The sequence below is a fragment of the Schistocerca nitens genome, chromosome 6 (assembly GCF_023898315.1).
Source record: "Schistocerca nitens isolate TAMUIC-IGC-003100 chromosome 6, iqSchNite1.1, whole genome shotgun sequence".
NCBI classification, from domain to species: Eukaryota; Metazoa; Arthropoda; class Insecta; order Orthoptera; family Acrididae; genus Schistocerca; species Schistocerca nitens.
The window spans coordinates 510,344,943-510,489,121 of record NC_064619.1 but is presented as its reverse complement, the minus strand read 5'-3'; the positions used below and the strand labels follow the sequence as shown (position 1 = coordinate 510,489,121).

Genomic DNA, 144,179 nt, shown 5'->3' with positions numbered 1-144,179 from the left:
TGCAGAGTTATATTTTCGATCCCCATGATAGCAGCATCAGAAAACTTTCCTCCTGCTACACATGCATCTTTCATCATTTTAAACAGTTACCTTCTGGAATTTCTTCAGCCCCCTGCCATATTTCAGCATTTTGTGGATCAACTACTGCAGGGAATTCCCAAATGTGCTGCGTACCTCAATGATACCAGGATAATCTTCACAACCTCAAGCTTTTGTTCATGACAGGCAACAAGAGCACTTAAATGCAAATGTGCAAGTGTTCTTTTATGCAATCCTCGACCATATTTGGGATTTCCTTCCCTGGTAATGGAGTTGAAACAATGAAAGATTGTGTTGCAGCAAACAATAAGACGCAGCCACTCGCTCTCACAAACATCAGAGTCTTACAAATGTTGTTGGATAATATCAACTATTGTGGTTGATTCATTGCAAACCTAGCAGAAATTTCTTACCCAATGAGCCAACTGTAGCACCAAGCCATGAGGTTTGAATGGTCACCTCACTATGAACAGGTCTTCCAGGCTTTAAAAGATTACATGCAGCGGGCAACATGTCTAATGTCATACAACTCTGATAGTAGCAACAGATGTATTCCCTCGTGGTTATGGTGCAGTCCTATACCGTAAAAACCTTTAAGACACTAAGCCCCTTATCGCATATGCTTCTAAAGACCCTATTCGCTTCTCAGCAATGCTGTTCTCAAATAGAGCAGGAGGACCTTGCTGTTAGTTACGGAGTTCAGAAATTGAAATTATTTCCTTATGAATGTAAATTTCATCTTGTCACATATCATCGCATGTTGCTCATCATCTTTTGTCCTGAGTATTGCTTACCAGACCAGACGGCCTTGTCTACTTTTCATTATACTATCACTATCAAGCAGCAATGTTACATGCATAAGATCTGAATTGGGATTTTCCGTTTTTCCTTTAACATTGCACAGTTTTGCAGCCATCACCTATAAGAACCTGCCTTTAGTCTGCCTTGTTCACTTTGTACAACAGGCTGGATACACCTCCCAGGCCCAAATTTCCACCCTATTTGCCACCGTTGCTTCGCCTACCCCTAAGTCGAGGAGTTCTGTTGTGGATCTTGGATGAAGAACACTGCTGAGTCCTAATTCTTCATCTGAGGCTGTGAGAGCTGCACCTCAAGCGCTCTACCCATTGGGGCATGCCCTGGATGCAAAGTTTCAGGTGACGCATGTATTCTTGCCAAATATTTACTCCGACACTACAGACCTTGAGTGCCAATGTTGCACCTGTCAGCCCCATCAACCTGCACATCCCCAGTGGTTTTCTCCCTGGTCTGACACTGTTTAACTGTTGGAATATACCTACCTAGATTTTGCTGGGCTGTGTTTGGGCTCTGTGTGGTTGGCCGTGATTGATTCCTTTTCTCACTTCCCTTTTTTGTTCCACATGCCACAAGTTACTTCTACCACTACTATTGCAGCCTTGAAAATAGCTTTGCCCTTGAAGGTCCCCCATCCATCTTGGTTTCTGATAAAGGTTTTTAGTTCCTACGGCTTCAAACAGTTTTGCATTTGTAGTGTGATTCAACATTTCCACGTAATTTCTTTTCCACCTGGCCTCCAACAGCTGTGAGGATCTCTATCTGAAACTTTAAAACTCCGCTCTGCAAGGAAATGGTATCAGACACCACATTAATGCACTCTACAGCTTTCTAGCAACTTAAAGGCCACCCCATTTGGTGGAGGAGTGGTAGGGGGGGGGGGGGGGGGTGGCTGCAGTCTGGTGGAGAGGTTTCATGGTTGCCCAAACTGCACTCTTTTGAAATGCTGCTGCACCAACCACTGGTGCACATAATTGCTGAGGCTTCTTCCTTGTGGGTGGGTGCTCAGTGTGGGCCTGACAGTTCAGACAGTACCCAACTTGATTCTGCGGGATGATCTACATCCCCCACCGTAGTAAATTTGTGTCAATATCTGAAAGTAGGTTTCCTAAGAAATTATCAGTAAGTCCATTAAGAAACAAATAAGCCATGTGATGGGGCACCATCCAAGTCATTGTGGGAACAGTAATAGGATCACAATTACTGTCAACTGCCTTTGTGCCAGTACTTAGATGGCACTCGTACTCAGGCACACCTTCTGACTATATCGCAGCGGACTGCAGCGTACAAGCCAGACCAGGGCCAGCATAAGCCAATGTTGAAGTGAGCAGTGGAGCGCACACCACAAGTGTTACTATGCCGCCTATGGTGTTATTCTAGTAGAATCTATTTGTAATAGCCGAAAAGCTGATACAGCTTGGATTGGTCATTGCTTGAGGAATATGGACTTAATATAGCTTGTACCATTCCTAGTTGCATCTTATTTATATATTTCTGGTTGTGGATAAATTATGTTGTTTGGGTTTGTAGATCACCTTTTAGGAAACCAAGGTAAACAATATGGGAGATGAAGTACTGGTGGAAGTATAAAGCTGTGAGAATGGACCTTGAGCTGTGCTCAGATTGCTCTGTTAGTAGAACACTTTCCCACAAAATGCAAGGGTTCTAAGTTCAAGTCTTGGTCTGACACACAGTTTTAATCTACCAGAAAGTTTCATAACTAAAGGGATCAAAATATCGTGTTAGGGGAAAAGGCAACTTTATACAAAGACCACAACAAGCAAAGATTCAGTGTTTCTTGGAGTCTATTAAATACTGTAATATTTTACTGAAAGTCATATGTCCACAAATATGAATATCATGACAGAAATTAAGAATACAGATAATAAGTTTAAAACTGTGTAGGGTTTTGTGATATGGTAGATTGGAAACCAGTCAGTGCACAACATATTACCACAATTAAACTGAATGATGATGATGTGACTGATAATTCACAAGATGTATTTTTAATAATCACTTTCTAAATGCAGAAGTAAAAATAGGATTAAATGGTTCAGTTGAAGAAGCAATAACATGTATTAAAAATGTCAGACCACAAAAATGTAAGCAACTGGAAGGAGCACCAGACTTGCTTCATTGAAACTAGCAGAGTTAGATAAGTTCTCAAAAACAAAATCTCATATGGCGTTTGTGGAATTTCAAACATAATTCTGAAGAGTTATTCCAGCTTCATAAGTAACGTCCTTAGTGATATGCTACACATCATTGGCCCGGAGAATTTTTTCAGAGAGAGTAACATATGCAATTGTTAAAACACTTTATAAGAAATGTGACAAGAAATACTTGCATAGTTAGCCTCATATTTACTTACATATGTCTTTTTCAAAACATTTGAATATGTAATCTACTCAAGAGTAATCTCACATTTAAGTAGTAACAATTTACTTAGCACGTACAGTTTGGTTTCCAGAAGGGTTATTGAATGAGAATGCCATTTATACAATCACTCATCAACTATTAGAAGCTTTAAATAATGAAATAACATGAGCTGGTACGTTTTTTGTATTCTTTCTAAGGTGTTTAATGCTTAGATCATTTTTCTGTCTTTGAAAAACATAAATTTTACTGAACTGATGGCTGTATAAACAACTGGATTAAATCACACTTAACAAACAGAATGTAAAAAGCTGTGCTGGGAGGATTGATACTTTCTGGGGATGATACTAGTGTTATAACAAAACCCATTGGAGAGAAAGCGACAGAAGAAACTGTTAATGACCTTCTCAGAGAATTATCTGAAAATGGTTTCTCCTTTAATTTTGAGAAAAAAGCTCTGTATTCAGTTCTGTAAAATAAATAGGATGTAGCGCAGGAACAGGAGTCAGTAAACAGGGTAGACTGCTCACCAATTTTTGGGTGTATATATTGATGAAAACTTGAACTGAAGGAGCAACAACAGTTAAGATGAGCTGCTTTTGCTTTTTGTGAAATTGCTAGCCTTGGAAACAAACAAATCAGTCTTCCAACATATTTTACGTATTTCCAGTCAATAATGTAACATGGAACAATATCTGGAGTAACTCATCACATAGGAAAAAGAAAGTATGTAGATGCATGATTGGGACAGAAAAATATGCTCAGCTAGTAATGATACATATGCTGTTAAGTGACTAGTTCCAAATCATTTAGTAAAAAAATCGTTCAAATGATTTATGGAACATGTAAATAATTCACTTGCATACAGTTCAACTGTTGCTGCAGTAATTTCAGCTATCTTGATGTCTGATGGAATGAGAAGTATTCTATCATACTGTAACTACAGAGATTTGAGAAGCACAGGTTTTTGCTCTCGCAGCCTAACTTCTGAAAGGTGAGAGGCAAATAATGCCTCTAAATATATGGTGTTACAACTGATGGAATAGAACAGTCAGCAGTGTTACATGCAGAGGTTTTATTTTGAAGTGTGGCCAGGAATTAATTTGTTATACCAATTAGGTATGGTAAAATTACAGTCTGTTCTGACTTCATATGCAAATGACTGGACTGAGATTAACACACGCATCCCTGCCTTTCACAACCAGTGCAGTACCAATTACACAGTCTGAGTACACATCACACATTGGTTCAAAGCTTCAACCTATTGCAGGCTCTTTTTCATTTCCATTCAAACACTAATTTCTGTCTCAACAACCACTCTAAGACTGTGTAAAAGCCATACTCCCTGTTACAAATGTGAGAAATGCTGCAGTTTGGAATATAAGAGGAAGAACTAGTAACAAGTTGAAACTTTGAGTAGGTCAGTGAGGCATGCTTGGTGTATAAAAGGTTGCAAATTGTCAATGGAAGGCAGGGCCAAAGAGTTTGATCCCAGTCCCCCACAGTGTTTTAACTACTTATGTACAGTCAAGTGCAGTAACTTATCACCTGGCTAATTTATTTGGCCTTGTAGTAGAGAAGTTGGATTTCTGACTTGCGACCTATTGTCACAGAGTGATTTACTCCAGCTTACTTCACATCAAGTGCAAAATTGTTCATTATTACTGCTGTTGTTTGGATTAGGGTGTTGACACATGGTCGTTAGGACTCAATTTGAGTAACATATGGTCAGAAAATTAAAAGTAATAAAAACAAAACAAACTTACTCTGAGCAGGCCTTGAAAGCACCAACCAACAGCTGTGTCATCTTCAGTCCATAGGTAAACTGGATGCAGATGTGGATGGGCATGTGACAACCACACAACTTTCCCAGCCGTTGTCAGTTTTCATGACTGGAGCCACTACTACTCAGTTGAGTAGCTCCTAAGATGGCCTGAAAAGGGCTGAGTGCACTCCGCTTGTCAACTGTGCTCGGCAGACCCAGTTGGTCACCCTTCCAAATGCTATCCGTGCCAGACAGAACTTCACTGATCTTAAGGGAACTTGTGTTACCAATGTGACAAAGCCATTGGCAAAAGTAAGAAAAAAGACCTTGAAAATGAATATTTACATTGATATAAAAAAGGCTCAAAATGAAACACTCAGTTAAAAACAGAAAGAGTAGCTTACTTGAACTTCGATAGTAAACACTCCATGATTTTTGCCTTATCATTTAAAATAGAGGGCACATTGCTAAAATTATGGAGTGACTCTTCATGCAGAGATTGTGTACATTCAGCTTAAAATATTGTGTGGTGGAAGAATCAATACACTAGATGGCAGTGACCAGGCAGGATGTACACTGGGAGTATTTCATGTCACCTCTGTGGCTGAAAGGTGCCATGCCATGACTGGATAGGTTTCACTGATTAGAGCTTGTTACCCTCACACACCCAGCCATTTTATTTTTATTTTTGGCTGATGCTATCCTGTGTGTTGTAACCCTACAGAATGAGCGCACATAACCAAACAGCACACAATAGAAGTGCCTTCATGACTTGCGTAGGGAGGTCACTTCACAACCTGGACAGACAGTACAGCAAATGGTATGCTGTGTGCACAGCAGCCCTGTATAAGTATGGCTTACTGGCCCTTAGCCTTACTTATGCTTGCTTAGTTAATGCATGTCCACCTAAGAGACGATATATTGATGTGTTCTGCAGTTATGAGACTTTGTACCATTTTATACTTCATCCAGTGTCACTGTGAATCTTTTCATGTAGAAGCAGATAAAACTCAGTTGTTTTTACTTCTGATGTTGTGTCTGTACAACATTATAAAATACTTGGCAACAACAGTGAGATTCTACTTGATTTGTTTCGTTTCTTGGTTTGATATACTGCCAACATGTCAATGAAGGAAACTCTTCAATCTCTTGTTTAAGAACAGTGAGTTCTCACCAACCAACAGCAGGCACTCTTCGTGGCACTAAACAATTTTGCAGCCTTCTTGATGTGCCAGGTTAAACTATTGTTGACACGATCCCCACCGTTCCCTCCATATGATGATTCTGCAGGAGATTGGACCACACATGAAAAATCCCATGGATCTAATCTTGTGTAAGGATATATTTTCTTCACGGATTTCTCCATATTTTTATCATCTTCTGTGTCAGCTAGCTTCTCTTCAGGAATATGCCAACCTTTCTTTGGACAAAGTGTGTCAGTTGTTCTCTAATTATCACTGCAAACATACTCATGTTATTGTTGCTCGTCTTGAGTTCTACCATTGACAAAAGTGATCACAACAGACATACAGAGCTTGGGCAGTGGTACTTCATCAGCTCAGCAGTCACTGCCAATTTGTTACTGGAGCCCACCAGGACTCATATACTACTTCAATGGTTCGTGGTGCCATAATACACCTGGCCCCTGATAGAGAAGTTCATGAAAGTGCTTTACGATGTGAAAATCCCTCTTTCACAGATCTGGACATTGATCAGTCTTGCAGGAAATCAGATAGAAGTTTGGTGTGAAATATCTGCCTCTCCATCTCAGCCTCTGTCATTTAGCTGTTGGGAAAAAGATGAAGCCATGGCCATGCCACTGCAGCCTCCATGCTGCTTGGGGCAGCACCATGCTAAGCAGCAGGAGTAGCAGTTAGCATCACATCAGCAGCCACTTGCTCCTCTTCTGTCTTGCCCTTACTGTTTTGCTCAACATGAGCAGGCCACGTGTCCAGAGCATTGTAGTCCCAAACTAACTCTACGTTGAAGTATGTGTGATGGAAAAGATGTTAAAAAGGCAAGTGGACATGAATGCAGTAGTGACTTTGTTAAATTCTCAAACCTATGTGGATCTTGGACCAACAACATTGTCATCTGTCTTTCATTGGTTGGTGAGTTACAGGTACCCATCTTGGGACAGTTTTCTTCTTCCATATGGTACAATACAGTTGTTCAGCATTTGACATTTATAGTAGTGAATGATGCCCACACTGAAAATTTATTTGGGTTAGACACATTCAAAATTTTTGGGTGCTCTATTTCTGGTGAAGTGCATCTGATATCAGATCAGGTTCCATGCCAACAACAAGATGCACTCTGCTTGGAACATTCCTCCCTGTTTTTGGAAGGTTAGGATGTGCCACCAATTTCAAGGCTCACATCACAGTGAAACCGACAGTGCATACCTGTTTTTTAATGACCACCCAGTCCCAATACCATTATGGAAGGAATTCAAATTGGAACTTGATCGACTTACATCTTTGGGATTATCATGCTTGTCTCCTCTAGTGAATGGTATACTCCATTTGTAATTGTCAAGAAAACATAACAGCGGCCTTCAGCTTTGTGGTGATTTTAAAGTGTCTATAAATTCACAGTCCTTTATCCTATTAGAATGAAATCAGTACAGCTTTCTGGGGACCAACATTTTTCCCAAATAGACTTGCCGGGAGCCTACTTAAAACTGCCACTGGATGATATTTCCAAATGTGTCCTCATAGAGAATATCCCCTTTGGGTTATATCAATACCAGAGTCTGTCATTTGGCAGAGCTAGCACCCCTGTCATTTTGCACCAGTTTTTGGAGTGACTGATGGCCTCCATGCTGGAGTGCATTAACTTTCTGGACGATATTGAGGTCTAAAGTTCCTCAGCAGATGAACATTTGCAGAACCTTCATACCTTACTCATGGTGCTACAGGCTGCCGGTTTGAAATGTAACTTGTATAAATCATAATTTTTTCAACTGTCTATCGTCTGTCTGGTTTCGAAGTCTCACATGCTGGCATCAAGCCTTTATGCTAGCATGTCGATGCCATTACAGTGTTGTTGCATCCTACATATGTCAAAGAGTTGCAAGCCATTCTTGGAAAGATTGCATACTATCATAAATTTCTTCCTGGAGCAGCCACATTGGCCCAGCCACTTTATTCTCTCTTACGTAAAAGTGTTCATTGTGACTGGTCACTGGCCTGCAAGTATTCTTTTCCCCTACTAAGGTCAAAATTACACTCAGCATCTTGCTTGGTTATCTTCTAACAAGGCCAACATCTTATTTTGGCCACAGATGCCTCCCAGTACAGCCTTTGGGTGATTCAGGCACACAATATATTCAGACTGTTCTGAACACCCTGTTGTGAACACTTCCAAAACTCTGAATCGGGCGCAACAGTACTACTCGCACATAGAAAAAGATGCCTTTGCTATTGTGTATGCACTTAAAAAATTTCCTATAGAGATCCAAGTTTCAATTGATTACTGATTGTAAATCTCTAGGTCCTCATTTCAGCCTTCAGCATCTTTACCGGACAAAGCAGCCCATCGCCTGTAAAGCTGGGCTCTGTTTGTCACACTATAACTTATGAGATTCATGTCTGCCTCATAGCACAACATGCTAATGTGGATGCTCTTTTTTGCTTGCCAGTTGGCCCCAATCCAGCATTTGATCAGAATGGACTGTTGTGTTTTCATTTAGAAGTCGAAGCCCAGAACACTATTGATGGTTTTCCATTTATCAGTTCTTGGATTTCGGTGGCTGTTGTAGTCGATCCTGTCTTATATGGGGTTGTTCAGTTTTTTCACCACAGCTGGCTGGCTAAACCACCCGGCTGAGCATCAGATCCTTTGTGTGATTATTATGCTCTACATCTACAGGGTGTTTAAAAAATGACCGGTATATTTGAAACGGTAATAAAAACTACTAAACGAGCAGCGATAGAAATACACCGTTTGTTGCAATATGCTTGGGACAACAGTACATTTTCAGGCAGACAAACTTTTGAAATTACAGTAGTTACAATTGTCAACAACAGATGGCGCTGTGGTCTGGGAAACTCCATAGTACGATATTTTCCACATATCCACCATGCGTAGCAATAATATGGCGTAGTCTCCGAATGAAATTACCCGAAACCTTTGACAACGTGTCTGGCGGAATGGCTTCACATGCAGATGAGATGTACTGCTTCAGCTGTTCAATTGTTTCTGGATTCTGGCGGTACACCTGGTCTTTCAAGTATCCCCACAGAAAGAAGTCACAGGGGTTCATGTCTGGCGAATAGGGAGGCCAATCCACGCTGCCTCCTGTATGTTTCGGATAGCCCAAAGTAATCACACGATCATCGAAATATTCATTCATGAAATTAAAGACGTCGGCCGTGCGATTTGGCCGGGCACCATCTTGCATAAACCACGAGGTGTTCGCAGTGTCGTCTAAGGCAGTTTGTACCGCCACAAATTCACGAAGAATGTCCAGATAGCGTGATGCAGTAATCGTTTCGGATCTGAAAAATGGGCCAATGATTCCTTTGGAAGAAATGGCGGCCCAGACCAGTACTTTTTGAGGATGCAGGGACGATGGGACTGCAACATGGGGCTTTTCGGTTCCCCATATGCGCCAGTTCTGTTTATTGACGAAGCCGTCCAGGTAAAAATAAGCTTCGTCAGTAAACCAAATGCTGCCCACATGCATATCGCCGTCATCAATCCTGTGCACTATGTCGTTAGCGAATGTCTCTCGTGCAGCAATGGTAGCGGTGCTGAGGGGTTGCCGCGTTTGAATTTTGTATGGATAGAGGTGTAAACTCTGGCGCATGAGACGATACTTGGACGTTGGCGTCATTTGGACCGCAGCTGCAACACGGCGAACGGAAACCCGAGGCCGCTGTTGGATCACCTGCTGCACTAGCTGCGCGTTGCCCTCTGTGGTTGCCGTACGCGGTCGCCCTACCTTTCCAGCACGTTCATCCGTCACGTTCCCAGTCCGTTGAAATATTTCAAACAGATCCTTTATTGTATCGCTTTGCGGTCCTTTGGTTACATTAAACCTCCGTTGAAAACTTCGTCTTGTTGCAACAACATTGTGTTCTAGGCGGTGGAATTCCAACACCAGAAAAATCCTCTGTTCTAAGGAATAAACCATGTTGTCTACAGCACACTTGCACGTTGTGAACAGCACACGCTTACAGCAGAAAGACGACGTACAGAATGGCGCACCCACAGACTGCGTTGTCTTCTATATCTTTCACATCACTTGCAGCGCCATCTGTTGTTGAAAATTGTAACTACTGTAATTTCGAAAGTTTGTCCGCCTGAAAATGTACTGTTGTCCCAAGCATATTGCAACAAACGGTGTATTTCTATCGCTGCTCGTTTAGTTTTTATTGCCGTTTCAAATATACCGGTCATTTTTGAAACACCCTGTACGTTCTGCAAACCATTGTGAGATGCATGGCAGAGATTATGTCCCATTATACCAGTTATTAGGGTTTCTTCCTGTTCCATTCACATATGGAGCATGGGAAGAATGATTATTTGAATGCCTCTGTGCATTCAGTAATTATTCTAATCTTGTTCTCACAATCCCTTTGTGAGTGATACACAGTGGCTTGTAGTGTATCCCTAGAGTAATCATTTATAGCCGGTTCTTGAAACATTGTTAGTAGACTTTCTCAGGGTAGTTTATGTCTGTCTTCAAGAGTGTTCCAGTTCTGTTCCTTGAGTATCTCTGTGACACTTTCCCACAGCTTAAACAAACATTTGACCATTAGTGCTGCCCTTCCCTGTATATGTTAGTCCTGTTAGTCCTGTCTAGTGTGGGTGCAAATAGTTGAGTAATATACTAGGATGGGTCGCACGAGTGATTTGTAAGCAATATCTTTTGTAGACTGATAGCACTTTGCTAGTATTCTACCAATAAACTGAAGTCTGCCACCTGCTTTACTCACGGCTGAACCTAAGTGAACATTCCATTTCATATCCCTATAAAGTATTATACCGAGGTATTTGTATGAGTTTGCCGATTCCAACAGTGGCTTGTTGATATTATGGTCATAGGATACTACATTTTTTTTTTTTTTTTTTTTCATTTTGTGAAGTGCAAGATTTTACATTTCTGAACATTTGGAGCAAGTTGACAGTCTCTGGCAACATTATCAAGATCTGATTGAGTATTTATGCAGCTTCTCTCAGACAGTACTTCATTATAGACAACTGCATCACCTGCAAAAAACCTTAGTTTACAATTAATATTACCTGCAAGGTCATTAATGTACATGTACAGCAAGGGTCCCAGCACACTTCCCTGATCCACACCTGAAGTTACTTCTACATCTGACGATGACTGTCCATCAAAAATAACATATTCTATCGTCCCTACCAAAAAGTCCTAAATTCAACCACAAATTTCACTTGATATTCCACATGATAGTACTTTTGACAATAAGCTTAGGTACAATGCTGAGTCAAATGCTTTCTTGGAAATCAAGTAATACTGCATCTAACTGGTTGCCTGGATCCAAAGCTTTCAGTATGTCATGTGATAAAAGTGCGAATTGGGTTTCATATGATCAGTGTTTTTGAAATCTGTTCTGGTTGGCATCGAGGAAGTCATTCTGTTCAAGATACCTCATTACGTTTGAGCTCAGAATATGTTCTAAGATTCTGCAGGAGATCGATGTCAAGGCTAATGGACGGTAGTTTTGTGGATCACTTCTATTAGCCTTCTTCTAGACAGATGTGACCTGTCTCTTTTTTCCAAGAACAGGGCATGGTTTTTCATTTGAGGGATCTACAATAGATTATAGTTAGGAGAGGGGCTAACTCAGCCACAAATTCAGTATAGACTCGGACGAGGTTCCATCAGGGCCTGGAGCTATTGTTCATTTTTAATGATTTCAGCTTTTTCTCAACACCACTGTCATTAATACTCATTTCATTCATCTTTTCAGTGGTACGAGGATTAAATTGGCTCAATTCTCCTGGATTTTCCTTTTTAAAGGAAGATTGGAAAATGGAGTTTTTGCTTTCCTCCACTCAATTTCAGTTCCTGTCTCATTCATTATGGACTGGACACTAACTTTGGTGCCATTAGCAGATTCCTTTACCCCCCCCCCCCCCAAGAACCATGGACCTTGCCATTGGTGGGGAGGCTTGCGTGCCTCAGCGATACAGATAGCCGTACCGTAGGTGCAACCACAACGGAGGGGTATCTGTTGTGAGGCCAGACAAACGTCTGGTTCCTGAAGAGGGGCAGCCAGCCTTTTCAGTAGTTGCAGGAGCAACAGTATGGATGATTGACTGATCTGGCCTTGTAACACTAACCAAAACGGCCTTGCTGTGCTGGTACTGCTAACGGCTGAAAGCAAGGGGAGGGGGGGGGGGGGAAGGGGGGGGGGAACTACAGCCGTAATTTTTCCTGAGGGCATGCAGCTTTATTGTATGGTTAAATGATGATGGCATCCTCTTGGGTAAAATATTCTGGGGGTAAAATAGTACCCCATTCGGATCTCCGGGCGGGGACTACTCAGGAGGATGTCGTTATCAGGAGAAAGAAAAATGGTGTTCTACAGATCAGAGCGTGGAATGTCAGATCCCTTAACTGAGCAGGTAGGTTAGAAAATTTAAAAAGGGAAATGGATAGGTTAAAGTTATATATAGTAGGAATTAGTGAAGTTCGCTGGCAGGAGGAACAAGACTTTTGGTGAGGCGAATACAGGGTTATAAATACAAAATCAAATAGGGGTAATGCAGGAGTCGGTTTAATAATGAATAACAAAATAGGAGTGCGGGTAAGCTATTACAAACAGCATAGTGAACGCATTATTGTGGCCAAGATAGACACAAAGCACACATCTACTACAGTAGTACAAGTTTATATGCCAACTAGCTCTGCAGATGACGAAGAAATCGAAGAAATGTATGATGAAATAAAAGAAATTATTCAGATAGTGAAGGGAGACGAAAATTTAATAGTCATGGGCGACTGGAATTCGAGAGTAGGAAACGGGGGAGAAGGAAACATAGTAGGTGAATATAGATTGGGGGTAAGAAATGAAAGAGGAAGCCGCCTGGTAGAATTTTGCACAGAGCATAACTTAATCATAGCTAACACGTGGTCCAAGAATCATAAAAGAACGTTGTATACCTGGAAGAAGCCTGGAGATACTGACAGGTTTCAGATAGATTATATAATGGTAAGACAGAGATTGAGGAACCAGGTTTTAAATTGTAAGACATTTCCAGGGGTAGATGTGGACTCTGACCACAATCTATTGGTTATGAACTGTAGATTAAAACTGAAGAAACTGCAAAAAGGTGGGAATTTAAGGAGATGGGACCTGGATAAACTGACTAAACCACAGGTTGTACAGAGTTTCAGGGAGAGCATAAGGGAACAATTGACAGGAATAGGGGAAAGAAATACAGTAGAAGAAGAATGGGTAGCTCTGAGGGATGAAATAGTGAAGGCAGCAGAGGATCAAGTACGTAAAAAGACCACAACAACAACAACAACAACAACAGCCTTTACATATGATCAGAATTTCTTTGTATTTTGTGGAATGTCATTTGACAATATTCTGTCACAGTAGTCATTGAAGGCATCACGCACTGCTCTCTTGGCTGCCAAATGTGTTTCATTTGGCATCTCTCTATCTACAGCTCTATACTTTGTTTTACACCTATTGTGCTGTAATCTTTGTTTCTTTAGAAGTTTCTTTACAGTGACTGTATACCATGGAGGGTCCCTCCCATAATGTACTGTTGTACAGGGTACACATCAATCCAGTGTGTGGCCAACTATTCTTTTAAACTTGAGCCAGAGTTCCTATACATGCTCCTGACCTGTGCTTAAAGTTTCAAGATCCTCATTGAGATATGACACTACTGACTTTTTATCTAATTTATTATAAAATATATTCTTTTAGCTTGTTTTAGTTGTCCTTTGTACTTTGGTTTTCGTTATTGCCACAACCACAGCACCGTCCCTGATACCAGTTTCGATGTGGACATCCTCAAGGAGGTCAGGTCTGTTTTTTGACATTAGATCTAGTATATTTCCATCATGATCGTGGTTCCTAACTATCTGTTCTAGGCAGTTTTCACAGAAGACATTTTGTAAAGTTTCACAGGATGTCTTATCATGCCCACCACTAATAAAACTGTAATTTTCCCAAGTAATTGTTGGATGATTAAAGTCTCCACCAATAATTTGGGAATTTATGTGCAAGTGAACTGAGGTTTTCTCTAAGGTTTTTGGCTTCATCAGGAGAAGAATGTGGTTGGTGATAGAAGGATCCAATTATCATTTTATGCCCACCCCTGACACTGAGTCTTGCCCAACAATCTCACATTCAACTTCAATTTCTTTCTCAGTGGATTTGAGTTTCTTGTCTACTGTGACAAGTACCTCCATTTCCCATTTGCCTGTCTTTTCAGTATACACTTGAATGTTTACCAAAACTCTCACTGCTATCAGTTTAAGGTTTCAACCACCTTTCTGTACCTAGTATTATGTGAACTTCACTGCGTTCATAAGTGCTTCAAACTCTGGCACTTTGTTGTGAATGCTTCAGCAGTTTACCATAAGGATTTTAATACTCTTGCCTGTGGGAGGCTTTTCTTTTGATCTTATACTGATACTTCTGGGTTTCCTACAGCTATCATTACCTGGATTGGGTGGAGAGTCACCTAACCTACAAAAAACCCTTATGTGCACCACACACACACAGTCAGTTACCTGAGCAGCAGCCTCTGATGTGTAGTGCACACCTGACATATTTAGGAGAACCCTACAGTTAGCAAACCCTATGGCGCAAGTTCAGGAAGTCACAGCCTAGCTTGTCACAGAACCTTCAAAGTCTCTGGTTCAGTCATTCCACTCGACTCAGAACCAAAAGGACATGATAAGTTCTGGGGACAATGCTGCAGATTGGTAGCTTCATTAAAACTCCATGCACTTTCTCTGCCAGTTGCTGGAATGAACCAAGAATGACCATGGAGCCCAGATAACAGTCATTGTTTGTTCCAACATGCACTACTGTCTGCAGTTGGTTCACCCTATTCTCTCAGTGGGTGCCAGAATAGTTGTTTCAGCATGTTGAATGAGTCCCCCAGGTATACAGACTGAGTGCAACTAGTGTCCTTTTCCAACCCTTGCTGCCATTTCTAAGGGGTACCATCATTTGCTGTACTTTTGAACTGCTAACAATTAATAGACTGCTATCCTTTTGTGTTTTCCTCCTCCTGACACTGGACAAAACAGGTGAAGTGAGTCCCACTGGCTTAGTTTCAGTGAACGACAGGACCTCAAACTTATTGGTTTGGGGGACTGGTACAACACCCAGAGTCCTCCCTGGTCCACATCCACCCTGTACAGGATGCCTAGATCTACCATTCTACATCTACTTCTACATCTACGTAGATACTCTGCAGTCCATGCACAGTGCATGGCAGAGGTACCACTACTTGTCATCCCCCCCCCCCCCTCCTCCTGTTCCATTCGCAAATAGAGTGAGGGAAAAACGACTCTCTGTATGCATCCTTATGAGCCCTGATTTCTTGTATTTTGTCTTCAGAGTCCTTATGCATGATTTATGTTGGTGGCAGTAGAATCGTTCAGCAGTCAGCTTCAAATGCTGATTCCCTAAATTTTCTCAATAGTGTTTCTCGAAAAGAATGTTGCCTTCCTACCAGGGATTCCCATTTGAGTTCCCAAAGCATCTCAGTAACACTTAAATGCTGTTCGAACTTACCAGTAACAAATCTAGCAGCCTGCCTCTGAATTGCTTCAATGTTTTCCTTCTATTCGACCTGGTATTGATCCCAAACACTCAATCAGTCTCAAGAATATGTTGCACCAACATCCTTTATGCAGTCTCCTTTACAGAGGAACCACTCTTTCCTAAAATTCTCCCAATAAACCGAAGCCAACCATTTGCCTTCCCTACCACAGTTTTCACATGATTGTTCCACCTCACATCACTCTGCGATGTTAAACCCAGATATTTAAATGACTTGATTGTGTCAAGCAGGATACTAGTAATACTGTATCCAAACATTACAGGTTTGTTCTTCCTACTCATCCACATTAACTTACATTTTTCCACATTTAGGGCTAACTGCCATTCATCACACTAACTGGAAATTTTGTCTAAGTCATCTTGTATCTTCCTAAAGTCACTCAACTTCGACACCTTACCATGCACCATGGCATCATCAGCAAACAGTTGTGGATTGCTGTCCAGCCTGTCCACCAAATCATTTATGTATATAGAGAACAACAGTGTTCCTATTATACTTCCCGGGGCACTCCTGATGATAGCTTTGTCTCTGATGAACTCTCGTCATCCAGGAAAACATACTGGGTTCTATTATTTAAGAAGTCTTCGAGCCATTCATATATCTGTGAACTTATTCCATATGCCCGTACCTTCATTAACAGCCTGCAATGGGGCACCATGTCAAATGCCTTCTGGAAATCTAGAAATATGGAACCTGAAACTTCCTGGCAGATTAAAACTGTGTGCCGGACCGAGACTCGAACTCAGGACCTTTGCCTTTCGCAGGCATGTGCTCTACCAACTGAGCTATCCAAGCACGACTCACGCCCCGTCCTCACAGCTTTACTTCTGCCAGTACCTCGTCTCCTACCTTCCAAACCTTACAGAAGCTCTCCTGTGAACCTTGCAGAACTAGCACACCTGAAAGAAAGGATATTGCGGAGACATGGCTTAGCCACAGCCTGGGGGATGTTTCCAGAATGAGATTTTCACTCTGCAGAGGAGTGTGCACTGATATGAAACTTCCTGGCAGATTAAAACTGTTATTCTGCAGACAGAATTTTCTTGGGTTCTCTGCCAGATCTTTTGCTAATGTGTGACAGTGGTTGTTGTTGTATGCTTCGCGCAGTGCTCTTTTCATAGACACATGCATCTCTACTAACCTTCACTTATCATCATTTCTGCATCCCCTTTTGAACCTAGAGTGCAATAGCCTCTGCTTCCTCAGCATCCACCATATTTCATTATTAAACCATGGTGGGTGTTGTGTCTAGACAAGACAGCCTAGACACAATGAGAGGAAGCCGAAAGGCACGTGCTTAAACTCACGCAGGCTGGAGTGAGGTCTGAAACAGGATACGTAATGAATGCTATAAAGAAAAGTACGTAGCTTCTGGAATACTTAACTTTAATCCACATTTGTAGAACATCGCTCTTGATGATACATTAATAGAATCTCAATAGCAATTGAATGCGCCTTGCTAGGTCATAGCAAATGTAGCTGAAGGCTATGCTAACTATCGTCTCGGCAAATGAGAGCGTATTTGTCAGTAATCCATCTCAGGCAAAGTCGGCTGTACAACTGGGGCGAGTGCCAAGACGTCGCTCTAGACCTGCCGTGTGGTGGCGCTCGGTCTGCAATTACGGAGAGTGGCGACACGCGGGTCCGACGTATACTACCGGACCGCAGCCGATTTAAAGGCTACCACCTAGCAAGTGTGGTGTCTGGCGGTGACACCACAGTGGGTCTTTTCCGTCGTTTGTCCACTTAATATGCATGTAACTCTCCAGACCACAATTTGCAGTCTGCTTAAACTTTGCCCATAATTCCTCTACATCCATCTTATTGGAACTAAGTGTTGCGAGTTTACTGGCTAAGTGAGATGTTAATAACTGCTTATCTGCTCTATTTAGTAGAAACACTCTCCTAGCCTTCTTGTTTGATTTATTAACTTTCATAATCATAGTTCCTATAATGACATCATGATCTCTAATCCCCATTTCTATACTGACATTGTGATAAGGTCCAGCCTATTTCTAGCTACAAGGTCTAATATATTCCACTGTGGATGGACTGCTGAACTAGCTGCTCAAGAAAATATTCAGAAAACATGTTCAAAAGTATTACGAATCCAGAGACATACCAATCTATACTCGGCAGGTTAAAGTCACCAACTAGTATTGCATGATCTGGGTTTTACATGCTATTGACTATAGACTTCCTTTGAATGACACTAGAACTGTCATGGCAGAATCAGGTGACAGGTAAAAACATCCAACAACTAACTTAGTTTCACCTACACCACTCATACGTGACCATATAACTTCACTGTCACATTCAATTTTGACCTCAATAGAGAGAATATTTTTGTCAACTGCATTGAACACTCCCCTCTTATGGCCTGTAATCTGTCTTTCCAACATATGTTCCATGACTCACTAAATATCTCAGAACTTTCCACTTTGAGTTTCAGCCAGCTCTACATCCTAAGAATAATTTGAGTGTGAGAACTTTCCTGGAGGGCAGTAAATTTGGGAACTTTATTACAAATACTTTGACAATTTACTGATAAAATTGTGACAGTTGAAGTGTCTTTGTTCTGAATGCTGTTTGACTTCCCTTGCTGTGAATCGAGTGGTGAGTATTCACCAGAGCACCTCAAACTACTGCCTAGCCTAAAAAACCTGTATGTGCACTCTACAAGTGCTCTGCTACCTGAGTAGTTGTTTCCTTTGTATAGTGCATTACTGGCCTATCAAGGGAAGTCCAACAAATCCCCACATGATAATGCAGGTCTAGAAATCTGCATCCAAGACCATCACAGAGTCGATGAAGCCTTTGGTTGAGACCCTTCACTGGGCTCCAAACTAGAGGACTCCGATCAACTCTGGGAATGATGCTGCAAATTGCAAGCTCTGCTTGCACCCCATGTGTGAGGCGAACAGTCTTCACCACCTCTGCCAGCCACCTGTACGAACTGAGGATTGCCTCGGAACCCATGTGACAGGTGTTGTTGGTGTCAACATGAGCCACAACTTGCAGATGACTGCACCCTGCACACCTGATAGCCACAGGCCAGGCCACCTCCAAATCTCAGGTGAGGCCCCCAGCAGACATACCAAGTGCACATTGGCTTTCTTTCCAGCCTTGAATGCTATCTGCCTAAGGGGCTCCATAACATGCCTACACTGGAGCTCCCAACAACCAGTAAATGCCACTTGCAGTCAAGTGGACAGGTAATGACACATCCTGTACTTTCTGCAGAGGAGACAGGTCCACTGGAGAGGATAGTTCTTGAGGTAGCTCTGGTACAGATATCACAGATACACAACTCTTGGAGCTTTCCAACATCCCAATTCACAGCAGCTGCCTATTGTTTGACAGTCACCAGGGAAATTTCTAGTAGCTTACAAATGTCAACAACCAACTCGTCCCGTTTTGGAGAACAACATTCACAGTGGGGCTACATTTTGGCTGGTGCAATGCAGTGTATTGCAAGGTAGTGAACAAATAACTTTAAATTAAATTTGATGATTATTTTTTAACCTGGTGAGCTAAAAAGTTGCAAATTCTCAATAAGAATTGAAGCAAATACACAAAACAAGGTTTCTATTAAATGCAAAAACATGGGGTAAAAATTAATAGTTTTCTAAAATGTTTTGATGTTAATTATAGCTGTTTGCAAACTCGAAAACAGAGTTAATTTAAGATAAATGCAGATAATATATAGGGCTACTCCTATTTAAGCAAAAACTAGATGTGCCATAACACAATATGTTATTTAGAAAATCTGCTATAGTGTCTAAATCACAAACCACAATCTGTTACAAACTGCTCATAGATTATGCAAAGGACAATAGTAGCTTCTGAAAATTCTCAAAAGCACTCTTGTACTTGTGTTGATATACAATTAAATTCAGGGGTGATATATACTTTAACTGAACTGTGAGCTGCAAACACTGATTTGCTACAAATTAAATTATGTATCCAAAACACTTGTACTGCTAACTTATGAAAATATAGTTTTGTAAGCATCCAAAAATTCTGAAACTAATCTATTTTTCACATAATTGTACAATGAAATTAGAGAAAGATTGTTTTGAACGAGGACAGGCGTGCTGTCCTTAAAAATTTTAAAAGAGCACAATTTGTTTTAAGCTTACAATTGATGTTAACAGTACTAGTTTATCAAAGCACTCGCGTATGTTTGAAATTTCGCAGTGTATCACAATACAAACAGATACTGATCCAATCAATGAAAGATTATGCAGAAGAAGCGATGTGAACTGTAAAATATGCGAAACTAGAACTTTAAACTTACACACAATATTGTACAAGCGGTCTCACACAAGGGGAAAGTTCCTACATCAGGTTTTATATATAAATGAACATTCGTATTGCAAGGATCTTTCACTTATCTGACATTGTGGACACTTGTACACTGGTGTGCCAAGAAACAACACCTGCAGTGATCAAAATAACTAAATTGTACAGCACCAAACAGCATGTCTTCTGTCTGTTGCAGCTAACAATGCGGCCCACCATTGTCTCTTAGTTCTTGACAGAGTGTTACTGTTGGCTGCTGAAAAATCAGTAGCCAGGGCTGTGATCCCATTTGCATTGCGGTGGCATCATGTGCTTTCTCCACCTGGAACATTGGGGTGTTTCTTCTACAAAATGCTTACCTGATGCCATCTGCATTGACTGGGTATTGAAAATGAGATCGCACATGTTGTGACAGCCTCCCTGCAATGTGCCACACATAAAGTGGCACCATGGGCCTCTCTCTCCCCCCGTGACCTACCAAACAGTGTCCCTTGGAGCGTATTCCTGCTGATTTTGCAGGTCTGTTCCTCAACTTCTTTTGGCTTTCAGTAGTTGATGCTTTCTCAAAATTTCATTACATGCTTTGCCATCTCAGCTGATGGGTTTGGCTGGTGGCCTGAGTGGTTACCTGTAGTCATCCATCACTGCCTCTGCATTGTGTGTGTGCCTCTGATGGCTTGCTGTCACAACACTATGACCAACTCTGTCCACGCGTGGCTAACCAGGCACCGGAGACCCCTATGCCCAGCTGCGCCAGCCCCTGTGCTGTCTTCATTCTGGGTGCTGCTGCCACCAGACAGAGTAGTCAGCACTGGGCCACCTCCATTTTCACAGCCCCTGTCATCACTGCAACTGCCATTGCCACTGTCTTGTCTGCTGCCTCCATCACCAAGCACTTGCCTGGGTGTGGGCATGGATACAGCACCATCATCAGCAATGCTCCATTATGGTCTTTCGTGGGGGAGTGGGTATTGCACCTTTCTGCACCCGTGCCATTTCGAACCGTATTCTCCTGTGCCATCATGACAGCAATCATCACCTACTGATGAGGACATGCACATCTTCACAGCAAACACTTTTCCTTGAGGGGAAGGGAGCATTGTAACACTACAGTGAGAGCATGTGTATTCGCACAGTACAAGTACTTCCACGGCCGACTGAGAGCGGTCACCTCTCAAGCTAAATGGAAGGTGCTGCAAGTTCTATGCCATGTGCACAAAAGCCCAATACAAGCCTGGCATGCCAGGTCCTCAGCATCACTTACGTTTACTTACATATTGTATGCTCACCTATGAGACTGTATATTGATGTGTTCTATAGTTATGACTCTTTGTAACATTTTATACATCATTCAGTGTTATTGTGAATCTCCTCATGTGGAAGCAGAAAAAAACTTGGTTGGTTCTATTCCTGATATTGTGACTGTACAACTTTACAAGACACTGCCTTAACATTGTGTTACCATATGCATTGTATTTGCCAAGGGCAGTTTATCCACTAATTAGTTTAATTCATTCCTGCATCTCCTTGATATTATAGACAATGGATGGTGGTGCAGATGAACTGAACTGGATTTGATCCATTGTTGAGCACATGCCTCCAGAAGCTTGCTGGGTAATCAGAAAGTCAGAGCAGACGAGGCATTCTATAGTCCAAATATGTCTCATCGGGTCTAGTGCCCTCAAAATCACTTCTACATCAGCATCATAGATAGTGAATACAGTCAATAAAGTGCTGATATAAAATGGCAGTCTGTAAACAAAATGCAAAATATTTTATCTGCAGTACTTGAGTAAATTTATAATGATTCAGGGCCACATAATTAACCCTCAAGTGGGCTCACAGCATTCTTTGTACACATGTCAAAAATAGCTGTCTTTATGTTACCAAGGTAGTCATGTATGACCAGAGTCACAGTTTAGTATCAGTTAAATTAAAAAATGATAAAATATGCTTACATTATAAGAACTAAAGCACTTTTTAATTAAATAATAATAAAATAAACTTTCATTATATCTCTCTGATGCTGCATACAAGGGTTACCCTACAGTAGTGAGCCACTCTAAGCATTAAACAGAACAGCTGTGAGAGATCCCAGCCAATTGCTTATTTAATTAATACGCCATAAAATAATAAACACAGTGAAATATCACAGTTGAGAAACAAGCATGTGCCAGACTCTGCCACCCACCCTCACACCCTACAACAATAATGAATCTTGTCCAAAAAGGAAAGTTAGATGAGGTGGCCAGTAAAATAAGCTTAGGGGAAGGACTGTCACAGTATTAGTAAACGTAGTGGCTTAGATTAGTCTATTATTTCTCATAGTAATAAGCATGTGTTTAAGTCACCATGCTATAAGTGGACTAGGTGAGGAAATAAAAGCGCCTGCCAGTACCTGTTTTGTAAATCTACGGATTTATGGGAAAGGTATGGGTTTGGTGTGGAAGCAGTACAAAAACACAGAAACGATTTTGATGTCATTTTAGGGAACTACACCATTTTCGAGTGGTGAAACATTACAAGACACGTCTGCAGTTCAATGAGACAGTTCACTATTTTGGTTGTAAGTGCACCGCACAGTTGCAGGGAAGTGGAGGAATGAGGCCTCTTCTGTAAGTTTCAACAGAACCGCGTATGTGGGCACTGAAAACTTGCACCCATGTTGCAATCAGTGGACGTACATCAAAAGTTCTCTGGATTGATGTCAAAACCTGAATAATGCTGAGATTGGACTTTCTGGTTGATCTCAGTCAGAATGATGTTCTCAACAGGTTGCAGATTCATGTTAAAAGGAGTATTAGTAAAGCAGAAGTGATAGCAAAGAGATTTTATGTACCAATATATGTTGATAACTTTGATTCAAGAGATACAGAGGTTCCCCAAGGACCTATACTTGCTAGTGTTTAAGAAACAATGGAGGAAGAATTTCAGTGTGAGAATCAGTTCAGGAGTAAGAGGAAGAATCAGTTAACATCAAGGGAAGTTTGCACAGTTGCACCCTTACTTAGAAGTCAGTTGTCAGAGAAGTTGGCACATTTGCCTGTATCAGACAAAATCTGTTGTATCCAGTTTTTGAGGAATATCCGTGGTTATTCGAGGAACAGCAATATTTGGCACCAACTTGCCTTGTGCAACATGAAATTTGTATGCAAGATTCTAGATGAATTGTTCATAAATTTTACCAATTACCATTTCATGTACAATCCATTGTTGAGGATACTGTTCAAAATCAATTGGCTGTAGGGATAATTCAATCCTCTACAAGCCCCGATCATTGCCAGCTGCCATGGTCCCCAAAATGTCAATTAGTGAAGAAAGAATCTATCATCTGTGAAATGATATGTGAGCAGTAAACAAGGTAACAACACTTGAAACTTACCATCTACCCCATATCAATGAAACACTGGACAGATTAGGAAACTGCAGGTATTTTAGCACCCTTGACATGTGGTCTGGTTACCACCAAGCGCCAATTGCACCCCAAAATCGACCAAAAACTGATTTTCTGGTTTCTTCAGGATTTTATGAGTTTTTACTCATGCCTTTTGGTCTAAAGAATATACCTGCCACTTTTCAAAGATTCGCTGACTTGTTGCTGAGAGATTTGAAACGCACAGTGTGTCTTTTGTATCTAGATGATATCATAATTTTTTCCCAGAACTATGGAGGAACATGTGGAAAGACTAAGAAATGTAATGTCAAGGTTGCAAAGTGCACACTTAAGTTTAAAGATAGAGAAATGTTCTGGCTCAATACCCGAGGCATATTACCAGTTCAGAGGGGCTAAGCCAGACTCATGGTTAACCATCTCCTATTAATGTTGAAGAATAAGCCTTCTCTAGGCCTAGCTGATTATTATTGCCCCTTTGTGAAGGATTATGCTATGGTAGCTAAGTAACAACAATGGAATGAGATTAGGCAACTTGGCAGCTTCAGAAGACTTAAGAATTATGCTATGATAGCTAAGCCATTCCCCCATGATATCCTTACCTTGTTGTGGTGGTGGGGCTGCATGGTCAAATCATCCTGAGAGCTAGGCTGGGGGTGGCTTTGCTATTAGTAGGGTCTTGCATACCAGATAGGTCAAAGGTGATGATCCAGACTAAATGTGACACCCTGGTCCTCCAGGTTGGGGGTTGGGCATGGGGCCAACACCTCCACACCATAAAAAAGATTATTGTTATGAAACACCAAGAAATAGCCTCACTTTGGTGCAGAATAATGGAAACAACCCCAACAAGTCAAAGGTTAATGCCAGGAGATCACAGAACAAACATAGAATAAAGTGTGGTACTTGGAATGTAAAAACACTATTATGACCTGGAAAGGTGAAGGTCATTGATGAAGAACTGTATAGGTACAGGCTAGACATAGTGGCACTGCAAGAAATGAGATGGCCTGGAGAAGGAATGCATAAAAAAAAGTAGTATAGCTACTTCTACAGTGGAAATAAAGAAGGCAAGATCAGTTTGGAGTGGGTTTTGCAGTAGCCAGTAGAGTAAGGGAAATATCAAGAACTTCAAGGCTGTTAATGGAAGAATATGCTGGATAAGAATAAAAGGGAAATTCTACAACGTAACTCTGGTTTCATTCCATGCACCTACAGAAGATAAAAATGACAGTGAAAAAGACAGTTTCTATGAAGTATCAGTATATGAAGATGCACCATCATAAAATGTGAAGGTTTTCTTTCCTTGGTGATGCCAATGCTAAAGTAGGAAGAGAAGATATTTTGCGACTTTACACTGGCCTTCACAGTCTGCAAGATTCCTCTAACAACAATGGAATGAGTTAAGGCAATCTGGCAGCTTCAAAAAAATTAAGAATTATGAGTACCTACTTTCCTCGCAAAGACATACATAAGATAAAATGGAAGTCACCTGACCAGGAGACTCAGAACCAAGTAGACCACATACTTGTGGATGCCAGACACAGAAGTGCTACCCAGAATGTTAAATCTCAAAGAGATGCAGAAATAGGATCAGACCATTACTTTGTGGTGACGACCATACAGGAGATGATAGAAAGCCATAACAGCAGGAGAAGAGAAGCACACCAGAAAATAAAATGCAGACCTACTGAAAGAGGACCACATTACGGAAAGATATGCACTTGAAATTGGAAACAGGTTTGCTTCCATAGAAGAAGAAGAAGAAGAAGAAGAAGAAGAAGAAGAAGACAAAGATGATATTGAAAAGTTCTGGTCTAAAATCAAGACAGGTTTAAAAGATTCTGTAAGTGAGGTGCTGAAACCAATGGAGAAAAGTAGGAAGAGCAAGGGGTGGTTTAATGATAGGTGCAGAGATGCAGTCACCAAGAGTAAAGCAGCAAAACTGTTATGGCTGGCAAACGAACAGGATGAAAGAACAAGGTTGGCATAAATGGAAGCAGCTAGAGAAGCAAGACAAGTCCTTCAAACAGAAATGCAAGAGTTCATAAACAGTAAATAAAACTGGCAGAATAAGACTGGACAGTAGGAAATATAAGAGACTTTCATAGGACAGTCAGGTTCTTCAAGAAAGGATGCAATCCAAGGATTGACATGATCAGAGGTCAAGAAGGACCTCACAGATGAAATGAAAGCTATGGAGGAATGGAAAAACTACTTTGAAAACCTCCTGAATGTGGATGTAAACACCATGAATACTACAACAGAAAATGAAGAAGAAAATCGTGTAGAGAAAACAGAGATACTGTACTATTGGGGGAGTATTAACTGCCAAGCATGGAAGAGGTAATAGCAGCCATAAAATTGCTGAAGAGGGGGAAGGCACCACGAATAGATGACATACCGGCAGAGGTGCTGAAGGAGGGAAGAGCTACTCTACAAGTGAGACTATACCACTTAATCTGCTTAATTTGGAAAAAGAAAAGGCTCTCCCAGAAGAATGAAATGAGTCTGTCATCTGCCATCTGCCATCTGCCCTATTCTAAAGAAAGGAGACCCAATGAGATGTAGCAACTACAGAGGAATCACACTACTAGGTACAGCTTATACGATCTTGAACATGTTGTTACTGAAGCGACTAACACCACATTTCAAGAAAGTACTGGAATTCCAACAAGCAGGTTTCAGAAAGGGAAATTCAATTGTAGACAATTTACATACAATACGGCAAGTGCTAGCAGAGAGCTGGGAATTCCACAAATATTTTCACTGCCTTTTTGTGGACTTACAAAAAGCATATGATAATGTGAATAGACAAGCAATATGGCAAGAACTCAAAAGGGCTCAAGTTCCCAGAAAATTCATAAAACGGACACAGATATGCACCCAGGAGACATTGTGCATGGTCAAAGTAAATGGAAACATATCAAAGAAGTTCAAGGTGAGGACTGGAGTGCAACAAGGAGACTGCCTCTTCCCTCTCCTGTTTAACCTGGTACAGGAGAGAGCCCTGAGAAAGGTAGCAATCCTAGAGACAGGAATACAGCTGGGAAGAAGGACCATCACCCTGGGCTATGTGGATGATGCAGTTTTAATAGCAGAGGAAGAGCAAGACCTGGTTCAGATGACAAACACATTAATGGAAGAGGCAATGAGAGCAGGCCTGAAGTTGAATATGGATAAGACAAAATACCTTGTAGTTAGCAGAGAAAATGATGACAGACCTCTGGAGGTGGAGGAAAAAGTCTTTGAAAGGGTAAAAGACTTAAAATATCTTGGGCCTATACTCAATGAAAGGAACAAGATGGACCAGGAAATTACCGCACGAATACAAGCAGGAAACAGGTCAAGGTTTGCTCTGGGAAAGCTGTTGAAGTCCCAGCTTCTATCGAGATCCTCAAAGACCAAGATCTACAAGACAAGAATACAACCTGTAGTCTTATATGGAGCAGAGACCTGGACCATCACCCAAAAGATGGAAAGAAAACTCCTGACATTTGAGAATGCCGTCCTCAGACAGATTTTTGGGCCAGTGGAGGATGGGGATGAATGAAGGAAAAGAAAAACTGTGAATTGCAGGAGCTATATAAGTTGATGGACATTGTGGCAGTAATCAAAGAAAGATGACTGAAGTGTGTGGACATGTAATGTGTTGAGATGACCAGATCATCAGGCAGATAGTGGAAGAAGATATTAGAGGCAAAAGGCCACTAGGAAGACCATGACCCCGATGGATTGATCAGGTCAGAGAGGATATGAGTACGCTGGGGCTGCCTGAAGATGAATACATGGACTGAGGATGCTGGAAGAGGCTGACAGATGAGGCCAAAGACCGACTGCGGTTTGTGTGGCCAATGCAGTAAGTAAGCTAAGCCATTAATAAAGTTGTTGGAGAAAGGCGCTGCATTTGAGTGGATGGAAAAGTGTGGGCAGCTATTAGGAAACTTAAGGATATTTTGACAAGTTCATCTCTTTGCTGATCTACCCATATTTTGAGAAATCTTTTATCCTTTCTGTTGTTGGGGCTGTTCTTAGTCAAGAATGTAATGGTTATACTTCTATGCAAATGAATCTAACAGAAATTAATTACAGTACCACTGAGAAGGTACTGTTAGCACTTATTTTTGGAATGAACTCTTTTAAATGGTATTTGTCAGGAAAAAAATTCACTGTGGTCACTGACCACACTGCATGTTTGTGGCTGCTAAGTTTAAAGGACCCCTGTAGCTGTTTAACTCGTTAAGCACTGAAACTATCATAATATGACTTTTGAGTCTGCCACAAACCAAGCTGTTAACATTTTAATGCTGATGCATTAAGCCATGAAGTCAGAGTCGTTTAGACATATGATGTTTTAATTGAGCGTTGAGGGGAGCTCAGGAAAGACACACAGAGTGTCACTGATACACTTCCATCCCAAATTTTGTTGTAGAGGATGGTATTCTATACTGTAAGATCCCCATCAGTAGCAGTATGGTATTTCCTAAAGAACTGCAGCAAATGATAGTTTGCAGCTCAAATGCCAGAATAGCTTCAAAGTTTTGGTGGAAGAGCCAGCAAACCGATGTTCAGAAACATATACAAAATTGAAACTTCCTGTCAGATTAAAAGTGTGTGCCAGACCGAGACTCAAACTCGGGACCTTTGCCTTTCACAGGCAAGTGCTCTACCATCTGAGTTACCCAAGCATGACTCACGCCCTGTCCTCACAACTTTACTTCTGCCAGTACCTCATCTCCTACCTTCCAAACTTTACAGAAGCTCTCCTGCGAAACTTGCAGAACTAGCACTGCTGAAAGAAAGGATATTGCAGAGACATGGCTTAGCCACACCCTGGAGATTATTTCCAGAATGAGATTTTCACTCTGCAGCGGAGTGTGCACTGTTATAAAACTTCCTGGCAGATTAAAACTGTGTGCCAGACGAAGACTCGAACTCAGGACCTGCCTTGTGCTCAAAGGGCACCCCATCAAGGGCAAAAAAGCACTTACAATCCCTCCCAGAAGCTATTCAAAATGTCACTTTAAATACTGCTGGACCATTCTACAGAGCATACAAATGATACCTAATTCTAGTACAACTTACAGATATGACTGCAGAAAAAGCTGTGTGTGCCTTTGTCAATCATTTAGTGTTACCATTCGGAAATCTGGAAGGTATGTCAACTGATCAAGGAACTAATTTCATGTCTACTCTGCCCATACCATTTTGGAAATTACTGCAAATAAAAATAAATAAAAAAAACAGTGATAAACCCCCTCTCATCTTAAAGCTAACAGTATACATAAGACAATCATTCAAATGCTGTCTTATGACATCAACAGATCACACACCAATTGGAACCAGATTGCTTACGTAGCTCCTGCATACAATAGTTTTGCACATGAATCAACTGGGTACACACCCTATAAGGCGGTATGTGGAAAACCATGAGCTCCCTGTTCAGACTCGATAAATTGCCACCTGGCATTGACATGGGTGAAGTTAAGGGGTCAGCACATCATCTTAAGGCTACCTGGAAACAAGTTAAACAGTATAATTCCAAAGCTACTCAGATACAATTGCAACAAAGTAACAAAGGGGCTGTGCACCCAAGTACAAACCTGGAGACCTAGTTCTGCTTCATAACCCTGTGGTTAAAATAGTAAAAAAAAACTGAAAAATTGATACTGCAGTATGATGCCCTTATCCCATCATATGAGTGACTTCTCCTATTAATGTAGAAATTCAGCTGTATGACCATACTGCAGTAGTACATCATGACTGGCTAGACCTGTATCATGGCCGCACTCTCAGTACACTCTAAGAAAATGAGTGAATTTATTGTAAGATGTCATGTGTTTATTTGTGTTGTATGGTTTCTAATGCAGAGGTGTGAATAGTTAATTGGTGTGTTTCAGTCTACTATGATGATTCTATCTTAGGTGGTTAGAACTGGATTTTGTGATGTTGATTTACTCTTTCTTTTTGTGATCTGTGATTGTGTAGAAAGCTGCATGAACTGTGTCCTACTGCTAAGACGCAATGCTGTACTATAAGTAATAAGGGTTAGGACTCGGTAACAAGACAAGTGATAAGTAATGATGTAAATGTTCAAGATATTAATGAGAAGTAACTGCCTTGGACAACAGAATAACAAAAGTTATTTCAGTTGGGTGGCACTGTTATTTGGGTGGTACTATTATCATATCCAATTTTTAGAAAAAATTGAAGGCACTACTGGATTATATGAACATGAGTTCAATGATAACCAGTAAAAATACAAATGCTTTAAAGTAAAGAGTGCACTGAGATAATACACTAGATACTGAATAGTTTTTGCATTACACTCAGTAAAGACTTGCACATTGTGAAAGATAGGCTTTTCAGTAACTCAGTTGCACTGCTATAAAATAAGCTTAACCAATATGTAACTATTGTGAGATACAGATTATAGCTTTGAGGTAGAAGAATCCTTTGCTGAGCCAGTCTATTGAATAATGGTAAGAATGGACAATCACTGGGAAATGTAATAAAGTGCCTCTCAAATACCTCTCAAAGATCAGTTTTTGTATTTGAGTACAATATTCTTGATGAAGTATTTTAACAATTTTTACACATACGAAAATTGCATGGTCGCTCATTAATAGACATCTTTTACTGAAGTTTGTGAACAAGGGTTACGCTTGAATGAAGAGAAAAGACACAGAGGATTAACTGTTTTCTTAGATGCAAGAGACGAGTGAAGTATTTATTAAGTGTAACAGCAAAGGCAAATACATAATAGCAACTGACCTATGTACACTGATAAATATTAACAAAAATTAAAAACAAAGGATGCAATATTTATAAAGGCTGAGAAGGGCAACACATTAGTCATAATACAAACTGTTGAGTACAAAAATAAAATTTACATACTTTTCAGAATGAACAATATGACATAGCTTCAACAAGACTGTACAAACAAATTTAATGCACAAATCAGATAAATAAGTAAGAAAATTCCTGATAATGAATTCCACAACCCCAATGTTATGTGCACTACCAAAAATTCATACACAATGTAAGCTCATAGTGTTGATAGTCCATCAGGTATTTTATGCAAAAAAACTGAATCATTTACTCAACAAATTCTATACATAGTAAACAAGAACTAATTGACCAAATAAAAAATACTAGTATTCCTAACAGGAGTAAATTGGTTTCTTTCGGTATTACTAACCTTTGCACAAATATTCCCTTAAATAATAACCATAGACATAATGGAAGGAAACTTAATTACAAGAAACTATGTTAGGGTGAAATATGTGACGTCATTCAACTACTGAAACTTACTCTTTCATGTAACTACTTTAGCTTTCAAAATTAAATATACTCAGCACTACACTGCATGCCCCCCCCCCCCCCCCCCCCCTGCCACACACACAAAACCTTGGCTGAAATATTTTTTGAGAAATTTAAGCAGACAGCTGAGAAAGTCATTTACTATAAACTCTCTGTTGATGTTACATTAGTTCTGTTGAATTGTACAGGAGAAGACAGTCCTAATATCCATGCACACGTAAATAATAAATGTATGATAAGATCAAAGTCACCTGTGAGTTAGAAATAGATAACTGTATTAGCTTTTTAGATATAAGAATAAAGAAAAAGTATTCAATGCACAAATTTTGAATTTTTTTGGAAACCAAAAACTACAGACACACTAATCAGTAATAGATTTTGCCATCCAGCAATCCACAAAAACGCATACTTTTCTCCCGTGTTGTGGTGAATGACAAATTTTCAGCTAGATGAAGATGAAAATAACAAAGAAATAATCATCCTTGAAAATTCAGCCAAAGCAAACTATTTTGATCTGAACATGATTAAAGAAATGTACAAGTAAAAGATAAAAACTGCACAGAATTAAGATACTGACTTCACTCTAGAGAAAGAAGTACTAAATAAAAGGCTAATTTTCCAGCTATTTCATATTGTGGTAATATTTCAGACAAAATGGCCTGAACTTTTAAACATAGGAAAATCAAAATTGGATTTAGCACAGAAAACAATATTAAAAATAGTGTAAGATAAGGCACCCATAAAACAGAACCATTAAATAAATCAGGAATACATAAAATTATACATGACAACAGTGAGATACATTCATCAAACTGGGAGGACTTTTCAGAGTAGGTTAACACACTGGAGCCGACAGACATACTAGATATGTTCACTATGTTTTAACCATAAAATACAATGGATGTATGTCATATGTTTGAGGTGGATGCTCGGGTGAGATACACCAAATAATACCTTATAATCAGTTCATTTATTCACTTCTTCACACAAATAAGTCTTACACAGAACTGGATGGTGGAACTACACAAAGATAATGTTTAGCTCAGTTCAAAGATGATGCTCAGATCGATACTGGTGTCGATCTCATCGGTGCCACACAGCCACCTCCTCCCCCTCTTCCTCCGCAGTGCGGAGTACTTCTGAGAGAGGGTGAGGTCGGAGAAGAGCTCAACGATTGGAGCTGGAAGTCACTCGACTGAGTGAGTAAGTCTGACATGGAGGGAGTGGTCGGAGCATCGTGAGCCACGACAGTGAGTAGCGTGGTCATGGCCTGAAGGGGGGTAGAAGCGGGCTCGACATGAGCATGACATACTCGCAATTGTTCAAAGATTTCGGGACGTGAACCTTAGGGTGGGAATGGTTGGCAGGTGGAGGGATGTAGAGGCTGATGAAGTGGCATCTGACACGGTCCACGAAGGAAGGTCAGTCAGACTGAGGGAGAGAAGCGGAGGGGCTCACAAGCTCGCCATGGAGAACAATGTTCTGGCTGTATACGAACTCGGCTCTTGTGCCTTTGAGGACTTCCTTATAGATTGTATGAATGCCGAGGAGCACAAGGGGAAGGGCCTCTGTCCAAAGAGTGTCGTGGCATCGAAGAGCCGCCTTGAAAGTGCGGTGTCAGCGCTCAACTAGCCCATTACTTTGTGGGTGATACGCTGTGGTATGGATGCGCCAGATGCCGCAAATGTTACTAATCTCGTTGAACAGGGCCGATTCAAATTGTCTGCCCTGGTCAGTCGTGATGATAGCTGGACATCCGAAACGCGATACCCATGACTCGACGAAAGCTCGAGCAATAGTTTCTGCCGCCGTGATGTGGGGAGGGGGACAGCCTCGACCCAGTGAGAGAACATAACGAAAGGCATTAGAGGGGGGGAGAGGGCCGACAATGTCAATGTGAATATGCTGGAAATACCCAGGAGGGATCGAAAAGGCGCCAAGGGAGGGTGAAGTGTGCTTGTGTACTTTGTAGCATTGGCACGCGACGCAGGAGCATGCACATTGCTGGCAGTCCTTGTTGACATTTCTCCACACAAAGCGCTCCGCTACGAGGCGGGCGGATGCATGAACACTGGGGTGTGCTAAATTATGCATTGCGTTGAAGACAGCTCGACGGAGTGTGGTTGGGATGAGGGGGCGTAACGTGCCCATACTGTAGTCGCACCAGATCTCACCAGAAATGCCAGGGAAGGTGGTGCGGACGAAGTGCAGTGAAGAGGTAGAGTCTGAAATCAGGTTTTGTGTGTCCTCGTCAGCGGGTTGGAGGTTAGGCAGTTCAGAGAGGTCTAACAGCAAATGAACAGTGTCGACTCATGAAAGAAAATCAGCAACTATATTGTCAGCACCCTTTATGTGTCTGACATTGGTGGTGAACTGAGATATGAAGTACATGTATCTAAAACGGCGAGGCGGCAGGTCAGCTGGCAGGTTTGAAATGGCCGCAGCGAGGGGTTAGTGGTCTGTTAAAACATAGAAAGGGTGTCCCTCAACATCGGTCTTAAAATGCTTGATTGCTTCGTAGACCATGAACAACTCCCTGTCTAACGTGGAATATTTCCGTTGTGCATTGGTGAGCTTGCGCGAGAAGAACTGCAGAGGCGAAGTTTGGCCGTTGACTGTCTGGCTAAAAACAGCGCCAATGGCAGTATCACTCGCGTCTGTGGTGATGAAAAGCTGCGCATTGGGATGAGGATGTGTGATGGTGCAGGCCTCGGCAAGAAGATTTTTGAGGGCAGTGAAAGAGTCAGTCATAGCAGGGGCCCATGGAATGGGCCGAGATCCAGAAGTCTTGGTGCCTGCAAAGGCATCCATCAGTGGAGCCTGAATCTCCGCAGCCTGAGGTAGATGACGGCAATAATAATTAACCATCCCCAGAAAGCGCCAGAGCTCTTTGAATGACGAAGGTCTGGGTAGGTTTAGTATTGTTTATACTTTGTCAGGGGGCGGTGAAATGCCGTCAGCAGAGACCCGAAAACCAAGAAAAGTGACAGTGAGTTGATGTAGCTGCAATTTGTCTTGGTTGGTCTTGATGTCTACTGCCGCGAGAGTGTCCATAACAGTTTGCACATGTCGAATGCTGTCCTCGACGGAGGAGCTGAACACAAGAATGTCATCAAGATATGCAAAGCAGAATTTTAGTCCGAATAGCACTTCATTGATGAAGCGTTGCCAGGTCTGGGTGCGTTTTTCAGACCGAAGGGCATCAATCGAAACAGAAATAACCCGATTAGGTTGGCGATTGCTGTCTTCTCGATGTCTTCAGGAGCTATGGGGATCTGGAGGTAGGGTTTGCAATCAATGACAGAGAACGTGGTCACACCTGCAGGGGAACTGGTAAAGTTGGCAATGTTGGGTATGTGGTAGCGGGAGGTAAGCACACGGAGGCTCGATTGCTGGGACTACAAGCAGATTCGGCACACTTACTGACCTTGCTGCAGTGTCTGTAATTCCTTTGCTGTGTTGGATAGCTGGAGCTGAGTTTCGTGGAGCCAGAGGGAGAGCTCAAAGTTTTCCTTGCGTAGGCGAGCGACGTTTTCAAGCTCGACAAGGCACTTGTGCATTGTTTCTTGTAGCGTCTTTGACAGAGCTGAGCATGTACAGATGAGATGAGCCCAGACCAACATGTCACTGGGGGGGGGGGGGGGGTTTGCTCGATGGAGCACAGGGGAAGTGAGTTTTGGACGGGTGATGAAACACGGAGTTTCGCACTAGGTCCGGTGAAAGTTTGTGGTGTCACAAGAAGTCAATGCCTAGTATAGGTTCCTCAATATTGCACACTACAAAGGTCCACTCGAGTTTGCAGTTTGCGAAGAGTGAGACGACGTGGGAGGTTGAACCCGAGCATTGTAGTTTAGTAGAATTCACAGCTTGCACTGAAGTATGATGAGGGTGGATGTTCAACGACACTAAGGACGTAGGCAGCAGCGAAACATCGGCGCCTGTGTCCACTAGGAAAAAGCATCCCGATGAAATGTCTTTAATATAAAGTCGTCTGTAATTATCCGATTGTTCCCGGACAGAAAGGAGCACTGGGAGGTGCCTGTCATGTTGTGCGCAGGAGACGGCATGCGGACCTACCTGTGATTTGCATTTGGGAAGCAGCGGGGTGGTCTGCAGTTCCGTGCCGCCTCACCAAACCATGTGTGGAAGTAACAGTATGGGTAGTGTGGCTGCATTTCCTGTGGAAAGTTCGTTGCCAGAGGCAGTGGCTGAGGTTCGGTGGCTGCAGCCGGTTCGGTTGCAGGAGGGGGTGTGACCGAGGGCGGAGCCGGTGACGTCCCAGCTGTTAGTATACTGGGTCCCAGAGTAAGTGGAACAGTTGGTACAGTGCGGCCCCAGCCGCGGGACGAGGAGCCTGAACCTGAGACTTGCCATGTAGGCAGTGGCCGGTGAAATAGAGCAATGATGCATCATGTAGTTTGTCAGAAATTGTCATTCATTGCTCGAGAGGTTCGAGAGACCTCTGAGCCAGAGCAAAGCGGATGTGGGGAGGTAGTTTATCTGTCCAGATGGTGAGGAGAGCTGTGTCAGAGAGTAGATCATCGCTGACCAGGGCCCGTAGCCGTCTCCAAAATTGTGAAGGTTTGTCGTTGCCCAGTTGCTCGACGTGGAGCACTTGCTGTATTGCTGTCTCAATTGACCACACAAGCTGACGTAGAACTATCTTTTTGGCTAGAGTGTACCAGGTAGCTGAGTCCGGGGCGTCAACCAGGACAGCAATCAAGTCAATGCAGGTGGGTGGGTGATAAGGCATAGAAATCTGGTTGATTCGTCGAGTTTGAAATGGTCAAACACTTCGTCCACAATTTTGAACCAGGTTGTTGCCCCATCAGGATTGAATGGCGGCAGTGTCGGTAAGCATTGTAGAACGTTTGGAAGAACAGGGTGAGTTGAATTCGTTGGGGCACTGCCTGAAACGAGCTGTTGTTGCAGTATTCCAGGAGAGTGTGTCTCCAGAGTATGTGGCGACGATGGCTGGTCGGGTGGCAGCATGAAGGTGACGCGTTGTGGTTGAGCACGATACGTCGCGACTCAGAAGGCCGACACGGGTGAGACACCGTAATGTGTCAATTGCGGTTGGGGAAGTTCGACACGTTGCGGGTGTGTTTGGATTGACGTGTCGCGGAAGACCGATACAGATGAGGCACCAAGGTGTGCTGAGAACGGGAGCGGAAGCTTGACTGGAGCTGGCATGGGGGCAACAGATGAGAAAAAGTTCAAAGTTTGAAAACGCGTGCCAGTCCGTGGAAAACTCAACGTGGGATCACAGTTAGAGCCACCTGTGTTGCAGGAAGGCTGCGGAGGTGCAGGCTGTCCAGAAGCACAGTGAGGAAAATGATGTCAAACATTGGGCGGAATGTGTGTATGTTCACTGTTCATAGACACTTCACTCAAAACGGTGTGCAGATAAGGTGAATGTCATGGCACAAAACACTGAGGCATAGCAGTAGGACGGAGATGAAGGTCAGGCACAGATAACAAGCCATTGTTGCTGATGCAGGCAAGGTATTGAAGCAGGAAGGCATGTGCTGATGCTGAACTGAGGCAGGTGCTGGCGTGGTCGGATGCTGAGGAGGTTGACCTGTGAACAAGGCAGTTCCTGGCACATGGCAGGAATCTGCGTGGTACTGCACGGATTGCAGCGTAGCATACCGTTGTCCTGGTGGTGGTAGGTTATCCAACGAAGCATTTGCAGAAATTGGCTCTGATCCCACACTGCACAGAGATCCATAAGAGGTAACTGCACCGTTGACAAGGGAGGGCACATGTGGCAGGAACAAAGGCATCTGATAGCTGGAGTCATGCATACTCCTAACCTCACTTATTGTTACAGGCACGAAAACGTCCGGCGAAATGTGTAATCGATGAGTGAGAGGCATCGTGTTGCAGTCCTGGTGGGTGTACATCGCCCACAACACGATGCATGTCGATCACAAAATCTGGCATTAGGCGTTGGGCCGAAGCCATTGTTCGAATGTTGTGTTGATGTAATACATGCAAAAATAACCGACGTGGAGGCTGCGGAGACAGTAAAATGGCGAAAACAGAAGACGTTACAACTCGGGGTCACCAGTGAGGTGGATGCTCGGGTGAGATACACCAAAGAACACCTTATAATCAGGAGTTCATTTATTCACTTCTTCACACAGGTAAGTCTTACACAAAACTGGATGGCAGAACTACACAAAGATAATGTTTTGCTCAGTTCAAAGATGATGCTCAGATCGATACTGGTGTCGATCTAATCAGCACCACATGTTCTTCACTTCCGGTTTATTTATTTGTGATTTAAATAAGTGTTTTACGTTTGTAAGTGGTGAGACTAATTGTTTGGCTTGTTGTAAGTGCACTGTTAATGGCTATTGCACGCGAGTCTCTCTTGAACGGTACTAGTGTTATGTGAACTGCGCTTGTGCTCAGAATATTGTTGAAGGTTGTTTTGTTCTGTGTCAGCTACCATGTTGCGTGCGTTACTGTGTGCATCCTTCCCCCTTCCCATGTGTAGAAACATAAATAGTGCATGTGGCTAACAGACATTGCTTGTTAAACTTAGAGATCGAAGAACTCTTGAACAATGGCTCAGAACTTGACAATCTTTTGAATCACATTGGTGATTTTTCAGAAGACGACGGTGACTTATGTGAGCTGGAGAGCAAAACCTGTGCTACTGATAGAAACGATGGTAGTGAGTATGAAGAAGCTAATGCACAAGTTTCTATTAGTCAGGCTTGTCATTTAGTTCAACAGCCTGCCCTTCATAATGAATGGTATCATTTTGATGCACTCCTTGAATTACCCCTGTTTGAACAAACGAGTGGAATTCAGGTTCCTGTCGATACATTATCAACAGAACTAGACTGTTTGTTGTAATGTTTTGATTACAGCATGTATCTAAAAGTAAAGTCAGAGACAAATATATATACTACTGATACTATTTCTGAACTTTGCTGTCAGAACAGAATCAAACCAAAATCTTTATGGAAGAAATGGAGAGCAGTGAGGATACATGAAGTATATCAATTTTTTGCAGTTGTTTTTCATATGTGTGTTGTAAAGAAACCTAAACTCGAGGATTATTGGTCTGAAGACCATATGCTTGCTTCATTATTTGCATCTCAGCTAATGTCATGAGACAGATTTTTTTGCCATATTCAGGATGCTGCATGTGAACAATGATGCGCTATGGATACCTCAACAAGAACTGGGCCATGACCCCCTGCATAAAATAAGACCTGTTTGGGACTTTTTAACAGAAAGATGCAGAAAAGTCTTTTATCCATCACGAAATCTGACTGTGGATGAAGCAATATTTCCTTTTCAAGGATGAATTGGATTCCGTGTTTATATGAAAGACAAACCAGAGAAATATGGGATAAAACTGTATGTTGTAAGTGATGCTCAAACAGATTACATCTGCAATTCTGAAGTTTATACTGGCGGAAAAGGAAATGTTGACAATTCTGTCAAATCCCTGCTGCCGAGGCTATGTTCCTCTTACCTGGGAAAAGGACATCTGGTATACATGGACAGATTTTATACAAGTCCTGCAGTCCTTGAAGAACTACGGGAAAGAAATACATTTGGAGTTGGAACTGTGATGAAGAACAGGATAGGTTTGCGTAGAGATCTAATAAATCAAAAACTAAAGAAAGGAGAAATGACATTTCGTCTTAAAGGACACCTTTTCTGCTTGAAATGGAAATGTACACATGTTGTCAACACAGCATAAGATGACTGCTTTGTATGTCAGTGTAAAATCCAGGAGTGGATACGTTGGGGCAGTAAAGCCAGACATTGTATTAGACTGAAACTTGTCTGAAACAGGTGTTGACAGAAGAGACCAGCTAATAAGTTACTATCCCTTCCAGCAAAAGACTGTAAGATGGTGGAAGAAGATTTTCTTCCATATTTTTATGAGGGAAGTTGTGAATGCCAACATTATTCACAATATCAAAAAAGTGTGCTTTAGCATATTTTTTTTGTAAATTAGCAAAGCAGTTGGTTCAAAAAGGAGGAGAAGAACTAAATAAAGACATACATTCAGCTTCTGAAGTTGCAAGTGCAAACAGACTCACAGCATGTCATTTTCCTGAGAAACTGCCATCAACAGAAAAGAAAACATACCCAGCTAGAAGATGCAAGGTCTGTTGGGAACAAGGGAAAGCTGCAGGAAAGGTAGTGAGGAGGAAAGAGACCAGATACTACTGTAGGCTGTGTAACACAGGGCTTTGTGTTCCCGATTGTTTCCACTTGGGGAAAAAATAAAAATGTTGAAAAACAGTATCTTAAGAGTAATACCTACAAATCCCTGTATAATTTATTTATGCTAAACTTATACATATTCATAAAGAGGATGGATGGAAGGTTAGGCTGATATAGTAAATTTATTAAAAAATTGTAAGTTGTAGCAAATTTCCTCAGGATCTGGGTATTAACAGGATTGTTGACCCGTTAGGCTCCAATGTGTTAAAAGAACACATGAAATCAAATGCAAATTATCCACATGCATTTGTCATGCATAAAACGCACAAAACGTGTCCCAAAACATTTTTGACAAATTTTAAATCCTTCAATAGACAAAAAAGGAAAGAAAATAAATATTCTGGAAATAATCAAAATTTTAAAATCAGCCATATAAACTTGTCATTCAACAAACTAAAATGAAAAACACAACATATCTTGACAATTCTTCCAGCATTCTGATTACAGAATATAAAGACCAAAATAGCAATTAGTCTCATAATTTCCACAGTAACAAATAAGGTTAGTCAAATGTAATTTTCCCAGTGAAAGGCAAAATTATTCATATTACCAGCACATAAAGTAGAATTAATTTTGAACTCCCTATTTTGTAATGCCTTGCAATACCTTTATTTTATTACTTCCTTTCTTTAAGTATACATTTAGCTGTTAAACACCCACACTTTTATTCTTTGGTTGACATTATATTTATGCATGTTTCCCACCTTCTTTACACATACAAAATGCCAAAACATCAACAGCAGTTGCACTCTGTAACCCTATAGTAACTGAGTCACAGATTGTGAAGAAGCTCCCAAGTTAGACATTTGGCAAATTTAAAGGTGACTGCTCTTTTGCTAATTTACCTTCACAATACTGTGCTCTCATTTTGTATCTGTAACATAATGTGCTTTCCCATACAGATTATCACTACATAATGGCTTCGTAAGCCCGAACTGGTTGTGGAAAAAAAGAGAGACAGATAGATAGAGTAAATAAATAACAGCCTAAGTAGAAAAATGCTGCATTCATTGGATTGTGTGGATATCATGTACCACCTTGACAACCTTATCACAACTGCACGAGGTGTTCGATCAGGAGAAGACAATCAGCAGAGGCGGTGTAGCCTCCTAGTCATCTTGATTGCCTTATCCCTGTGGCTGCAATTTTTTTCTATGGAGGAAGTAGAAGGGTCAGGTGTGCTCAAACTACATACTCCGGAAGAGCAACAACAAAACAATGAAAATACTACTGCTGCTATCCCGCAGGCAAGGCTACTATGTATGTCTCACATTTTGGTAAATGAGTAAAGTGCTGTATTACTGTTAAAAGAGGCGATTTCCAGAAATTTCTATGATGTCCATGAACAAGGGTCATCTTATTTTAAATATTTTCCAGGCCAGTTTTATTTTGCCCACTCTGTACATTTGCAACAATGTACCAATATTTCTCATTTTTTCTGTAGTTCAAGGAATAAAATTGATGTTGACATGTTGGAAATCTTGTATTTATCTGTGTGCATTCTGTCTACATTTGTAAGGAACTTAATATATAAAATTAAGTTATCTTTCTCTATGAATATGTAGTTATCTTTTGATTGATTTCAATCAGTGATTCAGTTCTCACCTCACAAACCAACAGAAGAAGTCACAAGACAGGGCCACACAGTGCAGTGCAAAAATACAGGTCTGTGCATCAGGCACACTGAAGTGCAAATAAGGGCCCACTTCCATAACTTTCTTGAGTAACTTTCAGTGTATGTTGACAGCTAAAATTCTGTACACAGAATTTCTGCAAAGTTATCCAACAGTGAAGAAGAAAATCCAAATATGTTTCAACATGACAAGTCTGATCATTCTCTTGTGAGATACATGCACCTTGGACCTAGCTCCAACCAATTTGTACAGATTGTAGGTGCCATTTGGGTAGTCAAGGAAAGGTTGGCTCCCCAAAGCCTTTATCGTTTTGTGGAATCCATACCACAATGTGCTGCTGCTGCTATCACAGTAAATGTAAGCGCTACATGCTGTGCCACCATAGCTAGCCCCAAGCCTGGTTGAGAAAGGAGGGGAAAACCTTGATTTGCTTGGCCCAAGTGGTATTACCTTGTAAGGGCCCCTTGCCAGAGCACAGTGAAGACTTCAGAAACAGCAAATTAGAGCTGGAGACCATCAGAAAAGTGGATGGAATAGCCCTGTGTTTTGGGCTAACAGCAGAGGAGGAACCCCCTTTTTGTGGTTCTTATGCCAAAGACTTCTGGCATACAAGAATAGACAGATGTTCAGGGCACTCTCTTGCCCTTGGGGGTGGGAAACAACCTCTAAAGGCAGAAGAATCAGCAATGATTAATGTAATAATAATAATGTAGGAGGCAATAGAAACCACTCCATTAAAGACACATAATGTGTATCCACAGGACTTGTGGCCTGTAACATAAAAAGTCTCGTGATGCTGACTAGTCCCCCATTAAGATCTCTGGGAGGGGAATGCCAAGGAGGCAACCGTGAGGAAAAGACTGAATAACCTAAGGAAGGATAATATTCTATGAGCTAGGACATGAAAAATCAGAAGTTTGAATGTGATACGGAAACTACAAAATCTGAGAAGAGAAATGTTAAATGGAAAGAAGACAAGGATATTTGGTCAGATGAGTATAGGGTAATATCACAGCACCAGAAAATGATACAATGGGAGTAGGATTCATTACAAACAGGAAGGTAGGTCAGATAGTGAGTTACTGTAAACAGTTTAGTGTTCCCATGAGAATCGACAGCAAACCAACGCTGACAATGATAGTTCAGGTGTACACACTGACATCGCAAGCTGAAGATGAAGAGGTAGAAAAAGTATAAGAGGATTGGGTAATTCAGTACGTACAGGGAGATGAAAGTCTAATAGTCATGGGGGACTGGAATGTGGCTGTAGGGGAAGGAGCAGAAGAAGGGGTTACAGGAGAATATGGGATTGGTACCAGGAATGAGAGATGAGAATGGCTAATTGAGTTTTGTAATAAATTTCAGCAAGTAATATTGAATACTCTGTTCAAGAATCTCAAGAGGAGGAGAGATATACTTGAAAAAGGTAAGGAGAATCAGGAAGATTTCCATTAGATTACATCACGGTCAGTCAGAGATTCTGATGATGTCTGATGATGTGATAGAAGAAGAAACAGGAGTCAATATAAAAGAGGTAGCGGATCCAGTATTAGAATGAGAATTAAAAGAGCTTTTAAGACTTAAGATCAAAAAAGGCAGAAGGGATAGATAACATTTCATTAGAATTTCTAAGATCACTGGGGGAAGTGGCAACAAAATGACAATTCACATTGGTGTGTAGAATGTGAGTATGGCAATATACCATCTGACATGCAGAAAAACATCATCCACACAATTCCAGAGACAGCAAGAGGTGATAAGTGCAAGAATTATCACACAGTCAGCTTAACAGCCTATGTATGCAAGTTGCTGATAAGAACAATGTACAGCAGAATGCAAAAGAAAGGCAAAGGCACCAGAAAGGCAGTGCTGATGTTGCAGTTGATAATGGAAGCAAGACTATAGAAAAATCAATAAACATTCATAGGATTTATCAGTCTGAAAAAAGCATTTGAAAATGTGAAATGGTGCAAGATGTTCGAAATTATTAGCAAAAAAGGGAAAAGCTATAGGGGAAGATGGATAATATGCAGTAAGTACAAGAGCCAACAGGGAACAATAGGAGTGGAAGACCAAAAATGAAGTGCTCAGTTTAAAAATGGTGTAAGACAGAGATGTAGTCTTTCTCCCCTGCTGTTAAATATACACTGAAAAAGCAATGATGAAAATAAAAGCAAGGTTCAAGACTGTAATTTAAAATTCACAGTGAAAGGATATCAATGATAATATTTGTTGATGACATTGCTATCCTCAATAAAACTGAAGAAGAATTACAGGATCTGTTGAAAGGCATGAACAGTACAGAATATGGATGAGAGTAAATGGAAGAAAGAAAAAATAATAAGTAGCAGAAATGAGAACAGTGAGAGATTTAACATCAGAATTGATGAGAGTGAAGTAGATGAAATTAAGGAATTCTGCTATCTAGGCAAAGAAAGGAATATATGGAAAAAACTGACAAGAAGAAGGGACAGGATGGTAGGGCATCTGTCAAGACATCATGGAACAACTTCCATAGTATTAGAGGGAGCTGTAGAGGATAAAAACTGTAGAGGAAGTCAGAGATTGGAACGCATCCAGCAAATAATTGAGGAAATAAGATGCAAGTGATACTCTGAGATGAAGAGGTTGGCACAGGACAGGAATTGATGGTGGGTCACATCAAACCAGTCAGAAGACTCATGACTCAAAAGGTCATGGAGGCAGATGAGGTCATTCCAGACAGTTTGGCTGTGAAGGCACAACTCAACAGCACTTCAAGACTGTGGCAGTCAATTGCAGTCTTGGTACTAGGACCTGTACATCTCATTTCATTTGACCTGCAGAGTATAATCCTGAGTTCATAATGTGTGGGTCACTTCCTTTCAAGCTGATATCCATCTTAAATAATATTTCACTTGTGATACTTTTCCCTGCAGTCACACCTCCAGCTTAAGTCCAACAGTGATGGGATGAAGATGTTTGAGATGAGAGGCATTATGTACTTGATATTGGCCTGCCTGCAAAAATAAAAATCCGGTCCTCCTATAATAATATGTATACTGGCAACCTATCAGTAACTAATGTAACTTTAGTTATAGCCAGTAGAAGAAGAAATTCTAAGCAATGTGTTTTTTAACCCTATGTAATATAAACAAATGGATTATTCTTTCACTATTTTCAAATTATTAAACAAAGTTATATATGTCATTAAATGTTATTAAAAATTAAATACATTATAGAGACTGACACTTAGGCCTGTACTCCTTCTGTTGTTTGATGTACTTGTACTTACAAAACCCCACTGTGCTCAATGTGATCTCTAGTGAAACTGGATCTTGCTGTGTGCTTTCTGGGATGTGAAAGTATTGATGATTTCACTGACATCGAAGGATCTAAACTTTTCACTTTCAATGCTAAGTTCACTAAATCTGTCTTGGATCATAGAAGTCTACAGATAATTCTTTATCAGTCCAAGCTTCAAAAATGACTGTTTAGCCAAAGAAACAGTAATAGGAATAGTAAAAAAAAACAGATAAAATGCTGTGCATATATCTGGAACACTAGCAGCTACAACTGAATTCTGTACTACTGATAATTTTGTTAAGTCAACTGCAGAGATTAATGAGGCTGTTTCTTTTTTGAGAGCATTTTTGAAACCTATTACCTGGTTTAGGAATTCACTGGATAAATCCTCCACATATTCATTTTGAAGAATTACTGCTGCATTGGGAATCTCTTCATTGGAAGCAGACTTTAGAAATTTTGGTACAATAGTTTCAAAGAAATGGTTAACATTTCACACTCTCAAAACTGCTTTTTAACTGGGCTACAAAAATGGCCAAACAGCCATTAAAACCAGTGGCTCTGAAATACATATTTTGATCCACTAGCTGCTCATCCTGGCACAATTCATAAAAATGTTTTTTTCACTTTTCGAATAATTTTTTTTCAAAATTGTGATGAAATGCTCCATTTCTTTGCCAAACATGTAGCTGATGACATTGCTTCTTTAAAACTGTTTGGGAAGTAAGAAAGGTTATCAGCTGCATTCTGAACAAGAGAACATGGTTTATGAAATTCTACATTTTCTCACTGTGTAACCTGAGGTGCTAAATTAGTACATTCCAGAATCACTACTATCTGAAAAATAAATTCAGATTTCTCTAATTGGTTTTTCAAAACAACAACCTGTACTCTTTCTTCCCTTTTTTAGATACCAATATAAGTTTTGACAGAGTCTTAAGTACATCGACATAAGCATTATGAAGGACTTGAACAGACTGTTATCTCGATGTACAGTGTGTTGGACAAAGCTTTTTAAAGGTACAAAAAGACGCCAAAAGTTCCCATCTTTTGATACAATGACTGTGAGAAAGATACAATATTTCTACTGTGTCGTAAAAGGATCTGGCTTCTTGAATTCCACGTGCAGCACCATGGAGTACTAGATTCAAATTATGCACTGCACAATGCGCATATTTTGCAGTTCTTTGTGTTTATTGAATTATTGTCCTACCATCTTTGTACACGCCTGACATACTAATGCATTCATCACCATCCTCACCACAGCATTTAGTTAACATGAGTCCCTTTTAGTCTGTTTGAATTAGTTTGCTCCTTTTCTATACCTAATGCTCTTAGATATTTTCTTTCACAGAAACCTAAAAAACTTTATGTTCACGTCACAAAGCTTTCCAGCGACATCATGTGATACTGTAACACACCCAAATATCTGAGTTAATTGATTGCTTTCTGTAATGTCCAGTGTTGTATGTGCAATAACAGATCGGAATTGGAGCAGCTTTAGTGTCACTGATAATTTCTTTTTCTACTTGCTGAGACAAGACATTTTTATCTCATTTTGAACTGAAGGGGCAAGATACTTTTTTGCATATATTTTGGTTTATTTTTTAGATTGTGTAATACTGGATAGTGCTTTGTAAAATGTTTGATAGTTGCTAAAAAGTTTCCACTGTTTGCTTTTCCAGTTTCCTCCTTATGTCCCTGAAAAACGATATTATTTGGTGCCACTCAGGCTCCCATAAGGGGTTAGTTTTTTGCAGGGGGAGGGAGGGTGGCAAATTAGAAAGCTAATTTTACCTGGTGTGACTTTTTATACTACAATAGAAATACAGGGATGATTAATCCTTTTAACAGATCAGACAGGAGGACAAGAATATATTTGCTCTTTTCATCTGCCTTAAATGATCCATAAATGGGTTGATAGCTCAAATTTCTGCAAAATTACTAGATAAATATGTATGTAACAACAGTGTTACTGAAGTATCAATTTCACATAGCAGACAGTAGAAAAGCAAACGCCTCTAAAGATTCAAAGAAACCTACAGAAGGTTACAAAGCCCCTTCTGTTAGATTCTTTCTTGAAAGTCAAAATTGTAAACTATTTTATTCTACATGAAAGGCATATATTTGATTTACACAAGTTTTTGATCAAATGTACTAACCCTGAGTCTATTCTATTCTGTTCCAAAACTGCCCAGACGCAGCCATTTTGCACCTAAATTTTTCCTTGTATGACTACATATGATACTGAGACAGGCGACAAAAGAAGTTAATTAGCTCAAACCTGTCTTTGGAAGACCTGTTTTCAACTACAAGGGAATCTTTATGCAAATACAGGTTTTTAGTGTTATAAAACTGTTCACCATCTGCTCTGCTTTACAAAAACTGAAGATTAATATGGTTTCATGGATCTTTCTCTGCTGTTTTTCATTAACTTCTTTGCACCTGAAATTCATTTCACATGACTTTCAGTCACAATCAAGAATAATGTTAAGAACATATTTTGGTACTAGAAAATTTCCATCGTATCAAGCATAAACCCAAAAATTTTGGAGAGGGGGCGTGCACGAACCCCTTGCCTCTCTCCCCTGGGTGTGCAGGCCAGATGCCAAGTGTCAACATCATATGCCAAGTGTCAGCATCACATTCACAATATGCTCAATGATCTATTTCCATATTTCCCACTTTACTATCCTTTATTCTTTCGTTCTGGGTCCACATCCGCATCAGCTGTGTTTTTCTTATGCTACAAATTAACGACAACGCATGCATTCAAATGTGCACAGCTAGTTTCATGTAGCTATATACTTTTGATTAGCCACCTCCAATCTTGAATACCTTCCCTCAGAAATGAGGATGATTTTTGGCCTCCGAAGAGCCAACACATTTACACTAAAGAAAATCATTTTTAGATGAATACCACAACCATTCTCCACAAATTCTTTGTCCTGTCTGTGATACTGTAAACTTCTTTAATCACTGAGCTAACACTACCACTAGGAAAAAATTTACTCATTTTCACTAATTGCTTTGTAATAACTAATATGCACCACTCTTTCATAAGAATTGACGAATATGCTGCAAATAAAGTATTATGAGGACAGTAAGGACAAGCACTATTTTTCACACTCTTATAGCTGTGCTAAACTCAGTTCAACATTGACCGATTTTACAAAACTGTTCTCATCTGACATTTCTGTGCAGACTGACAGAACTGACTATTTATCTTGTACATATTTCTGTATTTATACCTGTACACAGTTCAACTCAAGTTTTTATATCCAATTTTAATCTTAATAATAACAACAATAATATTTTATTTGCTTTTCTTCAGGCCCCTAAAGTCCAAGCCCCACCTGCATTGGGGGCCCTATAATGTTATATGTCTGTTGGAGGCAGGTTTTTGGGTGAAACTGGAAGCCTCTATTTAGGACCTACATATTGCCAGAAGATGTGTGATGGCTGTCTTTCTGACACCCCATGACTACTCAGGAATTCAGTCCTACATCTGTGATCACGCAAGGCTATTTAGGATCACCGCTGCCCACCTTGAATGGGGAAGGCCCGAGAAAAGGGCTAAATGTCGGTAGTCACAACCTGAGCCAGCTTGTAGGCCACATCCAACAGGTCACCATTTATGTGGTCAAAAAACAAATATTACCAAAACTCTAATGATAGGAACTTGGAATGTTTGAACCTTACTTGATTTCAAAGACAGTAACAGGACTGGGAGATTAACAATGCTTGTCACCCATGAGCTTGGTCAAGTGAACACTTGACAGTGAAACAAGTGGGCCATTGCAGAATCCAACCAACGTAACCTAGCTGTCACAGGTCTTCTAAACCCGAAACACTGTTGGGTACAGTCATTTGACTACACACAGCAGTTACAAGGTAGTACTAGAGAACACTGCTCATTATGGCTGTCTGTCCAGGTGTAAACTAATACTGTGTTACAACAAATATTTGAAAACACATTTTTACAGATGGTAGAGATGAAACAGTCCTCAACACTTGTAAATTAAATTTCATTAAAATAAGTGACACTGCAGAAGTCTTATCACATCCCTTAAACGACATGATGAGTTTTTGTTCATGATCTGAATTTTAACCAAACAAAGTCTGCGTGTCTGATGAAGACTCGACCAGGCATAAAGATACGTAAAATACTGAAATTCTCACCAGTATCAGTTTACGAGGCCAAATGTCCAAACCTGGAAAAAAATGACGATATGTTCAGCACTGCACCAGGAACCCCATGAAGCTTATATGCCCCTGAGAAGTAAACATGAAAGGTATGTAATAAAGTGCAATGCACAAGTGTGAAACACCATGAAGTAAGGCTGTGGTGATGGGTGGGGGAGTTGAAACCAGTACCTATATGTATTATTAACAAAGCACAATCAGAGGTCAGATATTAAATATGCTCACTAATAGTGTGACATTGCAACCTCATATGATGATACAAATGATTTTTTCCTGGGAGGGAGTCGAATCCAGCACCCATCCCATTGTCTTATAGCTACGAATAGACATGAAATATATATTGTTTCTTCATCAGTAGCAAGATGTGCACATGTTCAGCTGGAGGTAACGCAACAAATAGTTCTGTGGTGCCTTGGACACCAATCCTGCACATATCGTCATTGTTGATCCCACACAAAGAGGTGTCAGCTATTATATTCCCTTGCACTAGTAGTTCATAGAGACCTGGAAGAGTTTCACATCATGAGAAAACAACGAAATGGTGGGATAGTATCACCTCAAAGCGTTCAAATCCAGAGAAAAATTGGAATCTGAGCTTGATTCCCAGTCGACTGCCAATATTTTCAAAATCTCAAGGTCACTAAAATAAGAAATGAAGGTCCTGTGACCTTACACGACAACTGGTTTGTGAACTAAAATGATATTACTAGTGTAAGAAAGCTTATTACAAACAGAGCTTCTGCAAGCAACTTCTGCCAGCAACTTCTGCCTCTGACAGCAAAACTAATTCAGCTCTGTTCCAGTCTGTTGTGAATAGACATGTTTAATATTGATTTGGAACCATGGCACAGTCCTGCATTCTTTACTTGACGTTACTGGAGGTGAAGAGGATAAGTTTGTGGCTGTTGAAAGCTGATACTCTCAGAGGGAATCGAAACCACACCTTAGCCATTGCAAGCTATCCTCAGTTCAACCAGATTATGTTTGTGGCTGTTAAAAGCTGTTACCCCCAGTGGGAATCGAAACCACACCGTAGCCATTACAGGCTACCCTCAGTCCAACCAACCTCTGAATTTCTCGTGTGTTAGTATCACGTTTTTGTCATAACGGGGGAAAGCAGCACATGGTGTGAGAAGTGTTGACTTCCGCTTGAGCTGTTGTTGTGAATAACTTATTCATCGCCTAGTAGTCAACATCATGCAGTGTGAATGCAAAGCTGTGATACCAACCCATCCTTTTCCTTTCATTTTTAAGCCATATTCTTTCTGTCTGCTAAGAGCATCAGTCTGACAGGAGGTCAGAGACAGTTTCGTTCATTTTCTATCCAACCAGTAATAGAAAAATCTTGTGGAAACATGCTTGTGAAAGGCTTGTGGGTGCCTCTCATGATAAGACCAATTTCAGAACTAGCAGCTGCTTTACACAGACTGGTGTCCACTCACGTGATCGTGATGCATCAGGCATAGAGCCTATGGTCCCCAGTGTACTTTTCTGTGCTCAAATTAGCAAGTATAACATTATGTAACATTGCTTATGATATACGATTACTAAGTTTCAGTGTGCTCAGTGGCAACTGCCTATAGCATGTCACTATAAGCATATTTAACTATGGACTTATTTTGTTCAAGTTTGTAGCACAGCTGATGCCATGACAAGTTGAATATTTCTCATTTTTGATGTTATGAGGAGCATTGTTTATGCATTAGAAAATGCAGTATAAAAGTAGTAAATTCTAACATTTGTGACATTGTGTTCCGTTTGACAGAAAACAAACAATGGAAACTCCAGATAGGAATATCAAAAATGTAGGAAAAAGACTGACTGTCACATACCATAAAGAAGACATGTCAAGTTGCAGTCAGGCAAAATTAAAAGACACTCACACATAGCTTTTGGCCACAGCCTTCATCAGTAAAAGAGACACATACATGCACATGCGAGTGCAAGCCTCCACTTTCTAATGGGGCTCCCACAGGGTTTTCACTCGCAGCGGATGACCTCGAAGCTCCGAATAGGTACGCTGGCATGCGCGACAGCGGCACCTCCCATCCGTTGTCAAATTGACTTTGTGAAGAGTCCTCACATGTCCCGTGCTCCGAAGAAGAAGTAGCTGCGTGATGTTCGGTACCTTGGGTTTGCTGATTACTACTGGTAATGGTTTCATAATCTCTTCTTCGGTATCCCACAGCGGGACGCAAGTTGTAAGCCATCCTGAAATATCCAATAAATAATACATTCTTGCCAACATCTGCCACCTAAAATGTAAACAAAATTCATACTGACATTTAAAATGCCACCGAATCTTTTCTTAAGATAACTTGTGTACAAGCCTATATTTATTTTTACCCTGATCAGGAGACCTCACTACCCGTGAGGCCATTTTCTAGGATGGCCTTCGGCTGTGCGTCTGAGGTATGACTTGTGAGGTTTTCTTATTGAGGTTCTAATAAGTGTACCACAATGGCCTATAGCGACCCTGTCTAAAATCATAATACCTATTAGCACACCTAATACCATTAGGCATAAAAACAAATTCTCTGTATGCGTCCCTAAACTGACGAATTAAATAATCCAAGTTAGGCTTATAATACCACAATTCTTCTAACACAATAACAGCTGCAGAATAGTGCGTGCGCGCGCACACACACTCACACACACACACACACACACACACACACACAATCACCAACTCCAGCATCTCGGACCCAAATGCAACATCACATGGGATGCAAGCAGCAATCTGGAGGGGGTGGGGAAGGCGCAGGGGAAGGGATAGTAGTGTATGGGTGAGGAGAGAGACAAACACTGTCTGATGGAGTGTGCAGGGACTAGTCTGCCGACAGGTGCAGTGTCAGTAGGTTGTGGGGCAGTCGAGGTGGGGAAAAAGGAGAAAAAAAGAGGAGAGGAGCAGGGAAAGAGGGGCGGATGCATTGGAAGAGGCCTGCAAATAAACAGGGTGGGAGATGGGAATTGGGGGAGGGGGGTATTTAAAAGAACAGAAAGGGTGAAAACTGTGGGTGGGGGTTTTGGGGACAGTATGTTACCATAGGTTGAGGCTGGGGTAATTACGGGCACGGAGAATGTGTTGTAAGGCTAACTTCCATATGCGCGGTTCAGAAAAGCTGGTGGTGGAGGAAAAGATACAGATGGCTTGGGAAGTGAAGCAACCATTGAAATCAAGCTGCATGCTGTGCCACAATGTGGTCTACTTTGCTCTTGGCCACAGTTTGGCAGTGGCCTTTCATCCTCGTGGATGGCTGCTTGTTTGTCATACCAATATAAAAAGCAGCAGAGCTGGCAAATGACATGGTTCCAGAATGAGATTTTCACTCTGCAGCGGAGTGTGCGCTGATATGAAACTTCCTGGCAGATTAAAACTGTGTGCCAGACCGAGACTCGAACTCGGGACCTTTGCCTTTCGCGGGCAAGTGCTCTACCATCTGAGCTACCGAAGCACGACTCACGCCCGGTACTCACAGCTTTACTTCTGCCAGTATCTCGACTCCTACCTTCCAAACTTTACAGAAGCACTCCTGCAAACCTTGCAGAACTAGCACTCCTGAAAGAAAGGATATAGCGGAGACATGGCTTAGCCACAGCCTGGGGGATGTTTCCAGAATGAGATTTTCACTCTGCAGCGGAGTGTGCGCTGATATGAAACTTCCTGGCAGATTAAAACTGTGTGCCCGACTGAGACTCGAACTCGGGACCTTTGCCTTTCGTGGGCAAGTGCTCTACCATCTGAGCTACCGAAGCACGACTCACGCCCGGTACTCACAGCTTTACTTCTGCCAGTATCTCGTCTCCTACCTTCCAAACTTTACAGAAGCTCCCCTGGTTCGCAGGAGAGCTTCTGTAAAGTTTGGAAGGTAGGAGACGAGATACTGGCAGAAGTAAAGCTGTGAGTACCGGGCGTGAGTCGTGCTTCGGTAGCTCAGATGGTAGAGCAATTGCCCGCGAAAGGCAAAGGTCCCGAGTTCGAGTCTCGGTCGGGCACACAGTTTTAATCTGCCAGGAAGTTTCAAATGACATGGTTGCTTGCACAGGTGGCCCAGCCCCTGATGGTGTAGGAGAAACCTGTGACAAGACTGGAATAGGAAGTGCTGTATGGGTGATTTGGGTACGTTTTGCACTTGAATCTTCCACAGGGATATGATCCTTGTGCCAAGGGGTTGGGATTGGAAGTGGCATAGGAACGGCTAGATGTTGTGGAGGTTGGGTAGGCAATGGAACACCACTTTAGGAGGGGTGGGAAGTATCTCTGGTAGAATGTCCCTCATGGTGATAAGTAATCAAAGCCATGGCAAAAGATGAGGTTCAGTTGTTCCAGTCTGGGGTGGTACTGGGTGATGAAGGAGACATTCCTTTGGGGCTGGTTCTTGGGGGTGGTAGGAGGATTGGGGGGTATGAGGGGAAATGGCATGGGATATCTGTTTGCAGACTAGGTCTGTGGGATAGTGCCTCCTTTAAATGGTCCATAAAAAGATTGGCATAGGAGAGTGCCGTGTGTGTGCTCATGGCTGTGCTTTGGATTTGTTTATACACCTTCCCTTCAAATGAGTAGTAGTTGTGGGTTAGGATAAAGTTAGTAGGGTTTATGAGGAATGAGGTAGTGGGTTTGGAATCTGAAGGACATTGGGAAAGGTAGTGTTCAATAGTGGTAAGACCATAGGCACGAGGAATGTTGGTGTATAGGTAGGTGGCGTCAACAGTGTTGAGTAGCGGTCCAGGAGGTAAAGGGGTGGGGATGGTGGGGAGTCAGTGAAGGAACTGGTTGGTGTCTTTGACATGGGAGGCTAGATTATGAGCAATTGGTTGGAGGTATTCATCAGTGAGGGCTGATATTCTTTCAGTGGGGGCATAATAATCAGTCAAAATAGGGTGTCAGGGATTGTTGAGTTTGTGGAGTAGGGAAAGCATGTAGAAGATTGCCATGTGGGGTGTCATAGGGGTGAGGAGGGAAATGGATTCAGGGGAGATGTTCTAGGAAGGGCATAAGACTTTAAGCAGGGATTGGAGTTTACACAGGACTTCTGGCACAGTATCACTCTGGCAGAAATTATAAGTTGAGAATTCAGCTAATTGGCAGACACATTCTGCCAGGTAGTGACTGCGATTCATAACAACAGTGGTGGAACCTTTGCCTGCAGGTAGGATGATTAGGTCAGGATTTGTTTTGAGGTTGTGTATGACTATTCTTTCTTCTACCGAATGGCTGGCATTCTGAGGAAGGGACCTGGGAAAGGACAGCGAGGTCAGAGGAAGGAATTCCTGGAAAGTGACCAGTGAGTGGTTAGGTGGGAGAATCCAATTGGATGGTGATATGAATTGGGAGAGGGAGGGTTTATTGTTGGAATTAGGGTAGTTTTTGTTGGAGGATCTGGCAGCAAATAAGTGTTTCCATTGCAGGGACTGAGAGAAGGAGCGCAGGTCTTTGACAAGTCCAGCATGGTTAAATTTGGGTGTAAATGTGTGAACGGTGCATGTGAGTGTCTTTTAATTGTGCCTGTCAACAACTTGACGTGTATTCTGTATGGTACGTAGCAATCTGTCTATTCCTACATTGTTGTGTTCTGTTTGAGTTTAAAAAAAAGGGTGAAAGCAGTAGATTCAATTCAAAACGCCTGTGTCCTGTACTGAGTAAGTCCTATCCAGAAAGTAAGTTGTATCATTTCGAGTATGATCATTTTGGGATAAATTAATTACCACATTCGGGAAGACAAACAGGTGTTGATGAAGGATGGTTCTGCAATTTACTGCTGTGGTCAATGACAGTGTATCCGATAACTGGCTAGCGTGACGACCAATTAACCTTCATGTGACACTTGCCTTCAATAGTCATATTCAGGTTGAGGTTAAAAGAAAAGAAAGAGGATTATGGTACAATGTCTTGTCAAAAACAAAATTAGATGCGAAGCAGAATCTTGAACAGGGAAGGAAGTCGTCTGTGCCCTTTCAACGGACTGATCCTGCTATTTGTCATAATAGATTTAAGGAGGTCACTGTAAACCTAAATCAGTGTGGCTTGATGGCAATTAGGAGTACTGTGTGGAAACTTGATAAGGAGAAAACAATGGATAAACCATAACAAAAATTATCTCAAACAATGGTCTGGATACAGCCACAAAATGTATGTTGTTGTTGTGGTCTTCGGTCCTGAGACTGGTTTGATGCAGCTCTCCATGCTACTCTATCCTGTGCAAGCCTCTTCATCTCCCAGTACCTAATGCAACCTACATCCTTCTGAATCTGCTTAGTGTATTCATCTCTTGGTCTCCCTCTATGATTTTTACCCTCCACGCTGCCCTCCAGTACTAAATTGGTGATCCCTTGATGCCTCAGAACATGTCCTACCAACCGATCCCTTCTTCTAGTCAAGTTGTACCACAAACTTCTCTTCTCCCCAATCCAATTCAATACTTCCTCATTAGTTATGCGATCCAGCCATCTACGCCCCAGAATTCTTCTGTGGCACCACATTTCAAAAGCTTCTATACTCTTCTTGTCCAAACTATTTATCGTTCATGTTTCACTTCCATACATGGCTACACTCCATACAAATACTTTCAGAAACGACTTCCTGACACTTAAATCTATACTCAATGTTAACAAATTTCTCTTCTTCTGCAATGCTTTCCTTGCCATTGCCAGTCTACATTTTATATCCTCTCTATTTCGACCATCATCAGTTATTTTGCTCCCCAAATAGCAAAACTCCTTTACTACTTTAAGTGTCTCATTTCCTAATCTAATTCCCTCAGCATCGCCCGATTTAATTCGACTACATTCCATTATACTCGTTTTGCTTTTGTTGATGTTCATCTTATATCCTCCTTTCAAGACACTATCCATTCCGTTCAACTGCTCTTCCAAGTCTTTTGCTGTCTCTCATGGAATTACAATGTCATTGACGAACCTCAAAGTTTTTATTTCTTCTCCATGGATTTGAATACCTACTCTGAACTTTTCTTTCGTTTCCTTTGCTGCTTGCTCAATATACAGATTGAATAGCATCGGGGAGAGGCTACAACCCTGTCTCACTCCCATCCCAACCACTGCTTCCCTTTCATGTCCCTCGACTCTTATAACTGCCATCTGGTTTCTGTACAAATTGTAAATAGCTTTTCGCCCCCTGTATTTTACCCGTGCCACTTTCAGAATTTGAAAGAGAGTATTCCAGTCAACACTGTCAAAAGCTTTCTCTAAGTCTACAAATGCTAGAAACGTAGGTTTGCCTTTCCTTAATCTAGCTTCTAAGACAGGTTGTAGGGTCAATATTGCCTCACGTGTTCCCATATTTCTACGGAATCCGAACTGATCTTCCCCAAGGTTGGCTTCTACTAGCTTTTCCATTCGTCTGTAAGGAATTCGCGTTAGTATTTTGCAGCCGTGACTTATTAAACTGATAGTTTGGTAATTTTCACATCTGTCAACACCTGCTTTCTTTGGGATTGGAATCATATTCTTCTTGAAGTCTTAGGGTATTTCGCCTGTCTCATACATCTTGCTCACCAGATGGTAGAGTTTTGTCAGGACTGGCTCTCCCAAGGCTGTCAGTAGTTCTAATGGAATGTTGTCTACTCCCGGGGCCTTGTTTCGAGTCAGGTCTTTCAGTGCTCTGTCAAACTCTTCAGGCAGTATCATATCTCCCATTTTATCTTCATCTACATCCTCTTCCATTTCCATAATATTGTCCTCACGTACATCGCCCTTGTATAGACCCTCTATATACTCCTTCCACCTTTCTGCTTTCCCTTCTTTGCTTAGAACTGGGTTTCCATGTGAGCTCTTGATATTCATACAAGTGGTTCTCTTTTCTCCAAAGGTGTCTTTAATTTTCCTGTAGGCAATATCTCACTTACCCCTAGTGAGATAAGCCTCTACATCCTTACATTTGTCCTCTAGCCATTTTGCACTTCCTGTCGATCTCATTTTTGAGACGTTTGTATTCCGTTTTGCCAGCTTCATTTACTGCATTTTTATATTTTCCCCTTTCATCAATTAAATTCAATATTTCTTCTGTTACCCAAGGATTTCTACTAGCCCTCGTCTTTTTACCTACTTGATCCTCTGCTGCCTTCACTACTTCATCCCTCAAAGCTACCCATTCTTCTTCTACTGTATTTCTTTCCCCCATTCTTGTCAATTGTTCCCTTATGCTCTCCCTGAAACTCTGTACAACCTCTGGTTTAGTCAGTTTATCCAGGTCCCATCTCCTTAAATTACCACTTTTTTGTAGTTTCTTCAGTTTTAATCTACAGTTCATAACCAATAGATTGTGGTCAGAGTCCACATCTGCCCCTGGAAATGTCTTACAATTTAAAACCTGGTTCCTAAATCTCTGTCTTACCATTATATAATCTATCTGAAACCTGGAAGTATAATTACTGATATACATCTGCTGGCACAAAGAAGGTGTTTCGTGTTATGAAATGCTTCACAGAAATGTGTCCTTCATGGTTGACATTTGTTGCTGACAAATGAGATGCCTTGTAGTTGCAGAGTAACAAATTCGACCTGGAAGACAGCACTAAGGAGCTTTGTTGGCAAACATGTCTATTGCACATCTTCTAATTTGGCACTCACATGTGTTTACCTTTCTTGTCCCTTATTTATCGACCACCAAGAAAATCAGTTTTTGTTTGTTTTGTTTATTGCATTTTAAATGTGTCTTAACTCATAATCAGCAAGTCGCTACATGTGTGGGATTGAAAAACTGCCTGCGCATCATCAGACAGTTTTCAAAGACAAGTTGGACTATATTGTTGAGAATTTCCCTGATATTTGTGTCTATATTGTTCAATAACCTAACAGAAAATGCTATTAATATGCACTATGCTAATACAACTGATTTCTCATCATAATACCATACAATGAATGGCTGACTTAATGAAACGAGAAGCCTGATCATACTCATAACATATTGCAACGTGGCTTTGAGAGTAGTTGCTGAACGTAACATAGTCGACAGAGTATTCAGTGATAAGATTTCATTAACAGATCTGTGTATTTTCAGTAGCAGTTCCTCAGTATTTTATATTGGTGATCTCTCAATCTATTGGTTACTGAACATAGTGAGACATCTTATGATGACAAAATTTCTACGTTCGATATAGCTGTTTGTAAGTCTGTCACAGGGGAGGTAAAGTATTATTCTCATGCCAGTTTGGAAATGAGAGCTACTACCCCATACTCTTTACAGTGCATCAACATTTTCAGGGCACAAGCAACCAACTACAGCGTTCATTGACTTCTCATTACTCTTGTGATGGCTGATACAGATAAGTCACAATGTAAACAATGAGATTAGTTGTAGTTGCTTCTTGTAAGTAATTTCTCGTGTCTGTAAACATATATTTGGTAAGTCAATGACACACCAAAGTGGAATTCACTCGCAATCTTTGATTGGTATGCCACAAATATATCAAGTGAATCATATGCAGAATCTCACACATTTTAATTTTTTAGGGTAAGTTATCACGTTTTGTACCCAGAAGGTGTATTTTAAATGTCATTTTGTAATTCACTTTGCTCTTCTGTGGAGTTTACTAGACGGCAGCATTACCTCTCACAAATCTAATAGAAATGTTCTGATTGTCTGCTAAATAGTTAATATAAATTAGAAATAACAGAAGGTCTACATCATTTTACTTGCGGAATCACACTCATCTCTTCCATTTCATTAGGTGACATCCCATCAGTTACTGCGAACTGTGACTTTTATAATAGGAAATCATGAAGCCAGTCTCACAACTGAGACAATAGTCCATAGGAAAGCAATGTGGTTGGAAGCCACTTACAAGAAACAATGTTAAAAGCTTTGTTGGAACTGTATTAACATAGAATCAATTTGAGAGCCCCAGTTATCAGTATATCATGCAAATAAAGTGGCAGCTGAGTCTCACAAGAGTGATGCTTTCCATATCCATGCTGGTTTGATGTCAATAGGAAATATATTTTAGGGTATTTCATAACACGTGATGACTGGGTGTTGTGTGCTGTCCTTAGGTTAGTTAGGTTTAAGTAGTTCTAAGTTCTAGGGGACTGATGACCATAGATGTTAAGTCCCATAGTGCTCAGAGCCATTTGAACCATTTCATAACATTGGAACAACGTATTTGTTCACATGTCCTGCTACATGTTGATGTCATGAAATGGATCTGTAACTCAGTGGATTACATTTATATTCTTTCATATGAATTGCAGTGGTCTGTGCAAATTTACCTTCTTCTCCCTCACTAGAATACTGTTCATGACATCATAGGAAAAATAATTAACCCATTGCATCACTGATGCACAAGATGCACTCCTAAGTTGTTAGCCCACTCAAGAAAAACATTGCCTGTCAAAACAAAATTGTCCTGCTACAATTACAATATGGTTATGACATAGTGGAACATGTATGGGGAGCTGTGATATTTCTGATATTCCTGGAATGACAGAATTACCTTGCAAGATTCACTTGATATATTCATGGTATACTAATCAAAAGGACCGATGACCGTAGCAGTCTGGTCCCTTTAATCCCACAAACCAACCAACTAATCAAAGATTGTGAATGAATTCCACTTTGGTGTGTCGTCGACTTATCAAATATATGTTTACAGACATGAGAGATTACTTACACAAGCAGCAACAACAACTAATCTCATTGTCTACAATGCGAATTATCTGTATCAGCCATCACAAGGGCAACGAGGAGGCGATGAGTGCTGCAGTTGGTTACTCACTCCCTGAAAATGTTGATACACTGTAAACAATAAGAGAGAGTAGCTTTCAATTCCAAACTGGCATGAGTATAACACTTTACTGCCACTGTGTCACACCTACAAAAAGCTATATCGAACTCAGAACAACATCTTTAGTAATTTTTTCCTCTAAAGATGTCTCACTATTTTCAGTAACCAATAGATCTAGAGGTAAGTAACTTAAAATACAGTGGAACTGCTACTGAAAATACAAAAATATGTTAATGAAATCTTATCAACGAATACTCTGTTAATTGTGATTTATTCAGCAACTACTCTCGTAGCAACATTGTCATATTTATGGGTATGACCTGACTTCTTGTTTCATTAAGACAGCCATTCATTGTAGGGTCTTATGATAAGACACCAGCTGTATTAGTGCAGTGCATATTAATAGAATTTCTCGTTAGTTTATTGAACAATATAGACACAAATACCAGGAACATTGTCAACATTACATTCCACCTCATCTTTGAAAACTATGTGATGATACACAGGTAGTCTTTCAATCCTATGCATCCAGCAACTTGCTGATTTTGAGTTAAGCCACAATTAATACACAATCACCATAACAAAACAAAGAAAAACTAACTTTTTTGGTGGTTGATCGATAAGGGGCGAGAAAGGTAAAGACATGTGGGTGCCAGATTAGAAGACATGTGATAGGCATGTGTGCCAACCAAGCTCCTTAGTGCTGTCTTCCAGGCAGGATTTGTTACTCTGCGACTGCAAGGCATCTCATTTGTTGGCAACTGCGAAGAAAACATCGCTGTGAAGCAGTTCGCAACATGAGATGCCTTCTTTGTGCCACCAGATTTATATCAACAACCATACATTTAGTGGACATATGCAGACCACTGTTTGAGATGATGTTCGTTATGGCTTACCCACTGTTTTCTCCTTAAGTTATCATGTTGTTGTTGTTGTTGTGGTCTTCAGTCCTGAGACTGGTTTGATGCAGCTCTCCATGCTAATCTACCCTGTGCAAGCTCCTTCATCTCCCAGTACCTAATGCAACCTACATCCTTCTGAATCTGCTTAGTGTATTCATCTCTTGGTCTCCCGCTACGATTTTTACCTTCCACGCTGCCCTCCAATGCTAAATTTGTGATCCCTTGATGCCTCAGGACATGTCCTACCAACTGATCCCTTATTATAGTCAAGTTGTGCCACAAACTTCTCTTCTCCCCAATCCTATTCAATACCTCCTCATTAGTTATGTGATCTACCCACCTAATCTTCAACATTCTTCTGTAGCACCACATTCCGAAAGCTTCTATTCTCTTCTTGTCCAAACTATTTACCGTCCATGTTTCACTTCCATACATGGCTACACTCCATACAAATACTTTCAGGAACGACTTCCTGACATTTAAATCTATACTCAATGTTAACAAATTTCTCTTCTTCAGAAACGTTTTCCTTGCCATTGCCAGTCTACATTTTACATCTTCTCTACTTCGACCATCATCAGTTATTTTGCTCCCCAAATAGCAAAACTCCTTTACTACTTTAAGTGTCTAATTTCCTAATCTAATTCCCTCAGCATCACCCGACTTAATTCGACTACATTCCATTATCCTCGTTTTGCTTTTGTTGATGTTAATCTTATACCCTCCTTTCAAGACACCATCCATTCCGTTCAACTGCTCTTCCAAGTCCTTTGCTGTCTCTGACAGAATTACAATGTCATCGGCGAACCTAAAAGTTTTTATTTCTTCTCCCTGGATATTAATACCTACTCCAAATTTTTCTTTTGTTTTCTTTAGTGCTTGCTAAATATACAGACTGAATAACATCGGGGAGAGGCTACAACCCTGTCTCACTCCCTTCCCAACCACTGCTTCCCTTTCATGCCATTCGACTCTTATAACAGCCATCTGGTTTCTGTACAAATTATAAATATCCTTTCGCTCCCTGTATTTTACCCCTGCCACCTTTAGAATTTGAAAGAGAGTATTCCAGTCAACATTGTCAAAAGCTTTCTCAAAGTCTACAAATGCTAGAAACGTAGGTTTGCCTTTCCTTAATCTTTCTTCTAAGGTAAGTTGTAAAGTCAGTATTGCCTCACGTGTTCCAACATTTCTACGGAATCCAAACTAATCTTCCCCGAGGTCGGCTTCTACCAGTTTTTCCATTTGTCTGTAAATAATTCACATTAGTATTTTGCAGCTGTGACTTATTAAACTCATAGTTCTCTTTTCTCCAAAGGTGTCTTTAATTTTCCTGTAGGCAATATCTCTCTTACCCCTAGTTAGATAAGCCTCTACATCCTTACATTTGTCCTCTAGCCATGCCTGCTTAGCCATTTTGCACTTCCTGTTGATCTCATTTTTGAGACGTTTGTATTCCTTTTTGCCTGCTTCATTTACTGCATTTTTATATTTTCTCCTTTCATCAATTAAATTCAATATTTCTTCTGTTACCCAAGGATTTCTACTAGCCCTCGTGTTTTTACCTATTTGATCCTCTGCTGCCTTCACTACTTCATCCCTCAGAGGTACCCACTCTTCTTCTACGGTATTTCTTTCCCCCATTCCTGTCAATTGTTCCCTTATGCTCTCCCTGAAACTCTGTACAACCTCTGGTTTAGTCAGATTATCCAGGTCCCACCTTTTTGCAATTTCTTCAGTTTTAATCTACAGTTCATAACCAATAGATTGTGGTCAGAGTCCACATCTGCCCCTGGAAATGTCCTACAATTTAAAACCTGGTTCCTAAATCTCTGTCTTACCATTATATAATCTATCTGATACCTTTTAGTATCTCCAGGATTCTTCCATGTATACAACCTTCTTTTATGATTCTTGAACCAAGTGTTAGCTATGACTAAGTTATGCTCTGTGCAAAATTCTAACAGACGGCTTCGTCTTTCATTTCTTAGCCCCAATCCATATTCACCTGCTATGTTTCCTTCTCTCCCTTTTCCTACTGTTAAATTCCAGTCACCCATGACTATTAAATTTTTGTCTCCCTTCACTACCTGAATAATTTCTTTTATCCCATCATACATTTCTTCAATTTCTTCGTCATCTGCAGAGCTAGTTGGCATATAAACTTGTACTGCTGTAGTAGGCATGGGCTTCGTGTCTATCTTGGCCACTATAATACGTTCACTATGCTGTTTGTAGTAGCTTACCTGCACTCCTATTTTTTTATTCATTATTAAATGTACTCCTGCATTACCCCTATTTGATTTTGTATTTATAACCCTGTATTCACCTGACCAGAAGTCTTGTTCCTCCTGCCACCGAACTTCACTAATTCCCACTATATCTAACTTTAACCTATCCATTTCCCTTTTTAAATTTTCTAACCTAACTGTCCGATTAAGGGATCTGATATTCCACACTCCGATCCGTAGAATGCCAGTTTTCTTTCTCCTGATAACGATGTCCTCTTGAGTAGTCCACACCCGCAGATCCCAATGGGGGACTATTTTACCTCCGGAATATTTTACCCAAGAGGACGCCATCATCATTTTACCATACAGTAAAGCTGCATGCCCTCGGGAAAAATTACGGCTGTAGTTTCCCCTTGCTTTCAGCCGTTCGCAGTACCACAACTGCAAGGCCGTTTTGGTTAGTGTTACAAGGCCAGATCAGTCAATCATCCAGACTATTGCCCCTGCAACTTCTGAAAAGGCTGCTGTCCCTCTTCAGGAACCACACGTTTGTCTGGCCTCCCAACAGATACCCCTCCGTTGTGGTTGCACCTACGGTACGGCTATCTGTATCGCTGAGGCACGCAAGCCTCCCCACCAACGGCAAGGTCCATGGTTCATGGGGGAAGGTAAGTTATCATACAGTATAATTTGAAGTACTGTAAGTTATCATACAGTACTTCAAATTGCCATCAAACTGCACTGATTTAGATTTACAGTGACCTTAAATGTATTACGGCAAATTTCGGGTTCAATCCTTTGAAAGGGCACAGATGACTTCTTTCTCAGTTCAACACTCTGCTTTGCATCTAATCTTGTTTTTGACGAGAGGTCGTACCATAAATCTCTTCCCTTTCTTTTAACCTCAATATGACTATTGAAGGCAAGTGTAGCATGAAGATGTCACACTAGCCAGTTATTGAATACATTGTCCCTGACCATAGTTGTAAATTGCAGAAACATCCTTCATCAACACCTGTTTGTCTTCCTGAATGTGGTGATTAATTTCTCTCTAAACAATCATACTTGAAACGATAGAATCTGACTTCCGCAATAGTGCTCGTTCTGAACAGGGCACAGGTGTTTTGAACTGCCTCCACTGCTTTCACCCTTTTATTAAACGCAAACAAACCACAAATGTTAGACTTTACTCCATTTTCTAAGGCATGAACAATGCTCCTCTTAACACCAAAAATGAGAAATATTCAAGTTGCCATGGCACAAGCTATACTAGAGACTAGAACGAAATAAGACCATCATTAAAATACACTTACGAGGGGGGTCGGAAAGTTTCTAGCCTAATGAATCAAGAATGACAGAAATTTCATAATTTTTCAATATGATACCAGTGAACATTCATGCACTTATGCGCATGCTCAGATAACTTCTGCAAACCATTCAAATGAAAGGTCTTCGATTTTGAGTCCAACCAAGCATACACTGCATCGTCATTGTCAAATTGTCATCCTTTGAGGTCTATTTTTAGGCCTGGGAACAGAAAAAAAGTCTGTGGAGCCAGATCTGGAGAATATGGCAGATGACATAACAATTTGAACCTGCAGCCATGCAGTTTTTCCAGTGTTGTGAGGGCTTTGTGTGGCGGTGCATTGGCCTGATGCAAAAAACCTCTGCGCACCAATTTTCTGCGCCTTTTTTTCTTTCTCTCTTCTCTCAAACGGCGCAGGAGGGTGCAATAGTATGATTCACTGATAGTTAAGCCCTTTTGCAAGTAATCCACCATAATTGTCCCTTCAGCATCCCAGAAGACCGAAGCCATCACCTTACCAGCTGATTTTTGCAACCAGAATTTTTTTTGTGGTAGGGGATGATGGATGTTTTCATTGTTGTGACTGTTGTTTTGTATCAGGATCAACAAGGTGAACCCATGTTTTTGACCATTTCACATACCCTGCAAGAAATACATCTTCATCCACTTCAAGTTGGCGGATGATTTCTTCACAACACTGCATATGCTCCTGTCTCTGATCTGCATTCAAGTCTTTCAGGACCCACCGAGATGAAACTTTCTGCGTTCCCAAAATATCCACATCATGGGGACGCCCATGGAAAATTCCAAATGTGCTGCAATGTTGTTTGACAATCCTGCAAAATCATATCGTGAATTGCAGTCTGTTTTATAAGTGGCAATGGTGACAGGCCTTACGCTCCTTGGCACATTTTCCACGTTTGAAGTCAGACACCCAGTTTGTCACTATTGCATAGGACAGAGCACTGCCCTTAAGTGTATTCCACATGTCCTCAACAGTTTCCTTGGGCATCATTCCCTTCAAAAAAAGATATTCAGTCACAGCAAGATCCTTGATTCTCTTGATATTCACCATTTTGCTTGCACTACAGTATACAACGCATCCTTGTGGCAAAACTAACGAATCTGGAGCCACGAAATTTGACTTGCATAACCACAAAGCGTCACCATGAAAGTAGGTGAAGTCAATTCTGTGCGACACATTATGGTTAACTATCTCTGGCTAGAAACTTTTTGACTGCCCCTCATATAGCAACATGCCATACATAATCACCATGGAGCATGCTGAAACATAGTAATGTATCATATGCAACATCACATAATTTTTGACTTGGTAATTTGAATGCAGAAAAGTCTGCTGGGGATCATAGGCTCTATGCCTGAAGCATCGCGATCGCTTGGGCGGACACTAGTCTGTATCAAGTGGCCACTGGCTGATGGTGCTAAAATTGGTTTCACCACAACAGACACCCATGAGCCTTTCAGAAACATATTCCCGCAAAATTTTTCTATTATGTGGTGGTTAGAAAATGAACGAAATTGTCTCTGACCTTCTGTCAGACTGATGCTGTAAGTAGACTGATGTAACACCGCTTACAAAAGAAATGAAAAGGATGGGTTTGTACCACAACTTTGGGTTCGCACTGCATGACGTTGACTACTACACCATGAATAGGTTATTCACAACAGCTCAAGTGAAGTCAATTCTTCTGATACCATGTGCTGTGACCTCCATTATGACATAAACATGACGCTAACGTGTGAAATTTGGTGGTTGGTTGGACTGAGGGTAGCTGGCAATGACTAAGGTGTGGTTTCAATTCCCACTGGGGGGGGGGGGGGGTACCAATTTTTAATAGCCACAAACCTACCCCCGTAACACTTTCGCTGCGGCATCGGTGCAGGCGCGCAACTCTCCAGTGCGGCCCGGCAATGCTTGAGTGTGGGCTGGTAACACTCTGAAACGGTAGGTACCGCTCGGAGCCGACACTCCTAAGCACACCTGAGCTACAGACTGAAGTCAAGACCTTGTAAGATCTGTAGGATCATGTTCTATACTGACTTAATGATGACACCTTAGATGCATTGCTTCAAATAAGCTTCGACTGTATTGTGGTCACGTTTTAAAGTCTGTTTGCTGTCTGACACCTATAGGGGTCACAGGCATCATTCAAATGTTCGTGATTTGTTGACAATGTAACAAAAAATACAGTTCAAACAAGCAACAAATCAACTGCATTCAGGAAAATAAGGAAAAAGGAAGCTGGATTCATTTGAAATTATATTTACTTCAAATGCGCATTTTTAAGATTGACTCTGATAGAGGTTGTCAATTTAGTAGCATGTTTGCTCCTGCTATGAGAGAATTAGCCAGGCGGCTGATTTATCATAAATGCCCAGGGGACGCCTGGATGTGTAGAAATTAGTAAGCGAAACACACCCTACATGGAGACTTCTCTCGTGTCCCCCATCACTTCAATTGCGGTGCTATTAAAACAGCTTTAGCACAACAAATTCCTTCGCAAAAAACTGAAGTGAACGCTTTACAACGCAATAAGAAATAAGTTGACTTAACACAAAAGAAAACCTCATTTTCTGAGTACTCGTGAAAAAATGTTCTAACCTTTCATGTCATAAAAAGAAACCGTGCAGTGTCAAAGAAATAAAAGAAGCTGTCTTTTATAATCGGAATTTCCCCGATATTATCGCATATTTGCTACTCATGGGAAATTATACAGTGGTTCAAGCAGCACCCAGGTTTGTCTGGGCAGGTTGTACACTCGTATGGTGTATAAGTGCGCTTGCCTTGTTCCGTGCACTTCTTATGACTGCTTCCTCATAACTTGCTTCTTCCCTGCAGTAGCTTCCCACTTTTGCACGTGTGTTTGTGATGTTTCTTGCTCACATTTCGTGGAACGTCCACTGGTGGAAGGAAGCCCTTTATAATGTTCATTCTGTAATCATACAACGAAATTTTATTTCCTGAGTATTTGTTGTACATATATAGAGAATTGAAAACTAGCATGTCAATGACATGAAAAAATAGATTTTCCAGCCAGTGGATAGTCTTTCATTCAATAAATAATACGATAACATCCGATCTTGTTTATCAGTCCCAGACATACACGCATTATACCGGTACCTAATAATAGGCAAAGGTTTCGTGACTATTTGCTGGCGCACATTCGTCACTTGCCCTATAACGTTTAGATGTTCTGTGGAAATGTAGGAAACCTCTCGTCGATCCTTCCATTTTCCATCATAACTCCATTAGAATACCACGCAATTGTCTCTCCTCTCCCAAATTTTGCTGTCTTCGGAGGTATATTTCCTATTTAATTTCAGAGTACCTGTGGAAAGTGCTTTTAGGTTGAACAGAGTTGTAGCTAAATGAAAACTGTTATAATAATTGTCCAAGTAAATGCGATCACCAACATGCAGCTTTTCTGCCATCAAATGCAAAACGACCTTCTCAGCGTGACCTTTTCCCCCCAACTCTCCACTACTTCCCGTGTACACTGGGCACTTATTTATGAAACCGTCTGGGTTGTTGGCATGTACATCTTAATGCCATATTTATTAAGTCTGCTTTTTATGTATTGTCTAAATGACAATCTTCTCCTCCAAAAAATCATTGATTCATCTATTGATAAATCTCTTCTCTGGTATTACACTTGAGACATTCTTGTGTTAAAATAATCCAATATAGGTTGTATCTTATATAAGTAAATGATCGTGTGGTTTCAGGTTTCCTGGAAGTGGATTTTTGCAAAATGCAGAGAGCGTAATATGATCAAATACTGGTCTCTACTTATACTCATCGCTGTTCCTCTATTCTCAAACAGTGGTTCTCTCTTCCAGTAGTCTTGTAATCGCGGATATATAATGTTACCCAGGAAAACTAGTAATTCGCCTATACGTAAAGGTTTCCATTTACAGATCGTAGATCCCTCTTTTGTATTTTCGCTCAGCAATATGATGACTGCGTTACTGTTTGTTTCCTCAAATACAAGTTGCAACAATTCGTCTGCTACCAATAATCTGAAGAAATCCACAGGAGAATTGCCAGCAGGATGAATTTCCAAAACTTCTTCCTTCATAAATGAGTGATACTGCATATTATGAGGGTTCTTTATGCCAGGACTCACCTGGATTATCTCCGTGTGACAGGTCGGGCTCTTTTTCGGTGTCGATTTCCACACAATCGTCATGATCCGTATCGTCAGATTCGGAACTGTCACGAAACAGATTTGAAAGCTGTGCTTCCACGCTATCATCACTCTGCAATTCTTCTGCAGCCTCTAAATGACAATCTCCGTGGTATGCCTCATCCTGACTACACAGAAAATCACCGTCATCTAGTATACTGAGTAACTGTTCCTCTGTCAATTTAACACTTTTCCTGCTCCTTTTCACATCGGAAGGTCCAGGTGTCGGTTCATTAGCCGCCATTATGAACAATTTACGATCGATAACTGACCACACAAAAACAAAAGTTTACACGCTTTGATGCTAGCTTAGACGCTGCAACTAGACTGAGTAATCTGACAGTGAGCGCAGATGCTTATAAGCGTCAGCTGCACTGGCTCGTGGGTTGTTGCTTGTTTTGACGCTTATCAGCGTCAGCCGCAGCGAAAGTGTTGACCTCCAGTAATGCCAAGTAAAGAAAAGAGGGCTGTGCTGTGGTTCCAAATCAACATTAAACACGTCCATTTGCTAAGGACTGGAACAGAGTTGGATTAGCTTTGGCTGTCAGAGGCAGAAGTCGCTGTTTGCAGAAACACTGTCTCTAGTAAGCTTTCTTACACTAGTAACGTTATTTTAGTACACAAACCAATCGTCATGTAAGATCACAGGACCTTCATTTCTTACTTCAAGTGACCTTGAGATTTTGAAAATAATGGCAGTTGACTGGGAATCAAGCTCAGATTCAGATTTTTCCCTGGACTTGAACCCTTCAAGGTGATAGTATTCCATCATTTCGTTTTTTACTCATGATGTTAAACTGCTCCACATCTCTATGATAGGCACACTTCTTACTGTTAGTGAAAGGGAACTTGATAGCTGACACCTCTTCACGTGGGGACGATGACGACATGTGTAGGATTGGAGTCCAAGGCAGCACAGAACTATTTGTTGTGTTATCTCTAGCTGAAGATGTGCACATTTTGCTACTTATGAAGAAACAATATATATTTCATGTCTATTCATAGCTATAAGACAGGATAGGTGCTGGGTTCAAATCCCTCCCAGGTAAAAATCATTTGTATCATTGTATCAGGTTGCAATGTCACACTGAGCATATTTAATATCTGACCTCCAATTGTGCTTTGTTAATAATTCGTATAGGTACTGGTTTTGACTCCCCGCCCATCACCACAACCTTACTTTATGGCATTTCACACTTGTGCATTGCACTTTATTACATACCTTTCATGTTTACTTCTCAGGGGCAATATAAGCTTAATGATGTTCCCGGTGCAATGCTAAATACAGTATCATTTATTTCTAGGTTCAGACATTCGGCCTTGTAAATTGATACTGGTGTACATATTTTACATCTCTTTATGTGTAGTTGAGTCTCAACAAGACAAGATGGCTACTTCTTCTGAATAGGTTGTGGTTTTGGTGGAACGTAGAACAGAGCTGTTCCCCTCCGAATACATAGTGGATTTTTCTTCTACACTGATGAGAAAATGTAGCAGTGTTCCTTCATCTCTTGCATCCAAACATATTGTCAGCCCACTACTCTCTCACTGGCTGCATAAAACCACTGGCTGCATAAAACCAGTGGCTGACACACTTCCTTTCTTCCCACAGCAAGCACTTACAACATTGCTGCACAAAACACGTAAGTATGGAAATAAGCACATACAGATTTTTACCCTGTCCTGCCAAAATTTATATTATTACATTGTCCAATATTATTATTATTTTTATTGTGTTATTTGTCCAATTTTGAAGTCAATTCAATTCAGACTACAAATGGATTGAAGCAAACTGCAGTTTAATGTGGTAGATGTTCATAAAAAGCAGAAGTACGTGGTATACATGTCACACGGTGGCAGCCTGAGAAAGGAGACTGCCTTCGTCCCTCCTCACATTCAACCTATTGCTCTGCAAAGCTGGTGCCATTGTTCCCCTCCCATCCTTCAAACAAAATCTACATGTGACCTAGCTGCCCAAGCTTCATCTGTAAATGTATAATGACCCGCTGTATCAATCTATCGCACAATATAAAAACAAAGATGATGTGACTTACCGAACGAAAGTGCTGGCAGGTCGATAGACACACAAATAAACACAAACATACACACAAAATTCAAGCTTTCGCAACAAACTGTTGCTTCATCAGGAAAGAGGGAAGGAGAGGGAAAGACGAAAGGATGTGGGTTTTAAGGGAAAGGGTAAGGAGTCATTCCAATCCCGGGAGCGGAAAGACTTACCTTGGGGGAAAAAAGGACAGGTATACACTCGAGCGCGCGCACGCACACACACACACACACACACACACACACACACACACACACACACACACACACACACACACATCCATCCGCACATACACAGACACAAGCAGTCATTTGAAGTACAGTGACAAATGTCTGCTTGTGTCTGTGCAGATGGATGTGTGTGTGTGCGCGAGTGTATACCTGTCCTTTTTTCCCCCAAGGTAAGTCCTTCCGCTCCCGGGATTGGAATGACTCCTTACCCTCTCCCTTAAAACCCACATCCTTTCGTCTTTCCCTCTTTCCTGATGAAGCAACAGTTTGTTGCGAACGCTTGAATTTCGTGTGTATGTTTGTGTGTCTATCGACTTGCCAGCACTTTTGTTCGGTAAGTCACATCATCTTTGTTTTTAGATATATTTTTCTCACGTGGAATGTTTCCCTCTATTATATTCGCACAATATAAAAATGTTGATGGCAGCAGCAATAGTTTAATCTGCAAATGTAATACAATCCTGTATTTTTTTGAATGGTGAATTTGGGAAAAACTTTGTCTTACAGTTGGGTAAATGCAGTAATAAACTGTTGTGAAAGCTCATACATTGGACATATCAGTTTATAAAGACATGCATTATGCATTAGTCTATCAGTGCTGAGCAAAGAAATGTGGGTAACTTTAAAATTGCACCACAAGAGAAATATTGCTGTCAATGTTCTCTTTAATATTATAAAACTGGTCAAATCTCATATATTTCTTGTGTGTGGGCAATATACGATCCTTTACAGGACTGAAGCATAAATAAATGATTACTGTGAAAGCCAAAAATAAATGTGTTGAAAATATAATTTTTATAATTTAATTTGACTGGAGCTATTTACCATTTGTGCACTTTTCACTAGGAAGAGCTCAGAGCAGGGAAGATTTGTCTGAGATCAGGATGTGGTGGTGATTAATGTCGAGCAGAAGAGATAATCATCTGGCCCACATAGTACAAAAACTTAAATGTTTGATGTGATGTTAATGAATCTGAAATTACCTTATTAGCGAAGTAAAACTGGTATACAGGCATACATTCTAACTGGAAACATATGTGACAAGCCACTATGGTCAATACAGTACAGTAACATCATTGGACTGTGAAAAGTGAAAACTACAGGAGGAGATATAAAAAATTGCTTCAAGTCTTCATTTCTGCTGTTTGAGCACATGGCGGAGGACGGGTGGGGGTGCGGAGAATACTCCATTAGGACAGCAGTGAGTCAGAGTGGAAGTTGACCAGAACATACAGGGCTATTACAAATGATTGAAGCGATTTCATAAATTCGCTGTAGCTCCATTCATTGACATATGGTCACGACACACTACAGATAAGTAGAAAAACTCATGAAGTTTTGTTTGGCTGAAGCCGCACTTCAGGTTTCTGCCGCCAGAGCGCTAGGGAGCGCAGTGAGACAAAATGGCGACAGGAGCCGAGAAAGCGTATGTCGTGCTTGAAATGCTCTCACATCAGTCAGTCATAACGGTGCAACGACACTTCAGGACGAAGTTCAACAAAGATCCACCAACTGCTAACTCCATTCGGCGATGGTATGCGCAGTTTAAAGCTTCTGGATGCCTCTGTAAAGGGAAATCAACGGGTCGGCCTGCAGTGAGCGAAGAAATGGTTGAACGCGTTACAGGACACGTGTATCTGGACATGCTGGAAAATTGGCTCATGCCACAACTGGAGACCGACAGCGCCGACTTCATCTTTCAACAGGATGGTGCTCCACCGCACTTCCATCATGATGTTCGGCATTTCTTAAAGAGGAGATTGGAAAACCGATGGATCGGTCGTGGTGGAGATCATGATCAGCAATTCATGTCATGGCCTCCACGCTCTCCCGACTTAACCACATGCGATTTCTTTCTGTGGGGGTTATGTGAAAGATTCAGTATTTAAACCTCCTCTACCAAGAAACGTGCCAGAACTGCGAGCTCGCATCAACGATGCTTTCGAACTCATTGATGGGGACATGCTGCGCCGAGTGTGGGAGGAACTTGATTATCGGCTTGATGCCTGCCGAATCACTAAAGGGGCACATATCGAACATTTGTGAATGCCTAAAAAAACTTTTTGAGTTTTTGTGTGTGTGTGTGTGCAAAGCTTTGTGAAAATATCTCAAATAATAAAGTTATTGTAGAGCTGTGAAATCGCTTCAATCATTTGTAATAACCCTGTACATGCTGACAACAGCGCACCAACCACACAAGCCACTAGATACTGTATCACTGTCAAGGTCACTCATCCAATGAGCAGTCACTAAATTCTATATAGTTCATTAAGTTTGGTCCAACTGCATTCAAATTGGGATACTGACTTCGTTCACCTTAATGATTAAGCTTCTATCACCATAATACGTAACCCATAACACAATAGGCCACGGTATTTTCTGACCAATGACACACTCAGATGCTGCAGCATCCTTTCATTGTGTCAACAAAGATACCACTGCCTTATAAGGAATATACACTAACTGACAGCTGTTGCAGTCACAATCACCACCATTCCTTTCCTGGTATGAAATATCATGTTCCTTGTTGCTCTTTGACAGGCTACAAACTCATCATCACCTTGACAGTGGAAAAATTCTTCAGTAGTGTTAAACACAGAAAAGAGCCCCGTTTGTTATTTCTTTTAGTTTTTGTGGCGTCAATAAACTCAACAAGGAAAAAAGGTTTTGAACTCCACTGCAATAGACAGTTCATACCTGAAACACACAACTGCTGCCTTTATGTTTAAAACTGATTTCAAGCAACTCTAAATGGATGGTCGCTAAATATCTAATAACTTGAAATGGCATATAGCTAGGGGTATCAATAAGTCAAATATAAAAAACAATTTCCACACTCTAGTCTCTCTATCAGAAAAAGAGGGAAAAATTGCTTCATGTAAGCTTTATCGCTCCCTCCCCCCTCTTCATATCAACACATTTTTCATTGGGAATGGTACCCAAAAATGTTAAGAAGGCTCTCAAATTCCACCCATATGCAAAAGAAGAGGACTGACACAAGATATGCTGCTCATTGAACAGCATAATGAGACGGTATAAAAACTGTCAGTGACTAGGACAGTTATCAGATGAATATAAAATTTTCATCTATCTATCCAGACATTTCATTTTGCTGACTGCTTCGCACAGCAGATTACAATATTGCAAAATATATTTAGTATTTCAACTATTGTTGTGCAATACAGGAAACACACAAATTTGCTTTGCTCAAAAATAACCGTATCTATTTGATATATATCTTCTACATGAGAATACATAAAAGGGTTTAGGGAAGTGAAAGGAAATGATTCTAATTTGAAACAGAAATTAGGAAAGTATCAATACAATTAACAGCACCACTAATGGGCATTTATGATCCACTAGTAAATATATAACTGCCTCTAAAAACATTGCTTCAAACTCGTATAGAAGCTAAAAAAAATTTGATGATCACTCCTCACTGACATATAATCAGTCTTCATTATGAAATACACAGCAAATGCTTACACATTACAAATTCCTGTTTTCACAGTAACACAAAATATCTTTCTGTCACACTGAATGTAGTACTAAAAGTTAACACTGCCAGTGAACCACATATATCCATTTCTGTAAATGCGAACAGGATGAACCACAATGGAAACATTAACATCTCTGCGAAATACTTGTTTCCTTTGCAGATCTGTGGATGTCACAAGGGACTCAACAGTGAGGCTGTATGGATGCAGCGGGCACATTTTTCTATTGTGTTGGCAAGTTCAGCAGTACATTCTGCCCAGGTGGCAAGTACGCAACTTGGCGAGATCTTGACAACTGATACGCAATATCTTCTGCTGCTTCAATCCGCCGCAGTTCTACCAGACCTTCTCCTGCTTCTCCAAATGACTTGGCCAACAACAGTGCGGCTTGTGCATCCCCCTCCGCAGATATAACAGCTGCTTTCTTCTGCTGCTCAGCCTACAAGTAAAGAAAAATACTGTCAATGATTACAGCTTAAACTGTAACAAGTGAATTCCATTGTCCCGTTAGGTAACCAAGTTTGCTGTTCTTTGACTGTATGCAGTAACATATTATTCACATAAATGACTTGATGTATTTTAGTTGCAATATGGTCCACAGCTATCACAAACTGGCCGAATGGTAACACAGGCAAAACTGAGCAGTATTGAATACAAAATAACAGGATATTTTAAGCTATCTAATGGCAGGCAGTGAGGCAGGAGTATCATTCAGTTTTTGATGTTTTCCTTAATCTACAAGGATCATTCCTTAAGTCATGGCAACTATGGTATGTCTTAGAATAATGGGCTGAGATGAGACTTCCACGATGTGCGTTGAAATGGCAATGCTGTGTGTATCTGAATGCCAACACAACATAGGATTAGAGTACAGGATGCTGCAGCAGAGGGTAAAATGAAACAAGCATTGGAACTCTCTAGAAATTTACTGTGCATGAGTACAAATGGAACAAAAATGAATCAAAATCAACTACTGTCCTTCAGAATAGTCCCCCAATGGATCGAGACAGGAATGCCAATTACGGAGAAAGCACTGAATGCCATCAATGTGTGTCGCCTATTGCTGACATGCTGTGATGATATCTGTCCTATTCACAAAGTGCCTCCCATACAATGGTTTCTTCAGTTGTGGAATGAGGTCAAAGTCGCACGGATTGGAGTCTAGTGAGTAAGGTGGGTAGTGGAGGATTTCCCACCCCTACAGTTGTACATACATTTTGATGATGCCTGGAGTGTGGGCTATAGAGTTATCACAGAGCATGACTGCATCATCCAGCAGTGCCGGAAGTTTTCATCACCCACAGCTGCACAGCTGATCAGCCAGAACATTATGACTACCTACCTAATATCCAGTACATACACCTTTGGCATGGATAGCAGCAACGATGCATCTTGTCAGGGAGGAATAAGGCCTTGGCACCACATCTGCACACACAAGTTACCTAATTTCCATAAATTCCGGGGAGGGGAGCCATGAGCTCTGATGCCATGTTCAATCACATCCCAGATGTGTTTAGTTGGGTTCATGTCTGGCAAGTTGGGGGACCAGCACATCTACTGGAACTCGCCACTGTGTTCTTCGAACCACTTCATCACTATTGGCCTTGTGACATGGCGAATTATCTTGTAGAAAAATGGCGCTGTCATTGGGAAACATGATCATCATGAAGGGGTGTACATGGTTTGCAACCAGTGTACAATACTCCATGGCCACCTTGATGCCTCGCATAGGCTCCACTAAACCCATGAGTGCCAACATGAATGTTCCGCAAAGCATAATGGAGCCACTGCCAGCTTGTGCAGGTGTCAAGGAATGTTCCCCTGGAAGACAACCGATTCGCACCCTCCCATCAGTGTTGTGAAGAAGATCTACATCTACATCTACATTCATACTCCGCAAGCCACCCAACGGTGTGTGGCGGAGGGCACTTTACATGCCACTGTCATTACCTCCCTTTCCTGTTCCAGTCGCGTATGGTTAGCGGGAAGAACGACTGTCTGAAAGCCTCCGTGCGCGCTCTAATCTCTCTAATTTTACATTCGTGATCTCCTCGGGAGGTATAAGTAGGGGGAAGCAATATACTCGATACCTCATCCAGAAACGCACCCTCTCGAAACCTGGCGAGCAAGCTACACCGCGATGCAGAGCGCCTCTCTTGCAGAGTCTGCCACTTGAGTTTATTAAACATCTCCGTAACGCTATCACGGTTACCAAATAACCCTGTGACGAAACGCGCCACTCTTCTTTGGATCTTCTCTATCTCCTCCGTCAACCCGATCTGGTACAGATCCCACACTGATGAGCAATACTCAAGTATAGGTCGAACGAGTGTTTTGTAAGCCACCTCCTTTGTTGCTGGACTACATTTTCTAAGCACTCTCCCAATGAATCTCAACCTGGTACCCGCCTTACCAACAATTAATTTTATATGATCATTCCACTTCAAATCGTTCCGCACGCATACTCCCAGATATTTTACAGAAGTAACTGCTACCAGTGTTTGTTCCGCTATCATATAATCAAACAATAAAGGATCCTTCTTTCTATGTATTCGCAATACATTACATTTGTCTATGTTAAGGGACAGTTGCCACTCCCTGCACCAAGTGCCTATCCACTGCAGATCTTCCTGCATTTCGCTACAATTTTCTAATGCTGCAACTTCTCTGTATACTACAGCATCATCCGCGAAAAGCCGCATGGAACTTCCGACACTATCTACTAGGTCATTTATATATATTGTGAAAAGCAATGGTCCCATAACACTCCCCTGTGGCACGCCAGAGGTTACCTTAACGTCTGTAGACGTCTCTCCATTGATAAGAACATGCTGTGTTCTGTTTGCTAAAAAATCTTCAATCCAGCCACACAGCTGGTCTGATATTCCGTAGGCTCTTACTTTGTTTATCAGGCGACAGTGCGGAACTGTATCGAACGCCTTCCGGAAGTCAAGAAAAATAGCATCTACCTGGGAGCCTGTATCTAATATTTTCTGGGTCTCATGAACAAATAACGCGAGTTGGGTCTCACACGATCGCTGTTTCCGGAATCCATGTTGATTCCTACATAGTAGATTCTGGGTTTCCAAAAACGACATGATACTCGAGCAAAAAACATGTTCTAAAATTCTACAACAGATCGACGTCAGAGATATAGGTCTATAGTTTTGCGTATCTGCTCGACGACCCTTCTTGAAGACTGGGACTACCTGTGCTCTTTTCCAATCATTTGGAACCCTCCGTTCCTCTAGAGACTTGCGGTACATGGCTGTTAGAAGGGGGGCAAGTTCTTTCGCGTACTCTGTGTAGAATCGAATTGGTATCCCGTCAGGTCCAGTGGACTTTCCTCTGTTGAGTGATTCCAGTTGCTTTTCTATTCCTTGGACACTTATTTCGATGTCAGCCGTTTTTTCGTTTGTGCGAGGATTTAGAGAAGGAACTGCAGTACGGTCTTCCTCTGTGAAACAGCTTTGGAAAAAGGTGTTTAGTATTTCAGCTTTACGCGTGTCATCCTCTGTTTCAATGCCATCATCATCCCGGAGTGTCTGGATATGCTGTTTCGAGCCACTTACTGATTTAACGTAAGACCAGAACTTCCTAGGATTTTCTGTCAAGTCTGTACATAGAATTTTACTTTCGAATTCACTGAACGCTTCTCGCATAGCCCTCCTTACACTAACTTTGACATCGCTTAGCTTCTGTTTGTCTGAGAGGTTTTGGCTGCGTTTAAACTTGGAGTGAAGCTCTCTTTGCTTTCGCAGTAGTTTCCTAACTTCGTTGTTGTACCACGGTGGGTTTTTCCTGTCCCTCACAGTTTTACTCGGCACGTACCTGTCTAAAACGCATTTTACGATTGCCTTTAACTTTTTCCATAAACACTCAACATTGTCAGTGTCGGAACAGAAATTTTCGTTTTGATCTGTTAGGTGGTCTGAAATCTGCCTTCTATTACTCTTGCTAAACAGATAAACCTTCCTCCCTTTTTTTATATTCCTATTAACTTCCATATTCAGGGATGCTACAACGGCCTTATGATCACTGATTCCCTGTTCTGCACTTACAGAGTCGAAAAGTTCGGGTCTGTTTGTTATCAGTAGGTCCAAGATGTTATCTCCACGAGTCGGTTCTCTGTTTAATTGCTCGAGGTAATTTTCGGATAGTGCACTCAGTATAATGTCACTCGATGCTCTGTCCCTACCACCCGTCCTAAACATCTGAGTGTCCCAGTCTATATCTGGTAAATTGAAATCTCCACCTAAGATTATAACATGCTGAGGAAATTTATGCGAAATGTATTCCAAATTTTCTCTCAGTTGTTCTGCCACTAACGCTGCTGAGTCGGGAGGTCGGTAAAAGGAGCCAATTATTAACCCAGCTCGGTTGTTGAGTGTAACCTCCACCCATAATAATTCACAGGAACTATCCACTTCTACTTCACTACAGGATAAACTACTACTAACAGCGACAAACACTCCACCACCGGTTGCATGCAATTTATCCTTCCTAAACACCGTCTGTACCTCTGTAAAAATTTCGGCAGAATTTATCTCTGGCTTAAGCCAGCTCTCTGTACCTATAACGATTTCAGCTTCGGTGCTTTCTATCAGCGCTTGAAGTTCCGGTACTTTACCAACGCAGCTTCGACAGTTTACAATTACAATACCGATTGCTGCTTGGTCCCCGCATGTCCTGACTTTGCTCCGCACCCTTTGAGGCTGTTGCCCTTTCTGTACTTGCCCGAGGCCATCTAACCTAAAAAACCGCCCAGTCACGCCACACAACCCCTGCTACCCGTGTAGCCGCTTGCTGCGTGTAGTGGACTCCTGACCTATCCAGCGGAACCCGAAACCCCACCACCCTATGGCTCAAGTCGAGGAATCTGCAGCCCACATGGTCGCAGAACGGTCTCAGCCTCTGATTCAGACCCTCCATTCGGCTCTGTACCAAAGGTCCGCAGTCAGTCCTGTCGACGATGCTGCAGATGGTGAGCTCTGCTTTCATCCCGCTAGCGAGACTGGCAGTCTTCACCAAATCAGATAGCCGTCGGAAGCCAGAGAGGATTTCCTCCGATCCATAGCGACACACATCATTGGTGCCGACATGAGCGACCACCTGCAGATGGGTGCACCCTGTACCCTTCATGGCATCCGGAAGGACCCTTTCCACATCTGGAATGACTCCCCCCGGTATGCACACGGAGTGCACATTGGTTTTCTTCCCCTCTCTTGCTGCCATTTCTCTAAGGGGCCCCATTACGCGCCTGACGTTGGAGCTCCCAACTACCAGTAAGCCCACCCTCTGCGACCGCCCGGATCTTGCAGACTGAGGGGCAACCTCTGGAACAGGACAGGCAGCCATGTCAGGCCGAAGATCAGTATCAGCCTGAGACAGAACCTGAAACCGGTTCGTCAGACAAACTGGAGAGGCCTTCCGTTCAGCCCTCCGGAATGTCTTTCGCCCCCTGCCACACCTTGAGACTACCTCCCACTCTACCACAGGTGAGGGATCAGCCTCAATGCGGGCAGTATCCCAGGCAACCACAGTCTTAGTCCGATCGGGGGATGCGTGGGACGAGCTGGCCGTCCCCGACAAACCCCCATCCGGACCCCCACAGTGATGCCCATTGGCAACAGCCTCAAGCTGTGTGACCGAAGCCAACACTGCCTGAAGCTGGGAGCGAAGGGATGCCAACTCAGCCTGCATCCGAACACAGCAGTTGCAGTCCCTGTTTTGCAAAGAACGTCTGAACTAATCTACAGAGAGCGCAAACAAATCGACAAAATTTAAACGGTTATTAAAATACAAGATTGCCTAGTAAATGCAGTAATGCTACTACTAACGCACTGCTGACACACTGCTCGGCAGCGGAAGGAGACTACGCGATTTTACACTATTCAGGTACTAAAACGCGATGCTACAACTCGCAAATACTATAATACGCCCGAAATTTATGTATCAAACAATGCAAGTACCAAAAACACTCAAAGAAATTAAGAATTAAACTATGTAAGAAATGAGTGAGCTAGGAGTATACGACTTGCTGCTGCAGCTGCTTATCCAACGGCGGCAGGGAGCACACTGACTGACCAACCGACACTGGCCATTCAAAACAAAAACAAAAGACAAACGACTACGCGAATTTACACTATTCAGGTACTAAAACGCGATGCTACAACTCTCAAATACTATAATATGCCCGAAATTTATGTATCAAACAATGCAAGTACCAAAAACACGCAAAGAAATTAAGAATTAAACTATGTAAGAAATGAGTGAGCTAGGAGTATACGACTTGCTGCTGCAGCTGCTTATCCAACGGTGGCAGGGAGCACACCCTTGCATAAGGGGAATGGTCATGTGCCCATTTCAATCATAGCTACAGATGTTTTTGTGTTAACACAGGTACACAGATGGGTCGTCGGGAGGACCACCATTAGGAGTGTTCTGTGCAATGTGCGTTCAGACACACTTTTACTCTGCCCAGCATTAAAGTCTGAAAGTCTAATGTCTGCCACAGTTTGCCGCCCATTCAACATCTGTAATGAGGTTCCATGACACTGGGACATGATTTCACCTTGGTTTCGTTATGTGTTGAAGATACTCACCATAGCACCCCTCAAACACCAAACAAGTTGTGCAGTTTCTGAAATGCTCAAGCCGAGTCTCCAGGCCACCACAATCTGCCCTCAGTCAAACTCATACAATGCGTGCCTTCCCCATTCTACATATGAACAGCACACTCACGGATACTACATGCACTATGTGTGTGTCTGACTAGCCGTCATTGCTAGCCAGATGACACTGCTATCACCTGGATGGGTTAGATTGATAGCAGGTTGGTGGGCTTAATGTTCTGGCTGATCAGTGTAGTTTCGCATATCTTCTATCACAACCAAGTTCATGCTGAATGTTTCCGGCAATGGTACAGTGTGATCCTCAGATGGGATTGCAACTGGTTGGTTGAATTCAGTACTGTTAGCCACAGGCTTTTGAATGTATTTACTGCGACTACAGTGATGCTACATGCTTGCATGATATACCATAGTTGCCATGACTTATGGAATGAATTTTGTAGAAAACACTGCCTCTCACCATAATCATTTCATGCAGGGGCAGCTAGAAGCATATGAAAGGGAGTCCTATTATTTTCAGGAAATTAGTGATATCTAAATCATAAATTAGTGAGGCAAGCAATGTTAGTCTGAAGGTAGAAATTAGATGGTTGATGCAACAAACTCTCTTATCTATCCGCAAACAGCTACATATTCCTCACCATGTAAAAACTCAACAAAACCTGTGTGTTTGGTGTGAATAGCAGATTTCTTGTTAAAGGACACTTAAGGGCAAAAAGAATTTTTATTGTAGTTTCCTTTATTACCATATTCCTCACTGCCCTTGGTGACATTTTTAACGACTACGGAGATAGCTTCTGCTGTGTTGAGATTTTTTACAAATTTTATTTTGGCTTGATATTGAACACCATCACACATTTTGATGAGCCTTCACTGGCTCTAAAATGTGTATTTAAGTATCATTGCATCATTATTTTTAAAACAAATTTTTGTCTTCCTTGAAACACAAATGCAACATCTTTTGGACAATTGTTACATAATTTAAGCAACCATTGTCCACACACTTTTCATCACAAGTGATTCGATATGCAGAGCTAACTAATATGCAAACAAACTTTCCATTAGTCAATAGTTACTTGTTTATTACAATCACAGCCTGGACCAACACTGCCAGTTTTAAACAGCTCTATGAATCTGTTCACTCTATAATTTCTCTCTGTTAAGCACAAACAATACTTTTTCACTTTAACTGGAGTATGTATTATGTTCTCAGGTAAGCATAGCGATTGGCTTTGGCTTATTCATTAGAGTATCGGCTACAAATGGACTGAGGTGCAAAGCTCAAAGAAACAGTGACAGACTATCAGCATCAGAGTGCAAACAACACTGCATTCAACTAAAATAACTTGGTGTATATTTAATGACTTATTGTCATCAAAATGAACTCCACAAATAAAAAGTGAGAACTAAACAAGGAAAGAATCAATAGTGGAAACAGCTACAAAAGATCAATATCTGAAAATATCAGGAAAGAAGAAAGTATGGCCTTGAATGGAAGGACTTCATTTTTAGATTATGAATTACTGTCTTCTTGATTTTAAGTTCACTACTGCCACCAGGAACATAATATAAAAAGAGTGATGAACTAAAAATAACAAAGATGCAATTTTCATTGTAACATGCAGCCAGTGAACATTCTATAATTTACTTGATGCTTACCTTTTCTACCAAGAAGCGTGCCTTCTCTGCTTCTTGTTGTGCTACCTGTTTGAGTTCTACAGCCTGGGTGAATTCTTTCCCAAAAGTCAAATGAGTCTGAAAAAATTATTTTTCTTTGAATCACATACTAAAATTATAAATAAAATTAAACAAAGCTATAACATAACGGCTGAATGGTATCCATTCTCTAAGAGTTGATAGAAATTAAATTCCATGGAAGAGAAAGAAATGCAATATACAAATAGAGTTACAAAGTGACAAGACCCATGCAAGAAATAGTAGGGAGCGATACAGGCTGTAAATACACAGTAGAAATGAAATGCGCGAATGAGAAATGAGGTAAGACACAGAAGCACTGACTGAGTAATGTTTCTTGGCACTGTGCACTTTATTTTCAGCAATGAAGCAAAAATTATCAGACATGTATCATGTAAAATCAACACCACTTTAAACTACAATAACAAAGTATTAACTACTATATTGTGATGATAATGCTATTTCCACGTACACATTTGAAATTTTACACTGCTGACACTAACACTCAAATCTAAGATGTTTCATCGACTCAAGGAATGTGTATCCTATGCATCAAATACAATAAACTATCCGGAAAATAAAGTCCAAAGGCATTGCTCCACGAATTACTGAACAGCCAACTAAGAACCACAATGAGAACAGTATTATAGTTTTATTGTCCAAACTAGCCTTTTCCTTGCAGCTTCACCCCATATGCATTCGACATGTATACTGAACACACCCCTTCCTCTCCCTCTCTTTGTACATTTCCTCCACCCTCTCTCTGCCCATATCCCCCCCCCCCCCCATACCATCTGACCTTATCCTCCCCACCACTCTCTCTTTCCATATCTGCCACGCACTTTTCCACCCACCACTACACCTTACATCTGCATCACACATCATTCTCTCCCTCTCACTCTGTCTATCCCCACCTCTAACCATCTCACCGTGCCCCAGCCAAGCTCATCAGAACGTGTGGCTCCCGCAATAGAGTTCAATAAACCAGGCCAATATTAGTCCCACAGCATGCCTGTCATGCAGAGCAGGCTACACATCAGTGGCTTGAAAATCATTTATTTGCCCATGACACAGACTGCCATGCAAAGTAGGTCAATAATGCAGGCCGATATCACTTCAATACAACATATCTGTTGGGGCCCGGGAAACAATTTATTGCCCCTGACACATAGTCTGCCCTGCAGTGCAGGTTTATTTGGCAGGCTGATACCATTCCTACACAACATGCCTGTCGTGCGAAGCAGCCTTATGCCAGTGGCTGGGAGAAACACACTTTTGCCTGCATCTCTACACCTATTGGAGCTTGGAGGTTATAAACCCCACAGTGCTGATACTTGTTTCTGTGCAAAATTTGGTTGAAATTGATATAGGGGTTTAGGAGGAAGTCGTGGACACACATTCTGGAAACCTTAACTTTACTAATGACTAAGCTCAGGACTACATAACTAACATTCATATTTTTCACTTCAGTATTAGATGTGCACTTAGTTTCAACAAAGGGGCTATAAATAGTCTCCTTTGCTAATCCACAAAAAACGCACAGTGTAGTGAAAACTAAATAAGGGATTTGACAAGCTGTAATACATAAAATGTAACAGCGGCAAATAGATAGGACGCTATGGATAACACATATCTAAAACCTTTTAATGAAGTAAAGAATTAAATTTTTTGAAATTTCCCACCAGATTAAAACTGTCTGCTTGACTGGAACATGAACCTGCCATTTTTAATTGGCATTTGTTATAAACATTAATTACAAAGATAAGCAAAACATTACTCACAATTGAGATGTCATCCAATATAACACCAAACTGTGATGCACGTTCCATTAGATCTTCACTCACTTTTTGCGACACAAGTTCTCTCTGAGTGATGAGTTCACCAGCATCAAATTGAGCCTAAAAACAGTTACATAGGTATTTACAACATTATGAGCCAAAAAATTAGAAACACTAAATATGGGAGAGCAGATGTGAAGGCAAAGTGAGGAACAAAAATAATCATTCTCAGTCATAGCAAATCACTTCATCTCTTTTTCACAACAGTGTTTGTACAACAAGAACATTTGAAATTTATTTCGACTTTATCATGCATCATGTTCAACAGTTACCACAAATTAAAATGACAAACTAAAGAATGAGATGAAAATTAAAATTATTTGTAACAGTTAACCTGCTACTACTCCCAGGCCTGCAAGGCAAAATAACTACCTTATATTAATTTTCAATCAAAGGTTAAAGAGCAAAACCCTGAACCTTTATTTTTATATGGGTACATATTAGAATATCATACACTTTATGAAGTTTGGTAGCTCTGGCATCATTAATTTCTGCACTCTCACTTTCATCGCATCACTACACAAAAAAGGGGCAATGATACAGAGGAAGAAAATAATGTGTGTACCTGGTCTTACATTTAATAATGATGCAAGCACTTTAGAATGCACTGCTTCTAGATAGAACAGGAAAAACTAACAGATTAACAATGGAGTACTAATAAATGAGACAGGATTGCTGGCCAGTACTTCATGAAGCTAAGCACTGGTGAGCAATTCTGTCTCAATGTGTTAGTTCTGTTGACTGAATGTACACTTGATAGGCAATGAAGTACAGCATATAAGGGTCAAATGACTGATACAGGTATTGGCATGTTACTGGCTGTTAACAAATTACACAGATTTGCACATTACACGGTTTGGTCAGGGAGTGGAAGACATTGAAGTGTTAGCAGAAAGAGTCCAGTTAAAAAATTTCCACCTTACATGCCTTTGGCTTATTTTTTCCATTCAATGGGCATAATCCCTCAATCAATAAGATTGAAATTTTACTATTTCTTTCATTCTACTCACTGCTTTTTTTTTTCTAGAAAGGAAAGGGAAAAATTTTAAATTTAAACCCAACAATACAGGGAAGTAACTACATTCAAATTATGAAATTTAATTGTGGCTGATAGTGGAAATTGGTAGCTAAATATAGTGAACTGAGCAAATACTCCCACCTCCATCCATATTTCAAAATCAAAGTTTGGTCAGTGGTGCCATAATTCTCAGTCATGGGACTAACTCCAGTGCAGATCTTCAAGACAAAAGTACATCTGTTGCAAATATTTTACTGTACATTAATTTGTTTTACCACTCAAATATCACAAAAGTAAAGACAAATTGTAGACAGAGTACACAAGTATCAACTGTGCTGACAAAAGTCATGGGATAACAATATGCACACATACAGACAGCCGTAGTGTTCCATACACAAGGTACAAAATGGCAGTGCATTGACAGAGCTTTCATTTGTACTCAGGTGATTGATGTGAAAAGGTTTCCGAATTGATTACAGTCGCATGATGGGAATTAACACATTTTGAATGAGGACTGGCAGTTGGAGCTAGACACACGGGTCATTCCATTTCGGAAATCGTTAGGGAATTCAATATTCTGAGATACACAGTGTCAAAGGTATGCTGAGAGTACCAAATGTCATGTGTTATCTTTCACCATGGAGAACACAATGTCCACTGGCCTTCACTTAATGACTGAGAACAGTACCATTTGCATAAATTGCCAGTTCTAACAAACAAGCAACACTGTTTGAAATAACCGCAGAAATCAATGTGGGACATACAATAAACTTGTATGTTTGGACAGTGTGGCACAATTTGGTGTTAATGGGCTATGGCAGCAGACGACTGATGTGAGTGTATTTGCTAACAGCATGACACTGCTTGCAGTGCCCCTCCTGTGTTCATGATGATATCGATGGTTTGAGTGTGGTGCAGACCCCACAAACCAACGGACCCAAGTTGTGAATAAGGCACTGTGCAAGCTGGTGGTGACTCAATAATGGTATTGGACTGTGTTTACATGGAATGGACTGGGTCCTCTGTTTGCAGCCACTCATGGACTTCATGTTCCCAAACAACGATGGAATTTTTATGGATGACAATGCGCCATGTCACTAGGCCACAATTGGTTGCGACTGGTTTGAAAATTCTAGACAATTCACGTGAATGATTTGGCCACCCAGTTTGCCCAACACAAATCCCATCTAACATTTATGGACGTAACTGAGAGGGCAGTTCATGCCCTAAATCCTGCACTGCCAACACTTTCGCAATTATGGATGGCCATAGAGGTAGCATGGTTCAATATTCCTGCAGGGGACTTCCAACGACTTGTTGAGTCCATGCCATGTCAAGTTGCTGCAGTATGTCGGGCAAAAAGAGGTCCGACATGATACTGGGAGGTATCTCATGACTTTTGTCCCCTCAATGTAATGAAAACATGATCAGCTATTTATAAGAATTGTTCAATGAAAAAGACATGATCTAACTGTTCATAATATTTACTAAATTATAAACAGCAAGTATACTCACAACAACAGCTTTAAGTACTTCTGTGGTTATTGAAGGCAGTACTCTGTCATCATAATCGACTCCGAGGATAGTGTAAATTCGTGGCAACTGATCCGGCAGAGGTCGGAATAAGATACGAAGGGTTATGTTGACATTCTGCAAATCTTTAATTGAACACAAACATTTAATAAGAAAAGTTAAGCATTATGTAGCACTATAGTACAAGTACTCAAGCAATTCAGTAAGCAAGAAAATGCCCCCAGTTGTATTTTAACAAGAAGTAGTCTCATTTACCAATAACTGTAAGCATTTTGAGTATTCAACAGTGAGGTCGCTAGCACTCACATTAAATCATTATAAGGTTGGTATGGTTATAACTGTTAAAATAATTCAGGATTTTCTTTCTAAAAATGTATATTAATCAATCAATTACATAACATGATAATGTTAAAAGTGTATACTGACAGTTTCGTAAAATAATTACCTACTTCTCATCTCTGAAGTCTTCCTCACGGGCCCCCAGACAAATGTACAATGAATGGAATTGGGAAGTCTCACTTTTACAGACTCAAATTTGATAAACGAGCTATTTTATGATTCTTCTGTGAAACTGTATGTTCGAGTGCTTTGAAAGGTAGGGTGTTAGTAGTTCCTGACAGGCCAATTACGAGATTTATATTATTTTTTATTGAGTGTGTAGTGGTTCCTTAACGTACAAGGAAAATAAAGGACCACCCAAGCTTGCACACATCAGCTGGCCTGCATTTGAGCCTCTGCAGCACAATGTGGTTTTCAGTTGTGGAATGACACTCAATTTATCACTGAACAGGTCACTTTTGAGGCAACATAAGACTATAGGTAGAACACTTCACATATGATGTTCATAATATTAAAAATATGCTTCACCCATTCCTAGCAGCTGCTGCAAGTCTGAAATCCAGAATAATGATTGCACAGTATTTAAATTGTCTTACTGAGCACATATTTAGGCAGCCTCTTTGGTGTATGGCACTGCAGATAGAGCCAAATTGAGATGTGGTCACTTCGTAAAAGTAATCATCGAATAATGCAGAAATGACCTCAAGGCAGTGTTGAAGTGCATTCTCTGCATTACAACAACATATATTAAGTTTCTTAACATGAGGTTTTCAAATATGTGACCTTCAACCTGTGGTTAAAAAGCCATCTAAAGTGTTCATAAAGTAGAAAGGCCTGATGAGTTCAGGGAGAATCTGCTTGTTCACAGTTTTGCAAAGGGAAACATGACAAAACATTTGGTTACCTTGTGACACAAATGCAGTGACACAACAAACTCTTTATGTTTGAGAATAGGTAACCTATATGCATTCATTTACAAAAATCCCACATTGAGTTCTGCCTCTGCAGAGGACACCATTTCTGCAGAGACTGTAGCACACCTTAGCAAGAAAACACCTATCAAATTAAGATTTGTTTCTTGCAGAACACAAAAACATTCTTTCCACTCTAGTTGCCTCAGTTCATGTGTCATGCCCTCATATTATCTCACTTTCATCAAGGTGAGGAGCTTGCAGTGAGTACTGTTCAAGGGACAAGACGGTCCATCATTTCAGTGCAGTCCATACTTCTACTGGAATTTCATCATGAGGAAAAATAAATGTTCAAAGATCTAATAGTCAGGGGCACTTTCTAGGCTTTTGTTTTGTGCACTCCTCATCTGTGGAGGATGGTGTTGGTATATTAGGTGCTAAGGCTGTTGCATTTTCGTTTCAACTGCTGTTTCCGACACTGTACTTCTACTCAGTAATTGTCTTAAGAGACTGGAGATGATACCTATGTCAGCTGTTTAATGCAAATACAGCTGCCATGTTCAACTCAGTGTAAGTGGGGAATTACCTTCAGAAATGATTCAATTGTTAAAATTAAAGACTGAAATGTTTAATGCCAAAGCATAATCTGACAGATGTCTTCCATACTATCAGCTAATTACACATATAAAATCAGTAAAATGCAAAGTTTTGTTAACGTTACTCATCACAATTCTGAAAACTTAGTGCATGACTTAATAAGAATGTATATCTGTTCTGATATAAGAAAATTAGATGTAAAAGGGCATACCATAGCATGCCATAGATCATTTTTCAGGTAGTTAATATTTTTGTCCAATTTTATACAAAAATAGAATTCTTCAATCTAGTGTTCACGATCATTTGGAAACTGCAATGAAAGTACTCCCACAAATTTTAAAATGTATGATAAGTAAGTGTCAGATGGGTAATTTTAACAGAACTTTGCAATTTACTGATATAAAGAACCATTTGCAAAAACTGTCAGCTCAGTGGCCACTTGAAACTGATATTTAAGAAAAGAGCTCTTTGGTCATGTACTTTCAGCAAGAATACTGTACTTATTATGTTCACAGAAATGAAATGAGAAGTTACATTTAGCATTAGATGTGATTAATGATTTCCATGCAAATAAGTCAAGACTGGGATCTGTCTTTATCCACGGTGAGATTGAAAATCTCAAAAGTATGTAATAAACTACTGGTACCAGGACAACTTCACACACACTGAAGCAATTCTTCAATAATGTGTAACTGTTGCAATATGGAGGACATCTGTCAAATGAAGCACGGGTGTTAGACAATTCAGGCTTTAATTTTAACAACTGAATAATTTCTTAAGGCGATTTCCTACTTGTGTTGAGTTTAACATAGACTTTGCACCACATTGCTATTTGGCGGCAATTTATTAAGAGGTCTTTTTTTTTTTCTCTCGAAAAGTTGGGAGGTTCATGCTTTTAACGAAAATAAGAGACATCAATAGCTCCCAGTGAATATAACAACTGAAGAGATAATGAAGTGCTAATTTAATTTGCCTGCAAAAAGGCTACTGCAGTTTAGCATCTCGAACTATCAAAAAAGTTGATATAGTGTGTACATGTCATAATGACGTCACCTGTTAACCCATGACTTTACCAGTGTGCATCCACACTCAAGCATGAGTCACAGGTTGTACATTAGCAAATATTTTGTCAAGACACCTCTAATTACCTTCTGGCTGAGTAGTCTCCTCAGAGATGCTAAAAGAACTTGCAACAAGATTACTGGATGTCTGAAAAAGACACTGTTCTTCCATTGTACCTAAAAGTGGTCTCTGATGTTAAATATCTCATTGCCAGTCTCCATTGACATCCCCTCTGATTCTGTCAAAATCAGCTTTTTTTGCTGCCCAAATAACAAATTCATCTACCACTGACAGGGACCTGTATTCTAATTAATTTCTTGAGCATCACATGATTTAATTTGACTACATTCTAATGCCCATACAGGATAATGATAAAGTTTGCAAAACATTATAAAAAAAACCAGTACAGGCAAGTGAAAATAATCAATGTTTGAAAACATAATGCATCTGGAAAGAGGAAAAATCTATTATCAATTGGTGGCAGGAAGAAATTTGCAATCTTTTGGAGCCAGTGGCGGCTCCTCCTGGCAGAAGGGTTAGAGGGGAAGGAAGAAGAGTGACAGAAAATGACCGGTGAGGTTTACGAAATGTGGAGAGTTTGGGAAAGTCACCCGGAATCCTGGGCCAGGTGAGACTTACTGGTTGTATGAGAAGGAAAGACTGATTGTTGGGGATTGTGCCAGATGATATTTGAAAACCTGAGAGCTTAAAGGTGGAGGTTAGTGCAATACAGAGATTATTAACGAAACATCACGTACGAGTTAATAAAAGTGGAATGCTATGTGCACTGTATGTGGCAGAGATTGAGGTGGTGGAGAGAGGGGCTGGGGAAAGACAGATCAGATAATAAAAGATACAGAAAACCAAAAGTGAATGAAGAAAAGAATACTGAGACTGAAGAAATTAGCTTAAATTAAAGCCAGGGGATGGTGAGAACCAAGGACGTGTTGTAATGCCAGTCCCCACCTGCGGAGCTGTGAGAAAGTGGTGTCTGGGAGAAGAATCCAGATGGCACATGTAGTGAAACAAGCACTAAGTCCACGACTCATGCTGGAGAGGATATAGTACGTTGTCAGTATAATCCCTCTGCCTATGCTCGTTCATCCTAATTGATAACTTGTTGGCAGTTGTGCCAATGTAGAAAAAGCACACTGTTTACACAATAGCATACACAACATGTGTTGCTTCCAAAAGGTAGGGAAGTGGGTGCTGAAGGAGAATAGGGTCTGACAAAGATATTGTGTTTATGAATTGTGTGGGTGACAAAAAGCTATTCTACGTGTGGTGGTCAAAATGTTGGCAGAAGGGACGTCATTTCAGGGTGTGATTTTAGGAGGTAATATCCCTGTCAAAGTAGCTGATTAATACATTCAAGACCAAGATAATACTGAGTGATTCCAGGTGTACTACTAGATTTTTTTTTTTTTTTTTTTTTTTTTTTTTTTTTTTTTAGAGGTGTCAACAGTATCTGTACTGGATGTGAAGGCCCCAGAAATTTGTTTTTGAACTAGGATGATGGGGTGATTATGTCCACTGAAGGCTGAGGTGAGAATGGTCGTTTATTGCTGTAAAGAGTCTGCAGCTAAACAAGTATGTTTGTCTCAAATGCCAAGGCTGTGTGGGAGGGAACATCTGACATGAAAAGGATGGCAACTGTCAAAATGTATGTCCTGTTGTTTGTTACTACATTTAACATGAACAGAAGTGTGTAACTGATCCCTGGTGAGGATGAGGTGAACATCATGGAAGGTGGCATGGGATTCAGAATAAGACCATGCAAAATTTAATCGAAGAATATGTTTAGAGATTCGTAGAATATTAAGAACTTAGCCTCACCATGAGTCCATACGGCAAAGATGTCATTAACGTATCTAAACCAAACCAGGGGCTCAATGCTTACGGATCCCAGGAAAGTTCCCTCCAAGTGACCTATGAAAAGGGTGGCATGGTTGCACTCCTCAGTGATAGAGTAAGTGCAGAATTGATTAAGCTAAGCAGGAAGGACATCACATGTTTGGAATCAAGTAGGTGCCGATTGAGAAAATGTTCAGCAGCAGACAGACCATGTACATGGAGCATGTTGGTATAAATGGAGGTGGCATCAATGGTGACAAGCAAGGTGTAGTGCCCCCAGAATTTTACAAAAGTCTGGAGACACTTGTGTTCCAGCCGTTTTGAACAGGCGTTATTTTAGAGCAGGGCATAAGGATGAGGAGGGGATACTCCACCCATTTATTGTTTGTGCAGGCGAAACTGGAAGGGAGATAATTCGTCGGCGCTGGCAAGTGTTCAGCGCGACCTGCCAAGAATAAGCAAATACGGCCCGGAAGCTCCGTGGTCAGCTGCAAAAACAAATGGAGAGACTCGAAATAGTGACTGACTATTAGACGTTGAACTGCTGTTGAGAGTACGTGGACTGGACGTGGATAGTCAGCAACGGTAAAATCTTATGTATTAATTGTGTTCAAAAATGTGTAATTAACTGATTCTTGGTGCCCAGTAATGTGTGGGCTTACTTCATAAAGTTAAGTTGTTTTTTGTACAAAGTGGAAATAAATATGTTCTGGTACATTGAATGATATTCCAAGAGTAGTGTATTTTTTAAATAAGAGAGAGAGAGAGCGAGAGAGTGCAAATTTCCCCTTCCTAGCAGTGAAATCTTCAAAGAAGTGTCCGGTGCTAGCAGAAGACATCGGAGCTGCAAGAAAGCAGAACCAGCATTCTTCAACAAGTAAGTCCACAAAAACGCTTAAGCTGTATAGAGAGAGCTTAACATTACACCAGGCCACCACAAAGGTGTATGGTGAGAGTGGGACAGGCACATATGTCTTTAATATAAGAGGGAAGTCTTTGTGGTATAGGTTGCTGATGTTGATCAGCTAAGGCAGCTACTTGTTCGGTGGGTGCAACTATGAGACGACTAGGGTGATTGGATATCTGGATCTTAGGAAGAAGATAAAAGGTAGAGGTGCGTGGTTTTGGTGAGGTAAGAAGTCTACGAATTGAGGTGTCAGCCCTTGTGAGGGACCTGCTGGAGGATCCTGCTCCTTGACATCTACAGAGGCATCGACATTCTCCTTTGGTCGGTCTGCGGAGTCCGGGGCAGAAAAATGGTTGTGGTGTACACCGGCGACACAGGGGTCAGCCGAGTGAGGGTATCATGCAGTGACACCGTTGAAGAAGATCTCCGAGACAGCAAAGGAGAAGACGTTTTGGTTTTGTTTGATTTCTTGGAGCCTTTGCGGCTGGCAGGTGACAATTCAGATGTCTGTTGACTAGAGGGATGTAATAAGTCTTTCGAGGAGTATTCCTGTCCTTTCTGCCCTGCTGGTTGTGTAACAGGTGATTTCACCATGCGAGGCAAAAATATGGTGGTTTATTGCACAGCTGGAGGAGAAGGAGGAGGAGACAGGGATGCTACTGTGACACGGGGTGATTTTACAACCGCGCTGCTGAATTTGAAGTTGCAAATCTGCATGGCCAAGCCCTTCATGGAGCGAGATGCTGCAATAACGGTACTGTAAGTGTCAGATGGTAAAATGCAGGGTTTCCAACTAGCCAACAGCTTGCAAGTGACAGGGTAAGGCATATTTTCCTTCACATGGATCTGCTGCATGGCCCGCTCATTGAGATGCATGGGACAGTCTTGGGAGGAGGCTGCATGGTCACCATTGCAATTAATACAGTGGGGAGAAGGAGGCAGACAATCACCCTCATGAGCATCTCTACCACAGGTTACGTATTAGGCTGAATGTCGTGAGGACATTCAAGTGTCATTGTAACGATGACACTGGTAGCAGCGCATCATGTTCAGAACTTATGGTCGGAACATGGTAACTTTAAAGCCTGCTTTGATCTTTGATGGAAGCACTATTCTATCAAACATGGAAAAAAAAGGGTGCATGTGAGTACTCAGGATGCATGTACCTTTTTCATCACCCGATGGACCGCAGTGATGCCCCGATTAGAGAGGTAAGTTTGGTTTTCTGCCTCGGTCAGACCATTGAATGGCCTAGGGTAAATAACACCACGTGAAGAAGTCAGCATTTGATGGGCCTCGACACAAATACGATAGCTGTGGAGGAGCAAAGCTGTAAGCAGTTGTTGTGCTTGAGAACCAGAATTTCACACGGCCGACAACTGCATAAACACCTTTCTGAATAATAAACGGATTAACCATAGCAAAGGACTGACCATCTTTTATACGTGAAACACAAGGAACCGAGGGGCGGCTGTGAAGGTCTTTGAATCATTAGCCTAATTTCTTTTACATACAGTGGACACAGACTACAAAGATGATGATTGGCTCATTGCGAGAAAATCCCCTATGATTGCCAGCACATCAGATGGCGTGCTGCTTCTATCTGGGGGCCCTCCCTCGGAGTGGGGCTCACCCATCTTAAGTGACTTTTCACACCTCAGGTCACACTTACTGGACACCTGATGGAGGTACCAACTGGCAACTTGGGAAGGTAAGCGTTCAGGCAATCACCACTCCGTGGGCCTGGCCTGTACCAGGGGGTACATGCAAATCCTACCTGTTGACCTGGGGCTGTTAAGCATCAGATGTGGGCCTGCCTTCAGGAAGAAGGAAAAGAGGAACCTCAAATGGCGAAGCGGAGGAAGAACAGGAAAAGAGTAATGAAGAAAGAAAAAAAGGAACGAAGAAACAGTGGAGGGACTGTTCTGATATCAGGCTACTGAAAATTCAGGACATATTCCCAAAAATATCCCAGACATGTTCCCCAATGGAAAGGAAAAAGAATAGCAGGAGGACAGACATGCAGCAGTGCTGCAAAAGCTGGGGTCCCGTGGTAGCCAAGAATGAAGTAAACAACACAAATGTTAATATGTAACAACAAATTTACAGTTAAAAATAAAAAATAGAACCCACTGACGATAGCACAAAAGTGCTGAAACATGTATAGGTGAAACAAAACAAAAAAGGCGGAAATTCTCATCCCATTCTCTAAAAGAGTGGTGAGCCCCATGGGGGGATTTACACTGTCTGATAACACATATGAGACTTTAATCAGCTGTAAGGAGTGAATTTCCAAGAGCAATGAATGTATTTCTCTGCTTATATGAACAAATTTTATACATGCAGGACATTACCTTTGCTTCCTGTGATAACAGGCACATTCCTTGGCCTTGAACGTATGTCAAAAATTATTGGCCTTTGTATCCATGGTATGAAAAAATGGGTTCCCTCACCCACCACCTGCTTCTTTACACCAGCAAATCTGTCAAATATAACAGCCCTGTGGCCACCATCCACTGTGAATAGACAGCAATTATGATAATGACAAGAATGAAGTTACGCAAAATATTTCAATAGAACAAAAGTATAAAAATACATTTTAACAACATAAATACTAAATCACAACTAATCCTCAGGGGAGAAAAATGTAATAAGACATTAAAACACTTTAAAACTGAGTCACTGTCATTAAAAAAATTAAGTCCAAGCTTGAGCTGGGGGAAAAACTGGTATTGCACTTTTAAGGAATCATCATTTAATTTACTGTAATTTACGGAAAACACAGAAAAGTAAATTTTTAGCTTCTATCAAATTACACAGAATTAGTATTAGGATCCACTGTTTATTTCTTGTAGACAATCTGGCTTCTAAGGGGGAGAGGGGCAACATAAAGAGTAAGTCTCCAATTCTCATTTGAAAGGGGGGCAGGGGGGGGGGGGGGGGGGGAAGCACAAGCAGCAAGCTGGCACAAATAAAATGGGATACTGCAAGATTTTATTAGAGTTATCATTACTAGTAGATGACAGGGTAGTCCAATACCAATTGTGACAAGTGGCTTTTTTTGCATTTGATGGTGAAGAACATCAACAATATTTGGCTGGGAGACATTAGCATGTGCTATGGTTAAAAGAGCATCAGGAGCTTAACAATTCCAAATCCGCTCCCACTAACCCTGAACGATTATAACCTTTCCACTTCAAATACAAACACAAATTGCAACATCCTAAATATTCAACACAAGGGCCCTGTTTAAACATTTTAGAAGAAATAAAATTATCTGCAGCATCTGCCATGATCCACTGGGCATTTTGAACGAGCAAACTGCACTTAAGCACACAGTCCTGCTGAATAAATTTTCGTTTTTGAAGCAGCATCCAGCCTCATTTCCTTCTCTTTATGGTTTCTGATTATTGTATGCAAGACATGTGTATTTCTTAACTCGGTTGGTGTTTTTCGACATTACTTTTGTGGTCCTTATTAGGCTTAACAAATGTACGCCTATGCCTGTCTCCTATAGTGAGGTCTGCAAGGTCCACCCAGTTAATTTTACATAGTTGTAAAATGTCCTCTTTCAACAGAAGTTTGCATTTTTCATTTTTTATCCTATGACTATGGCGCATTATTGCACTGCGTCACTGTGTGTCCTCACTAATTTAAAATCTACCCGTCTTTCATGATGTAAAATTTGTCTCAGATCATCTCTTATGTAAGCCTCTGTTAGTTGTCAACTTTTAGTAAGCAGGTTTTAAACTGACCCCACTTTTAATGTGTCCCTTTAGTGCTACTGCTGCTAGCTATTAATTGGCATAATAGTTTTTGACAATGTGGACTGTAAGGTTTTGCTGCCTTCAATTTTGTTCAGTACTGAGATGCTTTAAAATAGAAGTGGTACATGTGTATGTTATTTTAACTGATGATTGTGTCTGTTGTTCCATGTTGCCATATATATCCTCACTAAATTAAAAACTTGCATGCCACTTGTGGAAAGGGGAAATTTTCATTGCGTTTTACAGTTCATAATAAATTTTATGCAGTAGTCCATAGTAATGTGTGACGTCACTTTGCCATTGACTTAGGTTTTACAGCACCAAACCTGACCAGTGGTTTCTAAAATGTTACATGGAACGTCTTTTTTATGTGTATTGCTGTAGGTAAAAACAATTATTATCTCCCATCTCTTGCTATTTTCAGAATAACACCTGATGATGGGCATATAACAGCCTGAAACCAATTGTGTTCTAGATAAAAGAACTTTACAACTGTAGCATTATTTTCAACCTCTGGTGTAATGCTCAGTTGCAAATGTTCCTCTGGCAGGATTGTTTGTAGCTACAGAAGTGTATTGGAAATGCTCGGTGAACTTAAATGAGACACTTTCAAAGAAGGGTGATACACTCACAAAACCTTGTTCCATAAATTCAGACACATGGTACTCGAGAAAAACTGTATATTTAACAATCACGCTGCTTGCAGAAATCATGAGAATAAGAGAAGGGAGAATAAAAAATCATGTACAGGCTACATGTAGAGACATTTTTTTGTTTGCTATGAAAAGGGGGCTGGGGGGGGGGGGGGGGAGGTGTTAGTCACTCACACTGATAGGGGTTAGGGGTTATTCATTGTTACAAAGCAACTTGCAGGAGCCATCACCTTAACATTGTGTAACACAACCTCTTGTCTTAACAATGGTCTCAATTTGCAAAGACGGGGTTCCACAAGTTTCTTCACGTTTGCTGTGTCCAGCTGAAGCCAACTCAATGGTGCCTAGGTCTTGTAGACCTACCACACTGTGGGGATGCTGACTGCTATTATTCACCTGCTGTTCCACGTATGTACTCCCACACATTTTTGATGGAATTAATATTGAATAATTTTGTAGGCTAGTCAAAGGGTGACAGGATGCCTAAGTGTTCATGAAACAAGGAATATTTGCATTCAGCCCTTTCAACACTGCTGCTGCCATCTTGGATGACTATGTGTCCACAGCATACTTATATTGAGGGGAGGGGGAGGGAGGGAGGGAGGGAGGGAGGGAGGGAGGGAGGGAGGGAGGGAGGGACTTTTATTATTCAGAACACTGGATAAACATTCTGGTTAATCTTCAAACTAACTTGAATGAATGGGCTCACTACATAGGAATAATGAAAAGCATAAAAACTTACAGAACCACCTTCAGACTGAAATACAACCTCCAAAAACTGCAGATTAAATGCCTCATTGGGTTGTTGCTGAACTTTATGCCTGCCACCATTTGAACATGGGCAAAATCAAGGCTCAGTGGACAACAATGTATGCCTTCTGTCAGCTACTGTCCAGTTTGGCCCAATGAAGACTTGCAGCTGTATGTGGACTGTAGGCAATCACCTTTCTGTGAGATGTACACTGCATGCAGGTTCCTTCCCTATGTCGATTCAGAAACTGGTTGAGATGGATTTGTCTTCACGACAGCAGCAATTCGCTCAGTTTTAAAACTGACTGTCACCAACAAGGCATGACATTTGTCTGTGGTCTCTATCTGTTAAAAGAGCTTTTTACAACCATTGTCCACTGGCTAAGACTGATACAACATTCTTGTAGATATGGAGGACAGTCCTGGTTGACACACAAACATGTCATCCAACTTCATTCACAGTGTGGTTTGTGATCACATCCAAACTCAATAGCTTCTTTCTGCCCTTCTGTGACACCTCCATGTTGACCCACATTATAGTGGCATTGAGTGACTGAGAAGAAATAACTGCAACGACTTACATAAGCAGTGGAACATGGCATGAGTGGTGGGTACTAGTTTTACACCATCTACAATGCTCCAGAGTGATGTGTGTGTGTGTGTGTGTGTGTGTGTGTGTTTGGGGGAGGGGGAGCGTTAACAGGATGAATAAAATTTTTGTCTGGTGATCTCATATGTAAAAGCAGAGTGATGCCACATGCCTGAACAGTAATTTTTCATATGGTACTGCATCTGCATGCTCTTGTATCCACTTCTGTGTCTGTTTAATGTCAACCATAACTGTTCTTATGCACAAATAGTACCCTAACTTCAGTTTTTTTAAACAATTAACTGTAAATAACTATCATGTTTTTTAAAGCAGCTTTAGATACATGACATTGCAGTTATCTCTGATAACCAATTCCCACCATTAAGAGAAACATCCAAGGATGAGCAATGAGTCAAGATGTATGTTAACTGCTTGAATATCATAAGCAGATTAAAGTAAAACATTTATCCCAGATAAAACAGAAGATGTATGAGAGAGACTTTCTTTATACTGTACTTTATGGACTTTTAACACACACCTTTTCTTCAAAAAATTGCATCCAAAATTCAGGTGCGTCACTTTTAATTAACACAAAAATGTGTACTGTTTGATTTAAAATTCCCCGCCAGTCTTAAAAATAGCCATATATTCAATGCTGCAGGAAACCTACCCCTATCTTGCAACACTGGATTCAACTGGCAGCAGCAGTGCGCCTATGCAACGAACATGAGTTGTGGGTGTTCACAAGCTTGCTAACACAATATCCTTCCCCCACCATCGCAAACCAGAACACTGTCAAGCCTATGATACATCGTTGCAGTCTATGGTGCTAGTGAACTTAATTGAAATTGATTTGCCTTATCAGTAACAGTACCATATATTTTGTTAGCTAGTTTCACAATAGAAAAAATAAAAGGTATTCATACGACGCGGGCTACAAATTGAAAGTAATAAAACGTGCAGAAGAACATGGAAACAGAGTAGTTGAGCAGCATTTTGGCCTCCACCTACAGAAAAGCCATTTGCGATTGGCGGGCTATTAAAGAAGAACTGAAACAAATAAGGAAGACTAAATGTGCAAATAGAGGACTGAATGCATAATGGCCAAAACTAGATGATGACGTATTGAAATGGACTCAAGGACTGCATCAAAACACCATTGGAAATGGTTGGTTGGTTGTTTGGGGGAAGAGACCAAACAGCGAGGTTATCGGTCTCATAGGATTAGGGAAGGAAGTCGGCCGTGCCCTTTCAAAGGAACCATCCCGGCATTTGCCTGGAGCGATTTAGGAAAATCACGGAAAACCTAAATCAGGATGGCCGGACGCGGGATTGAACCGTCGTCCTTCCGAATGCGAGTCCAGTGTGCTAACCACTGCGCCACCTCGCTCGGTCACCATTGGAAATAGTACAAAAACTATTCAAATACACACTCATAAGTTAGTGCTACAGTGAAACTTAACAGGCTTTAAGGATGGAGTTGGTTGCTACTACAGGTTTATGAAGTGTCATGGACTTAGTATCCAAACCAAAAGAATAATATCTCAGAAAATGCCACATGAGTATGAAGAGTAAATATTACCTTTCCATCACTTTATTATTCAACATAAAACAAAAGCCAGAGTGGAACTAAACCAAATAGTGGATATGGACGAAATTTCTGACATTTGGTGTGCTGAGTAACAGAACTGTTGCCATGAAGGGTGCTAAAACTGTAACTATAATAACAAGTGGACATGAAAAAACTCATTACACTGTTGTCCTTTCATGTTGTGCGGACACTACTAAACTCAATACAATGATCATTCTCAAGTGCGAAACAATGCCAAAACCTTTTGAAATACCACCAGGTGGTGGCGTTCATGTACATGGCAAGGGTTGGATGGACGCGGCTGGTATGAAATTATAGATTAACAAAGTGTGAGAGAGAAGATAAGATGCCTTATTTATGGTGGATGCAGTGCTTGTGCTAGATCAGTTTAGCAGTCATTTGAAAAATTCTGTGAAAAAGAAATTGAGAAAGGGAAATACAAAGCTTGCTGTTGTTCCAGGAGGACTTACTTAACAATTTCAAAACTCCTTATGTCTTGATAATTAAACTATTTTAGATGTACATGAGAGAGGAATGGAACAAATGGATGATGGATGAAACCCAAAATGAATTCACACTGAAGAGAGCTACTTACAATCAGACAAGTGTGTCAGTGGATAAAACAATTACTGTTAAATCTTTCAAGAACTACAGCATATGTGATGCTCCCAATGGCAGTGAAGACCATGTTATACATGAAGAGGACAACGATGAAAATGAAGAGGAAGAAGAAGAAGAAAGTTCAGGGATTTTAAAGGTCAGTTCAGCTTTATAAACTAAGAATTTTCTTTAGTCTCACTTTGCAATCTAATAATAAAAATAGTAAAATTTAAAAACATCACTTAAAAATTAAAGTAGCATCTTACAGTCCACAAAATATGGTATCGCTGAGTCACATTACCCAATGAATTTTACACTATTTTAATAGGTGCCTGAACATTAAAATTTATTTCTATTCCGGCTGAGCCACTTTACTTTGTTCAGGATGGGATAGTGTGAATCACTATGGATATGACCAACTGGGAAATACAGAACCAACTGCGACTCATCCACCTCCACCACAACCCCAGGCCCACCCAACTTACCCCTGTAATTAATAAACATACTTCACAGCAAAATGAAAACCAGTCAAGCACACTCCTCTCACTCACACCAGTCTCATGCGCGCAAAAACTTTGAGAAGATCTATAACAAAAGTAATACGTCAATAACACAATCTCACGCATGCCCAACCTAGACTTCTCGAACCAGAAACCACGACGTATGGAGCGCCATAGGTTATCCCTATGGCACCGCCACATATAACCGTCCCTGGTCCGAGACACCAGAACTTTTGCCAATGTCATTTCCTTCCAACAGACGGCACACTTGACCGCCTCCACAATCAACCCAAAAAGCTGTAGAAATTCGATCAGTTCCAACTGAATCACATCCATCGTAGCATGGAGTCGCACACTATTTATTTTATCGGTCATATCCATATCTAATTAGACCAACAACAAATTCATTTACTCACATCAACATATGATCTACAGCGAAAAGCACTACAATAACTTTCACACAAAACCACTAAATCGTTAACTCACTGAAACCAATTCCACTCGAAACACAGCCAAAACGCGAACCAGCTGCTATAATCAGTAAGACCAAACTGAACCCATTACAGCACACAACCCGAAACCCCTAAACACACCACCAGAGTGTACCATGAACCGCAACACGACGACACCTACAAAAACGCCACAGTCACAAACCAAACTCTGTGCCTTCATGACGTCACACCCCACAACAGCCTTACGTCACATGTCAAAGCCAACGAGTGCAATTGGACGCTTCGGTCAATCCGACCAACTGTCTGGTGTGAATAAGTTTTAGGCCTGTTTAGCTGCCACAGGAGTGCCTCTTACAAGCATGTCTGTGGTCATCATTTCAGCATTTACCTTAGTAATTTATGGAATCCATGAAATACTTAAATCTGGGCAGCCAAACATGGAACTTGGTTCTTTATTTACGTGACCATTGCGGCACTCCAACCCCTTTCTCGATACCAGTAATACCGTACTACTTTTCTGCAAAGTAACATACATTTTTGTGACAATACTCACATTTGTTTTTACTAATGTATAGGTACTCCGATGTATTGATATATGACAGTGATATGGTTCTTGTGTGTATTCATTTCTGTGACACTGTCATAATCTTTGACTTACTTGTAACTGTTTTGGCGCGAATGCGCACAGAGCAGTCTTTGTTTCACTTTGCAGAAGTTAAGTTGATTTTTTGCTTTGTAAAAGAACAGTCAAGTCTTGTGTTTGGTTAAAGTAGAAATTAAATATATGAAGATTGATACAAAACTGTGTTCTTGATGATGTGACAATTAAGAAGTAGTATATGTGAATTTACAAGATGTTCAATAAAAATGTGGATCATGAACACCTAACCAAAAATTATTTCTACCATACCATTGATCTGATCTGGGATTGTTTGATCATTAAGAATTTCCTGAAAAACGCATTTGTTAGGACTTCAAATATTGCTAAAATACAGATCTGGACCTTCTAGCAGTCAAAGTGGAATCACCCTAGAATCAACAAGATGAGCCATAACAACTTCGACGAAATCTACGTGGGAATCCATTCAAAATAAGTGCCAAAATTAATGACTTATTTACAGTGACTTCTTTTCCATTCTGATGATACCATCCACAGTCAATAACTTTGTTGTTGCCCGATAAAGCGAACATATGCTGTGTGAGCAACATTATTAATCTGATTTCTAACCTACTTTGCAAATGGTGGTATTGTTGGAAACTGAACCAGTTTTTCACAATGTATTAGCAAACAGACCCGGGATGAAATTTGTTCAGACTCATTCCCCCTCCTCCCCTCGATTCTGAATTAGGTTTTATTCTTTGGTCAATTATATAATGTAGGTAAGCCCCCTCCTTGTAATAGGAATGCCATTAATGAAATAATATTTTAGTTTTCACTGCAAATATAATTTCACGGAACATACACTGGTAAATTCACAGAATATCCCAACATATTTTTCGTTGTTTAGCTCAATCAGTAATAATAAGTTTCTTTCTGATTTTTACATACGGAATATACTGCTGCAATACTAAGCCTTGTCAGGAAGTAAACTAAGTCTATGGCGAAAGTAACTTTATGGTGGTCCTATCACATCCAAATGCTAATACACAAGAACACTCTCGTACAACAATAACTACCCTTAGCAATATGGTGTTATGGGTAAAAGTTAAGCAGCGGAACTGCCCCCTCTGACCCCCCCCCCCCTTACATTTTTGTGGTTTACGTACATTACATAGTACGGATAAAATATTCTTCAGAGTCTTGTTCATTATTCAATATACATATTGTGAATATATCTTACATGTAGCATTTAAATATTGTGCGACCATACACATTAAGCTGAAGTACAACTCAATCTGTTACTACAATCCTCATTTGGCATTCACAATGTTGGCTTTGTCTACCCACATCCAGATTATCACCTTTCCATCAAAACTAGAACTTAAGGTGTGTTACATATCAGTCTGAAATCGCCACAATGAAGGTTCCAATAGGGTTCAATATCACACTCTAGCAGAGTTCTGAAATTGAAATTAATTTAATGTTGTCAGAGTTAGTGTTCATCTGAGTAAGTACTGTTCACCTGTATTTAGTGGTTCATTAGTAGATGGAAATGTTTAATGCCACTGGGAGGAAAACATTACTGAATTCCTGGCCAATGATTCCAGTGTGTAGTCTCTGGCACTTTCATTGCCTGCAAACTCATTATTTCCTTTACTTTATACCTAAAAGATTTTTTTTGTCAATATGACTCAGCTTTGTTTACAACAGACTGCACTGAAACAATATGATTGGCTGCATCTCATGGTGCTCTTTAACGGTTTGGAAGCCTTTAATGTAACATCCTACATAAGTTTGGGAGGGAAACATTTTTGCCTATGATCTCTTTTTCAGTTGCTCTGGTTTGAAGCATTTATCACTTCGGTATCAGTATACTGACATATCTATAATTATAAGAGCATTAAACTAACAGATCATTAAGCTTTTGTACAGAATATATAACTTATTAATTTAGTTTGTCTTATCAGCACATCAATAATGCAATAATCATTGTAGTATCAATTATCCCTGGACAGTCCCTTTTCTACATTATGGCAACTGTGTCAGTAGTGTGGTACGGATTACATTTTCAGTCATTAAATTTTCTATGTTCTAGTACAGTTATTTCTCAAAGCCAATGTTAAGATCAGGTGAATCAAAAAAATTTGTAGTCTCTTTCTTGTAAACATATACAAAGGAAATTCCAGTTATTCAGGTTTTGGGGGCTGCCATAGCTTATCTTTGCTATCTGCTAGGCAAAAGCAATGAATTAACTTTTCTTAAGTTAACCCATCCACATTTTTGTCTTTCAACACAGGATCATGCAATATAAATATAATCCTAAGTTTTTCATTACACGTAAGAATGTAAATCATTTCATTCCAGTTATGCCATATTCTGGAAAAAAAATGAACAATAACGATAAAGTGCTAATTTATATGGTTAGATTACGTAACGCCACTTTTTATGACAATAAAACCACACTTGCAGTGAATTAATACGCTATATATGCATCATATGATGATCTAAACAAAACATCACCAGAAAAAAATTTTCATAGTAATTTCTTAAGAACATTCATTTCTACAGAAAAGTTGGCAAAAATAAAATGCAGTTCAGGAATACATTACTTAGGGCTCTGTTGGAAAAAATTATGACATTCTGCACTAATTAGTATCATATCTAGCACCTCAACAGTCGCCAACCTTCGAAGAGTGTTTTGAGAGAGAATTCGTTTCACAAATTATTATGTAATGTACTCATACATACAAGACACTATATAAGGACAATGATTTGTCACTATACAGCTATATACACATACCAAATAGTCTGGTGGTTGATCAAAAAATTGTTACCAGCCTCAAAATCAGATTAATTCATTTGTACATTGAATAGGTCACAGGAATTTCATTTTTAAACCAAGTCCAAATTGGTGGTGCATTGACTAGTCACTGCTTGACGGTCTAGACGATTTTCATTAAAAAGTACAAACGAAATGTATCGCGGTTGTGACTAAAATACACACAGACACATAAAGAAATAGTTTATGCGTTCAACTGACACTCTACACGAGCCATGTGAAATGTTTTCCGCCGATGCAACAACCAAGAACACACTACAAATTGTGCTTACCATTATATAATGCGGAATTTACAACACCGCCAACTACAGCTACTCCCAAACCAATCTGACCGAGCCTGTTAAAAAACTGCGCTGCCATGGTACATTCAAAACTGAAAAGAAACAAAATATATTACATATAAATGATGTTTACCTATGAACCTACGTATTTACGCTGTTTACATACTACAACAAATGTTATGACAGCAATTGGACAACCACCTTCCTGATGCAATATCCACTCAACACAGGCCGGTGAGTAGCATAAACTTTTTAACAGTGTAAACTATTGGGTACGGAGCTTGTTCTATGACAATATAATAGGGCTTTATTCCACTGAAATTTACACAAGTGCGAAACAACCACAAAAAATGAATATTAAAATTAACTCAAGTAACTTAGTTTATACATACTTTTTTTTGGCTATCTACAGTACAAACCTACTGGTGGTCAGGACGAAACCAAAGATTACAATGTGAAGATACTGTGGTAAACACGGATCAACATCTATTACTTTGACATTGCAACGATGATTGGCGCCAATGGTTTGTGAAATCTTCAAGATTAAAGACGTTAGAAGAGAAATCAGCGACAAATTAGAAAGCGAGTTTGCTTTGTAGCGTCATTAAAGACTTTTAAGACATTCATACTGAGCACTGGAGTAAAGTCCTGCAAAGTGGGGAATGCTTACATATCTTATGCCTGCAGGCTAAAGGCGAATTCACACTCACCCGTAATGTCGCTTCAAAACATTTCACAGTGCATTTAAAATGGCAGTATTCTATCAGACCGTCAACGGACCGCCACGTCGCGCTATGTAACGTCAAGGCTTCTTGGGAAGAAAGTTCTGCTAACATCGGAAGTTACATTATTTTCATCTCGCTCGCTCAAGTTGTAGTAGTGGATTGTATTTTTTATCTCCTTCATCGTTCTTTCTTTTTTGTTAGTATTGTGATTGTTTTCGTGGCAAATTGCAATTATTCTATGCAAACTTGGATATTTTTTCCATTGAGTGTCGTTTCAAAAGCGAAATCAGATATCTGAAAACAAAAACATTATCCACACGATATACTATTAGTATTAATATTACTATTAGTAGTAGTAGTTTATTCATGCATGGATTCCGTCAGAAAATACTTACAGACACACATACACGTATAAAGATGTACAGTATATTAAAAATACAAGGGGACACAGTAAAACACATAATCTCACATTAAAATTTCACACACAACTTAGAGTAATTACATACAATATATTTTTGATGGAATGTTTGGTTGAGATTTAAATAAAAACACATAATAGTTGTAACACTTCTGCTCAAAATACTAATTCGGATCATAGCAAACATTTTGATGAAAATACTATTGATATTGACTATGGCATGTAGTACATGAATATAATAATTTGCTACTAGGTTGTTGAAGATATTCGTTTATATTTTAATAGCAGTTGGTCATTAAAACGTGAATTTTAATTCCTTAAATACAGACCATTTTTTAAATTTCTTTTATATGTGATAGAAGTTAGTTAGACAATTTTGTGCCTTGAACGTTTGTTTGTTTCTGTGCAACAGCTTTGTTTACACTTTTTACATTGATATCATTGTACATTCTAGTATTACATGAATGCAAATCTGAACTGGTTCTGAACTATTTACGTTTCCCACGTAGAGGCATGTTAAAGGTAGAATATTTAGTTGCTGGTAATTTTTAACAGCTCTTTTTTGTATCGTGAAGACAGTTTTTAGATTAGTTCTACTATGAACCCAGAAAATGAGGTCACAGTGTGAATGTAAGTAAAGTAGACAGTTCTGCTACACTGTTTCCTAGACGCATTACTATTTACATGTAGCAAAAAACAGGCAGAACTTGTTAGCGAAACAGCAGATGTGGGCTTTCCAGTCTAAATTTTCATCTATGTGGACACCTAAACACATTGTGAAGCTCTTTATTTTGCATTCTGAAGTCCACGTCACTTCTCTGCAACTCATGTAATTAGCGTTTGAAATTTTTGTAGTTAACTTAGTTATATAAAACCAGTTTTGTAAATATTCCAAACCTCTAGTTCAGACGATGTCAATATTTGGTTTACATCATCAGCAAACAGGGTTATATTGAATCGAATTTTGTCACAATTTATATAAATTAGGTCCTAGAACACTTCCCTATGGCACCACAATTGGTACATTCCAGAAATCAGACCTGTTGGTATACTTTGTTTTTAATGCTGGCTGAGGTAATTTCTACTAGCTGTGTTCTATTATGGAAATAAGACTGAAACCATTTTTTCGCAACTCCTCATACACCAATACTTCTAGTTTGTCTAGCAAGATGTCACGTTGGGCAGTGTCAAATGCCTCTGATAAGTCGAAATTTACTCCCATTATACTGTTGTGTCTGTCTAGTAGCATTACAATGTTTTCAATGAAATGGGTAACAGCTAATTCTCTACTCAATCCTTTGTGAAAACCATGTTGGTTTACAGGCAAGAGATTTTTTAAGGAAATCTGTAATTCTACTTTTTATGACTCTCTCTAATACTTTTGATGACATAGATAACAAAGCTATTTGTCTGTGATTTTTCACCTCAAGTATATGGCCCCTTTTTTACTCAGTGATTTTATTTTTGAAACTTTTTACCTTTGTGGAAACGCTCCTTCTGATGATGAAATATTTATGATGTGTGAGAGCGGTTCTGATTTGATACTAGCAATTTTATTATGACTGTACCAGGTACTTCACCAACTCCTGCAGACATTTTATTGCTCATTGTTTTTATTGTTCTTAGAAGTTCTGATTTATCTGTAGGACATAGCAATAATGAATTGACACTTTGTTATCTTGGAACAGAGGTTCCATCATTCCTAAGACAATTTTTACTCAGGTCGACTGGAGTATTTATGAAGTAGTCATTTATGTATTTTGCCAGAGTGAGATTTCTGAGTAGCACACCATGTACATTTTTTTAAAATGTCATCTTGAGCTTCAACATTTTTGTTTATTTCTTTATTTACTACATTTTACTGTATTGCTTTTGATGTGTTTGCTGACCCTAAAATTGCTTTATCATTGTGTATTGTTTTAGCTTTTTTAGTCATATATCTATAAATCTTCTTATACATCTTTACATAGTCTGCAAAGTGTTTGTCTTGGTTGTCCTTTTTCATTTGACTGAGTTGTTTTAGAGTTTGACTAGATACTCTGATAGCAGGGTGATACTCATTGGCTGTTGTTCCTAGGCAAACATTAATTTTTGTAAACTTTTTTGAAAAACTCATCTCAATTAGTGACAGGACAGTACTAGAACAAGCATTGTATAAGTCATCAGTTGTTGTTTTTGAAAATGCATTTCCCCAGGTTTCCTTTGTCAACCAATAAATAAAATAATTACTTTTTTTGTGCAGAAGTGTCTTTTATATCAGCAATAACATTTTATTACCTTGGGTATAGAAAATTTATGCATGTAACAAGTGTGTTGTGATTTGAAAGAGCCAAGTTTACATTTAGTGTTCATAGTTGTGAAGATATTATCTACAAGAGAAGAAGATAACTCTGTTATTCTACTGGGGCCCCTAAAGAGTGTTTTTACGTGAAAGCTGTTTAGAATACTGAGAAGCTTTCTCTTTTCTTCAATTTCAATTAACATCTCAGTGTTCAAATCCCCACACAAAAATAAATTCATTATTATATGAAGTGCTTAACATTGCCTCCAACTTTTTAAAAATATATTTTTGTCACCTATAAATAAGAACATAAGCTGAAGCTTGATAAATGGATTAAAAAGAGTCTTGATCACAATAAAATATTTATTTACAACAGTTAACATGTTTGGTGAGAATGTGACCATCTTCAGACCATTTATACCATGATGCAAGGCTGTGGCAGTGAACGAAACATGTGTTGTGATTACACAAACGTCAGCTGCTCAACAGTTGACTTTTATGGAGTCATAATATCTGCTCTGTTCACTGCCACAAACTACAGTCATAGAACAAATGGTCTGAAGACGGCCATGTTCTGACCAAAGTGGTTAACCATTGTAAATAAATATTTTACTGTAATCATTACTGCTTTTAATCCATTTTAAAGTGTTTTTATCCAGACTGTCTTTATTCCACGACAAATTTTCTCAAAAATTACTAATAAGTCGAAGCAGTTTAAATAACATTTTAAGTGAAAACGTCAGCTCTTGAGAGTGAGGAAATACTGCTGTTTATGATGTTATTAGTTATGCTAGGAAAAAATGGATAAGGTAAAGAGGATCTAATGGTTCACCTTTAAATATTATTTGATGTTTTTGTATGTGCCATACATATTTTCTCTAGAAAATAAATGTCAGTGTTTTGAAATGATGTATCACTTCTCAGCACTTTACCACACAGAAGTGGTCAAGTACACACGTTATGAAGTTTGCTGTGGCCATCAATAAACTTTATCATTGTTAGTTCCACAATTCAGATATTATACTCTGGCTTTTGTATTGTGTATGGTAAACCATAACCTCACTTTCACTGTTTGGTACTAGTTTAATCAAACTGACATGACATGACGTAATGGACAGTGTGAATACATTCTGATGTGTTGATGATATAATGTGACATGATGGACAGTGTGAATACACTCTGACATGATGGTGCCATGATGTGATGTGGTGTCCAGTGTGAACTGGCCATGACAGAGCAGAATGGAATGTCATGGCTTTGTATCATCTTTGAATACATACATAAATATAGTCACAGTAGTAATAATAGAATTAAGTTCTATTCAGTGAATAATGACAAATGCAATGAATGATAATGATAAATACGCCAAGTGTCAAAATTAACTTGTACCTAATACTATGTTTTGCAGGTATGTTGTTTACAGTAATCCAGGTAATCTGCAAAGACAAAATTACATGTACACTATTTCCTACTGGCTTGCAGTTGCTTGTAACCAAAATATCATGAGTATGCCACTTCAACTAGTCTTTTTACTATGAACTATACTCAAAGACATAAAATATTAATAGGAACGTGTGAACAAAGGTTAACTACAAATGAGTATTCCAGAAAATAGCGTTTGCTTCATTAAATTAGGGTTAATGTAACGTTGCATGAATGATGTGCTCTCTAAGTCAGTCTTGCAACACCTGTTTTCATCTATAAAGAGGGACTGGAAAATGTAGAACTTTTTTTGGCAACATTAGTATCTATTTTCGTCGAAATTCGAATTATATTTTTTTGTGTGTAAGTGATTAGATGCACAAATTTAGAAGGTTGTCATACTATGTGAGTGAAGACGAAACCTTAGTTCTTTGAAACTGATTGTTAAAAAAAGTTGGTGATTGGGGAACTTTTTGACTGGAACGCTTGCTTTAGCAAAAACTTTCAAGAGTTGTTTTGTGAAATGGCCTTTGATTTTTCATTTTGTCTGTGGCTAAGTTTTCAACAAATGCTTGTTCTGTTGAGAAGTAGCAGCATTTCTCTATTGGCAAACTGAATGTGTCTGATCTAAAGGCCCTTCCACATTCAACCATCTGTCTGTATAGATATCTGTTCAAATATTGGTGCATGCAACATAATTCCTATGTGCATCTCCGCAAATTCAATGTGTTCACATGACACCAATTCCATTTTACTGCTTGCTCGCCATCTGTTGCTCTAGGAAAGAAATTTCAGTTGGAAGCGACTAGGCTATCACAGCCTCAAAGTTTATTTCATTTGATCGAAATTCGTAGTGGAGGAAATTTTGTAATGGTCTAAGTTCACAACTTTGATGGCAAGGAGAATGCAAGAGACAGAGATTGGTCAAAATCGTCTAGAAGGTGGCAGTTTAAGCGAAGGCAGTTTTAACATATAAATTTACTTTTTGAGTTGCAGTACAAGTGACTGGTGCAATTATTACATTTGTGCATAAGTTCAGAGCGTTTTTGTTGTGTGTGTTGGTATTCCACTTGTTACGGGTTTATTTGTCGATTGTCATTTTATTTGTAGTTTACTGTTGCTATTTGAGTCTACATATTGTCATTTTGTCTTATGGAGATAGTGGAGCCGTGGACACTAGAAAACAGAGTGCCAGATGGAGAAACCCGAACATTTGCGACATATTCTTCTGTTTGAACAATAGACAGGTGAAGCAGCAGAGGTAGCCAGAAAGATTGCGCTGTGTTTGGGGATAATGCCGATGGAAAGAGCACTGCAAGAAAATGGATTTCTCTTTTTAAGGAGGATCGGTCTGACTTTAGTAACTCTCCTCATTTTGGAAGACCTTTGGGTCTGATGAGGATAGTTTAAACCCATTAATCCAGAATGATCGATGCAAATGTACTCGAGAACTGGCAAATGTAATGAACTGTGATTATTCCACGATCGTGTGAAATTAAAATGCAATGTAGAAAGTTTGAAAATTAGGTTAATAGGTACCGCTTGTTCTAAACCAAAATAAAAAAATCAGTGGGTGGCCATTGGTGCATCTCTGCTTGTTTGTCATCAATTGGCTCATGAACTACATCGACCATTCCTAAACAGTATTGTTACTAGTGACGAGAAATGGTGTCTTTATAAATGAAATAAACATAAAAAACAGCAACTCCCCATACAAAGACCTGCACACATCCACAAAAGATGTTATGCATCTGGCAGAACAGAAGAGGTGTGGGTGGTGTACTAGAGTTTGCTTCCCTGAAGTGGAACCATGACTGCTGACATCTATTGTCAACAACTGAGAGGTCTTGCAGACACAATACAAGAAGGACGACCAGGAAGACTGTGTAAAGTGATGCTACTCCACAATAGTGTCCGCTTGCATTCAGCAAGACTGACAAAAAACATTATACAGGAGTTATGCTGGGAAGACATACCACACCCAACTTATTCACCTGCTCTTGCGCCCTCAGATTTTCACATTTCCCACCCTCTATCGAACAACCTTCAAGGAACTTCCTTTCAAGATGCAAATTCCCTCTGAGTGAGGCTCGACAAGTTCTTCACCTCAAAACAGTGGAATCAAAAATCATACTATCGTTGGCAGACTGTTTAAATCTGAGAGGATCTAACATTCTGCATGGTGTCTGTTTGTTCTATATCGTGTCTCCCTACCACTTTCACGCAACGAAGCTCTGAGCATGTTTTTTAGGGAATTGACTAGTTTGAACCTGGGACCTGTTGCTGGTAATGGGACGCCAGACCACACATGACATGTAGAGTTCAGAAGAGTTCACTGAGACTAGCGATGATATAACCAAATACTTAATGATTTCAGCGTCAGCTCCACTGCACTCCCTGTAAAAGAATCTTAATACTAACTAAATTTAGTGGAAGGGGTTCAAGGCTTTCCTATTTTTAGTTAGCTGGTAAAATAACGTCGAAAAAGCAGTTACGTTTACCATTGGAAATTTTATTCTACTCACAAAACATTGTTTATACATTGCACTATTGATAAAAGGAAATGTTTTAATACAGAATGGTAAAAACCAACTGCGTTCAACAAAAATGTGAACGAATATTCCTTGAATGGGTTTCCAAGTTCTACAATGGATCGAAGGATGAACTATGCCATATCACATCTATAATCTAGGTTTAAATTAAGTTTCACAAAAGAGAAAACTATCAAAATGGTCTACAGTGACCCTCAATTATCTTTAATTGCTTATCTAACTTGTCGTAAATTACAGTGGCTGATGTGGCTTCTCAATAACTATATAACAGAAAAATCATCGCGTTTCAGATTTTTACTTCAAGTGGCAAATGTGAACACCATGAGCTTTAATCGACGATCGACACTAGTATTTCGCAAAAATGGGGTGTAACAGATGAGACTTCTGCGGTTCTGAGTGAAGCTTTATGCGCTGTTATGCAGCATTGTGTGCGTTCATTACCTTGTCGGTGTTCGTCAGGGGGCAGCGGGCAGCACAGCTCCGCTCACCTCGCCGTCTCGGAAGCAACTCTCTTCTAACTTCTGCTTACTACAATTTACCGAAGTTCGTTTAAAAAAACTATCTGGCTGTGTTTTTATCTGACCAATCAGGGTCTCAATGTTAACCTTAAGCTCCGCCTACAAAAATTCTGTCTATACAATGAGAAACGTTATACTTTTCGTGGTGGGGCAATGTTTTTAAAGTTTGCAACATAACAGAGACGCGAAAAAGTCTCACGCTAAAACTTGCAGCTGGTGTGGTCCTTTTAGTGTTATCGTAAGATCTATACTGTTCTTCTGGAGGGCTCTAGCTTTTAACATGGGCTGGGGGGTGGTCCTAGCGTAACAGAGACGCGAAAAAGTCTCACGCTAAAACTTGTGGCTGGGGTAGCCCTTTTTTGTGTTATTGTAAGATCTATACTGTTCTTCTGGAGGGCTCTAGCTTTTAACATGGGCTGAGGGGTGGTCCTAGCGGTTAGCTGGTGTTGTGGGTGTCCGTCCCTTATTGTAGGGCCTTCTACCTTAACACGGTTCTGCTCTCGGCTTTTGTTCTCGTTTCTCCCCTCGGAACTGCATCTGTCTCACGGTGAGAAGGTATGACATGCATTTAGGCATTCTTGTGTTAGTCTGTGGTATTCCATTTGCTCACTCGTTACTCGTATTACTTTGGTTAATTTAATGTCACGATTTATTCGGAGCTATGTGACATACTACTGGATTTGCTTATCATGTCAGGGTTTTCATGGAAGGTGTTGGATTTGCCTGACACCTTACAAGGATAATATATTTTTGATGACGGAAATCTGTTATTTGTTTCTGTTATGTTTATTAATCTTACAGAAAAACTCTACAAACTTTTGCACCAACCCTATATTAGCAGATGGGTTTGGAAATAATAAATTATCTTTTGAAGCCCATAACTCTTCGTATGACATACAAAAATACCTGTGTGAGGAGAGCAATTATTCCACATGAGAGGTTCATGCTGATGTTAAAATTCCTGGCCACACCAAGAGACTACAAGCAGCTAGAATTCTCTACTGCCTTACTCAAGCATGCATTGAATGAAATCATACACAAAACACATGAAGTTATTTACGCTCTCCTGAAGGAAGATTCCACAGAGTCAAATAACATACACTATAACGTATCAATTCTGATATGTCATAGGTAATATTTTAACAGTTTACACGAGTCTGAAAGTTAATATATTCTTAGAAATTATAGGTGTGGCCAGTTAGCTAGAGTTTAATTTGTTTCTGAGTCAGGATTTTCAGTTCGCTTTGTGAATCCTGTCAATCAGTTATAGACTTTTGCACCAAAATATAAAACTCCATTCTGGACTCTGGACAGGGATCCATAGTCTATCTTGAAGATTTTACTTCTGTAATTGTGGTAGTGAATTCTACAGTTCACCTCTAATACACTCTTACTATGCACCACACATTATTTTAGAAAGTAAAATAAGTGTAAAAATCGCTCTATCCATGAAGCCACTAATGCAAGATCTTCTATTATGAGCTTACTACAATGTTCTGACTACACTTTTCTTTAGAATAAATGTGGCCTGTTTATTTTTGCTACACTGTCAACTTGTACATAAGATTACGATATATGGTAGTAGATCTACTGATTGAAAGTATGCTGGCAATCCCTTTTGCAGGTCAACATAATGAGACAGCATAACTGAGTTTTTTTAAGTCATCCACACGCTAGAGTAGCTTCAGTTTGATGAAATGTTTTATATTTGTAGTACCTAAAAGAGGAATTGCGTAAAGCTCTGGGGTAATATCCGCAGTTATTTATCTCAGTTGTTAGTAGTACGCTTTCTTAATTGTGGATAAGTGAATAGAGCTGTAAAAGACAAGTAATAGTTACATTTATCTACTAGATAAGTCTTAATCTACATTTCATATGATCCATTCTTATTAGAAGCTTCAGAAAGCAGAGAATGTGAAAAATGCCACAAGTTTGACTCATATATTTCGCCATCCCTGGGACTATATCGACTAGATTTTATTACTTTGCTTAGCTCTCTGTAGTAAAAAATTTGCGATGACATTACCGTTTCCTTGTTTGCTGTAGGTTCAGCCACTCGTAATTTCTGTATTAAAAATTATAAACAGCTGACTTCTTATCTCACTCCCTGTGTGACACCCATGCATTTCAGCAAGTTACGACAGTACTGGGCACTACACATTGAAGTCTGAATAGTTCAACTCGAGCCCCCACATCCTATGGCATGAAAATATTTATACTTGTTACACTCAGTTTAATTGAGTGGCCCAGAGATGTTTGGCTACGTTTTTGTCATAGGGTGCCAGCTCACACCTGTCGTAAACTCAACTTTTAAGCTGAAATAAAATATAACAAAACAATACCGGCATGTATTATGGTGAAATTTAAAATATTGAGTCAATCATGTTGATTTACAATTTTAACAAGTAGTTTATTTTTCTTCAATATATTCACTAAACACTTTAAGTGCAGTTCAAATGGTTCAAATGGCTCTGAGCACTATGGGACTCAACTGCTGAGGTCATAAGTCCCTTAGAACTTAGAACTACTTAAACCTAACTAACCTAAGGACAACACACACATCCATGCCCGAGGCAGGATTCGAACCTGCGACCGTAGCGGTCGCGCGGTTCCAGACTGTAGCGCCAGAACCGCTCGGCCACCAGCGGCCGGCTTTAAGTGCAGTCTGAGGGGCTCTTATGTAAGGGTGGATGTTAATAACTGATGCTACAACAGTTCACTATAAAATTCATTTGTCGCAATCGCGACACTCGACAGTCTGTTCACAGTTCGTAAAATACACTGTTGTCTGCTGTCCTAAGCCACTATACTGCACTCCACTTGATCGCTTTCGAACGTCGCTACATATATGTCTCCGAACGTGGCTACCAACGCATTATTACCCCCCCCCCCCAGATGGGAAGCATGTCCGGCTCTTAGCGTCGCTCAAACTCAACACCCTGTCATCAAAGATGGCCGCCATATACATCCTCGGAACGACTGCCTAACTCAAAACAATGTTTGACAAAAATTACGAACATTCTAAAACTAAACACAAAAGCATATGTGATACATTGAAAGACATGGAAATTTTCTGGCAATAACAATTTAAAGTCCAATTTTTTGTATCTGCCACCGTTTTTCACAAATAATGTTCTTGTGGCATGATTTCGCTGTTCCCAGATTTTGATACTTAACTGAAATAAATAAATAAAAATAAGTACTTAATTACTTGTATGCCTCTTTAAACTTTAGAATGCTGCCACTAGTTTCTTCTCTTTAAATTTATTTATTACCAAAAACACAGTTTCTCTTAGTCGAATCCCATATTCCGATCTATCATTAAAAAATGGGACATACTACGCTAAATCGGCTATGAGTGCTCGATTTTGAACTTTCATAAATTTACAATTTTTAAGACAATGATAACTTTTAAACTATTATATATTTTTGTGGCTCGTCTAGCTAATGGAACTTTACATATTTTTCTGTCCATGAGTGCCAACTCGCACCTCTGTGTCACTCTTAGTTCTGTTTTTATCAATTTTTCTGTGGCATATAAATTTCTCCAAAAGCGCAAACACCGCCATATGCGCCCCTGCCAAGGGTCCACTCGAGTTTTACCAACACCGCGTACACGCTAATCATTCGCCACAGCCCCATAGCAACGGCCAGCCACGTGAAACTGCCGCTCTAATCTCCTGCCACAGCTTGTACACTCACAAAATTCGGCAACGAACTCTTTAGAGCACTGACATGTGTGTGTCATTTTAAAATTCACTGTGTACAAACTGGCGAGAAACACTAGATTGGTCAAACAGATGTCAGCAACACGTTTCGCATGCCAGGTTTGTGGCGATCTTCTGTTCACCTGATATGATTCATCTGTGCAGATACGGTTGTTGCTCATACCTCCAACTCAAACTTCCAGGTTTGTGCACATCTTATACCTGTGCAAAGCTTCTGTTTACATGCAACGACCTGTCTGTGCAGATTTGATGTCTGCAGATATTTGTGCAGATAGATCATTGCATGTTGATGGGTGTGAAGGTTCTGGGGGAACCAGCACAAGTAATGCCTCTGGCCAGAGAACACACACAGTTGAGTGCAATATCTGGGTGGAGGTCTTGTATGTCAGGTTATGAGCATTAAAATGCTATTGTCACATTATCTAATCGTCTCTGATACTGGAGAAATGAAAACCAGAAGCACATCTGGCATTCGGCTGAAATTGGAAAGTGGTCATGTGACCTTCCTCACTCGATATTTCTGAGCCACCATGTTGGATTCATTATATTTAGGTCGTTTCTATATTATAATATGCGTTTTATGACAATAAGCCATTTTAAGGCAGAGACATAATGGAAATATATCACTCTAGGTGCGATTTATTGCAATGAAGCATCACTTAATGACATATCATCTGTAAAAGTTCTAAGAAAATTTGCTATCAACGGTTTCAAATGAGTATTTTTGCGTGTTTCAAGTTGTCATGTGGTGAGAGCCGTAATGTTGTGTGAGAGGAGGAACGAAGGTTCCAAACTGGGCACATGCTGAACTTTTTTTTAATCTTTATGCTTGTGACAAGTTCTGGGAGTTTCTTATTCATGCAACAGAAGTGTTTTCTGAAATATTTGATGTTATTTAGGAGTGTATATAACAGTATGCTCTCACAGAAATAAGCCCTGTGATTTTGTGACTTCATTCTGATTGAAAAAAAGGAAAGATAAAACTGCTGTGAGTGAAACAACCACCAATGGCATTTGTATTCCTTGTTGTCACAAATATTTGATCCTTTTCAGAATATGTCACGATTTCTGAGAGTGAGGTTACACACAAATCTAAGAGTACAGCTTAAACTGTTGAAAGTAGAATGAGTAACAAAATAACCCTTTTGGAGGGTGCTATAAATCAACTTTGGTTTTGTATTTAATTTTCCTTTCTCTCAGACTTCCTTCATCCTTCGAGAGCGTCATTCCTTTTTTTCCTGGGTCCACGTTTTTCCTTTTGTAGACCTCTTTCTTTCCTGAAGTCCTGCCTGTTGTGTTTTTTCTCTAAAAAGGATTCTATTATCTATTATGTCCATTCTAATTCCTGTGTTTATCATATCTTTGTCAATTTCGGTGCATTATTTGTGATTGGATTTGTAGCATACAGTGCATACAGTGTTTCAGGTCTTATCACTGTTTGATAGTGTCTTAGTTTTGTGGTCCAGGACAATTTTTTTTATTATATACGTTTTTGGCATTTGGAACGACATTTCCAACTATTTTCTATGGTTATCTTTTCTTTTGTGTTGCTTGTTATCTGTTTTCCTAGGTATTCAAAACACTTTGCCTTAGATATTGTGTTGTTATGAATTTTAAGATTTGGAGGAGCATAATTGATATTTGACAAGAAATATGTTTTTAACACTTTCATGGGCACACTCTTCTGCACTTATTACAAGTGACAGTTGGTGGTTCAATGACTTGCTATGAGCCACCTTTACCATACCATGGAAAAACAGAAATTCTTTGGGCACTGTAATAAAACTGATTATGGTGAGATAAATGTACTGACCGATCTTGAATCATATGAAGTGCAACGAAGACATAAAAAACCAAAAATCCACCACCTAATAGCTATGTGAAAATGTTTAAACGTCATCATTTATAAATACTTAATGTAATTACATTGATGATTATGGACTTCTCAAAAAAGGTAGACAATTGTATTTTATTTATGAAATGTATGTTTCAAAGAATGTTTTGCATAAATAGATCGATACAATAATAATTTATTTGTTACATGCTGCTAGATGGTAAATCTTTGGTCTTTTGGACAGTTGGTTGTATGAGTTTGAAGTGTGAGGATGGAGAACGAGTTACATGTGTTTTATTGATTTGTATTGTGAAGTGAAATGACTGTAAATATATGTGTAATTCTGCAGAAAGTCCACCAGAATTCATATTTTTATTGATACATCAACCCAGTCATCCTCTAGACGATTATAGAAAGATAAACCACAGAAAGGAAATACACACTGAGCTGTCAATATACAGCAAAGAAGAGCAACAAGAAAGATGGAGCATTTTTCTTACTAACAGAACTGGTTATTTAAATTCGACTGTCCCTGTCATTCACTGCAGTGTGTTAGTATCTCAGCATGGCAAGTGCTATGAAAATGCGATCGGCTGTCCAAATTACTAACTTACTCCAAAAATTAATAAATCAACTTTGGGCAACAAGAGGGTGGGGGCAGTCAGAGCAACCACTTTTCTGAAAATTTGTGTGGGAAGATGGCTTCCTGTGGACTATAAGATGATGGTATAAAATTTTTTAGGATTTTGTTATTATAAAAATTGACTCTGCAAAACAAAATAAAAATATACATAATTGCTATATTATCTTTTATTGACAACATATTATCGAAAATTTAATTACTAGGTACTGTGGAACACCCTGAAACATGGATCTACACAAAAAGCGACATTAAACTGGAGATTGGATCATATTATCCTTGTTCTTTTTTCTTCTTTTCTTGTACTGCATATACAACAATGCCTATACTTCGCAGGTTTCTTTGGAGATGTTCACTTACATTTGAAAATCTGAGTTCATGAGGAACACCAATGCTCTTTACTTTTTTTGAAATGGATACAGATGGACATTCCCATCATTTCTGTGATGAGAATACTGACAGTAATTCTCTTGCTAACTGTAAATGGAATTTCAGCTGCTCTCCACTTCTTGTGACTGATAAGTGCATTATAAATGCATTCATAATAGCAACATCAACTAGAAAATAAAAAATTCTGTGCCCCCATTCAAGAGTTTGCTATCCAGCTTCACATTGTTTTCACTTCTTAATGAGGAGATCCAAACCACACTCTACACTGTTCTACAAACGTACGGCAGTTGGACAAGCTATGCTGCACATGGAACCATCTCTTCCTTTTTCTTAAAACGAATATTACATCCTTGGGAGATGTTGCTATAGACAGAACTGTTATTATTCTCGTGTCTTGCCATTTTATTACAACGACTGAATCTTTGACCTGTGCCTTGAACTCAGCTCATGAAAGTTTGTAATTTCTCTTCATCATTTCCAGAAGACCTTTTCTGTTGACTCTGACAGTACCTGCAGAGTATATCCCATTATCAAGAAGTGTTTTTATTAGGGTGTATGAAGTGAAGTAGTTGCTAAATGAAACAATACATTTACTATTTTTCGAAGTTGAACACAATTCAAGTACAACACTTCCACCAAGAGGAATATTGGCATTATTGTCTATCCCTTTTCCACAATAGATTTGGAATTTCACTAGACAGCCTGTCTTAGCATGAACCAGACACTATACCTTGTACCCTTTTTTTGTAGGCTTCATGAGTATACACAGTGAGTCCCCAACTCTTGCCACCTAGAATGACTCCGTTACTATGAGAGGAGCTGAAAAGTTTGTGGGGCAAATGTTGCATGGGACAATGGGGGCCATAATATGATGTTGGTTTTTTGTTGTTAGGTGGGGTCGTGTCGGAGATAGGAAGGTCAACTTTGTTTTTTTTTAAATGGAATGCTATAGTTTGTTACTTTTTTTCTGATAGTGGCTATCGAGACGAATCCAATGACGTGTAACAGTAAGGTCTTTGAAGGTCAAAAAGATAGCATGAACATCCGTTTACAGAAGGTGTTCGAAGTGATGATCATTGATATCAATGCAATGCTGCAATCTTCTTAACATGGACTGAGTGGTATTCATTAACTTTGGCACTAATCGATGCACATACTCTGACTTCATGCCACCATTGTGACCTTCATTGACCTTCAAAGACCTTACTGTTGCACATCATTGGATTTGTCTCGATAACCGCTATCAGGAAATAAGTACCAAAGTATAGCCTCCCATTAAAAAAAACAAAGTTGACCTTCGTATCTCTGGAGTGACCCCATCTAACAACAAAAAACCAATGTCATATTATGGCCGCCGTTGTCCCAAGCAACTTTTGTGGCAGAAGCCTTTTGGTTTATATCATACTTTTGGAGTTATTCTTGGTGGCAATAGTTAATGACTCACCCTATATGTTGTTTTACGCTCAATCTTCCCTCAAAACGTATCATAGCTTCATCAATGGATAATCTGCCTTAATGATTATATGCCTCTACGAAATTACTACTTAGGGTTTCAGTGAATTCACTCTATATAATTTATCATATCCAGGAGCATCTTTCCCACTGTCTTCGAATTATCATTGAGATGAAAGTTTTCTAAAATACTTTTGAACTCTTTTTAGAGTCATCACTTTCGACACTGACTCAGATTGCAAAACAAAATCTGAACTCTAGTATTTTGATAAATGTGGCAGTTTGTGGATGCCTATAATTATGAACAACCCAATAAAGTCTTTGATTTCAGAGACTGTTGCGTCCATTTCTTTGTTGTTACAAGTGCTTCAGAGCTCATTTGAAAATTTTCTTTTGTTCAACAATGTTCTGAATGATACTTTCATTGACCCACCAGGGTAACCGAGAACGTTAATGTGCTGCTTCCTAGACTTGGGTAGGCGCACTGGCCCCGGATCGAATCCGCCCGGTGGATTACCAATGAGGGCTGGTCTGCCGGCCAGCCTGGATGTGGCTTTTAGGCGGTTTACCACATCCCACCAGGTGAACACTGGGGTGGTCCCCACGTTCCATCTCAGTTACACGACTGACAGACATTTGAACACATTCACACTCTTTCATGATTTACACTAGATGCAGACAGCTGAGGTACACTAGTTGAGTCTCAGGGGGTTTGGGGTGGTGGCAGGAAGGGCATCTGGCCACCCTCTGCAGCTAACACTGCCAAATCCGTAATAACATGGCCGACTCCGCGTAATCGCGGGACTAAGCCCAAAGAAAGAAATTAAGGAAAAAATTCTGAATGATACTTTCATAGAAGATATCAATAAAATACTTGTATGGACGATGCTTTCTTTGGCAATGCTAAGCTTTATCTAACGGGATCTATGTCTAAACACTGAGTCACTGTTTCATCCAAGTCACTTTCAGGGCTTTCACCACTGTCAGTCAGAGCTGAAATTCTTATGGACTCTGTGAAAGAACATGCAGACACTGAACACACTCCATGGACTGAAACATTGTCTACTACTGATGGCGCTTGTGGTTAAAAAGTAGCAGGAGGCTGTGGGTGGACGATTAGTATATCATTTTCCTCATGTGTTGAAGCATTGTCTGATTCAATGTCAGAAACTGTCTCATCCCCAGGAAGTGATAAGAGATACTGCAGCATGTCTTTCTCCCTGGTAAAGTAGTTCTGTAATGAAATACGTAAGATAAGTGAATATGCCTTATAATACCTCAATAAACGGGCGTAATGTCTACACTAAAAGTGTGAATGAGTGCTAGATGTATCACCAGCTTGGACCGCGGGAGCAAATATTCCCGCATCTTTTCAACACACATCGAAACGCCAAAGAAACTGGTATAGGTATGTGTATTCAAATACAGAGATGCATAAACAGGCAGAATATGGCGCTGCAGTCGGCATCGCATATATAAGACAGCTAGTGTTTGGCGCAGTTGTTAGATCGGTTTCTGCTGCTACAGTGGCATGCTATCAGGATTTAAGTGAGTTTGAAAACAGTGTTATAGTGGGCGCAAGAGCGGTGGGACACAGCATCTCCGAGGTAGTGGGAATTTTTCCGTATGACCATTACACATGTGCACCATGAATATCAAACATCCAGTAAAACATCTTATCTTCAACATCGCTGTGACCGGAAAAAGATCCTGCAACTACAGGACCAACGACGACTGGAAAGAATCGTTCAGTGTGAGAGAAATGCAATCCTTCCTCAAATTGCTTCAGATTTCAGTGCTGGGCAATCAACAACATTTGATTCATTCAACGAAACATCGATATGGGCTTTCGGAGCCGAAGGTCCACTCATGTACCCTTGATGACTGCATGACACAAAGCTTTACGCCTTTCCTGGGCCCATCAACACCGACATTGGACTGTTGTTGACAGGTAACATGTTGCCTGGTCGGACGGGTCTCATTTCAGATTGTATCGAGAGAACGGACATGCACTGGTATGGAGACTACCTCCTGAATCCACGAATCCTGCATGTCAGAAGGGTACTATTCAAGCTTGTGAAGGCTCTGTAATGGTGCGGGGCGTTTTCAGTTGGAGTGATATTGACCACTGATACGTCTAGATACAACTATGACAGGTGACACGCACGTAAGCATCCTTTCTGATCACCTGCATTCATTGGTGTCCATTGTGCATTCCGACGGACTTGGGCAACTCCAGCAGGACATTGCGACACCCCATACGTCCATACTTGCTACAGAGTGGCTCCAGGAACACTCTTCTGAGCTTAAACACCTCTGCTGGCCACCAAACTCCCCAGGCATGAACATTATTGACATACCTGGGATGCCTTGCAATGTGCAGTTCACAAGAGATCTCCACCCCTTTGTACTCTTACGGATTTATGGACAGCCCTGCAGGATTCATGGAGTCAATTCCTTCCAGCACTGTTTCAGATATTAGTCGAGCCTTTGCCTCATCATGTTGTGGCACTTCTGCTTGCTCACGGGGGCCCTACAAGTTATTAGGCAGGCGTACCAGTTTCTTTGGCTCTTCAGTGTATTTTTGATTTGTTAGAATGGACTAGAAATTTTCTTTCATGCATTAAAATCAAGAAAATTGCACAAAATATCAAATAATTACCGTGGAATTACTTACAAATGCTATTGTCTGCAGATAAACAAAGAAAACCACGAAATAACACCAGAACAATGTCTTCCTGCCACAAAACTGAGTACAACAGACAAATAATACTCTGTCAATTGTTGGCAGAGTGACTGCTGGAAGCAACGGGAATTTTCGCATGTTTCTCATTCTAATCTACAGATGGGAGCACCAGCAAGACGTGGGAATCTCGAGTCCCTTGGACCCTGAAAGACTTTAAAGTATGTATGAAGGTATATTCCCATTGTCCACGAAACGGTTAAAATGATACTTTTAGTCCTATGTTGTCTGCTTGTTTCGGTAGTTCTGTGATTTGTTCTCTGGCACTATCCAGTGAGTCAGTAATTAATGCCGTATCATTTGCAAAATGTTCCTTCCTAGTCGAACACCTTTAGTATTCAGAATGAGATTTTCACTCTACAGTGGAGTGTGCACTGATATGAAACTTCCTGGCAGATTAAAACTGTGTGTCGGATTGAGACTCGAACTGGGCACCTTTGCTATCTGCGGGCAAGTGATCTACCATCTGAGCTACCCAAGCATGACTCAGCTTTACTTCTGCCAGTGTCTCATCTCCTACCTTACAGACTCTTGTAGAACTAGCGCTCCTGAAAGAAAGGATATCGAGGAGACATGGCTTAGCCACAGCCTAGGGGATGTTTCCAGAATGAGATTTTCACTCTGCAGCGGATTGTGCGCTGATATGAAACTTCCTGGCAGATTAAAACTGTGTGCCAGACCAAGACTTGAACTCGAGATACTGGCAGAAGTAAAGCTGTGAGGATGGGACGTGAGTCATGCTTGGGTACCTCAGATGGTAGAGCACTTGACTCCAAAACGCAAAGGTCCCGAGTTCGAGTCTCGGTATGGCACACAGTTTTAACCTGCCAGGAAGTTTCACCTTTAAAATTGATGGATTGTCTCCATTCTCTCACCATCTTCTCTAATGCCCAGTTAAAAAGTAGGTGTGATAAACCATCTCATGTCTTAGTCCTGATATTAGTTCAAATGATTTGGGCAGTTCTTCAATAAATTTTACGTTTGATGTTGTGTTTGATACAGTTCCTTTAATTATTTTTGTTGTTTTATTGTCGAATCCAAATTCCTTTAAAATGCTCATGAGTGCATTTCTATCAATTGAGTCATATGCTTTTTTAAAATCTACAAAAGTTAGCATGTACTTCAAGTTTCTGATTTTTCTCTTTTCTATTATGTTCTTTAGATTTAATATTTGCTCTCCACAAGAACTTCCCTTCCTAAATAGTACATGATTCTGTCCTAGTTGTTGGTTGAGCGTTCTTTCAGTTCTCTTTAAAAGCGCCATGGACAAGATCTTATATGTCACTGGTAAGAGGGAGATCTGTCTATAAGTATTAGGATTAGTTTCCTTTTCTTTTTTCTGTAGTAGCTGTATTAATGCTGATGTCCATTCTGATGGTAAACTGTTTGTTGGCCAAATTTTCATTAATGATTTCTGTTAGACATCGAATAATGTTGTCACTGGATTGTTTACACAGTTCTGCAACTATATTATCTTCTCCTGATGTTTCATTATTTTCTGATTTTTCTGATTTCCTCTGCTGTCGGCTCCTTTGAGTCAGTTTGTATTTGAAATACATTACCAAAATTAAATTCTTCTTTTGTTGGATCTCAGTTGCGTAATTATTTGATGTAGCCTGCAGATATTCTGCTGTACTCCAAGTTATTATACGCAGCATTTTGAGTTTTTGGGTCTATAAACCATAAACTTAGTAATGTGTACTTCTTTAAACTATTCTGGAATGTTTTATATGTGTTCCTTGCACTGTTCTGTTTAAAATGTGTCTCAATTGACGTTGGTTGATCTTTTTTATGTTGTATTCTGATGGTTTTGAGACCTTTTGTTACATGTTTCCTTGCTTCTATAAACTTTTTCCAGTTATTATAATTTTTATTTGTGTTCCAGATATTCCAATACATTGTCTCTTTATAATTAACTCATCACAACCCATCATTCCACCAGCCATGTTTCCATTTCTTTTTAAGAGGGATAGTTTTCCCTGCAGTCTCAATGTCTTTCTCAAGGTCCTTCTAACATTTAGGTATTCTTTTTTCCAACTGTATCTTGTAATCATTTTCTTTAGATGACATCTGTACATCAAACTTCATGGGTTGGTATTGGTTCTTCTTTCCTAAATATTGATCTAACCTTGAATAAGATGGGAGACAGATAGTGATGTGAACCTAAACTGGCGCACTTGGCAACTTTTTCATTGAGTACCTCCACTGCAGAGTGTCTACTTATAGCAATGTGATTAAGTTATTTTTCACAAAAAATCGGACTTGGTGATACCCATGTACTTTGATTTCTAGAAAGTTTTTGAAGAATGTAGATTTTAGTACCACACTATACTGCCTGCATAGGCTTAGAAATGTTTCTCCATTTGCGTTAGTTCTTTTATGTGCTAGGAGTTTTTCTGCTATTGACCTGTGCTAACCCTTTTCACCAATTTGTACATTAAAGTCTCCAAATAACAACACTGCGTTTTTTGAATGAATGTGATGTAGGGTGTTTGACACAGTATGGCAAAATTTTCTGTTTGCTTTTTCTGTGTTCTGTTTTTCTCATTTGTTGGTGTATGTGAATTTAAAATAGTGTAAGCTTTGTTTGATGATTTAAGTGTCAGTGTGGAAAGCCTTGCATTAATTGATTTAAATTCAGTTATTGAGTTTAATATGTTTTTGTACACATTGAAACCTGTTCAGAATTGGGTTATGTATCTCATAACTCTTTTTCCTGGTTTTCCCTTAAATATCCAGAATCCTCCTGAATCAAAAGGATGTTCATCATTGCTGTTATCATCATATTTTGCCTTAATAAAGTTCATTGAAGTTTTTTTGAGTGTATTTGCATTAAAAGTGACCAGGTAATTTATGTTTCTGTGTTTGATTTTATGGGTTTGTTGTTTGAAGCAGGTTTCAGAATGCTCCAACTCATTATTTGCATGATGTCGTAGTCTCCCAGAATCTTAATGTCTATTTTTAATTTCCTTGGAAATTGGAGATTGGATGCACCCTGGGGTAAAATCTCTTATAATGTGCATCCCCAATGTTGACTGCTTGTTGGGTTAGGGGAACAAGCCCCCTAAATATACTAATCAGGGTTGTTAGCTCTGAGGATAACGTTTCGACCCACACCTCTGGTTAACAGATGCTGACTACTTTCCACTTGCTGCAAGTCAGACCCATTGTGTTACTTCTAGCGCAAATTCCGTCGTTCCAGGATGCATTCTTTCTGCCTTCTCTCCCGGCGAAGTCTTCACTGTAACCGCAGCATAGAACCCTCACAGGGTGCTATCACCTGTGTGAAGCCAGTCCTGTTTTTTTATGAGGTTGTTACTCCTACCCCCTCCCCCTCCTCTTTCCTTATCACTTGAATGATTAAGTTCTTAAATTGCTGCAAGAGGGGCAATTATGTTTATAATCTTGCTTGTCATCAATACTTTGCTGTTTATTCGGAAATGTCGCGATTTTCAAGGGTAATGTTAGGTAGGAACCTAAGAGCACAACTTAAATTGCTATGAATGAAATGATCCGTGTGACAGACATACATCCGATTATTAACCACTCATGTTATTGGTACAATCTCTGCACCTAACAGGGAAAGCAACCACAAGGTGTTTCTCGAAATTTCGACACAGTTTGTTTTCTAATCGCTATAGTGCAGACTAATTGACTAATAGTGTGATTTCTAAGGGACCAAACTGCTGAGGTCATTGGTCCCTAGACTACTTAAACTAACTTATGCTAACAACACATCGCTTCCCACACCCGGGTTCCCGGGTTCGATTCCCGGCGGGGTCAGGGATTTTCTCTGCCTCGTGATGGCTGGGTGTTGTGTGCCGTCCTTAGGTTAGTTAGGTTTAAGTAGTTCTAAGTTCTAGGGGACTGATGACCATAGATGTTAAGTCCCATGGTGCTCAGAGCCATTTTTGAGCTAACAACACACATATCCATGCCTGAGGGAGGATTCGAGCCTCTGGTGGTAGAAGCCAAGCAATCCGTGACATGGAGCCTCAAACCGCGCGGTCACTCCACGTGTATAGTGCAGACGTGTATAGTGTGGACGTTGTGTACTTGCATAAACAAACAAGAATTTTCACCTCCGGAGTGGGAGGAACGTTGCAGGGAAACAAGCCCCGATCTTTCTTGCAGGGTAGCTAGCCTACATCTGTTTTCTGCTTAATCAGAGCTGATAAATTGTCACAGCGTTCGACGAACCCCTTTGATGTTGTGTTGATCGTAATTGAAATTCGTGATGGACTAGGATTTGTCGCTTTACTCATTTCAATACAAGAAAAGAAAACAACAAGCAACACACTACACAAAACATTCGGGAACAGTTAGTGTGCAGTTGCTTGTAGATGAAGGGTCAGATCCAGGGTTCGGCTCTGGATGAGGTCATAGGTCACTCACTGTCTGTGTTTCTTTCTGCTGCCGAAATACAGGACGGCCGACGGCAGCGACGTGGATCACTCGCGCATCGTAGCCACTTCACAACGTCATGCTTTGCACACGCCGCCTGGTCGCGGCTACTTCATCGTCGACCTCTAGCACAGGGAGTTTCTGACGTCATAGCGTGGAACAGCATGTTGGGGAGTCTTTCCGAACGTGCAGAGCAATATCTAGCACGTCAGATATTCTGAGTGTGCATCTGAGCATTCACCAATGAGATGGCACAACGCCACCTACGTCACATGCACGCCATCTCCCTTCAGCACAAAGTTGTGAGGCGCCATATTGACATTGAGTTCAAGCCTATACGTATAGATGGCGTTTCTGAGCACCAGAAAATTGAGAATCACTCGAAAACCCATTGTTAACTGTGTGATTAGTTGCAATAAAATAATGAGAAACATCATATTCGTGGCAAAAGAATTATTTTTTAACTTGCATATAATGAGAGCATGCCATCTGAAGTCAACGACACTTTGAGGATCCACCAAAACCGGATTGTTCTTGGTACAATTTGTTGTAATTAAATTTCAATTAGTAACATAGCTATGATTAAGGCTTTTAGCAAGTGGGAACATGCTAGGATTGGCCATTAATAACGTGCCATCGGTTTAGGACGTCGGCACGGTAACTCAGCGTGTTCAGTAAGAGGGCCGATTGTCCTCTGTAATAAAAACAACTTAGTGAAGGAGTCAACGATCAACTTGAATGGGTGTCTTGTGACGTCCGTCCAGACCAAAGGAAACGAACAATATTGAACAAAATGAGATCAGAAAAAAAGCGTAGTGAGTAGCGTTAACGGTTCACAACGAAAGGTGTGATATAATGGTGGTTCGCTTATCGCCACTTCTTAATTTTTTATTCGCTTTTTAATAGGTTCTAATGATTTATTATTAGTTTATTATATGTATATACTATAATATTTGTTGTAATGTAAACATAAGTTTACTTTTTTTTGAGGAGTGAGTTTGTTCGATTTACTTAATCTACAGGACAGCTTGCACTACTCGTACGTATTTTGCTCCTTTTCGTGTTAAATTTCGTAATTCACATGTTGTAAGGATTCTGATACTGGGTAGGTACAGTGATCAAGTAAGAATGACCTTAGAGGTTTACTAAAATGTGGGAATGTCGAAATAATGTTCATCTTACGTGGAGAACTATTGCAAATTTGTATCATACTGTTTGTAATGGAACTTTTATGAGCCTGTGTGATTATTGATTGGACATGGAATTTCCTTTTTTTTCTTAAAACATGTACATGGATATTGCAGTTTTTATTTGTGTACATTACATATAGAACAACGTGACTAGCATATGGACAATGGAGGGAATGTGCATTTTAATAGAGATAACGTGGGAATTTTACGAACGCACATTTAATAAACAGTGTTACTTACAAACTAGAATCATCCCACAACTGCCGCTGGAGTGCGTTGCGATCGCGTATACTGCATTGGGGCCCACGTACCGTATGAACAAGCTGCATCGTTTCTGAGCGTTCAGCAGCATCAGTGTTTCGTAAATGGCATCAGTGTTTCGTAAATGGCAAAATGTTACAACTACTATGAATGCAATTTCTTTCCTTCATCACTTCTAGTTTTATTGGATTGTGGAAATGTTCCCGTTTTCCTATGTCATCCTGTATTTTGAGGAAAGGGTTCGAGTGGCATCTGTCCATTACAAATTCTTTAGGTTGCGTAAGCAACAAGGAGAAACATGCCGTCAGTGAGTGACTGAAGTGCAAGGCCTTACTACACAGTCTAAATTCAAATGTGACTGTGGCAAGTACTGCAGTGATGCCATGATTGGTGATGCCATTACGCACAATGTAGCTAAGTCTTGGATTCGGGTACAGATTCTTAAATACCCGGACTCTTCCTTGCAACAGGTGCTGCAGATTCTGACCATCAGGATTCCTGCGAAAGTGGAGCAGACAGCTTTGAGGTAGCGCCTTTGAGTTCTAATAGACGGCCGCGACCAACCGGCGTCACCACAGGCTCGTAAACGGCGACCTGGCCGACCACAGCCACAGCGCTCGCATCAACACGTGACACGTTCGCCACAAGTTGTGAAGTCGTGCCCTCGCTGTAATTCGGTTCATGCTCTCCGATCTTCCCCTCATCTGATGTGACTTCCTTTTCTTATCGCAAGGGGTGATATGCACTGTCTGTATGCTTACAGAAAAGTGAGGCACCCCGTTCCGATACTCTTTCATGCAAATCTAATTCACAAACACTGTGTAATGTGTTTTCAAAGCCCCACAGTATCATTACTGCAAAACAACAGTGTAACAGGCGTCCCAAAAACACTCCCAACTCATCTGCAGTGCTAAGTGAAGACAATAAACATTTTGTGTCTCTTTCTTTTGCTGGACGGCTAGTTCGTTTGCGACTTGACACTGGCGCTTCGGTGACTTTGCTCAACCACAGCACTTAATAATTGCTTGACAACCTAGCTTGTGCACATCGCACCATATGCTGATGGCATATAATGGCCAAGGCATTCGTGTGTTAGGCACTTGAAGCCTTCTTGCAATTTTCCAAAATTTGACTAAGACAATGACATTTACAGTGCTTTCCTTCACGATATAGTGCTAGTATTTTTGATCTAGACTCTTTTGATTTGTTTGGATTAAGCATTCGGGACAGTATACATTACGTTTCTTTCTTTGATCCTCGGGACGGTGGTGCTAAGTTATGTCAGATTTTCAGGAATGGTTTTCTTAGGGTTTAGGTAAAGCCAATAACTTTGTTACCCATGTCACATTGAAGGACAATGCACAATCACCCTTTATTATTGTTCGTCCTGTCCCTCAGGCTCTTCAAGAGCAGTTGGCTTTGCAAGAAAGTAGGGTCGTAGCACCCATTTTGGCCAGTCAACAGGTGTCGTTCTCGTTATTCTAAAAAGCCGTCCGGCAGACTCCAGATGCTTGCAGATTTTAAGAAAACTGTGAATCCTCAGACAGTCATTGTCAGATATCCCTGGTAGGATTGATGGACAAATTGGGTGCCGGTCGCTACTTTTTCAAAACTGATTTGCACGACACTTATTTGCGAAACCGTCTGGATGAGCAGTCGAAGTAGGTCTTTGTTTACTGTTTCTCCAGGGTGGTCTTGGGTTTAAAAAAAATGTAAACTAAATATTACGATACATTTTATATATAATCGACAAGTACGCCAAAGAAGAAGAGATAGAACTACAATGGACATTTGCGCTTATATGCATGAACTATATTTCCTTTGTCTTTCACTTATCTTATCTGCTTGGATTCGGACCTAAGAGGACGTTCTTGTGTAACGCTCATCTTGCTGTACCAGCTGATAATGTAATTTGTACTTAAAACCGGAAAAATATAATGATTATTTTGTCAATAGAATTTGTGTATGTGGTCAATCAATTGGTAGTCTGATACCTGGATTGTCATAAGTAGATATGGGCCTTAACAAAGAATTTTCATCGTTAGGCGCCATCTTAGAAAAATCTTTAACATTTTTCTTTTAGCACGTACCGTCGGTTAGGACAATTAACCTTATTTCAGATTCCACGAGACTGGAGGCAGCTACCAATAATTTAACAATTTTACTTACAGATTTTCTATATATAACGAGATAACATCCCAGGCAGAAAAGGTCTGGACACAGGATTCCAGTTCCACTATAGGATTTCATTTGTAGATGCTACTCTTGTTATCTTATATTGGGGAATCGAGAAGAAACCACGATGTTAAGTTACGTATTGCAGTAGTGAACATCGAACAGACTTGGCAAATATTCTCTGGTGCAATAAGCACACGACTTCTCACGAACCTGGAATAATCGACGACTACGTAACTACCCTGAGAACTGAGCTAGTTTACTGAGTGCTTATACACGTCGGGCTAAATTAAACAACATATTACACTGTTAATAATATTCCTACATTAGTTATTTCTCTTTTATGCTCAGCCATTGCATTAATGTGTGTTTATTCTTTATATAAGTCACGGCTCGTATTCATTCTATTACATTACACCGATAGCAAAGAAAAAGAATCACAAATAATTTTTATTTTATTACATTACACTTGTCATTAACAATCATCTGGGTCCCTTCAAATTTTCGAGACTGGCATTTGGCAGTATTTCTGCACCCACCATACTTAAGTGCTTTCTGGAGCAGCTGACTACAAAAGTACCTTTTTTCTCGAATTATTCAGATGGCCTGTCGTCTCAGGTCGTACTGATGAAGAACACATTAACAATCTTCGCACTCTGTTTCATGCGTTGTCTGTAGTTGGCCTCAACTGCAACAGGGACAAATGTGTGTCTCTTCAGATTGAACTTGACTACTTAGGATGTGTCATTAATAACTTGGTTATCCAAGCATTGTAATCACATTTGCTTGGTATCCGTGATCTTCAACCGCCCCCCCCCCCCCCCCCTCCCCCGCCCACGCAATGTGCGGGAATTGCAGTCCGTGTTAAGGAAGCTCACGCATTACATCTCATTTATTCCTAGCGCCATTCAAATCGTGCCTTCCTTGCATCGCTTGCGCAGGAAGAATATTCCTTTTGTTTGGTCGCACCGGCCATTGCGGCCGAGCGGTTTTAGGCGCTTCAGTCTGGAACCGTGCCATCGCTACGGTCGCAGGTTCGAATCCTGCCTCGGGCATGGATGTGCGTGATGTCCTCAGGTTAGTTAGGTTTAAGTAGTTCTAAGTTCTAGGGGACTGACGACCTCAGAAGTTAAGTTCCATAGTGCTCAGAGCCATTTGAACCATTTTTTTGTTTGCTCGCAAGAGTGATAGTCTGCTTTACTTAGTGATCAATGCCTTGATCATTTTGGTCCAACAAAACCTGTGGTACTGGCTGCGGATGCTTTTGTAGCATAAATTTGGTTCTGTTGACTGTTGACAGGTCGACTGCCTTTTGCTTCTACGTTATTGAACAATGCTCAATGTAATTCTCGCAAATTGAAAAGAAGGCTCTCGCCACTGTCTGTGGTGTCACTACCTTTTTGACAGAAAATGTTACTTGTTGACTGACTATAAACCTCTCCAATTTTTGTACAGCTCTCCTCAGTCAGTCCCAACTCGCACAGCGCAGAAGCCACAACGGTTGGCTCTTCTTTTGTCAAATTACCGATATGAGATTGTTTATGGGCCCACTTCTAAGCATGCCAAGGAAGATACTCTTTCTCGCCTCCATGTTGGTCCAGATTCCGCATTCAACGAGTCCTCTACTTCTTGTTGCTACGCTGATGCATAAAACACAGGTGCTTTGCATAGCTTTCTGCTTAATCACTGGAAAATTGCCCAGGTCACAACAGCAGATCCTAATTTGCAGATTTTTTTTTGCACTACGTCCAAAATGGTCGGCTGCATTCAGTTAGACAGATTTTTAGCTCTGGTTCACCAAAATTTTGCCCCTAGACATGCCCTTCCAGATCACCAAAGTGTCTTTTTGCTTCGTACTGATAATGGCCAGTCATGTGTTGTGGTTCCCTAGGCTCTCCAGACTGACGTGCTTCGTTTGCTACACCAAGGTCACTCGGGCATCGTTCGCATCAAGCAGTTGGCGCGATGTCATTGCACTCGGCACAGACTGGATGCGCAAACTGAACAGTTCACTTCTCGGTGTCAAGTCTATGACGAACATCAGTCAACTCCATCTCAGCTGTTCGTTACATGGCCCAAACCACAAGAACCCGGGCAACGTTTGCAGTTGGATGTCGTGGGTCCCTACTGGGACATTTATGCTTTCAGTAAATTTCCCTTCGTGGTTCCTATGCATTCACCTAAGGCTCCTTCCACAATCTAGACTTTTTCATCGATACTTTTTAATGAGGGATTGCCTGAAGTGATCGTGTCAGACAATGGACATCAATTTGTTGCCATCAAGTTCGAACAGATTTGCAGTGCCTCTGGCATCAACATCACGAGTGCACCATTCCATCCACAATCCAATGGCGAAGCTGAAGGTTTTGTACGAACATTTAAGCAACAGACGGAAAACTTTGTGCTTCCCACTCATGGGATCGAGCTCTGTTTCCCTTCTTGTCTTCCTACTGCTCCGAGCCATGCGATGGATCATTGCCGGAGGAGTAGTCACAAGGACAGCGCCGCTGCACCTTGCTCCAGTTGCTGCACCCACCACGGCAGGCTGCGCCCACTCCGTCCAGTCAGGCAAAATATAAAGATAACGATTCGATCTTTTACAGACTCTATGGCAGCCAGAGGCGCTGGGAGGGAGGCATCATTGTACAGCATTTGAACAGTCTATGTTTCTCCTGCAGGGACCCCCAGGACTACTGCGATGCCACCAGAATCAAATTCGTCCTTGTGAATTGCATGATCTTGCCACAGACTTTGTGCTTTCAGATTCCTTGCCTACTTGGACTCAGTTGCCCTCGTTGCATCTGGCTCATGTGGTCTGATGGAAGTCGAAGCTCTTTCACAGTTAACGCCATCGTCTGCGCGTAGGCCTCTCTTCCTGGCAGCCGTCCCATATGCCACCTCAGCACCATCTGCAGTCATCGAGATGCCTCCGTCTTCCAGTTTTCGTTTGGTGTCCCGCCCCTGGAAGTGTGTGTGCTTCCTCTGCCTGGTTTCAGCTGGTGTCCCTGGACAGGCTCAGGGTGTATACAGGGGCGCGGATGGAAGCTCAGCATCGGCCTAAGATTCAGTTTATATCTGGTCATTGCAATCTGCATCCAGCCCCCCCCCCCTCCAAATCATCGTTCTTTCATCTACATTATGACGGAGAGGAGGGTGGGACGATAGAAGGATGCGGTATCACGTATCGACGCCTCCCCATGGACGTCATAGCAAGGGAATTGCGAGTTTCCGTGAGATGCTGATAGCAGTCATGCGGGATGCAGAAAACTCAGTGGAGACGTCCGCTGAGCCATGTCCCTGGCAGCTCGATACCACGAGCTCCCTCTGTCGCCACAATATACTAGATGGTCGGCGGCAGTGACGTGGCACACTCGCGATCGGAGTCATTTCGCAATGTGATGTTATGCAGACATTGCCTGGTCGAGGACCTGCCTTCATCATTCCGCCTTTAGCACAGAGAGACTTTTCCTTGTGGACATTGTGATAGCTGGACACTCTTTCTTTGTCCACCATGTCACCATGTTTACTGAGTCTTCATACATTTGGAGAAATACAAGTTAAGTAAACCTAATGTTTACTTTGTTGCTTGTTGACTAATCATTTCTGCCCCTCTCCAGCTTTCCTACGACCACAATTGCTGCACTACCCTCACCTCTCCTTACCACTGTGTACGAAGTCGTGTATAAAAATTTGTTTACATCAGTGAACAGTACAATGACAGTACAATGTTTCAGTACAATGTCCAAGATATTGCAGTTCAGAATCATATTGCTTTTGAATAGCGTAAGTCCAACCATTTGATAACTGCATGTGTCACTTAGTTTATTTGAAAACTATAATAGGACCTCGATAATGTCATAATCTACAGAATATCAAATCAAATCACTATTACCAGTATTTGACCGAACACTGTGAATCTAGGCTGGTACACAAACTGTCACTATACGAGCAAGTAAGTGAGGCGAATGTTAATTATTTCAGTTGGTTTCGCCTACACCTGGGGAGTCTGTTTTTCCTCTTCTTTTTCTTTCTTCTTCTTCTTCTTCGAAATGGAATTTGGCTTTATGACTTCAACTTTAAATGGTTCGCCAGATAGACCATTGCACTCACGAAAAGTGCCGGATGTATTGTCAGTAGCAGGTAGGTCAGCCTGCACATGGACACCTTTACCTAGATGGAATGTTATCGGTTAGAGTGTTAGACTGCAGGCACATTCACATGAACAGGCCGTCACGTAGGCGACTGAGGAGTGTCCTGTGTTACACGTAAGTGTTGTAAGTTCTACAGTTCACGCCATTTTCGACACCCATAGTTTCCATGCCAATTTGTTCTCACGGAGCTATCCTTCAAATCTGGAAGTTGATGTAGAAGACATGTTCAAAAAGTAGCTGGTATTTTGTTATTTATCGTGTTGTATTCGACCGATTTGCTCGATTTTTTCGTTGTCCCGTTGATAAGCAGTATAATCCACACGACAGCATAACAGAAATGATAGGGGAACTTAAATATGAACTTAAGGATGATTGCTTGAAAGAGAGGCGATACAGTTCTTGCAAAACCGCTTTGGGTAAACTTAGAGCGCAGGTGCGCTGTAATTCTGCTACCACCAACTCTTATCTCGCGTAATGATCAGAGAATGAGGGAGATTAGGGTACACATAGCAGTACGAGAACGGAATGGATAGAAAATAATTGCTGTTCATATACATCTAGGTACACTCTCACGTCGGAAACCTATTCACATGAATCACTTGAGTACAAATAACAGCTCCCCCAATGCATTGCCCTTTCGCACCTTGTATAAGCGATTCTGCCGCCATGTGTATATGTACATACCGTTCTCCGATGACTTTCCTCACCTCAGTATACATATGCAAATGTAAATAACTCCACCTAGGGCTAATGTTCCGTGTCGAGGAGGAAGAGCTGAAGTTGTTTCTTCAGTTCCCTGAGTGCAGCACAATGCACTTCAAGAGTTGATTGTTGCACCATGAGGGAGAACATCGAACACAGTAACCTCTTCAGAGTCCCAGAAAACCGTCGCCATGATTTTACCGGCTGATGGTGCAGCTTTGAAGTTTTCTTTTGGTGGAGAGGTGGTGTGGCGCCACTCAATTGATGGTCGTTTTGTTTCCGGTTCGAAGTGATGTATTCATGTTTCATCGGCTGTGACAATGTTCGATAAAACATTATCACAATCAGCCTCGTAACGCGCAAGCAATTTGGCACAAATGCTTCTTTGTTGCTGTTCAATGTCTTCTATTAGGTGAAGGAAACCCACTTGAGTTCCACAACTGGTAGACGAGTGTGTCAGCACTGCCGAAAGAGACGTCCACTTGTGCAGCGAGATGTTTCATTGTAATCCGTCGATCATCTCGAATAAGAATGTCCGCACGTTCCGACATTGCAGGAGTCACGTACGGCCGCGAGAGATCGGACTGGTTCGCGCTGCATTTTTGTGCTGATGAGAGACGCCTTGTGGTTTTATTCACTGTCAGGGATCCGTAGACATTCTGAAAGAGCCTATGAATATCTGCTAGGCTCTGGTCTTACGCTAAAGGAAACTCAATGAAAGCCTTTTGCTTGTAAAGCATCTCCGTTTATAGACACCTTTTTGAAGGCTTCGTGTAGCACCACCACCTATCGGAACTCAAGGGGCTGAAGTGAGAATATACCAAGATGTCCCACGACAAATTCCGCAGTTTTCCAACCGAAACTGGCCAAGAAAAAGAAAGTGTTGCATTACTTACTGAACGATCTTCGTAATTCGGGAAAGTATGGCTGGCTCATCACTTACAAAAATTGAGAATATGACTGCCGAACTCTTGCCAACCTACTCACCTTAGGTAGAATGCTTTTTATGATCACTCACTTTGATGGTCGCAGAGACCGGTGGAACAAACAGGCGGTTCCTATGGTAGGTGATAGCGAAGTCCACGAAGTGAACGGCTAATCAGACACAAAATCCAGAAAGTAGCGAAAGTTGTGGTAAACGAAAGCAGTCCATGGAGCCAACCCAAATCGAAAAAAGTAAACGTGGCAAGGTCGATCACTCCACTGTCGACGGTACGCATCGAAGGCTTCAGATTGTAGCTGGAACCGCTGGCCAAGCGTGGGACCACCGTATTTACAGTCCCTGTCGCGGTAGTGGGTGGACCCATGCGAGAAGCCTACGCCGGCGGCAGCACCCTTCGTGGAACTAAGCTGCGGCCATGGCATGAACTCCGGGTAGCTCTGACCTTTGCTCCAAATTGATACTTGGGCCGGGTACGGAATCCGAATCTCTATTGGATACTCCACAGCTTAATAGGCATGCAAGGCCAGAAATGGCACGTCCTACGCTGAATTCGACGAGAAAGGGAGGGAGAAGTACTACCAGAATCCTTGCCAAAGCTTCCTCATTGCAACGGGCTGGGTCACATGTTAACAGTGTCTGAGGAATCTCCAGCTGATCGATGGTTTCTGGGGCCCTATTTGGTGCTGCCAGCAGGGCGTAACTTTTCTGAATAAATATATATGTTTATTTGTTGTGCATTGGACTTGTTTCTTATATTAAACTTCGTGTGTATGTGTTGTCATCCTGAAAAATTCAAGTTGTGTTATCACATAAACTCTGTCTGATTAAATGAGTTTTCAAACTATTTGAAACTGTATTTAATTAACTTCTACCAAAATATAAGTCTGTATTCTGCAGTGCACTAAGAAATGCTAAAATGTGTGACGTCACACTGCGTGACTTTCAGTTTCAATACACAAATATAACAGGAAAAAAATGCTGTGTAAAATTACAAGTCGAAATCGAAAGAATAAATAGTAAAAATGTTTCCCTAAAAGTGCCCTGTGACTTTATGAACACGATCTGACTAAATAAAGTTCCAAACAGTGAATAATACTCACGCAGATGTAACTCTGCACTTTAAGAATGAGACTGTGTATATAAAGAAATGAAATCTAAACTGAAGTTTATTTGAACTGAACCTGACATTAATTTTGAAAAGCAGCATCTAATTGTAAATGAAGTCACTGTCCTGACTGTAATGTAAGACTGGCGCTAACTAATTTCATGGCTTACCTGTGGCAAAGGGAATAGAGGGAACTCAGTACTGTTCGAAGTGATGAACACAAAAATATAGTGCGGCGGTAAGCTAGCTAAGAGGAAAGAAAGCACTCCGTAGTGCAATGCAAGAAAGTGCACATACTAGATTATGCTTTGGCTTTAGTTACTGTATCCCGTAGAGTGCAAAGTGTGCGACACACGTAATAAGAAAAACGAATTTTTTTCATGAGGAGACGATGGTGGAATATGAATTGCTTTATGATTGAAAAGAATCTTACTTTTAAAAAATTGTATTGCAAAAACTACAACTAATCTTTTGACAATCACAATGATCTTTACAAATATTACTTTTTATAAAAAAATATTACTCTGCCTTGAAATTAAGTACTGAATTTGTAAGGGAGCTGTAAATCTATAACATCTGAGTGCAACGCATGTGAAAGATAACTTGTTTAATTACGTCTCAATAATGAACTAACTGACCCAAACCAGGAAGGGAAAAATCCTACTAAAACCTTCCAATATCCAAACATATCACAAACTACACGCAAGCAAGTAGTGCAGCAACAGCAGTACCTGGAAATCTTCACTTCTCAAATTAATCTTTACCAAACCATGTTTTAAAAATTCGTCATCCATTGTATCTTTATTTCTGTGATCATCTCATAATGCTACAGCAACAACAGTTCTACCAGGAACCAAAGGTCACGGTTCTTATACACGGTGGGACTCACTACTGGCGTAAGATTGCCTGGGAGTGGAAGGAGCGGGCCAAATGAGGCGTGAACGTCATTCATATGAAGATTTTTATTAACACTTGCCAGCAAAATAATTTTATCAATTAGGCCAACAAGACTTTGACATATTAAGACAAAACTGTTAATTTAAACAAAAGTTCTTACAACAATTACTGATAATAGATCAACAATTTATCAAATATTTCAGTGAGATCAAATTCAGATACTTGCTCTCAACTCACCAAAAGTCATTCGTGTGAACATGAAGTATGAAAATTTAAATTTACAACAATGTAATTCTCTTCCCAAAAAATATACAATTCTTGCCACGAACATTTCTTGAATGTGTTTGACTAAAAATACAAAAAGTAATTGAGGTTTACCCGAAAAGGGGTTCAGTAAAAGGGAACAGAAACAATTAAAACTCCTTGATGTGGAACCACCACACGTCGGGCAATGTGGTCCACATGAACGGACTCGAAATTATTTAGGGCAGGCGCGACACGTTGCTCACCATACTCCTTTTCTAAGCAACCAATAGGAATATGCCCCAAGACACAAATATACAATGATAATCTGATGAACAGAGACGTCAATTTTAAGTAAAACGAGTAAATACGTAAGTCAACAGATTACACCCTGGCTTTGCTGATAAAACAGTTGTGAAAAGTTTTTAAGAGGTAATAAGGCAAATGGCCAAACCAACCATGCCCCCATTTACACTTGATAGTGAAGAAGTTCAGCGGCCAATCGACATTCAGCTTCATATCACGCCCCGACGTGGAAACGGTAAAAACTTTACCATCGCGTGGGACAGTAACATAGATAAAAGGTAGATGTGAACGGCTATCAAATGATCCTTACCTACGTAAACACAACCTTGGCTTGGAAGTATAATCCACCAAAATAATGCAACAAGATTTGCCCTGGTAAGGCTCATCAGCTTGCGGGCTCCAAATAACTAAAGAAAGCGATCTGGCGACTTAGTGCACAACGTACCAGACAAAAAGATTCTTTGAACGTCCTAAATAATGACGCGTTAAACATTAAAGCAATTTTCAAAACCCCAATGATTTAAAACACACCATCAAATAACTACTCTATGACACTTACCAAATGGAGGCTATTATGTTTTGATACGAGCGACATGCTCATCAAATTGCCTGGCCAGATCTGGGAACACAGAGCAAAAACGACAGAAGGCTGAACCGAAATCGATGTAGATGCAGCAGGTCACAAACACACACAGGAAGCGAACCAGTCACAATTATCACGCTCACAGTGGAGAGAAAGATCAATCTTTACGAATGCTGCGTGGTCTCGACATTGAAGCAACGAACTGAAAGTAACTCACCGAGCGTAGAGCCACTGTGTTATGACAGACAGTGGAAAACCTGGAGTGTGGATGACGATGACCCACCACTCGTTTTCAGACCTGGTCGGCCAAAGGAATAATGTGTTCACTCTCTTTTCTGGCGCTAGTCCCTCGCTTCTGGAAGATGCTCAGCCAGAGAAACTTGGAAGTCACACGGGCGGTAGAATAGACAACCCGTTGCACTGCGGCCCTGTGCTATCCGTGCTGTTTCATACACTGCCTCACCAGGTTCAAATGGTTCAAATGGCCCTGAGCACTATGAGACTTAACATCTGAGGTCATCAGTCCCCTAGAACTTAAAACTACTTGAACCTAACTAACCTAAGGACATCACACACATCCATGCCCGAGGCAGGATTCGAAGTAGCAGCCGCGTGGTTCTGGACTGAAGCGCCTGGAACCACTCGGCCACAGCGGCCGGCGCCTCACCAGGAAAATGGTCTTAACGGACCTCGCGGCAAACATGCCACGCCCTTTTCACGCCAAAGATTGTGTTCCAGGAACGTGGCGCGAGCCATCGATCGCACAACAGTTCAAATAGAACCGTTATTGCGTGGCTTATCGCCTGTTGAAAACTCTTGTTTGAAGGATTTCAGTATAGAGGTATGAAATATGACACATCTAATGAAAATGGATCTTACATCACTTTTTCTTGAATACCAAAAATAAGCTAGAAACCTTACTAGATGCCAACTGTGGTTCAGATGGGTGCAACTGTTTGGCCTGTTTGGAGACTTCAACTAATGAATGCTCAACCTCCGCTGATTGCTGGTGTTGGTGTTGGTGAGAGCCAGGGGTGACTTAGGTGCTGGATGTGCTTCCACCTCAATCGGCTCCCATCACTGGTCATTGTCGACTTCCTCTTGGCCCCTAAAACGATGGAGGAGCTTGTAGCAGCGGTGGGCAGGCTGGTCCCGGGCGTGATTATGTGAGTCGAGGGAGGGGGGTGGAGGGAGGACGCTATGTCTCCTTGCAGCCAGAGCTGATTGCAATGCTTATGTCCTCCTGGCTGGCTGCAACATCAATCATTGGCCTCCATGCCCTCCTCCCCTCCTCCCCCTCCCCCCCTCCTACTGCCGACCACTACGTCTTCGATTTCCCTGGGCTCCTTGTAATCTACCCACTGGAAAATTACACTCTATCACGCAATAATTAATAAGGGTCAATCAAATCATCCACATTTATTTACGTTTGAAAGGTATCCGATCAGATTTCCTAGTAATATATGCGCCGACAGCTCGTCGACGCCAAGGTATTTTTCTAGTACGTTTATTCCTTGGAACAACAGAGGTACGAGAATGTATGCTCCATGGTTATTGTAGATAGAGAGAGAGAGAGAGAGAGAGAGGAACAGCTTCGGAAGTATTCGTTTGAAGATTATCAGATTGCTAAAGGAGTTTTATTTATCCTACATCGCGCTAAAGCGAGCTAGTAAAGAGTATCGTTTGTGCCGCTAGCGCGATAGTAAAGAGAAAGATAAACCTGTACACAAACTAATTGAAAGAGACTTGGAACCAACAGCAAACAGGACATGTATGGAAATGAACCAATATAATTTTGCCTCAGAAATAAGGTTTGTGAACATTTTATTCTAGTGTGAATGATGAATGAGTTCTCTGTCTGAATCATTAATGATTGTCTGGGCCCTGTAATTAATTGGGAAGTTTCAGCTGTGACGAAGAGAGCCTGCAATCTCTGAGTTTAGAAATCGTCCAAAAAGGCTTCGTCCACATCTGAAATTTTAGATCTGTCGTAAACTGAACGAATGGTTCAAACGATCGATTTTCCCAACTGAATGCAGCGCTTAATAATAATAACCAATGCAGAGATCTTTTCTAGCAAGCCAGCCGCTGAATATTAAGACGAAGGGCTCCACCAGAGATTCTACTAGGCTGATTTCAAGTAATTAATATAGTTTAAACTGTATACAGATAAATAACATTTCTGTGTGAGAGTGAAAAAGCGATAAAGGCGACAGATACACTTCTGTACAGACAACATATTACACCGAGTTAGCGGCAAGCTGCATTCACCACATATAGAATTTCATCATTTTACAAAAAGTAATCAAAGAATTCAATTATAATGGCCAATCCGTGACAGGACACGTTTTTGGACGTTGGTAAAATAATTTTGTTCTCTGTTTCATGTGAACTACGACGAGACAACTTAACTTGGAAAAGAGAAGAGATACTCGCAGGCGAATTAGTTGGATCTTCAAAGAAAAGCAGCACGCTGGGCGCAGATAAAAGGCCAGATCTATAATTTTGTATTAAAGCTTGCTAGTATTGAGGAAGTAGACGTAGATTTGAACATTTACGAATTGTGTGCATGCTACATGTAGATTGGTTGAACTGCCCTAGTTGCATTTACGTGAATAAGTACTATAAGAAAGTAGCCACACAGAAGTAATATTGTGTGAAAGGAGATATATACATATTGACTGTAGTATATTTATATGGTTTTAACTAGGGCAATGTTTAAGATGAGTCAAGCAGAGCAGAGCAACACGCAACAGCCTTCAGCTGTGAGCACGGATGATGGTGATGTAGTAAGAAGTGTGGTAGAACCGATCGCTACAGATAGCGTAATAGAACGCCCTGTATACACGGCTGGAGAGGTAACAGCAGGTATGCAACATGGATTAGATCCATTAGTAATTATCATGAGACAGATGCAGATGATAACCGAGAGCATGAATAATATGAAAATCGACATAAACGCGAAATTAGCCTCAGTTACTGAAGGCCAAGAAAATATGAAAATTGACATTAATGCGAAGTTAGCCTCAGTTACCGAGGGGCAAAATGATTTGAATTCGAAGTTAGCCTCAGTTACCGAGGGGCAAAATGATTTGAATTCGAAGTTAGCCTCAGTTACTGAGGGGCAAAATGATTTGAATACGAAATTAGCCTCAGTTACTGAAGGGCAAGAAAATCTGAAAATCGACATTAACGCGAAGTTCGCCTCAGTTAATGAGGGGCAGGAAAATCTGAAAGCTGAGATTAAGCAGCAGTTACATGACAGTTTTTCCGAATTAGAGCAGCGGATAGAGGCGAAGACAAAGGAGCTTAAAGATCAGGCCGAAGAGACGGAACGAAAATTAACTGCACAAATAGAATTGGTTAAAGCTCAATGTGAGGAATCTACTCACCGCGTACGTGTAGAAATGAAGGAGTATGTGGCTATTAAGATAGACACCGTACGGGAACAGGTGGAAATGGTTCCGCAATTAGTACAGAAGCAAGATGCCATGTCATGTGCAATTGCGCAACTTCCTGAATTGGCACGTACGCAGACGAACTTAAAGGAAAGTGTGGAACATCTGACAGAACGTCAGGACGTTATAGACCACCAAATTAATGTATTAACGGGTAAACTATCCGAAATCACATTAGAAAACAAAAGGCTAATGTGTGAAAACGTTGAGCAAAATGTTAAAGCAGCATTCCAGAGTCTATGCGGCAAACAGGAAGAGAATTTGTTTGCGAAAGGACTTGAGGAAGTGCGACAGCAGTTAGGTGCTGATTTTGAGCAATGGAAGCAAACGATAGCAGAGTCGATACGCGTTTCACAACAAGGCTCAGAACAAATGAATACCGGCCAGCAGCAGAAGTTGCCAGCGACTATAGAGCCAGTTACTGCACATTCGCACACGATACCGACTTGTGTGAGTAACTCGAATATTAAATTGCCACGAGCTAGTTGTTCGCGCGAAGTTTTATCGGATGGAGATTACGAAAGCCTGTGCCATGCCGAAGAAAAAATGATAAAGCATCGGCAATTTCAGATTTTTAACACTGACAAAAGGGGGGTCCATCCGATTGTTTTTATCAGGAGTTTTAGAGGAGTGCTACCCAGAAATTGGTCGGAGTGGCAGAAGATCAGT

General features: G+C 40.5%; 1 protein-coding gene across 4 annotated transcripts; it reads right to left on the bottom strand.

Moving 5' to 3' along the window:
* Nucleotides 1–73,323: 73,323 nt before the first annotated feature.
* LOC126262886 (protein l(2)37Cc) lies at nt 73,324–104,835 on the bottom strand. Of its 4 annotated transcripts, none has more exons than XM_049959763.1 (7): nt 104,783–104,835; nt 104,381–104,481; nt 94,121–94,282; nt 86,079–86,221; nt 83,489–83,605; nt 81,672–81,767; nt 73,324–73,819 (listed from the first exon to the last, which is right to left on the bottom strand). In XM_049959763.1, exons 2-7 carry the CDS (start codon nt 104,466–104,468, stop codon nt 73,604–73,606), a joined length of 822 nt encoding a protein of 273 aa, XP_049815720.1. In that variant the 5' UTR covers nt 104,469–104,481; nt 104,783–104,835; the 3' UTR covers nt 73,324–73,603. The 4 variants fall into 4 exon arrangements, with proteins under 4 accessions (XP_049815720.1, XP_049815723.1, XP_049815721.1 ...); XM_049959766.1 differs by having other exon boundaries at nt 104,809–104,828; XM_049959764.1 differs by having other exon boundaries at nt 104,771–104,824.
* Nucleotides 104,836–144,179: the final 39,344 nt, after the last annotated feature.

Coding starts and splice junctions, on each gene's coding strand:
- LOC126262886 (XM_049959763.1), bottom strand. CDS start 104,468: ATGGCAGCGCAGTTTTTTAACAGGCTCGGTCAGATTGGTTTGGGAGTA. Junction 86,222..94,120: donor TGTTATCACAGGAAGCAAAG/GTAATGTCCTGC, acceptor GTTCAATTAAAG/ATTTGCAGAATGTCAACATA. Junction 81,768..83,488: donor TATTGGATGACATCTCAATT/GTGAGTAATGTT, acceptor TAATTTTTTCAG/ACTCATTTGACTTTTGGGAA.